Genomic DNA, 144,179 nt, shown 5'->3' with positions numbered 1-144,179 from the left:
CTAAGGAGTAAAACTTACGTTTACTGTTGTGTATATAACTTTTTCAAATTCTCCTAACTTTGGTGGTGGTGGAAGGTGGGAAGGTAATCATATAGCCAGTCATGTTACATCCTAAATCTTCCTGTTTTGTTTATAAAAGGTTGTGTGTCATGAAGTAGTACAAGCACTTGGCCTTGTTCTTGAAGTCCCAGCTATAAACACTTAATAATCTTGTGACTGGCACCATTTAACCTGAGTATCTATTTACTCATCTGCAAAATGAGAATACTATTTGCACTCCTTCTTTCACAAGATTGTTATAAAAAAAAATTGTTACAAAATTGCTTATAAACCTTAAAGAGCTATATAAGTGTGAAAAATAGCTGTTAGTTGAAGACCAAGATAAAACCAAATCTGAAATATCAATTAGAAAGACACTAAATTTTTTACTGATAGTTTGTTTAGCTATTAGTTTAACCCTGTTTCTGCTCAAGCAATCTGTTCCACTGATTATTGCCATCTGTTTTCCATTAAAATTTACTAGTCACTTAATGATTTCATCATAATTGTTGTTAATGTATAAGTGAATATTTCTTTGCACTTGGTCAAATGCTTGTTGATCAACTGATTAATCTTAAACATAAAGCAAATCAAAATCAGAAATTTAATCATAATTCCTTTATACATTTTTGCATAATAGGTCTTGTTAATTTTAATCTCATTCTTTTCCTTTGCTTCTATCTCCAGCCATACCTTGGTACAAACGATAGCTAGAGGAATCTTTGAAGTCATTGTAGATCAGTCCCCCTTTGCCCCTGAAGATTTAATGGAGGAACAGAAAACTAATGGTGACAGTGAGTTGTCTGAGGAAGAAGAATCGGATAATGAGTTGACATCTAAAAAAGTAGTCATTAAAAAGAAACCAGGTAAGGAATGTCTTGAATTTTTATTTGCATTGTAAAAGCTGACTTTAGTACTTTAAAGTTTAAATCACATAATCTTCAAAATATTGTGAGGGAGGTGCTATTATTATCCCCATTTTACAGATGAGAAAACAGAATCACAGATTGTGTGACTTCCCCATAATTAATGTCAGGCATGATTTCAAACCCAGATCTTCTTGATTCTAAACCAACAAGGTGGAAATTCAGTAAGTATCAGCCTAAACTGCCATTACTGGAGACATAGTGAATTCTAAGACTTCGATAGATCCTTAGCACATTTTCATTGTAAAACATTGATACCAAGGACAGTGCTATACTATTTCTATCTAGGCTATAATATGCATAATTATGTTATTACCTGGCATAACATAATTCCAACATTTCTTTTTTAATGTTATATGGACATCCCTCAATGTTACTGATAATAGATCTTCATTTTTTCATATCAACACTTTTAAGTTATCATTTCTATTTATAGGAATAACTTAGGTGAAGAACTAAGTGACTTTTAATAATTTTTTTAATAATAGGATCTGCTTGTAGGTAACTTAGACTTCTTTTTTATAGATAATCTTCCTACAGTCTTAGATTCTTAAGGTATTTCTTCTTTTTCTTTCTTTCTGAGGCAGTTGGAGTTAAAAAACTTGCCTAGGGTCACACAGCTAGGAAGTGACCTAAGATTTCTTGAGAGAAAAAAAAAATTTTTTTTTAGTTGTTCATCCTTTCTTTCTTTTTTTTTTTAATAGCTTTTTATTTATAAGTATATGCATAGGTAATTTTTCAGCATTGACAGTTGCAAATCCTTTTTTTCCAACTTTTTCCCTCCTTCCCTTTGCCCCTTCCCTTGCAAGGCAGGTTGACCAATACATGTTAAATATGTTAAAGTATAAGTTAAATACAAGATATATATACATGTCCAAAGAGTTATTTTGCTGTATAAAAAGAGTTGGACTTTGAAGTAGTGTACAATTAGCCTGGGAAGGAAATTAAAAATGCTGGCGGACAAAAATAGAGAGATTGGGAATAAAATGTAGTGGTTCATAGTCATCTCCTAGAGTTCTTTTCCTGGGTGTAGCTAGTTCAGTTCATTACTGCTCTATTGGAACTGATTTGGTTCATCTCATTGTTGAAGTGGGCCACATCCATCAGAATTGATCATCGTATAGTATTGTTGTTGAAATAAATAATGATCTTCTGGTCCTGCTCATTTCACTTAGCATCAGTACATGTAAGTCTCTCCAGGCCTTTCTGAAATCATCTTGCTGATCATTTCTTACAGAACAATAATATTCCATAATATTCATATACCACAATTTAATCAGCCATTCTCCAATTGATGGGCATCCACTCAGTTTCCAGTTTCTGGCCACTACAAAGAGGGCTGCCATGAACATTCTTGTACATACAGGTCCCTTTCCCTTTTTAAAAATCTCTTTGGGGTATAAGCTCAGTAGTAACACTGCTGGATCAAAGGGTATGCACAGTTTGATAACTTTTTTAGCATAGTTCCAAATTGCTCTCCAGAATGTCTGGATGTATTCACAGTTCCACCAACAATGTATCAGTTTCCCAGTTTTCCCACATCCCTCTAACATTCCGCATTATTTTTTCCTGTCATTCTAGCCAATCTGATAGGTGTGTAGTGGTATCTCAGAGATGTCTTAATTTGCATTTCTCTGATCAATAGTGATTTGGAACACTCTTTCATATGAGTGGAAATAGTTTCAATTTCATCATCTGAAAATTGTCTGTTCATATCCTTTGACCATTTATCAATTGGAGAATGGCTTGATTTCTTATAAATTAGAATCAATTCTCTATATGTTTTGGAAATGAGGTCTTTATCAGAATCTTTGACTATAAAAATGTTTTCCCAATTTATTGCTTTCCTTCTAATCCTGTCTGCATTAGTTTTGTTTGTACAAAAACATTTCAGTTTGATATAATCTTGAGAGAAATTTTAATCTTAATAGGTCATAAAATTTTTTTAAGTTCCATCTTTTCTAAATATCACCATAATGTCACAATAGGGATTACAGTACTAGGATATGAAAAAAATTATATAAACTAAAAATATGAAAAATAGTCTTTTCCCCATTTCTCTTTTTAAACTATGTATAAAAATTACTTTAACTATTGATAGTGTAAAAATAAAATTCTTGTCCCATGAGTGGTTAAAATAACTTAATTGTATCTCTAATATAGGATAATGACCTTGGAGTCCGGAAGATCTGGGCTTCTTCGGTCCTGTCTTTGATATTTAGTACTCCTCTCTAAAATTTACATAATAGTACTTGGAATCCCTACCTCACAGACTTATTTTGAAGCTCAAATGAAGTAATGGATGGGGAACCATTTTGCCAGTGTGAAATAACTGTAAATGTTATTATTTTTATTCACATTCTTGATATAAGTTAAACCAAAAGACACAGGAAGTTGCAGATAAATGAAAAGATGATTCAAAGTTTTCATTGGTGAAACAAATAAAGGAGTTGGCAAAGTTCATTTTATCAAAGGTCCCAAGGCAACAAAAGAAGCATTTCATGGAACACTTGATTGATTTTCTATATGTACATGATGAATGCCAGCAAAAAAAGACTACTATGAAGTTAAAATTTAATTCTCCAAATCAAGTCAACATATACATTGATATCTGTTCACTTCATTGCAAAGGTAGAAACATGGGAGAATGGTAAAAAAAAATTAGAAAATATTGTTTGAAACTAGGAAATAAAAGAAGCCAGACATTAAGCTTCATGAAACTTGGAAGGTACTTGATATGGTGAAATTGACAAATTTAAATTGATTACATGTTTTATATTGTTCTTTTTATACTGAATAGTAAGCTCTTCTAAACTTGATTTGAATTAAATTAACTATCTTGACAGACAAAATATTTACAGATGAATTCATAACTGTATTAGCTATCTGCAGTAATACCATTGACTTGCTATTATACAGGTCAAAATTAATACCAAATTAGAAGAATAAAGATAAAAAGGTATAGCATTCAATCAAAACAGTTCCAACCTGACCTATTAACACAAGTCATCTCTTCCCTTCCTTACCTTCCCTCCTACCCCCATGAGAAGTCAATAAAAAAAAAGATACTGACTCTGATTATCATGACAGATGGGAGTTTCATGTGAAGAGGCCAACAAGATATATCATATAAATATACATGAAGAGGTCAAGAGTTCAACTACCTCATAAGCTAACAAATACTTGAATCTTATTAATATAACCAAAGACAACAGCATTTTAGAATATAATCCTTTTTATTAAATGTTACAGGGGGAAATAATTTACAAAATGAGTCTGCAAAAAACTTGTTTTCATGACCAGATAGATCTGACCTAGTCTAAGTCATCCTCAGAGACTAGAAATGAAACTGGGAAGAAATTAATAGACAAAAGGGAAAATGCTTCCCAGGATCTTGAAAACTTTCTATTTTACTCCCTTTTGATAGGAACAACTCCATTTCGATTCTTTATACTTCATGATTGATTACACTTATAGGCTACATGACGATTTGGAATTATATACATCAGGAAATTGAGGAGCTAGATCGACTAAACCAGACCAGTGGAGAAGATCCCTTTTTAAAATTAATTTTTGATTGTCACAAAGCTTTTGAAATGCCCTCCAAAAAAATTATCTTTCATGGAGCAGCAAGGATGGTGTATTGGTTAAAATACCAAGCCTGATGTCAAGATCTTAGTTCAAAGCTAACCTCAGATACATACTAGCTATATGACTCTGGGCAAGTAACTTAATCTGTTTGCCTCAGTTTCTTTATATGTAAAATGGTATAATAATAGCACCTACCTTCCAGATTTGTTGTGAGAATCAAATGGCATAATTGTAATCACACAGCACAGTTCCTGGAAAACAGTAATTTGTTATTCTTATGATGTGTAAAGAATGGTAGTTGTAACCATAAAGATAACTTTATTCAATAGTCTTCTAATTATAAATCTCATCATTAATTGTAAACCTTAGTCATAAAACAGATAGATGGATGGCTCTTCAAGGCTATCATTTTCCACAAAGAATTCCTGCAGAGATCCTTCAAGTGTTCCTTTTTTGTGGATGATAGAATAATTAAGTTAATTAATTGATTTAATTTCCAAATACTAATTGGTATCTCATTTAAGATACGTGACTATTCAGAAATATAAGTTTATGAAAAAGCCTGTTTATATGACTGATATATATATGGGTAGATAGTCTGTTTCATTAACCCACTAGTACACATATCTCATAGATAAGTCATTTTAGATGGAACAAGTTTGTTTCAGAAATTTCTTTCCTAGGAGCACCTACTTGGCACAGTGAATAGGGCAACAACCCTAGTTAAATCAGGCCTCAAACAGTTACTATTTAGTAGCTATGTATCTTTAGGAAGGTCACTGAACCCCATTACCTTCTAAATAATTAGAATTATTTTCTTTTTTCACATTATTTTCTTTTATATTTTGAAAATTATTCTAATAATTCTTTTACCTTCCTATCAGCTTATTGAAGTCTTTCAAATTTCTCTGAATTTCTCATACATATTCCTGGCAATCTAGTAATATTACATTCATACTACAATTTTAAAGATGGTCTTCTAATTGATGAATGCCCACTTTAGTTCCAATTTTTTGCTCTGCCACATAAGGTGTTACTTTGATTATCTTAATATATATGGGACCTTCTGTCTTCTATCTAAGCTGTAAGATAGTGAAGGCTTCATGAAAAATGGTTTGAAGTTGGAGAGAGAAGTGTCAAGGTCATAATTACCAAAAAATGCATTACATCATGCAAGGTATTTGGATTTTGAATGCCTTGCCACTCTAAACATTTTGGGCATCAATTTGAATTTTTTAACTTAGAATTAGAATCCAGTGTATCCTTGTTTTTTCCTTCTGCTGATATTCCAGACTCCCTAAGTTGCATGATTGAGAAAAAATGCTAATAAATAATCATTGACTAGGATTATCTTTCTCCTTAAATCTACAAAAATAATGAGTTTTCCCATCTGTTTTTTTCTTTTTTAAAATTTATTTTTGTGAACTTGACAAACATTAATAGATATTAACATTTTACTATGCAAAAAATATTGTATATGAAACTATGGGCTATTGTACAATTTTTCTAAATTGTATATTAAATTAATGCAGGAATTCCAAAACTTCCTTCTTGTCTGTATTCCCTTCAAATCTTCCTTTTCTCTTTATAATTACAATGTTCTTTTTTTTTCTTTTTGTAGTTTTATGGGTAAGGGAAGTTTATTATTACTAGTTTGTCTCATACTCCACAGATGTAAACTACTACAAGAGGTAGAAAGTGTGCTTAATAGTCAGTCTAATGAAGTCATGATTTGTCATTGCATATTTCAGAAATTTGAAATCTTCTGGTTATTATTGTAGTAATTGTTTAAATTTTTTGATACTGCTCATTTTTCTCTGCCTCACTTCATGCAGGTTTTCCCAGGTTTTTCTGAATCTGTCCTTTACAGCATAATAATCTATTATATGGGAATGTTCTTTGCTACCATAAAAAGTGCTATAGATATTTTTGTATATATATGGATTCTTTTATTTTATCTCTTAGGAGTTGGATGTATAATAGTTGTATCTCTAGGTCAAACTGTAATAACAGTGTTGTTTTGTTTTTCTTTTTACATAGTCATGTTAACTATGTGAATTTTTGTTTCAAATGTTTATATATAATTGGATTCCTTTTTCTAACATTATGATTCTCTCTCATTTTGGGGGCAAGTTGATCCATGCACATTCACAATCATATTCTTCCATCATACGCTCTTAATAATTTTTCTCTTCTTTGACCTTTTTTTTCTTCTACCTTCCCCCCCCCCAAAAAAAAAAAAAAAAAAAAACAGATAGAAAAGAGGATCAACATTAGCAGTCTATAATTATAGTCTTATCCCATTTCTCTGCATACTTTTGTGACATCCCTCAATCACTGGTTCTCATTCTCTTTTCCCCATTCCCATCTGTTTTCCTCTTGAATTTCATATATTTCTATCTACACTATGCGTGTGCATATGTGTGATTTCAACTATCTTTATCTACTTTAAATAAAAGTGAGGTTCATGAGATAAATGTCCACTCCTTTTTCCACATTGGTATACTTTTATCTCGGACCCACTTATGAGATATGGTAAATTATTTCCTATTCTTCCTCATTTTTTGTCTTACTGTATTCCTTTCTTTCCCTTTCATTTCCTCTTTTATAACCAATGAAATCACATGTAAACATTGCATTTTTCTTTGTTTACTCATTGTGAATCTCATGTGAAGTGGGATTCTAAAGTCTGTTCTGTCCCTGTTAGAATGTAAGTAAGCTGTTGTTAATCATTTAACCCACTCAGCTTGCTTAAGAGGGTTAGGTTTCACTTGTCTCCTGTATTTGTGTTTCAAAATTTATGCTTAACTTGCTAATTGAAAAATAGTCAAGGATATGAACATGCTGTTTTCAGAAGAAGAAATTAAAGTTATCTGTAGTCATAAAAAATTCTCTATTAATTCTCACTATTAATTAGAGGAATGCAAATTAAAAGTGGCGTGACAGAAAAGGAAAAGGAAAAATGTTGGAAATTTGGAAAAAAAATGGAACACTAATGGTGGAGTTATGAACTAGTCCAACAATTCTGAAGAGAAATTTGGAACTCTGCCCAAAGAGCTATAAAACTCTACATATCCAGCAATATCTCTTCTAAGCTCGTAACCCAAAGAAATAAAGGAAAAAAGGATATGTACAAAAATATTTATGGCAGCTCTTTGTAGTGACAAAAATTGGAAATTGAGGAGATGCCCATGGGGATTGGCTGAACAAGTGTATATGATTGTGATGGAATATTAATTTTATGACAAGCAGGATGGTTTCAGAAACCAGTTCAGTCTAGGAAGATTTTTATGAACTGATGCAATGAGGTAAGCAGAATCCAAAGAACATTGTGGACAATAACAGTAACATTGTATGATGATCAACTGAGTGATTTTCTGTTTTGACCAATATAGTGATCTAAAACAATTCCAAAGATTTAAGATGAAAAATGTATGTCTACCTCCAGAGAGAAACATAATTTTTTCCACTTTATTTCCCCCCACACACCTTTTTTTTTTTTTTTTTTTTCACCATGGCTAATATAGAAGTATGTTTTACTTTATTCACACATAAAATTGGTAGTACAATCCCTGTTTTCAAGAAGCTTGTACTGTCTAATGGAGGAGACAACATGTAAGTAACACTGTGCACAAGGCATATATAGTATAAATGGAAGGTAATTTCATAGGGATTGCAGAAGCAATGAAGCGATTTCTTGTAGAAGGTGGGATTTGAACTGAGTCTTAAAGTCCAGGTGGGATAAGAGTATATTCTGTCATAAGAGGCAGCCATTGAAACAGAATGGAGTCAAGTGTCATGAACGAAGAGCAGCAAGAAAGCCAGCACCACTAGATTATAGAGTACTTGGAAGAGACTGAAAAGGTAGGAAAGGATGGATTGTAAAAGACTTTAGAATTGATCTTAGAGATAATAGATCTATTGGAGGTTTTTGAAATAGGACATTGTCAGATCTGTGTCTTAGCAAAGTCATTTTATCAGTTAAGTGAAAGATAAATGAAAATAAGGAGATACTTGAGACCAGGAGCCCAACCACTAGGCAGCTACCATAGTTAGGCTGTGCACACCTTTTGACCCAGTAATACTGCTCTGAGGTCTATCCCCTAAATTGATGTACAAAAAATATATAGAGCAGCTTTTTTCCTAGTGACAAAAGAAATGGAAACAGAGGGATAGCGGTGGGAAGAAGAATCTATTCATCCTTGGCATAAAAATGTAATGGAACACTGGGATCATCAGAGAAACCTGGGAATACTTTTTTGAACTAAGTCAGTTAAGTAAGCAGAATCGGGAGAAATAGACAAATGGTTTTGAAAGACATGAGAACTTTGGTCAGTGGGGAAAAAAAAACCCCACAGCTTTGGAGAACTCATGCAACATGCTGTCCACCTCCAGAGATAATGAACTCCTCAGAGTTAAATGAATTTAGAATGCATATTGAAATATGGGAGGATTTTTGGAAATGGCTAATCTAGGAATGTATTTCCTTGACTGTGCATGTTTGTAAGAGGTTTTATTTTTTGTTGTTGAGAGGGAACGAAAGATGGGAAGAAATAATTCAGATCTGAAAATAAAACTGAATTTTAAAAAAGTTTGAAATGTAATGTGATATTTTTTTTAACTAGTTTAGACCTAAACCAGGGTGTTACTTGTGTGAGTGAAGAGAAGGCATACAGGAGAGAGGTTATAAATGTAGAAATAAGACATACCAACAGATTGGATAATAAGGGAGGTAATGAAAGTAAGTTGAGGATGACAACTAGGCTGCAAGCCTGTTTGACTGGGAAGATAAAGTATCCTCAATAGAAATAAAGAAGTTAGGAAGAAGAGAGAATCTGAGCGGGGGAGTAGGGGAATGAGATAACCATCTTTTTGTGCAGTCCTCCACTTGAGTCCTCCAGCTTTTCCCTTTGGTGTTATTGATCATTGCTTCATCTCTGAACTTTTAAAATTTTTACTGTGTAGTTACACTTGGCTATTATCTCTATGACCTTAAGGACTTAAATGTAATTTTAGCAAAATAAATATGGAAGAGAGGAGAAAACACTGACTTTATCTGGAATTCAGAACTATGCCTTCTCTACTACTGTCTCATCCGGGTATTTACCTCAGTGTCTGGGGTATCCAGACTTAGAATAGTTTCTCTCTCTCTGCCCTCCCCACCCCCCTTTCCACCCATCAGAGGTATTTTTCTACAAGTTGTGTTACAAGTTTTTCATTGGTGAGTGATATTGGGGTAGACTGCATTTTACGGAAGAACCAACACTGGCTTGCCTTTATTCTCCTTCTGGCCCTGCTTCTAGCTTCCCTTAAACATCAAAATCTTGCCCCTTTTCTTTTCTGACACCTTGCTCCTTTCTTCCCTACTTTTTTGCCTCTATTTCGTAGGTTATTTTCTGCTATTAAAACGTAAGCTTGGGCCAGGAGAGGAGGAGGGGGTGTAGAGATTATCTTTTAGCTTGTATTTGTATCCTCAGTGCTTAGATACAGTACCTATAATGTAGCATTTAACAAATGTTTGTTTTCTTTCTTCTTTGACCTACATGCAGTATAGAAATATTTTTAGAAGAGGGAAATTTGTGATAGTATATTTTCATCTGCTTATGTAGAAAGTCTGAATAAAGAGAAAGAAATGTATAGATTTCTTACTTGTCTTTAACCCTAGTGGCTGAACAATTTTAATCTTTGGGAAATTATAATCATTAAAAGCTATTGATTTTCTGCTTGAATTAAGTCCCCCTACAAAAGATGATTCTTAGGTTCTTAATATTTCAAGCCTTTTGTAAAATATCTTTGGATTTATTTTGCCAGAGGTAGACAAATATTCAACAAAAAAAGATGGATGGAATGTTGAAGAGGAAAAGGATGATGATGGGACCTCCGAAGATACGGGTCTGCTTCTCCAGGTTAGTGGCTTTTTTCACTTTACATAGCACATAAATTTACTCTTTTTTTTTCCTTTTTGCTGAGGCAATTGGGTTAAGTGATTTACCCAGTATCACACAGTGAAGACAGTATTAAGTGTCTGAGGTCAGATTTGAACTCAGATCCTCCTGACTTCAGGGCCAACACTCTATCAGATTTATTCTTAATAAGCTTATTTTGAATTAATTCAGAGCCAAGTCCAATTAAGCAATGAGGTGAATGAAATGGGATACTGTGCTCCCTCTTTTAAATTTTTTAATTTCAATCTTTTAACTTAAATTTTTAAAAATTTTAACAGCAAAACGAGAGCTTTAAAAATATATAATCCTTTTTTAAAAGTAAATAACAAATTATTGACATTACTTTCAAAACAATCCTGCTTGTCTGTGCTCCCTTTGAAACCACTTATTCAGTTCTGTGCATTTTAAAAAATATATTTCAATGGATTTTTTTTTCCTTTTAGTATCATTGACTAACCAATATGTTAGCAGCTAGTTGCTCAGTGGATAGAAAACTAGGGAAGACTCAAGTTCAAATGCATTATTAGTTATGTGACCCTAAATGACTCACTTAACTTTTTTCGACTTTAGTTTCTTCATCTCTAAAATGAGGGTAATAATAGCACCTACCTCAATTTTTGTGAGGACCAAATGAGAATATTTTTTAAAGTCCTTTTAAAACTTTAAAATACTTTGTAAATGCTAGTTATATTAGACCCTAAACCACTTCTCCATTAAAAACAAAGAAGGAAATAAATCTCCTAACACAGTCACATACACACACAAAAAATGTTCATACATAGCCATGTACAGAAATGTCAGTCTCTGCACTTTGAGTTCATCATCTTTCAAGATATATGGTTAGCATTAATAAAAATTCTTAAGTCTCAATATTAGGAACAAACAAAATAATTTCAGAATTTATGAACATGGTCATGTGGGTCATGGCAAGATGAAGGATTGAACTCCTCTGTGTAGCTAAAGTGATGAGGTAGAGTTCCTTTGCAAATGAAATTTTTGATTGTAAGCTTATATCTCATTGTATTCACAATTCTCCTCTCTCATCTTTTGATAGAAGCAGCCACATGTTATGTGGTCTTGACTTTGGTTCCTTAACACTTGACCTGTTTTTTGGTAGATGCTTGTATTTTTCCTTTGACATATTGACATGGGAATTCTGAATTTTAGCACCAGTATTTCAGGGATTTTATTTTAAAATTCCTTTTACAAAGAAATTCATTGATATATTGTCTCTGTCTTCACTTTGCCTTTTAATTCTAACAGATATATGGGGACCTTTGGAGTTGCCCATATTATTATTATTATTTTTGTTTTTTTTATTATTATTATTTTATTTTTTGAATAAAATAGACAGGTTCCTTTTAGGTCATGACTTTGAAGTAATCAAATGATTCTTGATTATTTTTTTTCTTCTACCTATTTTCCAGGTCATTTTTGTTGATAATCAGATATCTTTTATTTTAATTCTTTATTGGTAGGGGTGGAGTGGAGTTCCTAACATTTCTTTATGTTCCATGTGGTCATTGACTTCTGTTTAGTTTATTCTGCTTTTAAGAGTCCATTTCTTAGGTGAGAGTCACACATTTATTTTTCTAACTTATTTATTTTTTTCCAGTTCTATCCTGCAGAATTATTTTTTATTTTTTAATCTCTTGCTTCATTTCTTCTAAGCCTTCATAGAGTTCTTTTGGAAAATCCACTTTTTCTTTGAATTTCATCTTGTAGTTGCAGAATTATTCTCTCCTCATCACAAAGTCTCAATACATTTGCAATAATCTTCATTTTTCTGGGTTGAAGTCTTTGGTTTATGCATCTTTCTAGATGTATTTTCTGAATTAGAACTTGCCAAATTCAAGCTCCCCCTTCTACTTTTTGCGTCGGTTGGTCAACTCTTCACAGGTGGTACAGTGAATAGAGCACTACTAGACCTTAGGAAGACATAAATTCAAATCTATCCTTTAAACACTTAATAGTTTTGATACCCCAGCAAGTCACTTAACTCCTGTTTGTTTCCCTATCTCTAAAATGGGAATAACAATCTGTATATATTAACCCCCCAAGATTATTGTGAGAATCCAGTAAGATCCTTGACTTCTGACACTCTGAGGTTCAGTCTCCTAAAACTTAAAGCTTTCTTAGAGTTAGAGCAGCTAGGTGACATAGGGATGGAGTACCAGGCCTGGAGTCTGGAAGACTCATCTTCCTGAATTCAAATCTGATCTCAGATACTTCCTAGTTCTTTGACCCTGGACTAGTCACTTAATCCTATTTACCTTAGTTGCCAAGAAAGCCCCAAATGAGATTGTAAAGGGTTGGGCATTACTGAACCACTGAACAACAATTGTTAAGTATTCTTAATCTCTTGTGTTATGAGGCAGCCAAATGATGTTATAAATGGAGTACTTGACCTGGAATTAACAAGATCCAAGTTTGCATCCAGTTTCAGACACTTAATAGTTGTGTAACCAAAGGCTGTTTAACTGTACTCTCCGTCTACTTTCTCTAACATGAGGATAATAATAATAATAATAATGTATACCTTCTAGGTTGGTTTTAAGAATGAAAGAGTACTATTTATAAAGATGTCTATAGTTTAAAATGAAATGTAAATGCTATCAGATCCCTTTGGCAGTCTTGTAAAACCTATGAACGCTTTCTTAGAATAATTGTTTTAAATGCCTAGCATAAAATACACAGGTTGCAACAAAAACAAATTAAAAATTATCAAAACATTTTTGAAAAAGAATTTCATGGACTCTAGGATTAAAAACCACTGTTCTCAGATACCTCAGGACAGGACAGAGTATTAGGGACTTCAGGATCTTTGGGCTCTCCTAGACTGTTAAGTCTGAACATTACCCACTCACTCTGGTTCACTGCTGTTGTCGTAGCATCCCTGATTCCTGCTAGAGATTTCGAACTGTAAAGGGAATTGAGAGGCTTTTGAGGTCTATCTCTGTTCTCATTAGAGACTGCTACTTAGTTTGTCTATGCTGTTAGCTTTTTGCTGTTGGGCTTTTTTTTTTCCTAGTCCTAAGTGGAATTATTACAACTATTGTGTACTTTTTTTTGTTCCCTTCTGTCCCTCCTACCCTTCCCCCATCCTGTAGAAAGCTACAATTAAACACAAATATACATACATATATTTTTATACATAATACATATATATGCATATTTGTAAAACCATACTATACATGCTTTTATTTATGATTTTTTTTCTCTGGAGGTGGATAGCATTTTCTTTCATAGGTCCAAGTTTTTTCCATGTTTTTCTAAGATAATCAGCCAGTCATTTTTTATAGTGTAGTAGTATTCCATCATAATCATCCAATTCAAGGGCATATATTATTTTAATCAATCTGACAGATGCATAATAATATCTCATAGTTGTTTTAATTAGCATTTCTCTCATTTTTATAGCATTTTTCATATGACTAGTTTTGATTTCTTCAATGGAAAACTGCCTATTTATATTCTTGTGATAACTTGTATTCTTATAATTTGGAGAAAGTTCTTTATTTGAGAAATCAGATCTTTATTTGACTTTTCCCCCAATTTTATGCTTTCCTTCTAATCTTAGCTACATTGGTTTTATTTGTACAAGAACTTTTTTATTCAATATAATTGAAATTCTCCATTTTACATATCACAATGCTCTCTGCCTCTTGTTTATTCATAAATTGTTCTTCTATCCATGAGTCAGATAGTTAATATGTTCCATGTTTTTCTAATTTTCTTGTGATATCTCCATTTATTTCTAAATCGTGAATCCATTTTTACCTTATCTTTGTGCATGGTTTAAAATACTGGTTTATGCCCAATTTCCAGGCAATCATCTTTGACCAGAAGTCTCTTTTCCTTTTTTAATTTCCTTATGACATTAATTTAATTTTTATAGAATTCTATTTTTCCAAATACATATAGAAATAGTTTTCAACCTTCCTCCTTCCTTTCCCTCTCCTCCTCCTCAAGACAGTAAACAATCTGACACACATTTAAATCTGTTAAATTCTTTAAACATATTTCCATATTTGTCATGTTGTGCAAGAAAAATCAGATCAAAAGGGAGAAAGAAAAAAAAGAACAAAAAATATGAAAACAGTATACTTCAATCCACATTCAGTCTCCATAGTTCTCTCTCTGATTATGGATGGTATTTTACATCCCAAGTTTGACTTTAATTTGTGAAAAGACTATATTTAATGATACCATACAATTGGAAAAAAAAATTGAAACAAGTTGTTTAATTATTATGTTCTATTAAATGTTATTAAATAATGTTTCAGAAGTTTTAATAGCTTAATTAAATCATTATAATCAACTTTCAAATATTCCTAAATTAAAATCCTGTGTTTATTTGGAAAAAGAAAAAGCAAGTCCTGCCAGTTCCTTTTTAAAAGTTTACTATTTCAAATTAAGCAAGACATGTATTAAATTTCAGAAGAGCAGAGTGTTTGATCTGAAAGTAATCTTAGATATTAACTAATCCAACTTCCATATTTTATAAACGTATTAATTTACCTACATTCATATTAATCCCTTTAGGAATTCATGAGCAGCAACTGTTTTTCTTTGTTTTCCCCTGTTCTTTGTATGCTTAATAAATGTTGACTGAATATGTGAGGAAATTGAGGTTCAGAGAAATTAAATAACTATGATCATATAGCTGTTAAAAAGGAGGGAACTGAGAATGGATTCTAAAACTTCTGAGTTTTCATTCATATTTTTATTCATCTAAAGACCTCTCCTGTTGTGTCCTGCTGTCTAAAGCCCCCAAGTTCGGGTGACATTTCTTTCTAGAGCCTCCACACCAGGGTGATTAAAATAGAATGTCTTAGTGGAGAAATGATGAGGTGGAACTCTTGCAGATGGTAAAAAAAAAAATGGAGTTTTTCCTCTTTTTATATCCTCATATCCTTAAGTAACAAAAACACTGGACATGCACCAGATATATGCTGCACATGTGGAACCACATAAACAACTTGCTATGTAGTTTGCCACCTGGTATCACTCTTCCACCTGCTATCACTCTGCTTCAAACACAACACAGGTTGTCACTGCTCATTGACTTCTCGGGAAGGCCTAGAGCTCTTAAGGGAGAGCTGAACCAGACATTGTTATCAGGTTCCCTCTGGGCTGAAGGGTTTTATACCTCACCCAGAGTTTCCCCACTGTCTGTGACCCTCTACACTTCCCAACTTTAAATTTAAGATTTTTTTTTATTTTTTATGTTTAATTTTCCTTTTAAATAGTTTGACTATAAAGCTGTTGCTGACCGACTCCTAGAAGTGACCAGCAGAAAAAACACACCACCCTTCAACAGGAGACGTCTCTCTAAACTAGTCAAAAAGTAAGTCCTCTTTAATTGTAATTGAAAAACTTGTTATTGATATTTCCTCACTTCCAAGACCCCCTGACTTAATTAATAGTGCAGAATTTTTAGTCAGTTCTTTTGTGTGCTGTGAATTTTACTTGATTTAGCAGTATGATTATTGTTCTGAAATAAAGCGTTCCTGGTTATGCTGTTTATGATCATCAGATGAAAAAAAAAAATCAGGAATCCTTTAGTAGATTTACTTTTTGACTAGGTCTTTGTTTCAGCAAGTCTTTAGAACACTGCTGTTGTATACTCTTTTATGATAAAGATGAGAAGATTGGTGCCAAAGAAAGTTTTTTTTTTTTCAATTGTTCTTCCCATGTCCTTTCAAACCCTCCCACTGCTTAAAAAAAAAAAAATTAGGGGAAAATAGAAAGTGGCAATTGTGAAAATAAAAATGTAGTCTTTTTTTTTTTCACATGATATTGGACTCATCTTAAATTTTTTTTCTCTTCTTCCAGATTTCAGGATTTATCTGAAGGTGAGAATTGAACTAAACATGCATAATATTCTTCTTCAAGCCATCAGTTTTTTTTTAAAAAAAAACTGAATTATTACTTTTTGTTATGTGCTTATTAAAACATGTTCTAATAACTTTTCATAAGCTTTATACCATAATAATGTCTATCATTTTACTACCATCAGGAACCAGTTTACATGTTTCAAAAAGAGAGACCTGATTTTTTAAAAATACTTAGTCTGCTTTTTTTGGATCTGATTAAAAACAAAGTCAATTTTTTTTCATTTAGGATTGTTAAAGTTTGGTCCTGTCTTTAGAAGAAAGAGATTATTTTTCAAAATTTCTTCAAGAGATTTGTTATTCATTATTCCATGGGGAAGGGTAGATGAAAAAGGGGGGAGGGGAAGCATATGATCTCAGAAACTCGAGGAATAAAGCAACTGCATCACTAAAACCATCATATATGTTGTATGTGTTAGTACAAAAATTATACCAAGTCTGGAAAATGGTTTGACATATGTATAAAGACTAATGTTATCTGTTCAGCCTCAAGTGTAATTGCTCTAGATTTTAGGACTGAGTTGTATGGTTGTATACTCAAGGAATAAAGTTTTCCTAAGACTCTTAATCTGCACTAGTTCACAAGTCCATGAATTTTTTTTTTCTTGATATGTTGCTTTTTAAATGAGGGAAATGCTGACTCTCAAGAGAAAAGTAGGATGGTGGAATGGAATGTCTGAGAAGCATGAATTAATGACTTTTATAGCTTTCTGTGCTTAGGGAAATAGCAACATTGATATATATGACTTTACATCTGGCAGGCATTTTCCCTCAAATCAGTTTCCCTGAAGACATTTCTACAGATGAAGATGACCACACCCTTACTCGGGGAAGGCGTAAGAAAAAAAGAAATAAACTTACAGAGAAACCCAAATTAGAGAAAGAAAAAGGTAAGCTGCAAAGCCTGAAAACAAAAATGAAATGCAGAAAGTAGAAAAGTGATCCCAGGATTTTAGCGTTGGAAGAGGAATGAGAAATCATCTCTAACCTCACTTTACAGATAAGAAATCCAATACTCTTAAGAGATGAGGTGATTTATAGGGATTTAAGCTCGGGTTTTGATCCTAAATCTGGAGCCTTTTTCACTGTACCACATTCAGACTCAATCATGCCCATTTCTGTTTGATTTATTGTTACTTATCCTAGAGAAGGTAAAATTTTTCAGTTACAAGAGACCAGGGGAAAAAAGGGGAAATTATTTCAAAAGTTTTACTAAGTTGTTGGTAGAAGCTGCAAGTACTTTTTATATATTCATCTCCAGAAAAGAGAAAAAGAATTGTCCTGGGTAGGTTATATTATTTTAATAGTTTATACCAGTTTTTATCAGTTTAAGAAAATTATTCTGGGTTTAAAATCACCCCAAGAAAACCAATTTATGAAAATAGTTAGTTACATTTTTATTACAGTTTTCAGAAGAAAGATAATTAGCTATTCCTGAGGCAGACTAGAGAAGGCATTCCCAGTTTTCAGTTGTAATATGGATACTAGTACAAACATTTCTCTAGTTTCTTTCACAAGATAAATACCAGTCACACAGCAGAATTACAGTGTAGTATTAAGTAAGAGGGTAAAAAAAATCCTTCCTTGATAATAAGATCTCTGTGTCTCCCTTTGAATCTGTGCTTTCTGAGGTCTCATCTATCTATTGAGAGTCTAATGTACTGGTTTTGATTTGATTGCAGGGCAATGCAAACCAAAGAAATTCAATGCAGCTGAAGAAGAAAGTGAATGCAATCTTCAAAAGAGAAAACGAAGAAAGAAAAAAAAAAATAATTCCCATCCTGAAAACTCAGGCTCTGGTGATACTTTCATTCCTCCTGAACCAAATGGGAACAGTGAACCAGAGCCATGTAAGAAAAAAGACCCCAAAAAAGGTACCCCCGAGAATGAAATAGATACACCCTTTGGTGTAGCTGAGGAAAGTGGGGTGGAGCATCCCCCAACTGCCAATGCACAAAACAAAAGGAAACGGCCAAGAAAGAAAAGCTTAAAGGTCCTTGAGGAAGTGGCAGAGATGGGGATACCACCTGCTGAGACTGCTGTTCAAAATGGCCCAGGAAGCAGTGCTTCCCAGGAGCCCATCAATAGCAGTCCCCCAGCAGGTGGGGTCAAAATTGTGAAAAAGAAACGGAAACTTGGGGCTCTAACAGTCAGTAGTAATGGCTTATCCCCATTGGTGGCAATTCGGCCAGAGAAGGAAGGCTTGCTTGATAGTCCAGCTGCAGAAGGGGATTGCACAGCCCTCCTGACTCAGAGTGTCAAGCTAAAGAAAAAAAAGGGGAAGCTGGATAGCCTTGAACCGGTTGGCTTGCCCAACCAGAAGGTTGCCTTTCTGAAAAAGAGGAAGAAAATCAAGGAGGTATTAAACTTGGTGGAAACTAATGGAGCCCTGGAGGCTGAGCTGAAGAAAATCCAGTCTACGGTAAGAAAAGCAGATTCTTGGGGATAGAATTGGTTTCTGCAGGAGTCCCCAATTAACCCTCCAGAATGCCTTCCTTGTTTTCTCTTGGAGGATTTGTTGTGATATGTTCCTTGTTTGCCATGGGTCTCTGAGTTGAAGAAGTAATGAAACAAGCTCGCACTTTACATTTCAGTATGTAATAATAGCTCCATGGACTACAAAATGATACAAATGTGTAGTTAAACTAAAAACTATTTTTATTTTTTATTTTTTTTATTTTTTGTCATTAACTCAACCAATCATGAGTCTTTTCTGCACTTGGAGGATAAAACTTAATATGTTGGTGGGTGGATGGTTTTATTGTCATTTTTTTTATGGTCCTGGCACTCTATATACAGATATCAGATATAAATTAAAAACAAGGCTACAGTCTTGTTCTTTAAATATTTGCCTTGTTTTAAATACTTCATTATTTGTGTCATTCACTTAGCATTTTTACACATTTATCACTACTTAAGAATATGTCAACATATTTTTAGCACACTTTCAAGGTTGTGCTTTTTTAAGTTGTATTGTGATATGAAAGATGTGGTTTAGCATCAGATTGAAACTTAGTTACATGCAAAATGTCATGAGTTGGCTACTATGGTTCACTGAAATGACTGCATTGTCATTGACAGACATTGGGTTATTTTGTGGTCAATAAATAAAATGTAGCCATAAGTTTATAATTTTCTGTTTACATCATAAAATTTTTGTGGTTCACTATTAGAATGTAAACTACTTGAGATTACCATCTCTGTGACATCTATTTTTGTTATCCCCAATATCTGGCACACTATCATGCCTTTAACAAATTTTGATTGAATTGATATGAAACTCTCAGAGTAGAATTCCAAGGATTTCATTTGTCATCCTCTTATTCTAGCTTCTACACAGAGTGATAAAATTTTCAGTCACAAAGATCTACCAAGTCAGAAAATTTAGAACTACCTCCTTGGAGAGAATACCCTCAGCAATAAAATCATAAGTCATTGAAATATATGTATGCAGAGTTAGTTTTGCATAGTGTGTCAAACACTAGCTTTGCAATCTTTAAGTATAGAAGTGACGCACTTTCTGTAAGCTCCAATGATTTCCTGTTGTGCCTCCAAGATAAAAAATCAATTCATCTGTTTTTCTTTTAAACCCCTTCACAACCTGATCCCAAACTCTTCAGATTCATTGCCTACTGATCTTGCTTCCCCCTCCTGTGAGCCAGACAAACTGGACTCTGTTTCTCACCAAAAACACTCCGTCTTCCATTAGTGGCTTTGCTCTGTTCATATTCTTTCCTTCCCCAACCTTTTTTCCCTCTCCTCTCTAACTCCCTCTCCCTGTAACCAGTAATGGGATACCCTGTATTTATATCCCCACACTTAGCACAGTACCTAGAACATACTAGATACTTTTACTTGTTCATTGATAAAATCCTAGGTGTAGAAGAAACAAAAACACAACCTATAAATTTCTTCATGCACCAAGTCTGAGTCACCTAGTGATTATGTAATATATTCAGTGTCACTTAACTCTTAAGGGTTAGAGGCAAGATTTGAACCAAGGCTAAATTGGTCCCTCCTTTTACCTTTTCTGCCCTTACCCGCCTCCTTTTTTCCTTCCTTTGGCTTAGTTACTTTTAGTACTATCACCATTTCTTTTTCTCCCTTCTCCCTCTTTCCAGTCAATGTTAAAAATCAAGAAAGAAGTAGGAAAATCAGTCTTTCAGTGCTGAAAAAGCAAAAAGAGGCAGGTTTTAAAAAGCAGAGAAGTAGGTAACAGTGTGTCTACTATTACAGGTCGGATATAAAGAGTAACTGAAGAAAGATCATTAACCCTTGGGTTAGAATCATTTTAATAGAATTATGAGGAGAACCTAATCTAGACCGTAAAGAATTTAAGGAAACACAAACCTTATTTTCAAGAAACTTGGTCATTACAGATTAAAGGGTTAATTACAGAATTAAAGATTCCCAGGATCTAGGGAAGCTTTTTTTCCTTTCCAGGATGTATATGTTTATAGTTGAAAGTAAGGCCACACTTTTCTCAGATGTCTCCCAGTAGGTATTGGGCTGTATTTAAAAAGTAGTAGCCCCTGTTTCCTTTCAACATTAGATCTGCAGGAGCAGCTCAGCCAGAACTGCTTAAAGAAATTCCTCATCAATAATATCTTGATACTTCTTGACCTATCAATATGACCTTAGTTCTAGTGGTGAATATATTGCCATATGAGTACACATTTTTTGCATATGGAAATTTGAGTTCTAATAAAGCAATGAATCCTTTATTGCCATTAAAAAAAAAAGCCATAAAAGGGAGATAAGTAAAACTCTGCTAGAACTGTTGAGTTCTAATTATCAGTATCCTTGTTCTTGGGACTCTTCCTCTGGATATCCGTACTGGAATCCTGATTTGTCTTTTTCTACTTGATAGGTACATAGATTTGATTGAACTGCTTTGTTAAGATCATGGTTTTTTTGTTTGTTTGTTTCTCCTTTTCCTCATAGGGAAGCAGTGCAGCTTTTAGTCCACTGAAGAAAAAGAAGCTAAAGACTGAAAACGACTTTGTGAAATTTGAAAATACAACCTTACCTAAGCCCTTGTTCTTTAGAAAATCCAAAAGCAGCGTTAATATCTCTTCCCCTAGCCCCACCATTCAGGTATAGTAGAATTTTTCATTTTAATCTAATATTTTGTTTGTGTGTATTTGTGTGTATGTTCTACCACATTAAGCCCAAATATTTTCATTCTGCTTTGCCAAAACTAACCATCTCACAACAGAACTCTGGATCAGGTTTAACCTAGGCCTTTCTTGGGAAAAGGATTGGTTGCTATCCATAGTAACTCGGGTTATTCCAGGCACTAGGGTAGATAAATGGGACCTGTTAGTTCTGGACCATAAAAACTTTGTTATTTTTTGAATATCTTGAATCATGGAGATTGGAGCAACCAGTCCAAAACAAGTTTGATAAATTATTATCCATACTCATGCAAATACAGAGCAAAGATGAAGAAAACTAAACTGGCATCAGTGGGCTAAAGACAGTGAAAACAGAAACATCCCACTAGGAAATTAGTACAATTCTAACTGAAACACAAGAGATTTGACTTGACTAGAATTATGGCACCTAGGGAATCCAGGGAGTTCAATATTTTATTTTTTTTTATTTGTGGACACTTCTGCTGAGCAACAAAATACCACTTGTCTAAATTTTAAACCTTTTTATTATAACTACCTTTTTCCAGCATGAATGCACACCTGGTTGGGAAAATTTTTTTTATTAAATAATTTGTTGGGTTTCTAAAATTCTATAAACATTTAAACACCTGAAAGAGATTGTATGTGTACATATGACAAAACACAAAAAGTAAATTCTATATGACATTGTGAAATCTCCATTTCATGTTATTTGCTTTTCTTTAAAAAGCATTTAATATATTCTGCACTTGACTTTTAAAACTGCCTGGCTTATTTGTGCTTCCTTCTGAACTTCAATTTTCTTCTGTGCCTTTTAAAAAAATATTTATTTATTTTTAATGTATATTGCTTTATGAATCATGTTGGGAGAGAAAAATAAGAGCAAAAGAGAAAAACCATGGGAAAGATTAAAAAACAAAAGAAAGAAATGAACATAGCATGTGTTGGATTTATATTCAGTCTCTTTAGTTCTTTTTCTGGATGCAGATGGCATTTTCTGTCCAAAGTGTATTGGAATTGCTTTGGATCACTGAACCATTGAGAACCAAACCTTTCATTGTTGATCATTCACACATTCTTGCTATTATTGTATACAATGTATTCTTGGTTCTGCTCATTTCACTCAGCATGAGTTCATGTAAATCTTTCCAGGCCTTAATAGAACAAAAATATTCCATTACCTTCATATAACACAGCTTGCTCAGCTATTCCCCAATTAGGCATCTATTCCTTTTCCAGTTCTTTGCTACCACAAAAAGAGCTGCTACAAACATTTTTGTACATGTGGGTTCTTTTCCCTCCTTTATGATTTCCTTGGGATACAGACCCAGTAATGGCACTGCTGGGTCAAATGGTATGCACAGTTTTATAGCCCTTTGACGTAGTTCCAGATTATTCTCCATCATTTCACAATTCCACCAACAGTGCATTAGTGTCTTAATTTTCAACCACATCCCCTTCAACATTTATCATTATCTTGTCACCTTAGCCAATCTGAGAGGTGTGAGGTAGTACCTCCGAATTGTTTTAAGTTGCATTTCTCTAATGATGATTTAGAGCATTTTTTCATATAACTATAGATGGCTTTAATTATTTCAGAAATGAGACCTTTATCAGAAACACTGGCTATAAGATTTTTTCCCAGCTTTGTACTTCTCTTTTAATCTTGTTTCTGGTGGTTTTGTTTGTGCAAATACTTTTTAATTTAATGAAATGAGTTGTCCATTTTGCCTTTCATAATGTTCTCTAGTTCTTCTTTGGTCATAAATTCCTCCCTTCTCCAAAGATCTGATAGGTAAACTAGCCCTTGTTCTTCTAATTTGTTTATGGTATCATCCTTTATGTCCAAATCATGTACCCATTTGGACTTTATTTTAGTATGGGCTATGAGATCTGTGTCTGTGTCAAGTTTCTGACATTTTCCAGTTTTCCCATTGATTTTTATCAAATGGTGATTTTATTCCAGAAACTGGGGTTTGGAGATTTATCAAATACTAAATTACTTTTGGCCTTAATTATTGTGTCATGTGGTCAAAAATTATTCCACATACAAGTCAAATCCAGAATATCATATCTATTATAAGATGGTATTACTCATAATCAATTCTTTCAAAGTAGTTGTTGGCTTTTTGATTTTGGTTGGTTTTTTTTGTTTGTTTTACAATATTGCTGTCCTTATATAAATTGTTATTATTTGGCTTCATTCTTCATTCTTTATAGACTACCTAAAATGAAATCCTCTTTGACTATTTCTTATGGCACATTAAAACACTATTATATGCATATGCAACAATTTGTTTAGCCAGTATCCACTTGTCATGTAAGGCACTCTTGTTAGATTTGATTTCTTTGATTCCCTTCTTTTCCCCCTCTTTTTTCCCTCTTTAAAGAAGTTTGTTCTTTTGCAACTTTATTCTGATATTGTATTTCCTCTTTATTCCACTGCCTACCCACCTTTCTTTCCATCTATTTTCCTATTAAGTTTGATGTTTTTCTACACAACACTGTGTGTTCACTTCTCCCTTATCAGAAGTGAAATTAATCTTGATACCCTTTTCCCACACCCCTTCTATGATTTTGAAAATGTTTTTTCTCATACACCCCAGAAATAACCTCTTTTTACTTTCTACACTAACTAATGCATTTCTTTTATTCTTCCTTCTCTTTTACCTCTCTAATTTTTCAGAACAGAGACCCCTTTTTTTCCTCTATTAACTCTCTTAGGTTCTAAAGGAAAACTTGTTTCTTCTCTCCCATTAGGATGTTACATCATACAACTTCAAGTTGCTCAAATAAATTTACTTTTCTAAGTTTCTCTGGACTTCTGTTTTCATATTTTGGAGCTCTTAGTCTTTTTATCAGAAATGTTTTTGAAAGTCCTTTAGTAAAGTTATATTTTTCTCTCAGTAGATTATACCCAGCTTTGCAATGAGTTCAAATCAGCAAGTATTTATTAAGTACTAACTATTGACAAGTATAGTGCTGAGTACTGAAAATATAAAGGCAAAACAAAAACAAAAAATCTGTTCTGCTCTCAAGGAGTTCTCAGCTTAACATGGAAGGGAACATACAAACAAATATGTAAAAACAAGATAAATGCAGGACAAATTGGAAATGACTGTGGAAGGAAGATACTGACATTAAGGAAACCTGGGAAAGACTTCTTGCAGAAGGTGGAAATTAAAGTGAAATTAGAAAAGGGAGAGAGTTCCAACTAATGAAAATGTACAGAGCCAAAGATTAGAATGTCGTGTTTGAGGAACAGCAAGAAGTCCAATGTGTCACCAGATTATAAAGGACTTTTAAAACATCCAGAATGATTCCCAAAATTATAGAAGTTTATTAAATACTAGGGGTCTGATAGGGATATGATATGGTCAGACTTATGTTTTTAAAAAAATCACTGAGGCTTGCATAAAAGTGGTGGCAGAGGGTAGGGGGAGAAGGGGAATAGATATGATAAAAGTTAAGGATTTGGCAGCTATGTAAATATGAGCAGGATGAGATGAGTGAGAAATCAAGCTTGGATAAGGTGAAGAATGATGGTTCCCTCTCTTCTCCCCCTCTGCCACTATAATAATAGGGAAATTAAGAAGTCAGGAAAATTGGGAGAAGGAAGAGATAACTTCAGTTTTGGACATACCAAATTTAAGATGTCTACAAAGCATCTAGTTCCAGAAATCCAATAGATGTTAGACTGGAGATCAGAGGGAAAAAAGTTGAGGTGGATAAATAGATCTGGGAATCATGAAAATAATTAATTGAATCCTTGAGAACTAATGAGTAAAATATTATAGAATGAACAGAAGAGGGCCTAAGACAGAGCCTTGGAAAACACTTGTGGTTAGTGGACATGATAGGACAGAAGATTTGGCAAAATCTTTTTTTTTTTTTACTAGTGTTAGAGGAATTACTACTAAAAAGTAGTAATCGGAAAGGAGAACCAGAACGGAATAGTGAACTGAAAATGTATAAAGAAGAGAGGATGATTTAACTATATTAAAAGCTCCAAGAAATTAACAGGAATGAAAATTGAGAAAAGGACATTGGATCTGGGTATTAAAGAGATTGATAACTTCAGAGAGAATTTTATCTGAATGATTAGGTTGGAAGTCATATTGAAGAGTAAGAAAAAAGGAAGTAATAAGAATAGTCGTAGATGCCCGTTTCAAAGGGTTTAGCCACAAAAGAGAGAAGAAATTTAGAATAATTAGAGGTGATTAATCAATTTGGAAAATTTTTGAGGATGAGGAAGATATGGACTTGTTTTTAGACAGTAGGAAATATCAGACAATAGACAGAAAGTAAATGAAGATGCTAAGAAGTGGCAGTCTCCTGGAGAAGAGAGGATGATTGGGATAACTTGTGCATACATTGGGGTTGATCTTAACAAGAAGAGCGAGCCACCTGTTAATGTTAGGATTAGAAATTAATAGAGGAAGAGTGATAGGAACATTGAAGTGGTGCAGCAACTGCAGTACCACTTAGGAAGTAAGAAAAACCCTAGTTCATATCTGACCCCAGGTACTTATTAGCTGTGTGACACTGGGAAAGTCAGTTAACCTCTGTTTGTCTCAATTTCCTTATCCATAAAGTGGGGATAATAGCTAGCACCTACCTCCTAAGGTAAAGGTTGTGAGGATCAAATGACAGAGTAATTGTAAAGCATTTAGAACAGTACATGGCATGTAGTAAGCTCTTTCTGTATATTATTGAAATGATTGGGGGAGGGAGCTTTTAGTGAATTGACTCATTTTTTCAGTGAAGTTTGGAAAAGATGCTGTGATGAAGGGGAAGTAAAGAATTTTAAAGGGTAGTCTTTTTACAGAGCAAGTTATGATTATGTAACATTTGTAGGAAACACAATTTCATGGTTTTCTCTGGCTTGATTCACTAGCATGTAAGTAGAAGAAAAGAGTGAATGGTGAGAGTGATCTAATGCTGATACTTGGGCAGAGCAAAATCTTTGTTAAGAGACTTGGGAGAAGAGGGCAGAATAATAGTTGAACTGGTTCACCAGGAGATCAAGATGGAAAAAGGAAAAGAATATATTTAGTGCAAGGGCGATAACTTGAGAAAGAATTTGAGTGTTAGAGGAATTGGAGGTCACAGCGAAAACTAAACAGAATTTAGGAGATACAAGATAGTTCCCTTTGCAGGTTGAATTATTATTGGGTATAAAATTATATCTTTTGCCTTTTGAAATATTGTTTTTAAAGTTTCTCTTTATATGGTAGAAGCTGCCGGGTGAAAATCTGATTGTGCTTCCTTAGTACTTGGCTTACTTTGTAGTATTTACAAGTTGAATTTTTTTTTTGACAGGTTGACATGGGACATGGGAGTTGTGAGTTTTAGCTCCAAGATTTCTAAGACTTTCCTACTTGAAATTCCTTTTATAAAGGAACTTCTCTGGTATTTTTCTCTGCCTTCATTTTACCCAATGTTTCTAACAGCTCAGTAACTTTCATTTAGTCTATTTGTTCCTTCTAGGCATTCATGCAATCCTTGTAGTAAATCCATTTTTTTCCTTTGCAGTTCTTGCAAACTGTGGTGGGTGTGAGATGAAATGACTGAGAAAACACAGGATTGATCTTCCTTGCACATCAGCTTATTTAGTGTATGCCAGTTGCCTAAAATCAGCACTACGACCCTTCTTCAGTTTAGGCCTGCACTTCAAATTCATAAGGAGACAGATTACTATACCTTAAACAAATAAAATCAATTAATTAAAAGAAAATAGTACAATATTAGTCAATCTGACTTCTAACTGGATGAAAGATTAGGGACTTTGCAAGTTAGGAGAGGGAGAATGAACAGGTGCAATTCCCTTCATTCAGGAAAAAAAAAAAAAAGCATCCCACTCCAAGTGTCTGTAAACAATCAAAGGAACATGGAAACAACAAGTGAATCAGCATGGAGCCAGTTTTCAGATAAGACATATGAGTTACTTGAAATGTATAATTATGATGATGCTCTTTTGTATCTGACCAGATTTTTGATCAGCATAACCCTAGGTCCTTAGTTAAGGGTTTCTAAACAAGGAGAGATGGTTCAGTTTCCTCGTTATTCAAGTTCAATAAGCCTTTCACCCAATTACCACAATTGAATAAATTTTCTCACAAAATAGAAGCTGGACTAGACCTATAAATGAATAGAAAGGGAACTGAGTTAGCCAGAATGAAGTCAGTGTGGTTCATTCAGTTAACCATTTGCTGTCCTGATCCCCTCAATTTCCTCAACAGTTATACTTTGCTTAAGGGAATTTTTTAGATTTGCACTAATTCTTAATTTTGTTGGTTGGGGTCATCTTTGGTTTATTAATCTTTCTAGCTTTATTTGCTGAATTGAAACATCTTTCCAAATCCAGGGTGGTCTTTGACTCTTTTGGGTTGGGCAGTCTGCTTTGCTTTGTCTTCATCCCCTGACTTCCACCTCCCCAGGTTTAGGCTATATCCTGACTTCTAGGTTCATCTATGATATATCTCCATGACCCTCTTTAAGAAGTTTAAACATTTTTCTATTGTAAACTACTTTCGCAGTCTGATAAAAAGCTTTAAAACTTCTTTGAAAACTTTTTAAGTGTATAAATTAGGTAGGATTTCACCACATTGAAATACAATTATTGACTTTTTATGAATTTAAGGTATAGTATTTCTGGAATTTTGACCTCCATTTCTGACTTGTGTGGATTCATTCATCTTTAGGCGGCTTGGTAATCCCCTACTCTGAGAGGCATCTCATATTGATGTACAATTTCAGATACCTGTTTGGGTTAGCCCTCTTGCAATCCAAAATCAAGAAAATTCATCTGCCTCAACCTCTCCCAGTAGTAGAGATTACCAAACCCAGACCAGACCTTTTTATATCACTTGTCTTAAATTTTCTTCAATTTTTGACTTTAAGATTCTCTATCATGAAATTATTGGGTTGTGTTTTTTTGTTTTTGCTTTATTCTAGTTTTCAAGGAGGCTATTTCTCGAATACAATTTTCCTTTTTTAATAAGCTACTTATTCCATTTCTCTCCTCGAGTTTTTATTTCATTTTTGGTTTGTTCACTTTTTTAAAAAGAAGTTATTTTTATTAGGAATTAAAACTTGGCAACAGTTTAATGAGCTTGATCACAATTCCATGTCAGGAAAAAAGAAATGTACTTCCTCTCAATCAACCAAAGAAAAAAATCCCCTAATTTAATGACTTAAGAAATTTTCTATTCTCTGATTTACTTTTCTACATAATAACCATATTCAAAACTAGCCATGTCTCTGCATATTCAAAGGATGAAAAGGATTCAAAAATTCAAAAAGATTTTGTCTGTGACATAGAATGTTTTTCCCCATTCTCAGACTTAGGGACTTCTCTATGCATATTGATGTCCTTTGAAAACCCTGGTTTCCAGTTCATTTTCCTTAGCTCACTTAACTCATATCTTTAATATATCTTAGTCATCAAAAAGGATGACCATGGGTTAGATCTCTTCCTCACTATCATGTCCAACTCTATCACCCCCATGATCTTTTATTCCCAAATTTTCCTCCCTGACATATGACCCCTTGTGTTCTCATTTCTCTGTTCATTCTCAGGGAGATTTCTAGTTCCTTTTTCTAGTTTTCCATCCCTTACTCTGGGCTGATTTTTCTTTCTTTGAAATAATGACCTTATATGGTCAACCAGTTCATTTGTAAAGTTAATTCTATCCTTGAAAGTCCTAATTCTTTGACCTGCTATCACTCTTGCTCTGTCAGCACTCACTTTACTATCCTTTGGGGAAAAGCCAGGAAACTCTACTACAGAGTTATGATATCCAGTTCCAACTATTCTTGTTTCATTACTTCTAAGTATTCATGTAGTCCTTGTGGAATATCCTTTTTCTTCCTTTGAGTCTTTACCAGCTTGCAGTTTTGCTAGCTTCTCTTGGGGTAACTTTACATTTGTAATAATTCTTTGTACTAGTCGATGTCTTTGGTCTACTTTTCTCTCCAGCTCTGTTACCTGAATAGAGACTTTGTGATGGGGAGAGGACTTGACCCGCTGATCAGGCTCACCCCGAGTCTCTTTTGCTAACCTCTACTTCCCAAGGTTAGGACCCTTAGTTCTTAGACATTAAAATGCTTTGGCTCTTCAGAGCCCTCTCTGGCATCTCAGGAAAGTGGTAGGGGCCCCTTCTAGGCCTGGGCATGGGCTCTTTTGGTCAAGTAAATAGGGAGGGCATTACTCTACTTCTAACTGTTGCCCACTGCTTCCAGTCACTTCCCAGAACTTCCAAAGTCCACATTTTTTTTGAGTCTTTCTCAAAAGAATCCTCCACTTTTGCTTACTTCAAATACAGTGTTGCAGGGTACACCTTTTTCCCTCTCTGGTAGGATACTCATTTTTCTAGACAGGTGTAGCTGACATTTTGTGCAGTTGTGGAGTGGAAGAAGTCACTTAATGTACTTTCTGGTTGTATTAATTAAGAAAAAAGAAACGTATGAACAGGATTTTGCTGCAGTAAGAGTTGATTGGTTTGCCTCTTAGGAAGGAGCAAGAAGTGTCCCTCTGAGTAGAATTCTAATTATTCTTTAATGTAGCTAAAGAATGATTAAATTGAGGCAGTGACCATAATAGTTCCTGAGTGTTTTTAGACTAGTCTTTGATTCCATAATGTATTTAGCTAAGTCTACATTTTACATGCATGCATTTTGGGATACTCACCCCATTCCACAACAAATCTTTTTGATAATGAGAGAATATGTATACATCTAGAAGAGAAGATGATATTGAGATTAGATCTTCCCAGAACTTTGGCTTGACTAGCATACAAAAGAGAAATAAAGAAGAGAAAAAGGTTGGGTTAGTTTCAACTCCAATTGAATTTGTGACAGATGATAGTTTTACAAATAGATTTGATGGGTTAGACACCGAAACTAATTGACAGTTATGTTTCAGTCCCCTTAAAAGTCCTATTTTTTCCTATTCCTACCCCTCAGTATGTTTTTTCCAAACTACTAGATAACTTCAAGTGTCAGCATGGTGATGTTTTTGTAAATTGCAATCCAAATCTCCATTATTACAGCTATTTTAAAGAATCTTAGAAGATATCTCCTGCTATGTGTTTTGAGTATGTAATTTATCCAGAGTACCTGGTCTGAAGTCAGGAAGACCTGAGTTCAAATCTAGCCTCAGACACTTACTACTAGTGTGTAACCCTAGACAAGTCACTTAATCTTTGTTTGCCTCAGTTTACTCATCTGTAAATGAGCTAGAGAAAGAAATGACAAACTACTTAAGTTTCTTTGCCTAGAAAACCCTTAATTGGGGTCACAAATAGTCCAGCACAACTGAAAGAATTGAATAGCACCAACAAAAAGGCTTTAATATATTCTATACTTAATTCTTCCTTCTCTGATGAATGTCCTTGGAAAACATCAAGGACTGAATGATCTACAAAACAATAGACTGGAAAGAAAACTAGAAAGAACAAATCTCTTGAGATGCAAAATGAAATTCTAATACTTTCTAGAGTATGATAGTACCATATGTAGACTGAGAAACCTTAATATACTAGAAAGTCAATAACTCCACTTTTTTTTTTTTCACTTCAAAGTGCTACTTAACTTGGAAGACTAGGACTGGATACTAAACCTATAAGACTAGGACTGGATACTACACCTATAAAGGGTTATTGATTGCAAGTGTTGAAAGAAAAAACAATCTCTCTACCAGATATGTAGATTATATCCCTGTTTCACCTCATAGAAACAAGGTTAAGAAGATTTAGAAACAAAATTTCTAAAGTGTTGCCTTATGTGCAGTGTAATCATTAAATAAAAACTGTTTGTTAATAGCCATAAGGCCACCTTAGTACTGAATGGAAATAATGTGTTTCATTAAATAGGTATGACATTTGTCATACCTTGCCATTTGTCAGTCATTTGCAAGAAGGAAAGGCATTTCTTCCAAGGATAAAAATTTGACTGATTTGCGGTGTATATCTATTGCCTTTATCCCATATAAACAAAAATAATCTCTAATACCTGAGTGTATTAGCCTTCCTTCTAATTTGTTCTACCTACCTTTACAATTAGCTTATTTTATAAGTCTTATTTAGTATCAAAGATCAATTTTTTATTTTTGCATTTTACTATGGGAAGATGTTATAAAGGATAGCAGTTAAATACTTTCTGGTTTTATATCTTATTAAACCTGCAGTTATGGACAACAGAGAATTTGGAGAGTCAATTTATTCTTGCTTGATTTATTCCCTCCCTTTTTCCTCGCCTTCTACCCCACCCCACCCACACACATATTTCAAAGGCAGTCTTGAAGGGGAAGTTAGAAAATGGTAACTGGCTTCATTAGATAATTTGAATGGATTAGAACAAAACATCAAAAAAGATAACTGTCTTTACTTTTCCTTATATTTGCTACATAGTTTGAGTATTTCAGAAACTTGCTCTTCACCCTGAAGTCTAAAAACAGGAAATGTACAGATAGGAATATTCTGGGACCAATAAGAACCAAATTCATGTGAGATCTAGTTGTTGAATTTTCAGAGATTTTATAACTTAAAAATCTGCAAGTACTACAAATAAGGGTTTAATTATTATTTTGTTAATTATCTAGTCTTAAGAAAGTGATGGGGGAAAATGTAGATGCATATTAAATTTTAAGTGTTATGGGTATTAAAACATTTAGCCTACGATAAAAGACACTGAGGAAGAACTCTGAGCCAATGGCCCTTTATTAAAGGGTCCATGGCCCCCTCTAATTAAGTGGACCTGAGATCTTTCATGATCTGAAATGCCCTCTTCTTCCCAAATCTTGTATTTATAGAGTTTGATACCCAAATATGCAAAAGAAGCATAGTATGTCATTGGTTGATAGAACTTGCTCTTGAGGGTCAAAAATGATGGATTAATGGGGTGAAGGGATCACAGATTGAGTGAAACATGGAGGATCTCCACTAATTAAGTGGTTATAAGATGGTCACCTGCTCCTGTTGGACAAGAGAGAATGGTCCAGAGTTTCAAAAATAACTTGGAGAGGACTTTGTGTAAATGAGTCACCTCCACTAAACAAGGATGGATGATCTCCAGTAAACTTCTTGTGATTAAGCAAATGAACTTAAAAATCTGCAGCTCACAGTTCTGGAGCCTAAAATAAAGAATTTTATAATTAATATCTCCTTGGAACCATATCAAATTAATACTAATTGGAATAGTACAGGAGTCCAAATGGATAATTTTTTATATTCCCCCCTCCCCCTCCAATCCATAGAAAAGATCTCAGTCTTTTTTTGAATCTTTACTGTCTAAAAGCATGAAGAGCAGTCTTCCATGAGTGATGGAAAACCAAAAGGGAACAATCCTCTTCCAGAGCAATCCAAAGGTAGCAACCCAGAAGGTGAAAAATAGGCATAACTTATAACATAGTGATTACATTCTATTTGATTAAACATTAACTCAGTATACAATGAATGTCTGAGGTGACTGACTAAAAATTATGAGGGACAGGTACTTCAGATAAAAACAGGTCAAAAAAAAAGAAAGAAAGAAAGAAAATATGTAAATCAAGGCTAGAGGGCATTTGTTCAAGCATAGCAACACAAGCATTGTTTGCCCTGCATAAAAGTTAAGTTTATAAAAACAATTAAAGCAATTTTTACAAACAACCAGCCCATTATGGTCATGAGAGGCAACATTCTTACAGACAGCACAGACAGATCTAGATGGATATAATATAAGAAGTGGAGAAAAATAATACATTGAAGTCCTTGATCAAAAGAATTATCAGTCACTGCTTTCAGTGATGGAGCAAAGCAGAAGAGACTGAAAAGGAGGATTCTAATTTCATATCACTACAGGCTCAGGAACAGGTAGATTAGGAATTGTTTGTGGAGAGGATAATCTTGCAGAAGATGTGCTTGCTTGTTCATCTCATATAGTTGTCTAGTTTCTAAAACATGCAGTCTTGTGGTCCTCTGGAAAGCTTATCACTTAGGAATGCTGTCATGAATGGGACTCCAAAGCAACTAGTAGTGGATTTGCTTCTCTAGTTCACATCACTTCCAATGATTCCTCTTCTCTGTTAAAAATTTCTGACAAAAAAAAATCTTAATATAATCATAACTTGCTACTGTGTTTCCCCGATAATAAGACACTGTCTTTTATTTTTTTGGACAGAAAAACACCAGAGGGCTTATATTCAGGGGAGGGCTTATTTTAATGAACATTGACAGCAATTTTAATAAACAGGTAAATGTGAACAAAAAAAAAAGTACCTTTATTCAATAATGATCATTCATCTTCTTCAACAACATCGTCTTAAGTGTCCATACCTTGAATTCCGTCCTGGATGTCTTGCGCCTCTATTTCCTTCAGAAGAAGTGGACCCAATCTGTCATGTCCAGCAATATAGCTCTCTTTAAATGAACATGTCTTGTCCAGGTAACCTGCTCATAGTGCTTTGGCGACAGAGCTGTCAGTAATTTTATCCCATGACTTCTTCACCCAAGTCATGACTTCTTGCAGACAGGGCTTCACAAAGTTTCCATGCTGATTTCTTTCCATTCTATTTTCATTGTAGTCATTGACTTTCATGCGCAAATGGTCCTTGAATGGCTTGTTTATTGCAATATCAAGAGTCTGGAGATAGGCAGTCATTCCTGCAGGAATCATTACTTGATCTATTCTTCTTTCTGCAAGGAAGTTCTTCATTTCTTTAGCACGGTGAGTGCTGGCTGAATCCCAGATTATCAGACCTCTTTGGTTACCTTGCATTTAATGGCAGCATTAAATCAACCCACTTTCTTATAACGGCTTGTGTACACCAGGCTTTTTCGGTTTCAAGAACTTAAATGCCTGATACACGTTCAATCTTATCTTTCTTGCCCTTACGGATGATTAGAGGTGTGGCTTTCTTTACATCCAAACGAATTGCCAAAACACAGGTGACCCATGCACTTTCATAGCCAGTGGTGGGAATGTAGATTGACGTTGCACCCCTGTGATGAATTGTTGTTTGAGATCCTTGTCCCATAAATACTGCAGTTTCATCCATAGCAATCATATTGCAGGTTTGGTACTTGGAAATGTCGACCCTATCAATAAAGGACTTGAATGCAAGTACACATTTAATAACTTCAGCATCTTCCAGCTTAAACAGTGTTGTTGATCTTCTTAGGGACAGTTCATACCGTTGAAGGAAACCGTCCAACCAGTGTTGTGATGCTTTGAATCTTTCTGAGACCATTTCAAACTCTGGTGCCATTGAAAGGACAAATGCTTGAATATCAGCCCTGTGCACAACCAAGGCCTTTGCTCTCCTGTCAGCAATCCATTCACTAATAAGGATCTCCAAGTCAGGATATAAGGGTTGCCGACCTGATCAGACCTGCGCTTTTTCCCTTTTCCCTCATCCACCTGTTGATTGAGGTTATTATAATCTGCTCTCCATTTTCTGACCATTCGAAGATCCAAAAGTTTTTCTTTACAGAAAACTGCAAGATTCTTGCCATGTGACCCCTCTACAGTTGCTTTCTTGTACTCAACAGTATAGCTCTTCCTTTTTGTACTCATGTCTGGGGGTCAAAACAGACAGAATAATAAAATTATGACTATCAGTCCTCCTTTTCACTCCATCATGCCCCTCAATAATGTTTTAACCCCATCATGCTCCAAGTGCTCCTTCTATCCTCCATGATGCCCCCTGATTTCTTTTATCCTCCATCAGGCCCCCTGAGTTCTTCTTTTATCCTCCATCATACCCTTTTTATCCTCCATTATGCCCCCTCATTCCCGCTTACATACCGGGTTTTTATGTTGTCCTGCCTCAGCTCTCCTCCGCGGCACTGCTCTCAATGGCGCCAGCAAGCAAATCACTGGGGAAGAACAGGATGATGCGCTCACTGCTGCAGCTCTGATTGGATGCAGCTCAGAGCACGGTGTGCGTTTCACTCGGGGGGGAGGACGGTGCATACAGAGGGTACCGTAATGTAGCGTGTAGCTCAGGGGATCACCTTCACTACAGTAGCAATCTCAATAGGGCTTATTTTCTGGGGAGGGCTTGTTTTAGAGGAATCTTACACAGTAAGGGGAGGGCTTATTTTTGGGATAGGTCTTATTATCGGGGAAACATGGTTTATCAGTAACAAAGTCAGGTAATGAGAGCCAACTCAAACTTTAAATAGTACTAATATAAACATCACTAGACCAGAGAATTAACATTTTTAGGTTGACAAATTCAAATAACTGAAAAATTAAAACATTCTGAATCCTCAGCACAAGTTTTATACTTGGCAAATATTATTACCTAGATTTGTTAGAACTATTTATTAAAACCGACTGTGATATTTATCACTGTTAGCTATTTTCTTTTAGCTGCTCATCCCCAGCCTAGGAAACTGAGATTTTACTAAGGAACTAGTGACACAGCACTTTTTAAAAATTTTATTTTTTTAGGTTATACATTTAATTTTTACATATTTTAATATGAGTCATGTTGGGAGAGAAAAATCAGAACAAAAGGAAAAAAATTATAAAGGGGGGGAGAGGAAAGGTGACAATATGCTTCAATCTGCATTCAGTCTCCATAGTTCTCTCTTAGGATGCTGATGGCATTTTTCCATCCAAAGCTTATTGAAATTGCTTTGGGTTATTAAATTGCTGAGAAGAGCCAAGTCTATCATAATTGATCATCACACAATCTTGTTCTTTGTTTTTCTGGTTCTACTTGCTTCACTCAGCATAGTTCATGTAAATCTACAAACTTTTCTAAAATCAGCCTGTTCATCTTATAGAATAATATTCCTTTTCTTTCATATACCATAACTTATTCAGCCATCCATTCATTTTCCAATTTTTTGTCACCACAAAAAGCTGCTACAAATATTCTTGCACTGTGTGGGTCTTTCCCTCCCACCCACCCCTTTTTTTAAAAATATGTTGATGGGATATTTTTTTAAGAGGAAATGTCATACTAGGTATGCTTCTAGTCAGGAGCCTATCTAAGCTTATACCAAGAGTTGTTTTCCCAGCCTTCCCCAAGAGAACACTACCTATAATTTGTGAATATCATTCATAAATGATATCATGGATCACTGGCCTAATGGAATACTTTGATGATCATATCTAGAATTAGACTCAGAATAATATCAATTACAGCTCCATAAGCTCTAAAAGCAAATTGCAATAATCATAACCTCATAGTGTTAGGTGGGTTCAGTTATTAAGGATCACTTATCTTTGTTATAGATTTTAAAAGTTCAAGGTATTTAATTTTATATTTCTAAAATAAGCCACATTCTTACATCAGCTCTGAAGGGGCTTCTTCCTTCTAGATCTATGTCTCAGGTGCCCAAGACTTAAAATATACTCAATATAAAAGAGATATAAGAAGAATACATTAAAAATACATAATTCACCTGAAACTTCAGAGAATTTTAGTTGTTACATCATGAGGCCCTAAATTGAAAAATCTTGGTCTCTCTCTTTACTCATAGCCAGCCTCAAAATTAACCAAGTGGGAAAATGCCTTATTAGCAAGATATGAGGATAGGTCAAGAGAATCCTTCACCTTCTTTCCAAGGGATAGACATCCTCTAGTAGCAGTCCACAGAGTGCAGGGGCAATGACATTTCCTTTGAATTATGAACCCACCTGCCTTATTTAGAGTTCACTTATACCTGGATTCAAGACTTAGTATAGCAACAAATTGCCATGTGCTGGTCTTTTTCTGTCTTGAAAATTGCTTAAGACTATTTTTGGTAATAGTTTAAAATGTTTAAGGAATTGGCCAAAACCCAGTTGTGACACAGGAATGTAACAGGAATTGGACTACTAGAAAACCTCTCTGAATAGAGATTGGATTTTTCTGAAGGACTCAGGGTGTGACTTTTTTTTCTGTTTCCTTTTTGGTCCACTTTTGTGTGACTCAAAATGATGTGTATTTTATTTTTAAAATAATTTTCAAGTTCTACTTTTCCCTCTCAAAATTTCAGCATTTTAAGCCTTTATTAGTCACATGCTCATTTTAATTTGATCCTTTCTAATCTGAGCATCCTCTATTTAGGTGTGCATGCACTTAATTTATTTCTTTTTTTTTTTTTTACACGTATTCTTGTTTGATTCAATATCAACTCATTCTTTCTCTTACTAAAGCCTTATTTATACATTTTGAACTTATTTTCACTAACCATTTTATTTCTTAACAAGTTCTACAGTGTTTCTAATTCATCTAAACAGTTATTTAAATTGAAGTGGTATCATTAAACTTTACTTATCTCCAATTGCTTTATGATTTCAAACAAATTTCCTTTTTTTTCTGGGAGCACTTTAGGATTCAGCTTCAATCAGAAGTTTCATTCTGGGCTTGCGTGGTATCCTAAGGTTGCTTGTTTAAAAGCAGTAAAACAACAGATATCTGAACTCCGGTTCTCCCCATTTTTATTCTTTCCTGAAGATGCTCTAAAATTTTCTTGTTATGCCTTCTAATGACAAAAAAAATTCCTTCCTGTAATAAGCTTATCCCAACATTTAATATAGTTTTTGAGTATGCCTTTATTCTAACTAAAGTTAAAATCAATTTCACTGATTGATACCCCAAAATGAGTACTGAAACTTATTTAAGCTTAGCAAATGTTTCCTTTTTAAATTCTAAATTGTGAAATTATTTAAGTTCACAAGAGTTTTATCCCAAATTCACCTATGCTGTTCCTTAAGTTTCTCTTGTTTTATCACTTCCCTTAATTCCTATTTCACTGACTCTCTTGAGCATATCTCATGACTAATAAAACAATTTTAAAAATGCAAACTCTCTAATAGTTCCAATTCTTAATTTCTAGAATTAACCTTTAGGGTTCTATACTCTAGTTGATCTAGGGCTTAAAGATCCTTTATAAGTGAATATTCAGCAAAATGTATACCTACTTTCCAGTAGAAGTTACTAAGATTTTAGTTCTGATTGTTAATGATTGACTTAATTTTAAGGGAATATAAGTGAAAATCTTTTCCTTTCCTTATCTCTGTAAAACTAAAATGAGCTTTTAAGGCAAAAGAGCATGGAATTATTCCCAGGATGATCACATGTCTTGACTGCTTATCTTTGAGGTGGAGAATCTCTCCCCTAAGACTTATCAAGTCTGGCTTAAATTATTGCTTCCCCCATGTGTCTCAGCACTGGAGTGGAAAATCACTGTTCCGAATCCATCCAGGAACTCTAGATTTGTTCCTCACTCCACTATGAGCCACTAAAAGTTATATCTCAACCAATTTGAGGGATTTCTCTATTGATGACAAAATGGTTTACTCCTTGTTAAAAGAATTTAAAGGCAAAAAAAAAAAAATCTTATTTCAACCCTGCCAACAAGAAGTTTTAAAATTAGCAAGGGATAATGCTGTAAAAAATTACCCTGGCATGGGTTCTATCAATAAAAAGTTATTTTAAAAAAAGAAAGTTTTAAAATTAGTTAGCTAACTGATTAAACATGAACTAACAATTCCAATTCTGAATCTCTGTAGTTTTAATGAAATGGAATTAAGAAAAATGGGGGGGGGGGGAGTAGCCTTTGTATAAAAAGTTAAAATTTTGACCATATAGTTTTTTATAAAAATAGAATTTGAGTGCTCTGGAGTTTATAAATTTAGACAGATTTAGTCACAGATTCAAACAGTCCCTCTTGGCCCAACTGGAAATCTGTCTTAAAGAATATGAATTTAAAATACATCAAAGCAGTCACCATTCTTGGAGAGACTTAGCTCGATCTCAAAGCATTTGGGTGCAGACATCCAGAGGAATCCAACTTCCTGGGGCCACCGTCTGTGGGAGGGAACCATTGGCAAAAATTCAACTCAGTATTCACATTCTTTTTGGGTTCCTTTCAGGGACCAGTCAAAAGAGGTTGAGGTCCATGCATCACCCTATCTGGGGTGCTATTAATTTGGGGATTAAAATTGTGCAACTTAAAATAAGAGACCAAGGCTGAACTTTGAGCAAATGGCACTTTATTCAAGAGTCCATGGTGTCCCCCCTAATTAAGTGCACCTCTGATCTTTCTCACAATCTGAGATGTTCCCTTCTTCCAGAATCTTATATTTATAGTATTTGATACTCAGCTCACAATTCTGGGGCCTAATACACAAAACTTACAATCACTGTCCTTATGGGATCACATCAAACTGATTAATACTGATGGAACAGAGTAGGAGTTGAAATGAATTATTTATCTCAGTGTGTTGAATATAGATTTTCCCAGGGCCAGGAGCCAGTTGTTAAACATTTACCGGCACAGCCATTCACACAAGATAGAAATATAGGCATCCACAAAATAGAGATTCCTAGAAATTAAGAATTATTTATTGTTTTAACTAATATCTAGGGTTTTTCTGAAGAGAGGAAAACCAAACTTTTTTTTTTAAACTGACGATTTACTCATAAAATGTTGGACTCTTAGGCATAATGGTTGAAGGAGTGAATTTCCTTTGCCCATCAATACTAGCTATCCTTAGCAGACAACTTCTTTGATGCATCATATGGGAAGCTGAAAAGGTTTATCCAGCAGAAAGTAAAAATATTCCAGATCTCTATGCACCTTTTGGGAAGGAGGATAATGGCTTTCAGTGCCTATCTCTTTGGTCTGAGCTTCCATACAAAAGTGATGCTTATCTTGTTACCTATTTCCTCTTTGAGCATTTTTAATAAAAACCTTTATCCCATTAAAGCACCTGGTATTCCTATACAACCAAATAACCAGATGTAACCCAGTATTTAGGTAATCTCCTTTAATTGCTTTTTCTGTACTAAAGTTCTGAACTAAATCCCTGGCTGCTGCCCAAACTTTAGCAACATTCTGATTAGGAATAATAGAGCACTAGAAACTTGAATATGCAGTAACAAAGGTGTAGGATATAGTTCTCAAGAAGCAGTACATGAGGGGCAGCTAGATGGTGCAGTGCAAAGAGCACTAGTCCTGAAGTCCAGAAGATTTGAGTTCAAAGGCCTTGCTAGTTATGTTCCCCTGAACAAGTCACTTATCCCCAATTGTTTAAAAAAAAAAAAAAAAAAGCAGCAATACAAGGGCAATTCCAATAGATTTGGGATGGAAAATATCAGCATTCAGAGAAAAAACTAAGAAGTCTGAATATGGATTGAAGCATAATATTTTTACCTTTTTTTTTCCCTTTCATGTGTTTTCCCCTTTTGGCTTGATTTTTCTTGTACATATGAAAAATATGGAAATGTGTTTAAAAGAATTGACACATATGTTTTGCATGTATTTGGAAAAATACTATTGAAATTTTTTTTTAATTTAAAGAATTTGAAAAAAATAAGCAGTACAAGGAAGGTATGTGTATGTAACATGTACACACTTACACATAGACAATATCACTTCCCTGCATCTTTCTGTTGCCTTGTGGAATATGGCTTGTTTTCAAGTGAAGATAGTTTCCTCCCAGTCAGATAACTGATGGCCTTCTTTTGTTCTGTGTATCATCTTTGCAATTTCTTAATATATAGTATGTTAATATAGTGTAGTTAATATACGATAGTATAATAGAGCAGTTGGGGCAGATGTATAGTGTATAGATGTATCGTGTAGATGGAGGCAGATACTGGTAGAGTACCAGGCCTGGAGTTGGGAAGACCTGTATTTAGATGCAGCCTCAGATACTTACTAGTAGTATAAGCCCGGTCAAGTCACTTAATCCTGTTTGTCTCAGTTTTCTCATCTAGAAGAAGGAATGGTAAATCATTCCACTATCTTTGCCAAGAAAACCCCAAATGGAGTCATACAAAGTTAGCAACTAAATAACTGAACAACAAAATAATAAATTAATAGACCATGCCCTAGCCTAAGTCAAACCCTAGTATATCTCAACCATTTTGTTAAAAATATCATAGTAATTTATAAGAAGAAATGATATTTTAAAATGTCTACAATAGAATTGTAGCTCTTCTGAATCATATCTAGATGGATATCTATGAGGTTATGATCATTTCCAAGTTAAGACTGCTATACTCTTAGACTTGAATAGGAGTTATTAAATCTTCCCCTTCTTCCCCAAGAGCCAGTTTTCATCTTAGTGATATTTGTACTCAGTGTTTACTGAAGAGTTTATATCTGTGGCCTTTCTTAGTGAAATAAGAACTTGATTTTCCTGGTATTCCTTTATGTTAGACAGACAGGAATTTCTTTAACTTAAATGTCCAAGATATGATGTTCCTTGTGTATAATTTTTTCTCATACTGATAGGCATTTGCTATTCTTGTAATGGAAAATTTTAGACATCAAAAATATTTTATAAAACTGATTTAAACATCCTAGCTTGTTATTTCTATCTTCTTCTACAGTTAAACAAGCAACCATCATCCAGCTCCAAAAAGGTCACTTTTGGGTTGAACAAAAACATGACTGCAGGTGAGAGGGTGTGACTATTGGGGATGGGGACCTCATTTCAAGTCTATGGAGACTATATGTGGATTGGACTTAGATTCTCTTTTCAAGAGTTGGATATCTGTCCTGAAAAGCATCTTATTAAAATGTTTATAAAATACACAGTGGGTCAGGAGATTCCACTTTTTATCCTATTCCTCCAGCAGAGGTAAGCGTTCCAATGGATTATTCCCATTTAATAACTATACTTTTGTAAAGCAATAAAGGAATAATCTTGGACTTTTCCAGTTTTTCTCTTCATTTCCAGGAGCTTTTATACCATTCTCAAATATTCACATAAGCAGTGGGATTCAGATACTAAAAAATAATTGAATTGATGCCCCTACTGTGACTACGACAATAAACAGAAAAAAAAAAAAATCAGAAGGTTTGAATTGGGGGGATGGAGGAGTTTAAGACATTCTTTTGAAAAAAGAAATATTGATGATATTGTGTATTTTAGAACACAGCTTTTGCTAGCAAAATTCATTTCAGATTCTTTAAAGCTGGGGACAAGCAAGTGAATAAAAAAGCTATGAAAGAAAAATTTTTTCTTCTAAAATTTATCCTATTCTCATACTAGAGCGAAACCTAAGTGACACATGATAATTTTGATCAGGGATTTTCCTGACTTAACAGCCTCATTCTCAAAATTATTTCAAGCTGTTGATCTTTTCCACCTTATCTTAGAAACTGAACGACCTAAGTCTAGATTACTCCAGAAAGGAAGATGTGGATCTGAGAGCATTATAAAGATACTGCATTAGTGAACCAGTTTGCTGTAGCCTCCTTCTTTTCTCTTAACATTTGACAACATTTGACTCTATTTTGTTTCTGACAGAATTCAAGAAGACTGACAAAAGTATCTTGGTAAGTCCAACAGGACCTTCTCGAGTTGCTTTTAATCCTGAACAGAAGCCTCTCCATGGAGTGCTGAAGACACCTACGAGTTCACCCCCAGAAACTCCCCTTGTGACTAAGAAATTGCTTATTGCACCTCCAAAGAGAAGACCAACTGCTATGGACTTCTTTTGAGCATAGCAAGATTCTTTTCTCTTTCAGGACTGCTTTTTGTACAGAATATTCTGTAAATTATAACTTTGGAAATTTTTGGCCTTTTTATCATTATTATTATTTTATAAATTCCTATAAATTGTATATAAAATGTTCTGGTTGTGATCTGTGACACTGCTACTTCACCATCCCTTCAATCTAAGGCCATGGAGATGCTTTGTATAATATATTCTTGCATTTGGATTATAATTGGTCTTTGCTTGAATCCTTGGGAAATTATTCCCTTTCTTTAGTGTCTTCAACAAGAGCTATTCGTGAAGGAACTCAGACTTTTTCTATTCTGTCTTTTTCTTAAGGTATAAAATAAAATCTACTGGCCAGTTGCTGGTTTATATGAAGCTTTGCTACTATTGTTGTATGTGTTGTGGTAGCTGATTGTTTTCTGGTTATTTGTAGTCTTAATGAGCTCTATGTAATTGGCTTTAAGGGGAAAAAATACCGTGTGGTATTGTTATCCTCAAATAACCTTTAGATGTTTGGTAGTTTTTTCTGGTAGAACATAATTTCTTTCATATTGGTGGATTAGCACTACCATAGTTTGTGTGATCAGCCAGTTTAATATAGACAAAATATCATTTCAGTCCTGTTCGTTGTTTTCTTCTGTCTACTAAAACTGCACTATTTCCCTACTTGCTAGGCAAGTGCCAAGGGCAATCCTCAAAATAACCCTACCTGCTGAGCTTCGTGAAAAAACTAATTTACTGATGTCTTCTGCATTCTTACATGGAAATCTGTTTCACTCTTTGTTTGGTTGCATGGTTTTTATTAATTGACTATTTGAACCAAGGTCTCATGAACCTTGAAGTGGTTTTTCTGTATTACAACAAGACAGTGTCTCACTCTCTTAGAATACCAATTTCCCAGATGCACAAAACAAGAAGCCTATGAAGATTCTGTTTGAGGACATTGATTTTTTACTGTATTTAAGATATGACCCAAAATTGTAATTATCTATTGTTTTATGTGGTGTTTTTTTTTTTTTCCTGGAATTTAAACATTTAGGATTTTAAAGTTGCCCCATTTCAATTAGCCACCAAGAATTAAATTTGATTTCATTTGTCCAGATTGCATTTTTTTAAAAGCAGGATTGTGATATTCTATTGATAATTCAGTTTTTTATGAAGGAAAATATATCTCTGCCTTTCAACTGAACATGTAATGAGAGAATAGATTCAAAACACTTCAAATCTTCATAATAGGATTTAGGAGTCAAGGGAGAAGAAAAATATCAAGGGCCCTTCTTTTTGGTTTCTTCTATTTAAAAAAAAACAACAACTTCATGTTTGTTAGGCAACAGCAGACATTGAAATTTCAAATATATTATATGTATTTTCATTATGCTTCATTGTCAGAACTTAAGAGAAACTTAAGCTTGTCTAGGAGGCCCAAGAATATTGAATTTCCACATTAATCCTAAGCTCTTCCATGACTATACCTTATACTCGATGGTTGAGTCACAAAGGATGCTTGATATTATACTACAGTGATAGGAATAGCTTTTGAGAATGACAAAAATTTTAGAAATCTGATGAGCTGCTCAATTAGATTGAGTAACTACAGTTATATTTCCTTCCTTTTTTTTTGTTGATTCACATAATCAGTGAAGAAGCTTTAACCACAAAAATTATAACTGAACCAACTTGTCTATGTCTATAAGTTAACTGATAGAAGTGATGATATGATTTCTTAACATTTTTTAAACTTTGGTGATTTTTACTTTGCCTGATTGCATAGATTTATCATAATTAAGCCATGGAAGAAAGAACTAGTTGATGGTTGTACTCTTTCTATTGTTTCTTGTGGTAACAATTTTCTTTTGTTACTACATATAGATTAATAGCTTTTGTTGTAAAAAAATGCATGTTTTTTAAAACATATATTCTATAATGCATTTGGTTGCTGTATTCAAGGGAAAGATGAGATATGGGTATTCACAAACAAGATTAGTTTAACTTTTGTTTTTAAATAATTTATAAACTGCTAATCATAAATTGTCTTTTTAAAGAATATCCAGATGATTTTTATTAAGCACTAAGATCTTGAATCTACTACCAGATATACTCTTTTTAGCCCCAAAATACTCCCCCCCCCAAAAAAAAAAAAGGGAAAGAAAAAGAAAAATAGAAAAGGCAAGAAGTTCTAAAAGAGAAGAAGAAGGCATTGGTTTTACAGTGACTAGTGATTTTTTTTTTCCTTCTCAGAATTGAAGGCTTGAATTAACAGTGTCATCTATCTGCACTGTGGTATTGTTGTAATAACTTGTAAATATGCCTGTATCAAATATAAATTGTCTTCTGTCGTATATGAATATTTTCAAGGGGTAACACTGAATGCCTTTAGTTTACTGTATCTTCAGCTGTTTCTGAATTTTGTTTCATGTTGTGAGTAAATTGAAAAAGTTTATTCTAGGATTTTTGTTTTTGTTTTGTTAAATGTGAACCACAAAGGAAGGAGACAAGTACTGTTTACTTGAATTCCCCTTGTACACCCAAGAAATGTATCACCTAAAGAAAATGTATTTTGAAAATCACAGCTTTCTGTTTGAGTATATGTTATTTTTATAGAGAAAATTGCCAAGAATACTTAAAAAGGCCAAAAACAGGAAATGACTAATGTTGGTAACCTTGAATTACAGTTTTTTGTAAAGGGTAGTTATTTTTCACAGGTCTGGTCAATTTTGTACAATTTTGTATCAGACTCTTCTTAAGATTTATAATCATTTGTAATTTCTAACTGGACTGAAAGCACAAAGGGAAGTGTTAACAGGAAATCTGGCAGAGGTTGGTTTTAAGTGTTGAAAAAGTATAAAATTGGATTTAATTTTAATCGTGTGTGTTTCTCTGTATTTTTATTATGCTAGCAAGGAATATGTTTCTTTACTGTAAGTTCGTATTAACAGCTGCTGTATTAACAGTGTTTGTCAATGTGGTATTTCAACTAAGAAAGTCACATAGCCAAATCCAATAAAAATTAGTCTTTACTCTGATGGGTTTTGTGTTCAGTGATGAGAGTATTTCCATCTATCAAAACCAATTACAATGAACATTGTAGATTTACTTTGTTTACATATTTAATATTAAAATGTATATTTAGGAGAATAATTGTTAGGCTTTTCTGTATTTGATAACAAAATATCTAATTTTTTACACAGGTATGCTGGTAGGTATTTAATAACTGGCTCTCTGTAAAACAATGTCTGCAGATCACACTTAAATTTAATCTACCCAATTAACATTTTCTTCACCATTTCTTAAGTTCAGGGAATCAACAAAACAACAATCCAAGCCCTGATTTGTAGCATTTGCAGATTTCTGAGGTGTAAAATGCTCACACTGAAAATTTAATAATACTCCTGGATATTGATAAATTTTAGTAGAGAAGCAAATCTCAAAATCTGAAATAGATTTAGAAAAACTTTTACTGAGTCAACTGGCAAAGATAAACCTAAAAAAAAGGAATTGGAACTTTGTGACATTACATTTCATAGAATTTAGACAAGTTCAGACGAGCAAAAGAACAATGGCTTGATTGGTAATGCATAGGCAGTTAGGCAGCAATAGATGAATTTCAGCAGTAAGCATAAACATTCAACCTAATGGAGTTTTGAGTGGTCCCAAAAAAGCACCTGCAGGATATTTATGACTTCCCTTCAAGCATATGACTTGCCAGAGTAGGAGCCTCTCAGAATCAACCTGAATTATACCGTAGCTTTGAGTTCGGCAATTTTTTAAAACTATAGTGCTAGTTTAAAATAAGACACAATAATAATATGTTCCTAACAAGAACTAGTAAGATCTGGCCCTCCAGCACAGTATACCTTTCCATGAATATCATTTTGTAAAACAACACACAACTGAAGATTGATGCAAAGAATGTAAGGGGTTTCATCTCACTATTTCGAGCAACCCATGTTTTCTGAAAAATGCCTGTGCTGGCCAATCAGCTGTCATATTTTCCTTTGAATCTCATCTGACATGTAACTTATACATACAAGGGTATGGGGGACATGGGAGAGGTGTGTCACATTATGGGTCACACCTTTGTGGCTTTTCCCTGTCAGGTGACTAGTTAAACTTGCTAAATTATTTCAATTCTGGATTTTGTTCTCTTCCCCATCAAGGGCTCTAACCCAGAGGTCTCAAACATTCTGTGTCCACAGACCAAGAGAACCAGATGAAAATGTTAATAGGAAAGATTTAATAAAACTGATAACATATCATCTTAAAAACTGTCAAGAGAGTAAATCCATTAAGATCCTTTTATTTAGTTTGTCAGTCATTTTCAATCAATGACAAAGATACTATATTGGTTTGCCATTTCATTTTATAGGTGAGGAAACTGAGACAAACAAGTTTAAGTGACTTGTCCAGAATCACACAGCTAGGGAATGTCTCAGGCCAGATCTGCCTTTGGGAATAGTTCTTGTCTCCAAGCCTGGAACTCTTATTCACTCTTTGCTCACCTAGCTGCTTGCTATGTGCCAGTTTTATGGCTTTTTAATTTGGGGTTGGTGTCAATGCTCTAACCAAGTTGTCAGATGAGTCAAATATTCACAATTTCCCTATTCTAGGCAAACTGGACTCCTAGATGTTCCTCAAATTTCTATTCCTTTTCTTGTGTCCCTGTCTTTGCACAAATTGTCCCTCATATTTATTACTCTGTCCTTTAATGCATCCTAGAACCTTCAGTCAGACCTCTTGTGGCTCATTTACAATTCTCTAAACTCTCAGATTTTTTTTAAATTTATCATTGTTTTATGTTCATTGCTAAAAAATGTACAATCCTGTAGGAACAGACTTTGTTTTTTTCCTTTGTATTTTCCCCTGCCTAACCCACTATTTTTAGAACTATGTAATAGCAGGTACTTAAATGTCAAATTGGAGTCACATTCCTAGGGAGTTGCAATTCCCACATTGAGCAATGTTTTCCCAAGGAATTCTAAATAATAATTTTTTTTTAAATTTTTTTATTTTATAATAACTTTATATTGACAGAACCCATGCCAGGGATATTTTTTTTTTACAACATTATCCCTTGCACTCGCTTCTGTTCCGATTTTTCCCCTCCCTCCACCCCCTCCCCTAGATGGCAAGCAGTCCTATATATGTTAGATATGTTGCAGTATATGCTAGATACAATATATGTTTGCAGGAATTCTAAATAATTCAACAAAAATTCATTTTTAAGTATTTGATTTGTGACTAATAACAGCTAGATCCAGGAAAACAAAGGCAACTATAATACAAAACAATCTATAAGTGAAAGAGAATATTATGTGAGGTTAGGGTGAGGGAAATCTGAGAAAAGATCCCAGAGGAGAAAGGACTTTAGAGAATAGGGAGCAGCTTGTATAAAGTATTCTGAAGAAATGTGGGGAAATTTGTAGAGAGTAAAGAATGGAACATTTATGAATGGCTGAAAAAGTAGATTATCACTAGATTGTGGTAGGTGTTAACTATCAGAAATAAGCTACCATAAAATGAGGTACCCTATCACCTTGGCTCACCAGTGCATGTTTTTTTTAGATTTCAAGTTGTCAATCCTAGTTCAATAGGTCTTCATCCTTCCCCTTCTCTTTCCTGATAACATACCAATAACTTTATTATTTAAAGAACTACAGAGAAGCACCATAAGGAAACACATTGCAAGAAGGTAGGGAATACCTAAAGTGGGGAGAAAATAGAATTAAAAAACAGTTTATATTTTACAACGATCATGTAACTTAGTCCAGGTCTAGTAACAGTTACTTGGTGACTAAAATTACATATTTATTCCCTAAAGACCTGTATTACCTAGCTGGTCCCTCCATTTATATTTGAGTATGACACCACTGGCTTAGACCACCTGAAAGCCACAATAAAAAAAAATGCATATAAATTTCAAGAAGTAGATTAAAAACTGCCATAGAACCAGAGAACAAAGTGAATACAAAAAGAATCATTACCTTCTAAAAGAAATATTAAAGAATATAACCAAAATATGTTATCCAGGTCAATGAAAAACAAGTAGTCAAAAAAGGAACCTTGCTTAAAATGGCTCAAGATTTAGCAGTAGCTGCTTAGAAGAGTTTGGGACACAGGAGTCAGTGAAAAAACATTAAGTGCTTAGGTGCCAGACATCCTGCTATGCACTGGGAATATAAAGGCAAAAAAAGTCTACTACCAAGGAACTCCTAATAGAAAAAAACAATATGCAAACAATTATGTTCAAAGCCATACAACTATATACATAACTTACATATAGGATAAATTGGAAATAATCAACAGTGATTAAGAATTAAGTAGAATTAAAGGAAATTGGGAAGGCTTCCTGTACAAAGTATGATTTTAGCTGAGACTTGAATTTCAGGAAAGCCAGGGAACCAATCTCAGGAAGAATCCAGGGAAGCCAAATGATAGACATGAGAAGGTAGAGCTTTCCATGCATAGGGGACAGCAAAGAAAATAAATGCCTGGAGTTTGGGAGATAGTTTCTTGAGAAATAGCAATGAAGACAGTGTCACTGCATTGTTAAGTATAAGGGAGGGAGTAAGGTCTTAAAAAACGAGGATATGAAGACCTGTAAAAGAAACTTTTTTATGTTTGACATTGGGAGCAACTGAAGTTTAGAAAGTAGAGAGGTGACTTTGTCAGACCTGCATCTCAGAAAGATTCCATTACCAGTTAAGTAAAAGGTGGATTGGAATAAGATTTGTAGCAGGCAGACCAACCAATAGGCAACAGTAATAGTGCAAGAGTGAAGTGAAAAAGGTATGCATTAGGATATGGTAGTGTCAGAAGAGAGAAGACAGCATATGAAAGATGTTATGAAGATAAAATTGACAGATCTTGACAATAGATTGGATAATATGGTATGAAAGAAAGTGAAAAGTTGAGGATGACCACTAAGTTATAAACCTGAGTGACCGGGAAGATGGTGGTACCTCCAACAGTAAAAATGAAGTTAGGAAGAAGAATGGGTTTTGAGGAAAAGATGAGTTTAATTTTGAACATGTTGATTTCTAATCGACATCCAATTCCAGACATCTAATATGCAGCTGGAGACATGAGACCAGCGGTTAGCAAAGAGGTTAGGCTAGATAAATTCAACAGTCATAAGCATCAAGGAATCCATGAGAACTGATAAGCAAACATTATAGAAGAAAAAAGGGCTCAATACAAAGACCTGTGGCATACCCAAAATTAATGGCTATGACATAGATGGAGATATATAGCAAAGGAAACTTGGAAGGAGTGATCAGAGAGGTAGAAAATGAGCTAGGTTAGAAAACCTAAAGAAAGTATCAAGGAAAAAAGGATGATCAACAGTATCAAAGACTATGGAGAGGTCAAGAAGGATGAAGACAAGGTCAGCTAAATGATGTGATGGATAGAGCACTAGCCCTGGAGTCAGGAGAACCTGAGTTCAAATTCAATCTCAGACACTAAACACTTGCTAGCTGTGTGATCCCTGGCCAGTCATTTAAGCACAGTTGATTTAAAAATAAAAGATTGAAGGCTAAGAAAAGGCCTGTGGATTTGGCAATAATTCATTGGAATTTTGGAGAAAGTTTCAGTTAAATAATGAGGTCAAAACTCATTAAGAAAAGGCAAAAGATATGAACTTAAGCAATCAAAAATAATTTGTTCAGCAAAACTGACTGTAATCTTAGGTTAAAAAAGAAGCTAAGTAGAAACTTTGAAAAGCAATTTTTTTTAAATAAAGCTTTTTTTTTCAAAACATATGCACAGATAAATTGACAACATTGACCCTTGCATAGCCTTGTGTTTCAAATTTTCTCCTCCTTCTCCTTACCTCCTTCCCTAGATGGCAAGCAATCCAGTATATATTAAACATGTTAAAATATATGTTAAACCCAATATGTATAAACATATTTATACAATTCTCTTGCTGCACAAGAAAAATCAAATCAAAAAAAGAAAGTAAATGAGTAAGAAAACAAAATGCAAGCGAACAACAACATAAAGAGGGAGAATGCTATGTTGTGATGCACATTCAGTTTTTACAATCTTCTCTCTGGGTATAGATGGCTCTCTTCATCACACAATCGATTGGAACTGGCATCAATCATCTCATTGTTGGAAAGAGTCACGTTCATCAGAATTGATCATCATATAATATTGATGTTGTTATCCAACATATAAAGGACTGCTTGCCATCTAGGGGAGGGGGTAGAGGGAGGAAGGGGAAAAAAAATTGGAACAGAAACGAGTGTCAATATAAAGTAATTATTAAATAAAAATTTAAAAAAATTAAATTAAATTAAAAAAAAAGAAAGTACATCAAAACATTAAAAAAAAAATATTGATGTTGTCATGTACAGTGATCTCCTGGTTCTGTTCATTTCACTTAGCATCAATTTATGTGAGGCTCTCTAGGCCTCTCTAAAATCACCCCCCTGATCATTTCTTATAGAATATTCTTCTAATAATAATTCCATAACATTCATATACCACAATTTATTCAACTATTTATTCAACTGATGAGCATCCACTCAGTTTCCAATTTCTTGCCACTACAAAAGAGGCTGCCACAAATATTTATGCACATATGGGTATCTTTCCTTCCTTTAAGATCTCTTTGGGATATAAGCCCAGTAGAGACAGTGCTGGATCAAAGGGTGTGCACAGTTTGATAACTTTTTGAGCATAGTTCCAAATTGCTCTCCAGAATGGCTGGATCTGTTCACAACTTCACCAACAATGTATTAGTGTCCCAGTTATCCCACATCCCCTCCAACATTCATCCTTGTCTTTTCCTGTCCAAATCAGAAGAACATAAGATAGTTTACTACTCAGATCTGTGGAGAAGGAAGGAATGTGTGTCCAAAGAAGAACTGGAACTCATAACTGAACACCAGAAAGATAATATTAAGCTAAAACGTTTTTGTACAAACAAAACCAATGCAGATATGATCAGAAGGGAAGCAATAAATTGAGAAATTATTTTTACATTTCAGGGTTCTGATAAAAGCCTCATTTCTAAAATATATAGAGAATTGACTCAAATTTATAAGAATGCAATCCATTCTTCAATTGATAACTGGTCAAAGGATATGAACAAACAATTTTCAGATGAAGTAATTAAAACTTTTTCTAATCATATGAGAAGGTGCTCAAAATCACTATTGATCAGAGAAATGCAAATTAAGAAATGCAAACATAAGAATCAAAACAAAATTTAAAAAATAAATATGTTGGAGCAGCTAGGTGGCACAGTGGATAGAGAACCAGCCTTGAAGTCAGGAAAACTTGAAGTCCAAATCTGACCTCAGACACTTAACACTTCCTAGCTGTGCGATTCTAAGCAAGTCACTTAACCCCAATTGCCTCAGAGCAATTGAAAAGGACTACATAAAAGGATGAAATCTTTCCTTTTTTGATACAAGAAAAAGAAACAGATTTCCCCTTAAAAATCTAATGTCATCATCAAGGCTCATAAAAGGTTAAATAAGACAGGAATCTTGGAAGTGATTTTTATTATATGTTGATCTTTAAAAATTAAAAAAGGGAAGATAAAATAAATATACTAGGAAATTAAAGGGGAGAACTTACTATCTCACATAACTAAAGTATGTGAAAATATGTAAAAAAGGAGTAAGGGGAACAGTACATGAACACACACATGAGTTTGATATAGAAATACAACCAACTCAATCATGAAAGAAAGAACTGGAAGAAAGGAGAAATGAAAGGAAGGATAGGTTAATCATAAGCAAAACAACCTCTATCCTCAAAGGTGGATTTATGAGAAATGATTTTAAAAGAACTAAGAAAGGTTCTGATCTCAGATAATTATGATCTGTGTAAGGGAAAAAAGAAGAGAAGAAATTGTTGGGAAGTAGATTTCATCAAACTTGGAATACTAATGACTCTTTGTAAAGAAAAAGGAAAAAATGTCAGAGAATAGGCTAGAGAAATATATACACAATTAATGTTCATAACTGTGAATGTGAATAGAATAAACTCATCCATAAAGCAAAATACATTAGAAAGGAGAATGTAACATTATATATGTTTATAAGAAACATACTTGAAATATAAAGATTTGCAAAGTGTTAAAATGAGTGGAGTAGAACAAAATCTATTAAGCTTTGATTGAATTTTTGGTGAAAAAATAGGAGTAACAATTAGGATCTCAGATAAAACAACATCAAAAGAATTTGATTGAACTTTGAGAATTTGAACTTTTTGAGAAATTGAACTTGAGAGAAACAGGGAAATTGTGTTTAAAAGTACCAAATATGATGATCTAATATTATTATTTAATTGACATAGACCTAATGGCATAAAATCTAAACGTTAAATGAATTACAAGAATTAAAAAGGCAATCAAAATGTAATGATTTAGAATCTCAGCATAACCTTTCCAAACCAGAAAAATCTAAACCAAGAAAAATCATGGAAGAAGTTAAAGTCCAAAACAGTATTTTAGGCAAGATGGACACAAAAGAATTCTGGTGCTTATTAAATGGGGGAAAAAAATAAAAGAAAAATGCACATTCTTAGCACTTTACAAAAACTGATCATGTATTAGGGCATTAAAATTTCAAAACAAATGTACAACTGAAAAAAAAATTAAACAAATCACTTAATGACTACAGTGCAGACAAAAGGATAACCAATAATTAGAATTTTAAAAAATTATATTAATTAAAAAGGATAAAAATAATAAGAATTTTTAAAGGATTGATTAATAAAAGGCTAAATAATTTAATTCTAAAGAATTGGTAAATGGCCAGGTGGTTCAACAGATAGAGAGCCAAGACTGGATTTTGGAAGAAGTAGGTTCAAATCCAGCCTCAGACACTTACTTAGTGGATAACTTAGACAAATCACATAATCCTATTTGCCTCGGTTGTCTTATCTGAACAATGAGCTAGAGAAGAAAACCCCCAAAATTATCATGAAGATTCAGATACAACTACAAACCACTAAACAATAAAACAAGTTATTAATGATTTGTAGCATTTTTCATGATTGCTGATATCTTGGATTTCTTTCTTTGAAAACTTTCTTCAAAATTGAAAAACTTATATGAACTGATGCCAAGTGAGGTAGAGCCAGGAGAGTACACAATAGCAGCAATATTTTAAGAATATTTACCAGTGAAAGACTTAGCTAATCTGATCAAGATAATGATCCAAGACAATTGCAAAGAACCAATGATGAAAAGTTCTAGCTATTTTCAGAGAATAGATGAACTCTAATATCAGACTGAAGAATACTATGTTTGTTTTCTTCTGTATTTTGTGTACCCAATCTTATCTATTGATTTACTTTTCTATTTTTTAAATCAATACCGAATAGTTTTGATAATTATTGTTTGTAGTATAGTTTGAGATCTGATATTGCTAGCCTCTTTTCTTTCCCACTTTTAAAAAATTATTCTCTTGAGAATGTTTTACTTTTTTTGTTCAAATTAATTTTATTAATTTTTTTTCTCTATAAAGTAATGTTGGTAATTGGCACTGAATATATAAATTAATTTAAATCATATTATAATTTTATTATTTTGGCTGGTCTTATCCATAAGCAATTACTATTTTTCCATTTTTTTTTAGATTCTAGGTCTATGTAAAGATTATTTTGTAGATGTACTCATTTAGTTCTTGTGTGTGTTAATATGCAGATTCCTAAATATTTTATACATTTTGGTTTTTGTTTGTTTTGCCCTTCTATCTTCAGACTTTATTTTATTGTTTTATTTTTTTTTTGATTGTACACATATATTTATTTTTTAAAAATACATATTTCTTTAAGAATCATATTGGGAGAGAAAAATCAGAACCAAAGGGAAAAACCATGAGAGAGGGAAAAAAAGAAAATAAAGTGAACATAGCACATATTAATTTAAATTTAGTTTCCAGAGTTCTCTCTCTGGATGCATATGGCATTTTGTATCAAAAGTCTATTGGGATTGCCTTGGATCATTGAACTGTTAAGAAGAAACAAGTCTTTCATAGTTGATCATCGCATAACATTGCTGTTACTATGTATTCTGATTACTATATATCCTGATTGTGTTTGTTTCATTCAGAATCAGTTAATATAAATCTGTCCTAGGCTTTCTAAAATCAGCTTGTTCATCTTTTTTATGGAAAAATAATATTCCATTACTTTTATATGCCATAACTTATTCAATTATTTCTCAATTGCTGAGCATTTATTCACTTTTCAATTCTTTGCCACCACAAAAAGAGCTGATACAATTTGCTGTTATTTTGAATGAATTTTTTCTTTCTATCCCAAAATGCTGATGATTTAGTTGAACTTATATTCTGCAACTTTGTTGAAGTTACTCTTTCAATTAATTTTTAGTTGATTAGGGATCTCTATTATTATTATTATATTATCTAAAGAAAGAGATAATTTTATTTCTTCTTTCGTTTGTTTATTCCTTCAATCTTTTCCTTGTCTTATTGCTGTAGCTAGCATTTCTAGGACTATATTAAAAAATGGTATTGACAATGGATATACTTTCTTTTTTTTATCATAGCTTTTTATATATTAAACATATGCATGGGTAATTTCTCAACACTGACCCTTGCAAAAGGGTTTCAACTTTTCCCCTCCTTCCCTCTACCTCCTCCCCTAGATGGCAGGTAGAATGGACATACTTTCTTCACCCTGATCTTATTAGAAATACCCTAGAAATTCTCTATCATACATAATTTTAGTTAGCATTTCTATAACTATTTAAAAGTATCGGTGACAATGAGCATCAACACTTTATTTCTTCTTTTATTGGAAAGGCATGTAGACGCCTTGGAAAGATCTAAAGACATTGGAAAGATATTTTCCATTATATATAACCTTTCCTCTTGGGTTTAGATAGATATTTACCATATTAAGAAAAGTCCTTTTATTCCTATATTTTCAAGTAGTTTTTTAAACAAAAATTGGTGTTGAGTTTTGTCAAAGCCTTTCAACATCTATTGATGTAATCAATATAGTTTTTTATCATTTATATATACCTTGTGTTAAATTAACTCTGCATTCCTTTCATCTTTCAAATGTGTTATTGTAAACCTATTTACTAAAAGTTTATTTAAACTTTTTATTTTAGTGCTTATTGGGGATATTGATCTATAGTTTTCTTTCTCTTCATCTCTTTTTAGTTTAATTATGAAAACCATAGAAAGATCTTGCAAAGGTTTTGTTTTTTTCTTATCATTGCAAACAGTTTATGTAATATTAAAGCTGTTTTTTGAATGTTTGACAAAATTGGATAGAACAAAAGCTTCTTTCCTTCCTTTTTTCCTTCCTTCCTTCCTCTCTCCTTCCCTCTTTTGCTCCCTCCCTCCCTCCCTCCTTCCTTCCTTCCTTCCTTCTTTCTTTTTTCTTTCTTTTGGAACAATTAGATAAATGAAGAGGAAATAGTCACTGAATACCAGGGTATACTTTGAAGTAAGGAGCCATATTATTCCATTCCAATTTTTTTGTTTTGGGTTTTTTTTTTTTACTTATTACTTCCTTTTTTCTTATTATTATTATAGCTTTTTATTTACAAAACATATGCATGGGTAAGTTTTCAACTTGACCCTCGCAAAACCTTCTGTTCCAACTTTTCCCCTTCTTCTCCCCACCCCCTTCCCAAGATGGCAGGTAGTTCAATACATATTAAATATGTTAAAGTATATGTTAAATACAATACATGTATACATATTTATACAGTTATCTTGTTGTACAAGGAAAATCAGATCTAGAAAGAAAGTAAAAAAAAAAAAACCTGAGAAGGAAAACAAAAATGCAAGCAAACAAAAACAGAAAGAGTGGAAATGCTATGTTGTGATCCACACTCATTTCCCATACTTCCCTCTCTGGGTGTTGCTGATTCTCTTCATTACTGAACAATTGGAGCTGGTTTGAATCATCTCATTGCCAAAGATAGCCACTTCCATCAGAATTGATCCTCATATAGTATTGTTGTTGAAGTGTATAATGATCTGGTTCTGCTCATTTCACTTAGCATCAGTTCATGTAAGTCTCTCCAAGTCTCTCTGTATTCATTCTGCTGGTCATTTCTTACAGAACAATAATATTCCATAACATTCATATACCACAATTTACTCAACCATTGTCCAATTGATGAGCATCTATTCAATTTCCAGTTTCTAGCCACCACAAACAGGGCTGCCACAAACAAATGGCAGATAGGGAATTTGCCTTTTTCTTCCCCATTTCTGGAGAGCTATTTTCCTCTCTTTTTCTCTCACACCATCTCTTCCTGTTCCATCTCTCTCTTTCAAAGCTTATTTGCTTAAACCTTCTCTGACATATGTTAAACACTCCCAAACCAATACTAGATGCTCCATTTAAATTATTGATTGCTTTTGCAAATCAATCTTTCTTGTCCCTTGTCTTTAAGTACAAAAAAAATTTTTTTTAACTTCAAGGTTCTCAAATAACTGAAGCAAATTTCATAAAACTTATAATTGCCCAACAGAGATGACAAATTTTAAGGCATAACTCAGTTACAAATGACCCAATACCTCTAGAAAACACACACCATCTAAGTAGGGAGATACAACCCCAACCTTCCCTAAGGTAAACTACCAGCATTTTGTTTTAATAACCTATATTTTAACTTAAAATCCCAAACACGGCTTTAAATTCCCAATAATATAATAATATAATATAATAATTTCGCCATCACATTTAAAATAATGAATTTCACCAAATAGCAGTTTCTTTCCCTTGGTCCCACGTGGCCCTATTGCAGGTCAGGATACGTGGTAGGGAAAGGAAAGAAGCCACTGTCCACGTGGGAGGGAAAGGAAAGAAGCCACTGTCTTCTCTCTCTCGATCCCCCATACTTCCCCAATGTATAGGGTGATTGTGATCCCAATTGGGATCTGTTAATGGTATTTCTGGTCAGCTGAAACTACTCCTACAGCTGGAGGGTTTCTCCTGTCCCACTCCTTCATAGCTGCACCCTTAATTAGTCCCCTCTCCTCTAGTGAAAAGAGAGAATTCAAAATAGGCCTAAATTCTCCTTTGGGCCCCGAGGGCCCTTGGAGGAGCTAAAGGAATTAAAACCTTTCCTTCTCTTTCAGGTACAAATTCAGTCTTTGGCACCCCAGTCTTCAATGGTGCCTTCACCAATCTTTGTCATCCCAGACAAAACAACAATACCTTATCATCCTTTTCTTTTTCCTTATATATTTTGGCAGTTTGTTCCAATTACTTAATTTAACTCCCAAGGGACTATCTACTGGTACTTTCTGATCATTTTTCTCATTTCTCTCCATGAGGGCTGGCTGGACTGGCCATTGATTTTGGACAAAATCTAAATTCCAAAACACCCAAACACGCCAATTGTCACCAATTGACTCCAGTCACCCTAGAAGGTCTAGCCAAGCCTATCCTGTCGAGAGACCCAGAGTTTAAGACTCCAGGCCTCACAGGCTCCTGTCCAGAGACCCCTCCAGAGTTTATGACTCAAGGGCCTCACAGGGGGCTTATCTGATCCTGTCCAGAGACCCAGAGTTTAAGACTCCAGGCCTCACAGGTTCCTGTCCAGAGACCCCTCCAGAGTTTATGACTCATGGGTCTCACAGGGGGCTTACCTCTGGGTTGTTGCGCAACAAATTGCTTGACCTCCACCGACCAGTCAGGATTTCTACCTTTTACCGCGGAGTTTCTCCACTTCGGGCCTACTTTACCTTGGGGAGTAAGGAGAAGCTGGATGCTGGCGGGCTACCTAAATCATGGCAGGGCGAAACCCCGCCAGCACCCCAAAGGTTCACCTACTCACTACAAGTAGTGTAATCCCGGACAAGCCCCCAAGACTGTGTGGGTCAGAAACCATTAATAAAAAGGAGAGGAGGAGACTTTAAGGAGGAGACTTTAAGTATGTCCTTAGAAGGATGGCAGGAAGGAGACTTTAAGTAGGCCCTTAGGAGAATAACAGGGAGGAGACACTTTAAGTATGCCCTGACTTAATGCTTAAAGTCCTTCAGGCCTACTCAAACTTTGAAATAGATGAAGCCTTACTCAATTTTCACAACTGTCTTGAAAGATCTCACCTTATCTCGTTCAATGTGAATGTCCAATAAATTAAATATGACTTTAAACTTGTCCAAAATAGAGCTCATTATCTTTTCCCCTAACTTCTCCCATCTTTTACTCTTCCCTGTTACTGTTAAAAGCACTACTGTCCTTCTAGATAACTAGATTCACAACCTTGATTTCTTAATCACATTTACCCTACATATCCAATCTGTTACTAAGTCTATCTATACCAAAAGTTTGTAAAAATGTATGTATGAGAAAATATAAGTATATTCTTTCCATAAATATAAATATATTTTCCCACTCAGCTACCATTTTGAAACATGTTCTTATCACCTAATGTCTAGGAGCCTTCTTGTTGGTGTACACTATCAAAACTCAGTTCATCCTTCACACTGCTGCTAAATAATCTATCTCAAGTGAAGGTTGACTCTTCACCCTCCTATTCAATAAACATCATGGCTACCTTATTGCCTCTAAAATAAAATACAAAATATCCTATTTGGTTTTCAAAGCTCTTTACAATGTTTCCCTCTTCCTACACGTTAGGGGTATTCCAAAACTTCATTTGTTCAGTTTCAGTTTTTAGATGAAATGATGCCTTAATAAGTAATTGATCAGTTAACAAAAGAAAGTTTATTTTGCCCTAACATAGCCAAGATATGCAAAAAAGGATACAAGGGCATTCAACTTCTATAGATGCTGTTCAATTTGTTTCTATCTAGAAACACATTTGGTCAATATCACAGTGTATGTTGATTTGCATGGTTTTCAACTATACTCCAAGTCAGAAGGGTCCAAAGTCGACATAAATGGGACTTTTTATGTCTTTAGATGATTAAGATCTTATATCAGGGTCCTCAAACTACGGCCCACGGGCCAGATGTGGCAGCTGAGGACGATTAATCCCCTTCACCCAGGGCTATGAAGTTTCTTTATTTAAAGGCCCACAAAACAAAGTTTTTGTTTTTACTATAGTCCGGCCCTCCAACAGTCTGAGGGACAGTGAACTGGCCCCCTATTTAAAAAGTTTGAGGACCCCTATAAAGAGAGAACAAATCATGTCCAGAGACAGTTTTGCCAGTTTTCAGGAAAAATGAGTCAATTGTCAAGAGAAAATCCTATTCAGACCTCTCCTTGTGGAATGAGGCAAGCCAGAAAAAGAAATTTAAAAGAATTTTATTTAGTGTTCCAAAATAGTTTGTAGTTGTGTGTTTTCCATCCCCACTTCCCACCTTTTATAGAAGGGAATAAATAACTTCCATATAAGGACATAAGTATTTTGGTTGGTATGCAAAATCATGAGGAGATGGGATTACTGTCACTTTAGATTCTTTCTCATTACACTATCAAAAGAAGTAAGCATGACCTGCTAAACAAGGTTTAACATGAAATCATTCAGACTGACTTAATAGGAATTGAAAAAAGTCACCTTGTTTTGAGTAAAGAGCCTTTCCATTTCACTTTATCTTCATCTGTATATTCTACAAACAAAAACTGTATATCCTACAAATCAATCAAGGACCTTTTGATTCACAAATCCTGGTCTCTTTGAATTCCAATAAAAGATCCGGGCCTGTCCCAGCCCCACCCGGATCTGAGCCAATTTGGGACTACACCCACAGGCCCCTCTAGCTAAATCTACCATTACAAAAGAGCCAAACTGGGATCCCCTCTTGGCAAAGGTTCCAAACATGCTAGCCTTATGCCTGGCATGCCAGGACCCTCTGTCCACTGGAATGCTGTTTCCGGTGTTCCTTTATCTTTGCCTTTACTTATTTCCTTAACTATACTTTAACCTTACTTCCAAACCCCATAATAAACCTCTTTTATCAATCTAGCTTTTAGGGCTTACAAATTCTTTCATAGGGAACTCTCATGCCCGCTACTAGACTTCATTTAGCTCTGTACCCTTGCACCCAATCCAGTGGGGTTGCAGGGGAGCTCCATTTGACTTCCTGTACCCTGAACCTGCCACTAAACCTCAAATTAAACCTAATTTCATTTAGGTACCCTATATCTAGACCTTATCAAACACACAGCAGAGGAAAAGTCCAAAGAGTCTGGGAGTCATGGGAATAAGGTTGATTAGTATGGTATTTCTTTGAATAGAGATTTGGGGTGAATTTGTCGCCAGAAGAACCACATTAACCTCTCTTGAAGAAGAAGACTCATGTTGATACCATGTAGTCAAAGACTGAGGGAGGTTCTAAAAAAAGGTCAATTTCCCTCCTTTTCCTTCTAGTGTCTTTCTATCCACAAACACTATAATATAATCCATTGTTTCATTACCCAAATGTTTTTAAGTAACCTGAATTTTTCTACAACCACCAAGAAATCAAGGGCTACCTAGACAGAGATATTTAGATAGAAAGTCAAATTGGGAATATAAGAAGCTTCTTAATTAGGAGCTTAAAGCAATTGTGATTCATTTAAAATAAATTCCTAATGGGAGTGGATTTGATGATGTCAAAGAAAAAGGCATTAAGGGATTGAAAAAGTCTGTTTTGGAAGAAGAGGAAAGGAGAAGTAAAATGAAACAAATTAGATCACATGAAGAGGCACAAAAGATTTATTACAATCAAGGGAAGAAGAGAGGAGGATGAGCTTGTATGAAGCTTGATCTCATCAATTTTAGTTCTAAGAGGAAATAACAATCATTCATTTTTATATAGAAATTTATCTAATCCTATAAAGAAGTAGAATAAGAAAGGGGAAAGAAAAAAGAGGGGCTGGATAGAAGGGAGGGCAGAAAAACTAGGGAAAAAAGGAGAAGGGAGGAAGATGATAGAAGATAAATAGTAGGTAAGCTGGGTAAAAGAAAAAACCCTCTACTAAGGACAGGATGGAAAGCGAGAATAAAGGAGTACACAGGGGTTAAAACAGAATGGAGGGAAATAAGGGATTGGTAATCATAACTGTGAATGTGAATGGAATGAACTTTCCCATAAATGGAAATGAATAGTAGAGTAGACCAAAGAGAACACTTGGCTAGCTATTTGTCATCCCTCTCCAGGTATTCACTCCTCACTTGCTCTACCAGACCTGGACATCTGGGTTCTTTTCTTCCTTTGCTCCCATCCCTTCCCCTTTTAGTTTCCTTTTATGCATTGTCTTCCCCCATTAGAATGTAAGCTCTTTAGGCACAGGGCCTGTCTTTCTGTTTGTATTTGCATTTCTAGCACTTGACAGTTCCTAGAACATAGTAAATGCTTAAATATTTGTTTATTAACCGATGACTGATATTCATATTGACTTCCCCTTTAGTTTTAATAAAATAAAGGAAAAGTTAAAAAAATAGAAAATTTAAAAATTTTTCTTGAGTTTTTGTAGGAGTCTGTCTTCTTTCACAGCATTACTAAGATGTAAATATATTTTGCATTACTATATATGTATAACCTATACTAAATTGCCTACCTTCTCGATGAGGGGGATAGGAAAGGAGGAAGGGAGAGAATTTAGAGCTCAAAATTTTGAAAACAAATGTGAAAAAAATCCTTTTACATGTATATGGGGAAAAATAAAATACTACGTTTTTTATTTTTGATGAGGCAATTGGGATTAAGTGACTTGCCAAGGGTCCCACAGCTAGTAATTATTAAAGTTTGAGGCTGAATTTGAACTCAAGTCCTCCTGACTTTAGAACGAATATTCTATCCACTGTGACATCTAGCTGCCCGCAAATACTATATTTTTAAAAATAAAATAAAATAAACTTGCTAAAGCTGAAGAGGAAGGAACAAAATGGAATTTAGAAGGGTGTTATATTGCTTTTAGATTCAAAATAATGTAATTATCATAACAAGGTGTTATGCTGGTAATTAGAGTTAAAAAAATTATTTTCTGAAAAAGTGGTTTCTGCCTGCCTGAAGGTCTTTAAACAGAAGACAGAAAATCATTTTTTTGATATAGGTTGGATTGGATGATCTATGAAATTCCTTCTCATTCCAAGATTCAGTGATTCAGTGATTCTTAAATCTGATGCATCTTACTGATGCATTATTTTTCTTCCTTGGTAATCAGATGTTATGGATTAACTTATATGAATTCTTTGATTCACTTAAAGGCCTTTTTTCAAATTAATAATTATTTTTCACTGATTTAAATTTAAAGGTTTTTAAATATGGCGATGTCATATATCCTACCATGAATGATAAATCCATTGCTACCCAAATCAGACTAATGACAACCCAAATGGAACATTTCTTGAAACTTGGTGTACTCTTATGTCAGAAACTAGCCCTAAATTAGTGTAACCTTAGAGATTCAGTTTTCCTTAGATTTAATTGGCTGTGAGATCATGGAGGCCCCTGGGATTCTTCACAGTGATTTCCAGGAAAGAGTATCAAGAGAAAGAGGAAGCTGCAACCTAAGAGTAGAAGGACATATGTCTCCATATTGAGACCAATGGAGACTTTGCAAAATTAAGCCCTTTGCATGAGATTTATGTTTCTTTCCTCTTGTTCAAAGACTTCAAAAGTAGTAGCTGTTTTTTTATTTTATTTTTTATTATAACTTTTTATATACAAAACATATGCATGAGTAATTTTTCAACACTGACCCTTGCAAAAACTTCTGTTCCAATTTTTCCCCTCCTTCCCCTCACTCCCTTCCTTAGATGGCAAGTATACCATACATGTTATGGGATATGTTAAAGTATATGTTAAATACAATATATGTATACACATTTATACAGTTATCTTGTTGCACAGGGAAGATCGGATTTAGAAAGAAGGTAAAAATAACCTGAGAAGAAAAAAACAAAAATGCAAGTAAACAATAAGAATAGAAATGTTATGTTGAGGTCCATACTCATTTCCCAGTGTTCTTTCTCTGGGTGTAGTTGGTTCTGTTCATTACAGATCAATTGGAACTGATTTGGCTCCTCTCATTGTTGAAGAGAGCCATGCCCATCAGAACTGATCATCATGTAGTATTGTTGAAGTATATAATGATCTCCTGGTTCCTCACTTAGCATAACTTCATGCACATGACTCTCCAAGCCTAATAGTAGTTGTTGTTAATGAAGTAAAGGCCATCCCAATCAACTTTGTCCCTAAAGTAAAGAATAGTAACTGCTGAGCCCAGTGGATTAGGTTGCATAAAATGACCCTGACCCTTGTTTCCCTAAAGATAAATTCCTTCTATCATGGCACCTTCCTTTAGTTGCAACACTCTTCTGGAGTTTGTGTGTCATTTTTTTCTCTGTGAGCAGAGTTAAACAAGGAAATCCTCATTCCTATGGCAGCTGGCTGTACCCAGTCAGCATACACCCACAGTGACTCTTTTTTTATCCCATTCTTTTGCCACTTTATTCTAGTGTAACATAAAATATAATAATGTTTGCTAACATTTGTTTGTGTGTTACGTGGGTGTTAGAAATTGGAAACATGAAATTTAGAAAATGTGGCAGCTCATCCAGCACCAATTATGAAGTCAGCACCTGGATAGGGAAGCTAAGCAATGGGCTATTCCTGAAACATGTGAAAAACCAAGGCCAAAGGTGAAAAAAAAGGACAAATAAAAGCAAAGGAGATTTACAAGTTTACAAACTTAACCTAAAAAATCCTAGAATACAGACATATATGTATGCATGCATGCACAAATAGGTATTCATATATACATTATGTGTACATGCATGATGCATGTGTGATTAAAATATTTTAGCCAGTCTGAAAGCCAAGGAGGAGGAAAATAGGACTATGCTTCCACAATGTTTTAATTTTTTACAGACATGTAGATTTAGATCACACACACATATATATATTTCCTTAGACTGAAGTGGAGTAACAATGTCTATAGTAGGAAAGAGAATTAAAGGGGAAAAGTAAATTACAAACAGAGCTAAAAGATTGCAAATGATTTTGTTTGAGGAAATGGAAAGTCAAGGCAATGTGGAGAAAGATAGCTATTATTTATTATTATTTTTTATACATGTGCATTTTTTAAAAATATCTTTCCATTTTTTCCATATGAGTCGTATTGGGAGAGAAAAATCAAAAGGGAAAAAAACCATAAGAAAGAAAAAGATGGGGAAAAAAAGTGAAAACAGTATTCTTTGAGTTTTATTCAGTCTCTATACTTCTTTCTCTGGATGTAGATGGCTTTTTCCATTCGAAATTTATTGGAATTGCCTTGGATCACTAAATTGCTCAGAAGAGCTAAGTCTATTATAGTTGATCATCACACAATCTTTCTGTTGCTGTGTACAATGTTTTTTGGGGTAACCCTAGATAGAAACCAGCACAACACGAAAATAACCTGAATAAAGCAACATTGCTATCTGTTTTTCTTTCTTTGCTCATTCATAAACTACGTACTTGTAATTGTGAATGCGTTTGGTTAGGGAGGAAGCCCTGAAATCTGCAAACTAGAATATATGTGTAGATGCTAGCATCCGCAAAGTGGGAGGAGTACCAGCCATTTCATGGAAAGGTTCACGATCACCCCACGATCACCCCCTACTTGTCCTTAGATAGCCTTATTCTAGCTCAGAGTTAATGATATAAAAACGCAGATTTAATGGGAAGGATGGTTTTGCGTTTTCTGGATAGAAACATGTATGGGGTGTTGATTTATTTGGAGAAAGGAAACACGGCGGGGTGACTAGCTGCGTAGTGTGAGTGTTGGACGCGATGCAACATAACAGCTCAGATTCCCCGCGAGCTCCCAATCATTCTGAAGCTGGCTCAGAATTAATGATGTAAAAACGAGGACTTTAGGTGTCCGCACAAATCGCCTGAACCGAATTACTAGGAGAGGCCCATAGAGCGTGCAAGAGCCCACCTTAGAAGCAGGAACCGAAGGCGACACTTTGACCTTGGCTCTGGCTTACGTCATGCCTGTCAGCAACACCCCCGGCACGCGCCCGCCCACTTCGCACCAACAGTTCGGCCCAACTCGGCCTTGGCTCCGTACTTCCGGTCTTTGAGCTCCGCCCCCCATAACTCTGCCCCCCGCCTCCCAGGTCCCCGCCTCTTCTCCCTCGGTTACAGCTGCTGCGCTCTTTGCTAATTTCCTTGTCTGCTTGGTCCTTGCCGGCCGGGATCTTCTCTGGCCATTACCCCAGACCAATCCACGTTTAATCCTGCCGGCGCTCTATCCAGGTGGGCTGCCCGCGCTCTTCCTCCTGACGCCCTGAATCCTTTTTCCTCATTCAGCCGACTCCAAGCCTCAGGTTCGCCTACCAAACGAAGGAGAGCAGCATGGAGGAGGAGTGCAGGGTTCTGTCCATCCAGAGTCACGTCGTCCGAGGCTATGTGGGCAATCGAGCGGCTACTTTTCCCCTGCAAGTAAGGCGTGGGTGGAAGGGCGCGGAGGCTGGGGGAAAGTCTTTGCGTGGGAATGGGGAGAATGGGTTCTGCCTCCCTTTGCCTGAAAGCCATAGGGAGATTCAAGGAAATTGACTGGTTTTTGGAGAAGGTTTGGGGGTGCTCCTGGTGAGCGAGTCTGGAGACGCTATCAGGGTTCCACGACCATCTCTCTGGGACTCCCCGACCCTCACCCCCTCCACACACAGACACCTTTTCTTGGGAGTTTATGTAACTAACTCTTTTGTCTAGGTTCCACCTTCCGGCTTGTTAATAATCTGTTAAGTGGTCTGGGCTTTTGAGGGGAGTTTGAGGCAAGGCAAGATAACACAAGACTTGATTTATATGTACACACATCTATATTTATATATACACACATCTATCCACATTATAAATAGACATCATATTATATGTATATAAGAGGTTGGCAGGGCAAGACAAGGCTTAACGCTTAGAAGACATGTATACATTCTATCTACCTATCTATACAAGTAAATAAACATCTACATTATAAATACATATATATGTGCAAGAGGTTATGGTAGGGCAAGGCTTGACACTTAGACTCTATATATTTATATTTATATATATATATCCAAATACATTATAGATACAGATTATATCCTATGTATACATACATATGGCAAAGCTTTGTAGTATCTTTTGTATCTTTAGTTCTCAGGCAGCATTCCGTTCTTAAGCAGACGGTTTTGTTGTTGTTCAGTCACTTTTCAATTTGTCTTTTCATAACCCAGTTTAGATTTGTCTTGGCAAAAATATTGGGGTGGTTTATCATTTCCGTTTTCAGCTCGTTTCACAAGATGAGGAACTGAGGCAAACTTGACCTAGGTTACACAGCTAGTGTCTGAATCCACGTTTGAACTCGTCTTGATTGCAAGCCAGTTCTCTCCACTGCGCCACCTAGCTGCCCCAAATTATAAGGGCATGTTTCCAAGGTTGCTACAGAGTTAAAACCTGTGTAACTGTGTTAACTACTTTTTTTTTTTTGCTTTTGTGAAAAGAATCCTTTCTTTAAAAAGTAGTCGTCATTTGTTTTAATTATTTAGAAATTAACAGGATTTTGTTAGGAGGGGATTTTCTTTATTGATTGTACAGTAGATCAAATGTTCCTTAGGTGAAATTCAAAAAAGGCATATTTATAAGAAAATATTACAAATTAAAACAAAATTTAAAAATGCCTTGGATTGTTTTTTCCCCAATAAGGTAAATCAGAAATGTTTAAAAGTGAAAAGAAAATGGGTACATATGCTTGACTTTACAATATTCTGTGTATAGACTTTGTGAAGCTGCCATATATATATCTATGTATAGATATATATATGGTTTTAAAGGGAACAAAACAGTGAAGGAAAAGCGGAAAGTCGAAATTATGTATTTGGTATAATCTTCTAAGTCTCTAAGATGCAGTTTTTTGTTTTGTGTCTTCCTGAAGGAGGGAAAGAAAACAGCATAAATGAGGCATAGATAAGAGGATTAGATAGTGTGGTTAGCTTTGAACACTGTCTTGTTGATTTACAGAAGTTGCCTGTGCTAAAAATTTCTTTTTATTTTATTAAAGATTTCCCTCTGTTGATTAAAGAATAGGCTGAGTGAAGAGCATGGTTTTATTGCTTTCAGTTTCATCCAAAAGCAAGTGCATGGAGTTTTTTTAACCTTTGCAATAGACCACCAGATGATAATTGTTGTATTTTGGTTTGTTTTTTATGAATTTCATTTTGGGTACATTGCATAAAAGGTGCCAAAGTCAACATAATGAATCAATATATTTCCTGGGATCTTAATTTTGATACTGTTGCTGATTTCAAAATATTTTCTTTTCTTTTGTTGTTTTACAACTTGGGTTTACTAATTGTTTTCAATTTTACAGGATACATTTAAATTACCAAATTGCTAAGGCATATTTTCGAGGTTGTAAAAGTACTCTATAACTATGGATAACTATAGGTTTCTATTCAGAAGTATATTCTTCATCTAGATGACTTATCAGAAGAAAGTTTTAAAAAAAAAGAGTAAAAGAGACCCTGGGGCTTAATGTTTATTTCTTAACTCTTTCCAAGCCTGGTTAGCTTTCTTAGAGGCCTATCTCTCTGTTTGGTTCCAAGAGCTCTTGCCGCTAATCTTTTGCCTCTGCCAGCTTCAGCTTCTCTTCCAAATATCTCCAGCCAGCACCAAGGTGAAAGTTGGAATGAATCTGATTCCACCTCCGAGAGTGGGCTTGTGGGCTTCCTCCCAGAGTGCTCTGTGGACTTGAGAGCTTCTTACTTAGAAGAGCTCTCTAAAGATGTGAACACAAGCATTGTTTCTATCCGTTCCACTTAGTACCTTGTTTCAAGTTCTGTCCCATAACATCTCCTTGTAAGATCAGATCAATCATACTGAACCATGCTAAATTAGATAATTGTTGTCTCTATCGATTCTAATGATTTAAGAGCTTATAAGGATTCTAGCACCCTGTGTTTTTCCTCCTTCCTTCAATAGTCCACATTATGAGTGTTTCATTTTTTTGTTAGCAATGTTTTAACTAGGAATTCTGGCAGTTGGGGCAGATTTAGTTGGAAAGGAACAGGAGGGAGAAAGAGATCATGGCATACTCCAAGCCAATATATGCACCACCATCATTGGGCATATCATCGTTGGGGATTCCCTATGCTATTTGCTGTAAAGAGAAAGCAATAACCCTATGACAAAAAGATTTGAATTAGGCTGAAATTACTTTTAACACCTGACTCCTGTACCAGATTGAAATGTAATTGGGACATGTTTATTAATTTGGTGTTTTCTAAGTCAGAGTACAGCTAGCAGGGAGATAAAATAAATAATTCTATATAAACAAGATAGATATTGGAGGGTAATCTCTGAGGGAAGGCCCTAAAATAAGAACCAAAAAGATTTCCTTTTTTCCATAATAGTATTTTGTTTTGTTTTTCCAAATACATACAAATATGGTTTGCAACATTCGGTTTTATAAGATTTTGTGTTCCAGTTTATTTCTTCCTCCCACTTTCCTAAGACAGCAAGCAATCTGATAGAGATTGTACATGTACAAAACTTTTGAACATTTCCATATTTCATGTTGTGCAGGAAAAACTGGACCAAAAGGGGAAAAGAAAAGCAAACAGCTCCCTCTTCCCATTCTCCTAATCCCCCCAAAAGGTGAAATTATTATGCTTTGATATATTTTCAGTTTCCATAGTCAGGAATACTTCTTGTGGTGGATGGAATCTTTAGCTGTAACATCCAGGAAGTCAGCAGCAGAAGTGAAAACTCAAGGTTCAACTTTCCAGCTTTCTTCTGGACTTGGACTTAGGTTGTTCTTCTGGATTCAGATTTAGGAACATCATCCCCCAGTACTCCTTTGTGGAGTACTTTCTGATGGTCTCCCTTCTCCCACTTTGCTCTTGTGCCTTATTCTTGGAAATATTGGTTAGCAAAGCATCATCAGACATCAGTTATATATAATCTTAAAAGTTACCTGTATCCAAAACTGTCAAGTCATCTATCATTTTTTCAAACACATATTAGGTCACACTATGGGGAATTACAAAATAAAGCCAAAATCTAAACCATGCCCTCAAGAAGATGAGTCTTTTTCTGGAATGTCATGCTAACCCTTTATCTTTGTGTCCTGTGCCCATTCAGAAGAATAAGTGCCAATTGCCTCTCTTCTTTGGGAGGTGAGATGCTACCCATGAAGGCACAAGGTGCTCTGGGAGAGAAGATTTTGGATCAACCTTGGACTAGGATAGAAAATCAGTTAGGAAAGAGTAAAAAAGTTGTTTGCTGAAGTGGATCCCAGTTAATATTAGAAAACATTAATTTGTAGTGGACCCAGTCATCATGGTGATGAGGTTTAGATTTGGGATACCCAAATGAAATTAGGGTTACTAATGGTCAGGGAGTTAAATGAGGTCTAGTGGAGGCGCAAGGGTAGGGAATTCTGAAGATTCCCTTTCTGGCAGCCTGAGATCCTCTATAAAGGAATTTACAGATCCAAAACCCTAGATTGATAAAAGAGGTTTATTATGGGGATTGGAAGTAAGGTTAAAGTCTAGTTAAGGAAATAGGTGAGAGTAAAGAGGTACTGGAAACAGTATTCCAGGGGGCAAAGACCCTTGGCATGCCAAGCATGGGGCTAGCATGTTTTAGAATCTCTGCCAAGGGAGGGCTCCAGCTGGGCTCTTTTATAATGAGAGATTTAGCTAAAGGGACCTATGGATGGAGTCCCAAGTTGGCTCAGATCCAGTGGGGGCTGGGACAAGCCCAGATCTGCTATTGTAATTCAAAAGGGGTGCTTTTGACCAGGATTTGTGAATCAAAGGTGCAGGCTTCCTGAACTGAAAATGCATCTGCCAGGAGGGGCTGGGAGTAATCTGCACAAATCAATCTGAAAGGATTTTAAAGGGACCACAACCTGCTTCAATGGCGGTATAACTTCTAGTTTAGTTCAATAGTATATGAACAGACTTGCCATCTAGGGGAGGGAGTGGGGGGAAGGAGGGGAAAAGTTGGAACAGAAGGTTTTGCAAGGATCAATGCTGGAAAATTACCCATGCATATATCTTGTAAATAAAAAGCTATAATTAAAAAAATATATATATGAGAACAGAAGTGGAAGATGGTAGATGGTGAGAATAAAGCATGCATTATTAAGTTTTGGTAGGGTCAGAGAGGCAATAGATTAAGGAAAACAAGGGATCTGGTACAAAATAAAACTGGTTCTCTTAAGGATCATGGGAAGGAAGAAAGAGAAGCCCAAAAGTACCCCAATGGGAACTGGATTTGAAGTCGGGAAGAAGTGAGTTCAGATCTAGTCTTAGATATGATGAGGTGCAAATAATAAGGTCAGTGGTAGTTGTGATGAAGTATGAGAACTGGAGTGGAAAATCCTCTCTGGTCGGGGGCAGGTCCCTTGTGAAAAAATTCAAAAACCAGAAATCTGTGTGGCAAAAAGGGATTTATTGGCAGCTTGCCAGCTTGCTAGGAAGACAGAGTTCTTAGTGGGTAATGTCCTGTTAGGAAGATAGCAAAGGTTAATTTAACACTGAGAAGAAAATATCTTCACCACTAGGCAAAGAAAATCCTGGCAGGACAACTTGCTAAGAAGAATAATCCTGTTTACGACTTCTTCAAAGATATCTGGGCATATAGTCCTAGATATATTGGGGCTTGCTTTGATATTTGGCTGGGAGATTGGTTTTCAATTCAATTTAGAATTGAATGAGATTATTTAACTGGGAGTTTAAGTCACTGAGAGTTGTAGCAATTCAATGGAGGGTAATTGATCAAGATCTCTCTGAATGGAATCTTATAACTGGGAGTTTCCAGGCTTTTCCTAGGGTCTGGGAGCTCCCTGAAGGGGATCCAGGCCCCCCAAAAGATCTCAGTTTATGTCAGATATATTGCTATATTGTGAACCTAGGCAAGTCACTTAACCCAGTTGCCTCAGTTTCTTTAACCATAAAATGTGGTAATAGCACCTGTGTATGTCCCAAGGTTAGGCTCAAATGAAATAATAAATGCTATATAAAATGTATGCCAGGTCTCGGATCAGGAAGACCTGAGTCCTAATCCAGCTACACATATTATGTGACCCTGGCAAGTCACTTCCCTGTGAACAAGATGAGGTGAGATCTCTCAGGACAGTTGTGAAAATCGAATAAGGCTTCATCTATTTCAGAGTTTGAGTAGGCCTGAAGGAATTGGGCATACTTAAGTCCCTTTCCTGCTATTCTCCCATGACATCATTTCCTCCCTATTTCAGTCAAATATGGGCAACTATATATTTATTGGTCAAGTTCAATTTCTTGGGTAGTTCCTGAGTTTAGAGTGCAAGATCTTCAGCCAATGAGGATGAGGGTCAATGGTGGGAGGTAGTATTTGCCTTAGTGATTAAAAGTGTTAACCCTGCCCCAGAGAGTGCTTTTTCCCTTCCTTCCCCTCTGCTCAACCCCTTTCTCTCCAGAATGTACACTAAACTTTGCTTTGCTTCTCCAGCTTTTTATTAAATGATGACCCCTCACCATTTCTGAACCACACACCCATGTGCCTCAGTTTTTTCACCTGTAAAGTTATCTGGAGAAGGAGAAGCACTCCAATATTTCTTCCAAGAAAAATCTAAATGGGGTCACAAGAAAATCAAAATTCCATTCTGCTAAATCAGCCGTACACTATAAGAAACAATCTTACCAAGAATTCACTGACTCACTGATAAATCCTGGAAGGATTTTATTTTATATTCTTGGCAAGAAGTATCTATTAGCCTAAATGCCCATTTTTTGAAACCTCAAAGGCGATCTTATTCCCCATCCTGAAGTTCAAATAAATACCTTCCCAACTTCTTATTAATTGGATGTTACAGAAATTAACTACTGAAATCTCTAACCCTCTTCACATATCCTATTCTAATTCTCCAATCTTTATTATGTGCTAAGCAAACCCAAATATAAGCAAAAAGAAAGCTAATTAGTTACTAAATAAAGCAGTCTGAGAAAGTCTTTGAGTTCCTTAAATGCAACCTGGGCACATCATGGTTGCCTTAAACTATGGAAACAAAAGTCCCCAAAATAGGTTTTAAGAGAAACAAAAGTCCCCAAAATAGGTTTTAAGAGTTTTCTGGCAAAGGGAGAGGCTAAGCTGATTTCTGTATCCACATCGGAAGTGTTTGTCAAATACTGCATTCTCAGTTTAGATCTTTAGGTTTAACAAACAGCTAACTACTGTGCTTGTTTTTAAGTTATATACCCAATTATAAAAGTAGATAAATTCTGATGATTTATGTGAATTTATTTTGAATCCTGAATTTTGCTAAAGTTGTGGATTATTTCTAATAGTTTTTAGTTGATTCTCTGGGGTCTCTTAGTATACCATCATCATTGCAAAAAGTGATAATTTCAACCTCTATTTCTTAAATAGCATAAAATCATTTTGATTACTTATTGTATAATTTGAGATCAGATACAGTTAAACACACTTTATTTTCTTGTTTTCCTAGAGATTCTTGACCTTTTGTTCTTATGGAAGTTTTTGTTTTCAAGCTTTAATCCTCAAGTACTTTGATTAGTATGGCTGATGAATAAACAAAATATTTTAGATAATATATTTTTAAAATTTCTTTGCCTGCCCAAGAACAATGAATATTTCTATAATTTAAGTGTGTATTATTTATAAAAAGTGGTTTGTAATTGATGAGGTCCTGAATGGTGTTTTGGACCAAGAAATTTGAGTTATTAATAAAATTAATTAATTTAGTTAAAGAATTCTTCCCTGGGGACTAGCCTGGAGATGGTCCATTCTGAAATCCTAATTATGTCAAACTCCTGAGATCTTCTGTAGAAATCCCAGTCATGTCCTTGAGTTTAAATTTTCCCTATAAAATCAGGATTGTAATTGCATTCCATGTGTACACCATGCACTGAATCATTAATTCTATAATTAGCATATTCAATAATCTTTCGTATGCAAATTCGACATAGGCATGCAGTAGATTTAGTGCAATAGAAAAAAATTAATAGAGGAAAAAAAAAGGAAAGCTAAAATAGAAACAGGAATTTGAAAATTTGGCTACATATATAATTTCAGTGAGAGAGAAATTGCTTATCAAAATTGGTTGTAATTCAACAACCAAAAGTTTTTGTTAAAATAGCTGGAAAGTTGAACTTTTGAACTCTACCAAAGTGGAGTCTGATAAAACACATTTTCACTGGTCTTGCCTGAAATTGGAGCTACTTATTGTTGAACGAGATAAGGTGAGATCTTTCTAGACAGTTGTGAAAATCGAGTAAGGCTTCATCTATTTCAAAGTTTGAGTAGGCCTGAAGGACTTTAAGCATTAAGTCAAGGGCATACTTAAAGTCTCCTCCCTGCTATCCCCTTCCTGTTATCCCCCTAAGGGCATACTTAAACCCCCTTTTTGTTATCCTCCCTATTTCAGCCAACTATGGGCAACTATGTACTTGTTGATCAAGTTCAATTTCTTGGGCAGTTCCCGAGTTTAGAATGTAAGATCCTCAACCAATAAGGATGAGGGTCAGTGGTGGGAGGGGGAATTTGCCTTAGGGATTAAAAGCATTGACCCTGCCCCCCTACGGTGCTGCCCCCTACAGTGCTTCCTCCCTTCCATTGTCTGCTCGATGGGCAGGACGCCCGTTCTTGAGAATATATAATAAACTTTGCTTTGCTTCTAGAGATCTATCCAGTCATTTTATTAATGGTTTCTGACCCACACATGGTCCATTTCTACACTGTTCTACTAAGTATATATAGCTCTCTTCCAAGTTCCCTTTGTTATCTTTCCCACTTTAGACAGTAAGTTTTTTGAGGGAAAGTGTTGAGGTACACTAAAGATGTTGGGTTTCAGGGTCCTCTCAGAAATTCAAGCTCTAAAGCCAATTAAAACTTAGGAAAAGGGATCATGCACCCTGAGTACTTCCTCTAGAGAATTATCTCAAGAGGAGATTTTGCCTCCCTTTGCATAACTCAAAGTATGCCTGGGGAAAGTCCCTGGGACAAGATAAAGGTATGAATGGAAAAAAGTGAAAGGTGATTTTCTTCTAATGTGGTCTGTGTGGTCTCAAAGAAAGTAACAGATTTTAGGGTTGAGGCAGCTGCCTCATGGAAACATGTGAAATAGCCCAGGCAATAAAATTCAAGACAGCCGCAATGAGGAAGATTTAGGATTTATTTGGTACCGAGCTCCGGACAGAATGGTCAAAATTCCGTGCTTTACCGAACTAAAGACAGTCTTATATAGGTTTTTTTTTTTTTTGTTCAGCTTGTTGCATTGGAATCTGTGATTAGCATTTTACAACAGGAGGGTGGGAGCAAGTATTAGATCAATCTTGATCTTTCTTCTGCTGGCCAAAGCCGAAAGGAGGGATTTGTCCATTTCACATGAAAAAAGTATAGAGTTCTTTTGCTCTAATGAAGTCCACTAGAGAAAGTGATAGGATTATTGGGGCTGGGACAAGTGTTAAAATTCCAACAGTGTCTTCTACTGACTTTAGAAAGAAGGAATAAATGGGAAAGAATAATCTGATAACTTTCTTGGATTTTATTAGAACAAAAGGACCCTTTCCATTTCCTTGAATATCTAGGTCCTTATCCAGTGCTCTCTTGGATTTCCTTAAAATAAAAGCTTTTTATTTTTTCCCATGCATACCTTAATCCAATTTTAGGAACTCTCATGAAATTGTCAAATCTTAAATCATCCAATTTTCCTGCTCTGCCAGATTCTTTTGTTTTTGTTTTTTTCCCTTGTTTCTATCCTCCCTCTGCTAGGTTGCCCCTTTCCCTTAAATAAAGACCCTCAGGGCATGGTATTCTTATAAGTACTCTAGTTTAAGCCTGAATTATTTCCTGGAGTCAGTATGCCCCACCTCAATTATGTTGTAGTGTAGAAATCATTCATTTATCACAATTTCATTGGTGTCTACTTCCTATTCGTTGCTACCACAAAAAATTTCTCCTTAGTGAAAAGGCTGAGATATCAAATCTGTCAAAGTATATAAAGATTTTAATTACTTTATAATTTGTAATTTTGATGCAAGTAGTGGCAGTGGAGAGAGTTGTAGTGTCTTGCAGGTTCAATGCGAAAGAATTCATAAATTCAAAATATTAGTAGCAAAAGGAAAGTTTAATTGGCACAGAAAAGTCAACTTTGCTAGGAAGGCAGACTTTCAGTGGCAAAGTCCTCGTAGGGAAGTAGAGATCCTGACAGAAATAAAAAGGGGTTGTCATTGAGAAGAGAATGTTTTCACAGTGGGCAGGGGTCCTGGTAGGCAGCTGTGCCGAGAGGAAAGGTCCCTTGGCATGGCATAATTCCTACTTCTGGACCTCCTGTAAGGAGTTTAAAATTGGGTTTTAATAGGAAATCTGAGACTGAAGTTTTAATTGAATGAGATTTCCTCAATGTTGTCACTGCCCCCAGGCCTAGATTTCCAGTTGAATGAGACCACTTAAGTTCCAGCTAAGTAGGAGTGGTCCTGGACTTATTTTCTTTCTTTTCTTTTCTTTTCTTTTCTTTTCTTTTCTTTTCTTTTCTTTTCTTTTCTTTTCTTTTCTTTTCTTTTCTTTTCTTTTCTTTTCTTTCTTTCTTTTCTTTTCTTTTCTTTCTTTCTTTTCTTTTCTTTTCTTTTCTTTTCTTTTCTTTTCTTTCTTTCTTTCTTTTCTTTTCTTTTCTTTTCTTTTCTTTCTTTCTTTCTTTCTTTCTTTTCTTTTCTTCCTTCCTTCCTTCCTTCCTTCCTTCCTTCCTTCCTCCTTCCTTCCTTCCTTCCTTTCTTTTCTTCCTTCCTTCCTTCCTTTCTTTTCTTCCTTCCTTCCTTCCATTCCCTCCCATGCCAGGGTAATTTTTTACAGCATTATCCCTTGCACTCACTTCTGTTCCGATTTTTCCCCTCCCTCCCTCCACCCCCTCCCCCAGATGGCAAGCAGTCCTTTACATGTTAAGTAGGTTACAGTATATCCTAGATACAATATATGTGTACAGAACCGAACAGTTCTCTTGTTGCACAGGGAAAATTGGATTCAGAAGGTATAAATAACCCGGGAAGAAAAAACAAACATGCAAGCAGTTTATATTCATTTCCCAGTGTTCTTTCTTTGGGTGTAGCTGCTTCTGTCCATCCTTGATCAATTGAAACTGAATTAGCTCTCTTTATCGAAGAGATCCATTTCCATCAGAATACATCCTCAAACAGTATCATTGTTGAGGTATATAATGATCTCCTGGTTCTGCTCATTTCACTTAGCATCAGTTTATGTAAGTCTTGTCAGTCCTCTCTGTATTCATCCTGCAGGTCATTCCTTGCAGAACAATAATATTCCATAACATTCATATACCACAATTTACTCAACCATTCTCCAATTGATGGGCATCCATTCATTTTCCAGCTTCTAGCCACTACAAACAGGGCTGCCATAAACATTTTGGCACATACAGGTCCCTTTCCCTTCTTTAGTATCTCTTTGGGGTATAAGTCCAGTAGAAACACTGCTGGATCAAAGGGTATGCACAGGATGTGCCTTACTTAGCAGGAGGAGCTGAAGACTTTTAACCCACCTCTTCATTAATATGACAATTCTTTTTTGTTTAATAATCAGGATTGTAATTTTCATCTGTCAGGGATAATTATTAATTACCCAGAAACTGTCTCTCAGGCTTTTCATTTGTCTAATTTCATAACATCTGGTCCTGGACTAATTTTTGGCTCTATAGAAATACAAGTCCATATCTCCAGCTAAATGAGACCACTTAAGTTCCCAGCTAAGTAGGGAGTGGTCCTGGGCCAATCTTAATGAACTCACTTAACTGCCCCAAGGTTGGGTCCCTGTCAGGACAGTTTCAGGGCTCACCCAAAAGTTAAGGAAGACTGTTCAGGGTTCACCCCCATCATCTCCATTGAATAATAATTTTTTGATTTATTGTTTGAACAATTATTTGTTTTTCATTTTCTGGGATTATGGCTCATTGGATTTTGTGAACGAATTGTATTCTTTCCACAAATGTCATTGCTTGAGTGAAGCTGGAAAATCTTTTACTAGCTATAAGGGACACTGAAAATCTTAAGCTAGATCTTGTCCACATGTATCATGGCAGTAATTGTACCCTACCTGAAGACTGGTAAACCTAACTTTCTATTTTGGGTTTTTTATATTAGTATGCTTTTCTATCATGGTTATAAATTCTAAACCAGGTTTTCATGATATTCATTTATGAGATTTGTGTATGTTAAAATTTCAAGCTTTTGGTAGGGATATCCCATTGAAGTATTTAAATTTTTGTCATTTCCTTTCTTTTTAGGCATGTTCCAGACTTTACAAACTCATTTCAGGTGTCTAAATTTTGTTCTATTTCTATTGCAGGTTTTGGGATTTGAAATCGACACAGTGAATTCGGTCCAGTTTTCAAATCATACAGGTAATTTTGGGTGGGGAGGGCAGAAACAGATTTCAAAAAATTCCACTTTATTTATATCAGTAGTAACTTTTATTAAGTGACAAGTACCTGGGACATTGAAATTAAAAAGTTTACCCACAATCATACTACTATAAGGTTTTCACAGGCAGGACATGAACTCGGGTCTTCCCAGCAAACTGCTCACTATTCTACACATCCGCTGTTTTAGCTGGTTTTTTACATTTTTATTTTTATTTAAATTGTTTTGTTTTGGTGAAGGAGGAGCAGTGATGATGTCAGAACCACCAGTACTTAAAAGCTCTCATGATTGTTTTGAAGGGATTATTCCAGAAGAACCAGATTTTGGACTTGATCGTAGGAGGTCCCATAATCATCATTTCTGGTGATTCTATTTGTCTTCAAGCAGAAACAATATATGTTGATTTCTGTTCCCTAAAAGAAAAGTTACTATGAATTAAGGCCAACAATTTTTATAAAAACATTTACAATATAATACGGATAAAGTGAAAAACTTAATCAGATATTATCTGTCTAAATCACGTTTTGGCATCACTTTGATTCAAGAGCAAAGTGACACAGAAAAGTACAGACTGTTCCTGAAAGCAGAGACAAGTGAACTCCCATGTAAGAATGATAGAAGAGTATTTTTCAGCCTGCTATAAAGCTACATCATTAATTCCTGGCATGATGCTTTTTATTGGAAGACTTAGGAAGCAATGTGTAATGATAATAGACTCTATAATTAAAGCTACCTATATAAAGATCCTCGTGTGGTTGGCTATTTAGGTGAGGTGTGAGGTGAGAGTAAGCTATTAATGCAGGTTACACTGACCAGAGTTAGCTAGAATAAGGAGAAAAGTGCCATTAAAGGGAAGGCACTATGAGGGAGAGAAAGGGAGTACCTTTTTTTTTTTTTTTTTTCATTTTTAATTTTAATTCTGAAAAGGACTTGGCCAGTATGGAGTAACTTCTATATATGTTTTTGTTGTTTTTTGTCTTAAAATTTCAAATGGAAGGGACCATGGAGATTGTTAATCTATTAAGCATTTTGTTGTTGTTGTTTTAGAAAACTTGTACATCTCCTATATGCTGGATACTGTTAAGTGTTAGAGATACAAGCACAAAAAATTAAGGTAATCTCAGTTCTCAAAGAGCTTACATTCTAATGGGAGTGGTAACAAAGACATTCATTAGTACTTATAGAATAAATAAAAATATATAAAACAGTTAAATATAAGGTAGTTTGGGAAGGAAGATACTGGCAGTTATGGGAATCAGAAAAAACTTTTTAGAAAGTGGTTCTTGAGGAACATTTTGAGGGATTGTAAGGAGGTCCCACACTTGACATGTCCAGTGAAAAGGCTTTCCTAGGATTTTAGGTGAGAAGGTCTGATGTAACAGTTGCTGTATAGATAAAAATGGTAATATCTGGCAATTAATTGCATATATAAGAGGAGGGAATAAGCCTTAGAAACAGGATTTAACTCAGGTCCTCTGACTCTATCATCAGTGACACACATTCCTCAATTTATTTTCTATAGTTGTGGGAAAATAATCTTTTTAGCAGCATTATGGCTTGTTGGGTGAAAGGACTGCCCTTAGAATCAGGAAGTACTGGATCCAAGTTGTATCATTGACCTGTACTGATCATATGTAGTCCCCACCCCTGATTATACCTCATAGTGTGTTTCTTACTCTTAATTTATGGATTCTCTTTCCTTTGTTCCAATTTTAGTTCAGCCTAACCATTAGGTTTCAGTTTCATTTCTCATTGAAAATTGTTTTCATTTTCCTGATTGTGTGGAAACTAAACCCTCATGTAATTCTCTCACAACACCAAACACCTAAGAGCCAACTCTGAACAAAAAGATGATGAAGACTTTTTAGGACACCATCTGAGCTTAGCTGTGCACCCTTTTCACCTCAGTGAGACTGTCCTTTCTTGAATCCTTCCAACCTATCATTAGCTGGAAAATTGTTTCATTCCATATCGTTGTAGGCTTTGTTGTTCCAGACCCTATTTGTAAACTTTGTTTAATGTGGTTTTCTAGGGAAGCTGGGAAAGCTCAAACAACTTCCTGAATTGCCTCCACCCTTGGAATTCCCAATTATTTCTTGTATTATTGGGTATGAATAAATGCTTTTTAAAAGATAATAGTTAGCAATCATTTTATTATTATTAGCAATCTTTTTAAAAGATAATAGTGGGAAACATCTCTAGAAATTCAGCAAGCTGTTTTTGGCTACTACCTGCCAGATGTTCCTGTCAGTTTGTTTTCTAGACAGAGACTTCCATCAACATGAACCCTGTAAGGGCCTAAGGGGTAAAATTGCTGGACAGCCTTCTTTTACATCTTCTGGGTTGTAGCATGTTCTGGGCCTCATTTCAAAGAGATGTGCTTATGGGTGACTAGTTGATTTCTTCCTCCTTATAGCTTCATCAAGATACTTTGTGATGCCATGGCTCATCTGGCTTGGTCAACATTTTATTTTCCTTGTAGTTTTTGTACATTAGTTCTTCCCCTAGGAAGAGATGCCCCTTTCAGGTTTCTAGGCCTAATTCTGGGAAAATAACAGTGAAAGTATATTTGCTCATTCCCAGGCAAAAGTTACTGTTTGTGACCTCTCAGACAAAGGAAAAGTGGGGGAAAGGGGAAATTGTATTGGTAACATCAGTAATTTTATGCTACCCAATACTATTCATATCAGGCCAGAGTTTCTTGGTCTGTAATATTAATGAACTCAGACAACTATTGTAAATTATTGTAAAATGAAGACTTTTGTCTCTATAGTCTACTATAAACTTCTGCCTTGTAGTTTCTAGGGTTTTCATGTGGCCCTGGTACACAGGTCGACAAAAGGGCTTAGACAGATACTTATGACTCTTTTCCTTTTGTGGTATGCCTTCTATAATATTCTGAATGATCCAAATGGGAGAAATGGGAGGTGGGACTGAAGGATTAAATTCTGAATTTCACTGTATGCCTTGGTCAAGTATGGGCTTTGTGATTCCTTTCCACTCTCCTCTTCTTCTCCCAGAATATCTATTCATACTGATGGGTATCTGCACTACTGCAGCTCTTTTTATATCTTAAATCTTCCCACTTTCTTAGCCTATACCCCTCCAGTTTGCCCTGGCAGGGAGATGCATAGCTAAGTTCCGAAGATTTTCTCATTTTGTTGGAACTCCACTCTGAAGATAAAATCTTATTCCCCCTGAGGCTGACTGTTCTGAGGGTATGTGGTTAACTATGGGAGGGATTTCAGTGGAGTAGAACAGATCTCATTTGTAAAAACAATTTTTTTCTTTCTCTCTTGAAAACCCCTAAGGGGAATCTGCTAAGGAATTTTTCATGTTCTAATGAAAATAGCTCCCCATTTCAGCCCCAGAAAAAGGAACAAAAGGCAATCTCTATCTGTAGCTGAATATGTACAGTCTTTAGAAAGTTTCTCAAGCTTATCAAATTTTGGAGGAGGCTATCTTAGTTTTGATTTCTTTTGGCCATGTCCTCAGGAGCAATTATTTATTGTTCTAATGACTTATCAGATTTCTGTTTGAACTTCTTTTGCAACTTCACCAGTTCCTTTGTAGTCAGCCCAACCTTTGCTCCTTCAATGGAGGGAATCACTTTCCTTTTGGGAGCAATAATAGTATAAGCTTGAAACTTCCTTGCCCCTCTTTGAAGTTTTATAAATCTCCTTCTTCTGTCTCTAATATCTTTACTTATTCTATTCCCTTTCTTCCCTTATATTCTAATGGGGAAAGGGAACACATAAGGGGAATCTAGGAGAGAGGAGTAGACAAAGCTAGAGCCAGTGGATGAAAGCCACTCGTAGAATATTTAGTATATTCATTTACACCTCAGAAAACCAACAAAAAGCTGCAGATCAAATCTTGACTTAATTTTGTTTTTCAAAAGAAACTAATGGCAAATGTTAATTTAGTGCCCATTATGCTTAAAAATATTGAGTATATTTTTTCCCTTTGGATCTGATTGTTAAACATTTACCACTATACCACTGGGCACACACAAGGAAATGTGGCACAGGAATGACTTGGAAGTGCAGTGGAGGTTTAGCTCCAGGCAAGGCAAATTTGTTTAATGGAATGCAGGTGATGTCCAGTTAACTTCACTAGTCTGCTGAGTCTTAGAGACATACACACACACACATTTGTATATATGTATGTATGTTTATATGTGTGCATATATTATGCATGTTTATATGCACACACATAAATTAGAGATAGTCTCAAAGGGAAGCATGAAGAATAAGAAAGCTTGGGAAGTCATATTTGAAAGGGAGAAGCACATTCCAGTTATAGGAGGTAACCAATGAAGGAGGGACAGTAGACTAAAGTCACTGGATTGAAGAGTACAAGTAGAGTACTTTGATATGCGTTATGTGAGAAATGAGGGTTTAGTTTCCACAGTTACAAAACTTAAAGAAATGAAGAAAAATGAAAATGAAACATGGGGGAATTAGGCTCTCTGGATAGGCTATACTGTCTGTAGTACTCAGCCAATGGGGAATCAGGAGAGGGTCTTGCATTTTGGGGATAGGGTATGAGAAGGCATATTTTATTGATTTTAAATGTGCCTATTAGCTTAAATAATCGTTTTTGCAAATGTTATGTTGCAGATAACTTTTGCAAGAATGTAAAATAATATTCTTTCCTGGCTTGAGCAGCAGGTTTGTAGGTCTTGGTAAGAACTTGGTAACTTTATAAGGTGTGTAAGAATTCTTGAAAAATTGGAAGAGCCAGGTTACTGAAGCCTTTAAAAGCCAAAACTGATTTTTGGACTTGTTGGCATTAAGGAACCCCTACAATTGAATAAATAGGGGGGGAAAGTATGTGACGTGACTTGGCTTTACAAGATAGAACACAAGAGCTAATTGGGAAAAAGTGAGGATGTCATCTAGGTTGCTGTCCTAGGTACCTGAGAGGATGTTGGTACTCTCAGTAGGGAATTTTGGGTGGAGTAGATAATAAGTTAAATTTTATGTGAATTTAAGATGTCTGTTCAGTTCAAGATTCCAATAGGCAGTTGGAGAAGAAAAACCAAAGGTTCAAAGAGGGATTCGAATGGATAAATTAATGAGAATAATCTATAGAGATACTAAATTTAAATCCGAGAACTGATGAGGTCAGTAGGGGAAATTGCATTAAAGGGGAAGAGAAGAGAGCCTTGGACAAAGCTTTGGGATCAGTGGACCTGACCTGGACATAAGATCCATCTAAGGAGATTAAAAAGGAATGCTCAGACAAGAGATACAGGATACGACAGTAACATGAAAACTTAGGGAGAAGACCAGGCCTAAGTCGGGGTGATCCCCTATTCTCAGAGATCTGCAGAGCTAGAAGATGAAGTCTTGGGCCCAGGTTGCAGGAAGTCACAGATTCTAGACCTAGGTCAGTGAAGGAAGTGATCCACAGGAAGCAGACAACATTTGGTCAATGAGGGTTACTTATCCAATGAAAAGACTTGGGTCTTTTGCTATTTAACCAGCTTTACTGCTTTCAGCTCATCAGGTAGAGCACATGTTGGGAGCTGAGATGCCTCCTGGGTGTGCTGGGCTCTCCCTTCAGGGACAAAATAAATACTTTCTCTTTGTACCTGAAGATGTCTCTAATTAATTTGGGGAAAAGGGATCTAGCACTCATCCCACAAGAGGATGACCAGCAGTGTTAATGGCTGTAAGGAGGTCAAGAAAGATAAAGGTTGACAAATCAGTTCCATTTGTTCAATAATGAATAGAACCAGCAACAAACACAGCGAAAAAACTCTGGGAAATGAGTGTGAACTACAACGTAGCAATCCCTCTGTTTTTGTCTGCTTGCATTTTGGATTTCCTTCACAGGTTAATTATACATTATTTCAAAGTCCGATTCTTGTGCAGCAAAATAACTATGGATATGTATATATGTTGTATTTAACATATACTTTAACATGTAATGGTTATCTGGGGGGAAGGGGTGGGGAGGAGGAGAAAAATAGGAACAAAAGGTTTCGCAATTGTCAATGCTGAAAATAAAAAGCAATAATAATAATAATAATAATAGAAAGACAAAGGTTGAGAACAAGCTGTTAGAGGTGGTAATTAAAAGATCACCGGTCATTTTGGAGAAAGCTGTTTCATTTGAAGGGAATAAAGAAAAGATGTGGAAACAGATTGTGAATGGCCTTCTCTAGTATGGATCGAATAGTTTTTTTTTAAGTATAGGGGACATGAATAGGCAATTGGGAAACAGCTCAGCCTTGGAAAAATGAAAGAAAAGTGAGAGAATGAGTATGATACAGGGGAACTTTTGCTGAAAAAAAAGAAATGGAATGGAATAACTTGTGCCTGCAGAGGAATTTGCATTAGTAAGGAAGGTTTTTTTCTGGAGACCTTACAGTACTTTGTAAATACTTGCTATTATTATGTGAGATGAGGAGGGAACGAGAGAATGGCCCCCACATTTTCCATGAAATAGACTATAACTTATTTGCTGGGAGTAGCCCTGCCAGAAGTTTCAGAAGAAAATGCAAATTGTGCCTCAAGTAGAGACTGCTTGGCTTGGAGATGGTCACAGATTCTAAAGGTATTTGCAGGAGAGTTTGAAATACATGAGAACATATATGTCCAGTTCTAAATTTGTATGAAGGACACATGACTAGGCTTATATGTATTGAATAGCATCCTTCTCTGCCTTCAGTTCTTTTGCTTGCTTCTTCACAAATCTCTTGATGCCTACTAATCTGATTAAATCATTGACTAGGAGTAATCACCTTCATTAGTATAAGGGATCAGTATTCTCTCCTGGTCTTGTATGCCCCATCTGTGTTTTTGCTGAATTTTTTTGATAGTTTTTTATTTTTCCAAATACATACAAAGATAGTTTCCAACATTCACCTTATGAACTATTTCTTATGTAGAAAATAGCATCATTTCACAATATCTCACAAGCAACCCTTCCATAACAAACTTGAAGTTCCATATATATTTATTGTACATCTTTTAGTCCAGTAGGAGCTGTAGTCAAGATGAACCCATTGTTACCACCTCACCCCCTTCTGCCATGGTGTCAGTGTTCTGTCCTAACTTGTTCATTTGTAGCCTTGGGCCCAAGTGAAGCTGTAGCTTGCCACAGATGGTTAAGAAATACCCATTTAACATGTGTTAAAATTACTGTCATTTTTATTCATCTCCTACTGTTGAGGTCTAGCTTTGGGGTACCTAAATAAATTAGGGTTAAGGTCTAGTGGCAGGTTTGGGGTACAGATTCGGCGCAAGGTGGTCTAGTAGCGGCGCGAGTTCCCAATAAAAGCATTTATTGGCCCAGAGAGCTAGATTGATAAAAGAGGTTTATTATTATATAAGCAAAGATAAGGAGGGCACTGAACAGAGGGTCCAGTGGACAGAGGGTCCTCACATGGTAGCCATGTTTGGAATCTCTGCAAAGAGACTCTCTGCAAGAGGGGTTCCCAGCATGGCCTTTTTATAATAGGAGACTTAGCTCGAGGGGCTTTCGGGTGTAGCCCCAAAGTTGGCTCATATCCGGGTGGGGCTGGGAACAGGTCAGATCTATTGAAATTCAAAGGGACCAGGATTTGTGAGTTAAAGGGCAATTTACATTATTAACTAGGAGAGGGTGGGAATCTAGAAAGCAAGCTTTCCCGCATCACTACTTCTTTCAATGTGTCTCTGGTAAAATTTTTGAGTCTATTTTTTTTTCCCCTTCATTTCTTTAGTATGTATTGCATGATTTGGCATAACACTTTGTCATACTGCAATTGCAATTCTCATTGGCCATATCTAAATTGTTTAGTACATTGCTTCTCAGGAGGTGTGGAGCATATTTTATGCTTCCTAAAGAATTATAGTTGGTAGTTTGGTAGAGTTGAGGTAGAATAGGCACCCTGTGGGTAAATAAAAAGTTTCCAGGGAGCAATAAATTGAAAAAAAATACTATGAAAATATCATAATATTCAGTTCACAACATGGAACAACCATGATAAAACATCCATCATAGATTACAAAGTTATGCTTTTTATTATGTGAATCAACAAGGGGGAAAATCGAAAGGAGCCATTGGGGGAAGACACTAGGAGGTGGAGAATGCCAATAGCAGGCTTAGTCCTGTGTGGGTCAGAAACCCTAAATAAAACAACAGGATAAATCTCTAAAAGCAAAGCAAAGTTTATTTCCATCCTTGAGAACGGGTGTCCCACCCATCGAGCAGACAATCTGAAGGGAGGAGGCACCATAGAGGATAAGGTCGACGCTTTTAATTCCTAACACAAATTCCTCTCCTACCACTGACCCTCATCCTTATTGGCTGAGGATCTTACATTCTAAACCGGGAACTATTCAAGAAATTGAACTTGACCAATAAGTACATAGTTGCCCATATTTGGCTGAAATAGGGAGGATAACAATAAGGGGACTTAAACATGCCCTTAGAGGGAGGGGATAGCAGGGAGACTTTAAGTATGTCCTTAAGATAGCAGGGAGGAGACACTGTATGCCCTTGACTTAATAAAAGTCCTTCAGGCCTGCTCAAACTTTGAAATAGATGAAGCCTTACTCGATTTTCACAACTGTCTTGAAAGATCTCACTTTATCTCGTTCAGTCCTGCAAAGGATTAGCAAAAATCTTAAACTCATCTGTTTCCTCATTCCTTCCCTCCTTTTCCAGTATTCACCTTTTCATCTTTCCAAACCAATGTGCCTTTACTCATTATAAACATGTATAGTCAATTAAAAGAAATTGGTGACATAAAATGTATTTGTTTAGATCTGCATTCTGAGTCTTTCACCTCTCCATCTGGTGAGTAGCAGGAAATGATATGGGGAAAAATCCTTTTTTGTGTTAATCACCCATTCAGTGGCATAATCCCTCACTTGCCACACCTTAATAATGAGCCTTCTTGCTAGTTAACTGAGATCCACTTACATTCTCTTTGGCAAAAGATAGATTTATTTAGGGATTCCAGGAATGGTAAATAATGGTAATGAAAGGCAAGTTTCTCAATGGAACTCAATTTTCCCGTAAAAAGGAAGCACCCCATGAGATTGGGGCATGTCCTTAGTGGGCAGACTAAATTCTGAAAGAGACTAAACACCCTAAAAGTGTTTGCTGTAAGAAGTGGTGTTGGGAAACAGAGCACGTGAAATGGGGAGGGGTAAGGAAAAAGACACTATGAAGTAGAGTGCCATGGAAGACTGACATAAAGGAGAGCAACGAATATGGCATGGCCATAAGTAGATTTTTATAGGGGGAAATTTAACTTCAGGAACATGACTGAGATTTCTGAAAGGACATGGCAACATGAAGCTGTCCAAGAGGGTGGGCCTCCATTTGACTTAATTTGGATTTTTGACTGGATTACTTCTCCAGGGGGTGGGTCTCAAGCCTTCTCTCTGTTTGCCTCAGGCATCAATTCTTCAGTTTCTCTAGGACCTTATCACTCCACCATTCATGCTTGCTTTTTTGTATTTCTCTTCACTCATGTATTTTTAATTGAGAGTTTATGCATAGTTTTGGTTTTTTTTTAATCAAATGCCTAAAAATTCTCTTTCACTAAAAATACATTTTCTCCCTTCTACTTTATAATGCATTTGAGCTGAATAAGTTATTCTCGACGTATCCTTGACATATCCAATGTCATTATAAATTCTCACTGTCTTTATGGTGGTGGCTTTCTGGCTTCTTTTAATATTCTCTCTGACATAGAAATTCTGATTTTTGACTGTGATATTCCTGGGAGTTTTTATTTTGGAGTTTCTTTCTAGAGGTGATCATTAGATTCTTTCTATTTCTACTTTGGCCCCTGGTTTTAAGAGATTTGAACAGTTTTCTTTTTAAGGTTTCTTAGGATGGGCTGTCCAGGGTTTTTTTTTTAGGTCATGGTATTCAGATAGTCCAATGATTCTTCATATTTTCACCACAATCTGTTTAACTGATACATTTTCTTGAAACTCTTGTTTCATCTTTTCCAAGTATTGGGTTTTGTGCCTAAGATGTATTGTTCTCAGACATTGCTTAGAGATGATTTGGAGCTATTTTCTTCTTTATTTAAGTTTTGAGTATCCCTGACATCATAATAGCTCATTTTTATAGGATTCTTTTGTTGTTTGTTTATTTTCTTATTTTCTTACTATGAACTTTGACATTAGGGGTTGGGCTCAGGATGTTGCTTCTGGAGGTAAGATCTAGATTTGTCTCATTGATGTGGTCTTCAATATTAGGTGTGCTTAGCTGAGAAATCGATAAAAATTAATCCCTTAGACAAGCAGGAAGAAGGCTCTGATAATGGAGATCAGTTCAGTTCCTTGGTCCCATCATCTAAAGGTAATCCAATTAGAAATCCAAGTTATATCAAAACCCTGAAGCTAAATTTTCCATATAAAACAGTTTGTGGCCCATGACTTTGCTGATCAGCCTGCCACATGTTATCTCTCCTGACTCCCACTATGGTTCTCAACCTCACTTTTCCTTATGGCTCCTTATTTTTTAGGGTGATAAGTCCCTTTAAGGATTTAGCCTACCAGCTAAGGGTAAATCCCAATAACATGGGATGCTCCCTTTCTACTGAGTAATTGTGAGTTCCACTGAGGAATTTGTCTTTCATATCCTCTCCCACTCGTTCATATTTGCGATTTCTGGCCTCATTGTATCCCTCCATTTTGTCTGTAATTTCTTCCCTAAATAAATCTATCTTTTGCCAAAGAGAATGGCCATTGTGAATTCTTCACATGGCCAAACCCCAACTTTTGGTGCCCCACATCATAAATCACATCACTATTCCTTCTTTCTTGGTCATTGAGAATCTCAGGAACATACTGGAGACATGCAAGTTTTCTAGACTCTCAAAGTAGGCTGATATAAAGTAGTCTAATACCAGCTTCTCTGGTCTGAGCCCTGCAAGTTCCAGACCTGAGTTTGGATCTACAAGAATAGAACATAGCTGTGATGAGGTTATTATGATCTGGCACCCAATATGGGGGTTGGTAGCAATTAACATGTGAAATTCTCAATGGCTTTCTTATTGCCAAAAGGTATTTTTATTTATGAGAAGAACTTAGGGACAAAATGAAGAGATTTTAACAATTAATAGTGGAAAAGACAAGTTCCCTAGTGAGACTCATGAGAAAAAGATGAGGTGAGAATATGCTGTTAACTGGCAGGCTAAATCCACAGGGGAATTTAGTACCCCAAAAGAGATAGGTAACTCTAAGAAGAAAGACAACATGAGGCAGAACACCATGGCATGCTGACCCCCTTAGCAAAGATGGCGTAGTCCGTGGATAGATTTATAGGGGAAATTTATCTTGGGGGTTTGATATCTTAATGTAGCTTTCTGATCGGATACAGCAAGGTAGATAACCTAAGGTGGATATAGGAAAAGGGCAAGTTTTGCCAAGACCTGTACAGAGATGGACCTATCCTCATTTATGTCTTTCCCTGATTGCCTCAAGGAGTGTTACAGGCTTATCACCTACTTCAGACTTTCTCTGCCAACACCATCTTGGTTATGGAGAGCAGATTCTGTTGGCTCAAAAGAATGTTATAGTTGTAGTCTAGGATTCCTGCTCTGGTTATTTCTTGGCAGACTTATCTAAATGCTGGAGGTCATTAGATCCTGAACTGTACCACTTATGCTGTTGCTAGCTTCTGAACTTCTTCCTTACATTATACATGTCCTCTTTCCTCAGGAAAATCACTGCCTTCTCAGTCTGCCCTGATTTTAAAATTGAGGGGTGGTGATTTCCCATCACAAATGCCATGGCATGGTTCAGATGAGGTTGATTTGGAGACCTCTTTGCCTTGTTGCACAGACTCTCTTTTGGGTATACCTCACCTCGTGCTCCTAGTTTGTCCTTAGTATTTGAAGAATTTGAAGAAGTGTTGAAGAATACTTAGCAGGGCAAGACAAAGGACTCTTTTTGACATTTTCTGAACATCTTCATCTGGATTCATTGTGATAACATTTTCTAGATCTCTTTGGAGGAACTTGTGAAGGGGAGCGTACCACACTGCTTTCCCCTATTTTGGCACTTCACTCTTATCTCTGACATTTCTGAAAAGATTTTACTTCTTATCCAAACCTGTTGTGATGGAATTATCTGAAACTTATTCACATGAAGATGAAAGTGATTACTTAGATGATTTTTAAAAGGAATCATTCTAGAAAAAAACCAGTAACCAGCTTTGTGATTTTAGAATTTCATTAGAGACACTGCTCATCCTTCAGAAAATTTAAATACTGAACTTACAGCTTAACATATATACATTCTGAGTTTTGTGTATTGGTTCAGTTTAGAATAAAGAGAAAAATTTTTAAATGTAATAAAAAAATGATTTATATCCAGAATGCTACTTTGCAAAAACAAGTATTATTTTAATGTTATCAGTCATATCTACAATTGCAAGCAAAGACCTCAGCACTTTTTTTTTTTTTTTAGGTTATCCAAACTGGAAAGGTCAAGTGTTAAATTCAAATGAACTCCATGAGCTGTATGAAGGCCTGAAGCTGAACAATGTAAATAAGTATGATTATGTTCTCACAGGTAAGAAAATAGAATCCTTCCCTTTTCCTCAAAAGGAATCTTAGTTATATTGTTATGTTAGTATATATGACTAGGAAAGGAAATTTTATGTTTATAGAAGACAAACATGTATTGTTTATGTCCTTTTTTTTTACTTCTTGGTAGACAAAGAATATGAGCACATGGTTCCCTAGGCATTACCATCTGCATTCTTTTTGAGTATGAATCTCCCCTCCAATTATAACTCCCCTTGTGTTCACCTTATTTTGACATAGCATCTGATCATTTACAAAACCGATTACATATTCTCTGTCATGTGAGTACAAGTGGGTACATGTGCTCTCTCCCCTCCCCCTGTGCAAAAGCAATCTTTTTTTCCCCCGAGTTACTTATTTGCTTAAGCAAAAGGGAAAAACCATGGCAGAGATTTAAAAAAAAAAAAAAATTATGTTGATTTACATTCAATTTCCTTGGTTCTTTTTCTGGATGCAGGTGTTTCTGTCTATTTTTGATCATTGAACCACTAAGAAGAACCAAGTCTTTCATATTTGATCATCATATATTCTTGCTGTTACTATGTACAATGTATTCCTGATTCTGCCTGTTTTGCTTAGCATCAGCCCAGTTCCTGTGAATCTTTCTAGGCCTTCCTATAATCAGCTTGTTCATCGTTTTTTATAGTACAATAATATTCCATTGCCTTCATGTAACACAGCATGTTCAGCCATTCCCCAACTGATGATAATCGATTCCTTTTCCAATTCGTTGCTACCACAACAAGAGATGCTACAAACATTTTTGCACATGTGGATCCTTTTCCCTTCTATAAGATTTCCTTGGGATACAGACCTAATAATGGCACTGTACTGCTGAGTCAAGGGATATGCACAATTTGATAACCCTTTGGACATAGTTCCAAATTGCTCTCTAGGATGGCTGGATCATTTTCGAACTCCATCAACAATGTATCAGTGTCCCAGTTTTCCCACATCCCCTTCAACTTTTGTCATTAACTTTTCCTGTCGTTTTAGACAATCTGAAAGGTGTGATCTGGCACCTCAGAGTTGTTTTTAATTTACATTTGCTTAACCAGTAGTGATTTAGAATACTATTATTTAATTATTTGATTAGCTATGTATGGCTTTAATTTCATCATCGGAAAATTGTTCATATCCTTTGATTATTTGTCAATTTGGGAATGACTTGTATTCTTAGAAATTTAACACAGTTCTTTACATGTTTTATATCCATTTTGTGTCTATTACCTCTCTGTGAGAAGATGTGCATTTGCATATCATTTCATCATAAAGATCTTTCAAATTAAGTATTTCAAAAATGTTTTTCTTTATGATATAATTGTCCTTGTATAAATTATTCTTCTGGTTCTGCTAACTTTATTAGATGTTAAGCTCATATTATTTAGGATTCTCTAAAATCCTCTTGTCAATGCTGCAATATCCCATTCTGTTCATATGTCATAATTTATTCAGCTGTTCTCTAAATGTCTAAGGTTTTCTTCCCTGCTGCATGTATCTCTCCCCTTCTTTTAATCCCCCTTCAAGATCAGGAAGTTTCTTTTCCATCTGACTTGGCGTTCTGGGTATGTTGTGTTTGTGTGTGTATATCTTCCCTCAATATCTTTGAGAGAAGCAAGATTCAGATGATTCCCATTTCTCCACTCTTCCATGTTTGTATATCCTTCTTACATATTCTATTTATAATAGATTACAAATGAATTCTCTCCCTTTTTTATAATAATGTACTTCTTCTACTCTCCTCTTTTTTTGTACTATAAAAGCCCAGCTTTTAAGCTGTCAGAATGTTATTCTTATTTACTTCTCTCTATACACTGAAAACATTAAGTTTGAAAGCTGTTTCTTTTTTAGAATGTTAGAATGTTAGCAAGACATCAACATATAGCTCTTTACAATTTCTCAAATTTACTTTTCTAGGTTTCTCTGGATTCTTGCCTTTTCATAAAGAGTACATGAAGGTTCTCCCTTTCCCCCCTTCCAAAACATAATTAGCTTTGTAGGGCAAATTATTTTTGGGTTCAAGCCTATTGTCTTTTGCCCATTGGAAAACTGGGTGTTATTCTTGGATGTAGATGAAACAGAACACCTGACCTTGATAATCAGGGCAAAGCAACTAAATTTTTTGTATAAAGGCAAACTGCATACCCTGAATTGGGGAGTGGGGAGAAGAGGCTCAGTTTGCCATTCAAAATTGGACTGAAGATCCCATAGGATAGAGGAGTGCTCTAATTGTTGTCCTGGTTGTCCTGATGGGGAGAAGTAACTATTACCCTTATTAGTATTATTCTTAAGGGCTCTATTTTATTCTAACACTTTATTGTTTTCTTAACTTACAAGATTATCATTAGATATTACTCTGATTAGTAGAATTCATCTTTCATTAATGGTAATTTAAATATCCAAAAAAAAATGTAGGAATTCCTGTATTAAAACTTGGAAATTTTTCTTAAATATGGAGACCTCAGGGAAATATCAGTAAAAAGTATTTTTAAAAATTGTTTTTGGATTAAATAGTACTTTATACTGTTCTCATCATATGACAAGTACAAGGATTTGACTCTCTGCCTATGCATTTCCTATAAAATCATTATTCTATTTGTAGAATACAATTTGCATAGGTTTTGTTTTTTTGTTTTTAACAACAATTAAAAAGAAAATAGGTTTCTGGCATTATTTACTTAAACATTCTTCCCATGGTATTTGTTTGCTTTTTTAATAGTGAATTGAGGGGGCATCTAGGTGGCTCAATAGTACCAGTCCTGAATTCAAGAGGACCTGAGTTCAAATCTGGTCTCAGACACTTAACACTTCCTACCTATATGACAGTGGGCACGTCACTTAACCCCAATTGCCTCAGTTAAAAAAAAAATTGTGCCTCCTTGATTATGTTGTTACTTCCTCAATTTTATGCTGAATAGTCATAGGACACTTTACCTCAAAAATGTTCATTTCATAGCAGTTGCCATTCTTCCTCTATTAGGGTCATGGGCAGCTTTCTCATTTAGTGAAACTAGTTCATATGCACTTTGTTATTTTTCTTTCCAAAGGTTACACAAGAGATAAATCATTCCTTGCAATGGTAGTCGACATAATCAGAGAACTGAAGCAGCAGAACTCCAAGTTGGTGTATGGTAGGTAGTTGTTTTTCTTTTTTCTCTATTTCCAGACTCCAAATGAGATCACATTAGCTGAAAAACCAATGCTTTTCTTTTAGTAGAGTTTAAATTAGTCTATTGAAAATACCATATCCCTAAAGTCTTGGTGCAGTTATAAACCTTAAAAATTTCAGGAGTATAAATGCTAAAAACTTATAAAACTTAGAAGTTGAATTATTAAAATTTTTAAAATGTACATAATTGTTTTATGAATCTTAAGTAATGAAACATGTGACACACCATTATCATGTAATATGTATAAAACATTCTGGATGATATTTTCAAACCAGTGGATAAATCCACAAGGTTTTCTTCCTTGGCTGCCTTGTTTTTCTATCTCTATTGGACATTTTCCCCTTGGGGGTCATATCTAAGCCATCATATCTGCATTCTTCTTTGGGTAATCCCAAAGCTCTGATTACAAAAGCATTCACGGACCAGCAGTTGATAAAAAGTTTTTACAAAGTTCAACAATTGTTGAGTACAGTAGATAGGACAAGATAAGATTATATTGATTCATAAATATTTTAAAGTTTTAATTAACATTTCTAATGGTTTTCTTTATAAGTATGTATTTATACTTCTGAAGTTATTAAACCTTAAAACTGCACTAGATTTTTGGGCTGTCTTGTATAATCCTTTTTATAGGGCTATATTGACATTTTTTTTATATTTACTTTATTTTTTAAATAGTATTTTATATCTTGAAATACTTGCAAAGATAATTTTCAATATTCACCTTTGCAAAACTTTGTGTTCCAAATTTTTCATTTTCTCTATTCCCCTCCTCCCTTTCCAAGAGAGCAAGAAATCTGATAAAGGTTAAATATGAGTCATTATTTTCTAAATTATATTTCTACTCACAAAGAAAAAAGAAAAATCAGGCATAGGGATTGGAACTGTGATATTGGTGGAAAGATCTCCTGGGTGAAGAAAGTCCCCTCTACCAACACAGGTTGGCACTTTTTTTGTTGTATTTTCCTGGAGCATAGATTCTTGCTGTACTCACACAGCTGGTATGTGTCAGAGGTTGCACTTGAATCTGGGATCATTATAGTTTCTGGGCTGGTATCAACATTTTATTTTTATTTTATTTTATAACATTGAAAAGTATGTTGCATGTTCTGTTTCTGTCATGACATAAAAAGGGTCTTTTTCTAAAGGCTTTTTCTTTTTGCAGTGTGTGATCCGGTGATGGGTGACAAATGGAATGGAGAAGGCTCCATGGTTAGTAATTCCCTGACTCTTGAGTGGTGACTCTGGTTCTAAAAGAGTTGCAGTATGTCACTCACTGGTAATAATGTGACATTTATATGGCATGCTAATTGAGGCCAGCTTAAATACATTGTGGAATTTGAGAGCCACAGCAGTTATGTGAGGAGGGGTACTGCAGGTTTTCTCCTTGTTTTACAGAAAAGTAAACAGGCTTGGAGTTAGTTGCCTGTGATCACATGACCAGAAAGCACCTGAAGCAAGGTTTTCCTGACTATCACTATTAACCATCTTTTCACCATGAAACATGATTAGAGAACTTGAAATAATTATCTGCTTTAGAAGCAGATAAAAGCTTGGAAATATCTGGAGAAATCCCTTAAATTTCCAAAGAACTCTCTTAATTCTAATCTAAATAAAATAACACTATAAAGAAATAGCCTTGGCACTAGCAGTTGGGAGAGCTATTTGTTCAGTCATTTGTCTGGTGTCCTGTCCTTGTGACCTCATTTGGGGTTTTCTTGGCAAAAATATTGCAGTGGTTTGCCATTTCTTTCTCTAGCTCATTTTGTAGATGAAGAAACCAAATTAAGCAGATTTAAGTGAAATAAGTAAACAGAATTAATAGAAGATAAGTTTGCAAATAGTTTGGTTTAATGTAAATTTTACTTACCCAGTGTATGTTGTGTGGTAAATACAGCATTTGAAAAGTAAATAATTACACAAGTACTAACTCAAAACAAGTAATTTGACAAAAACCGGTCTTATTTAAAAGCAACTGCATGAATTCCACTCTCATAGTGTTTCCAACTAAAACATTCAGTGTGTAGAAATTCTTCCTAGCTGAGGATATTATGCTAAGATTTTTTTTTTAAGTGAGTACTATTGCTTTAATTAGTATCTTTTCCCCCCTTCTTTGTAGTCTCCTGTCTGTAGTGTTCATTTCCCAAGAATCATCCTAGTTTTCAGTTTATTTATATCAACAGTATAATTTCCATTCCCTTATTTCTTATCTTTCTCTCTTATTTTACTGAGTAGCCTAGAGGTGCCTGAGGTTTCCTATACCTACAACAACCATGTTGGAGATTTTCTGGAACATCCACTTAAACAAAACAAAACAAAACAAAAAAACCTTAGTTTAGTCCATTTCTTCTCTTAGATAAGTTTCTGTCATCCATTAATTCTATTTTCTCTTCCTCTATTTTCTCCTCCCTATTCCTTCCATTCTCCCTTTCTCTCATACTCATTCATTTGCAATTTTCTTACCCAAATCAAGTGCAGAGTATTGTGTACAATGATAAATTATCATTCTTGAAAGAAAACTTATTGTTTTTTTTTCAATATAAATATAGATAAATCTTTTGAATATTAATACATTAAATGTATCATTATGTAAATTGGTTGACCACAAAAAACTCCTGCAGTGATATGAACATATAGCACTGAGAATTTCAAACAATTATATGGAGAGAAGTATTTTACCCAGAAAGCATTTTGTTATTATTTATATTTATATAATGTTATAAAATATTCCTTCGATTTTTTTTGAAATCACTAGGGCAAAGAGATCTGTCATTCGCAGTTTCATCATGTATTAAATAAATTAGTTTGATTTAATGCTGAGGCCTCTTCCAGCTCTAAATTATTATTTCTTTCCTCTTTCCTCCCTTCTTCTCTTTTTCTGTCTCCTGTGGGAATTTTAGATGATTCATTGTTCCCCTGCTAAAAGCTAGAATAACTATGTCCCTGACTCAGCTCACTATTTAGCCTCATTGTTTCTTGTTGATTTAGGATCATGGGATTATGGAATTTAGAGCCTGGAAATCATCACTCCAGCCCTACCAGATTACAAAAGAAACTAGGGTTAGAGAAGTAAATTAACAGTCACAGCCACATAATGCAGAGTCAGGATTTGTTACCTCAGGATTCCTAAAATCTAGTGCTTTTCATTTAATTTCTGTTTGTTAATAAATATAGTCAAAATGCATTTGGCATTATTTTTTCCATTTCTGTTTGCAAAAATATTCAATAGCAAGTTTTCTGACCCATTCCTCCCTTTTCTTGCCATTTAAGTTCAGTGAGAAATTTGTTTCTCTCTGAAAAACAAAGCTTGGTAGTTAGTAGTTACTTTCCTCTTAACCTCCTAAAGGAATCCATGGTCTTTAAACCTCTAAGGATTAAAGAACATGTACAATTAAGGAAGACATTTACTTCTACTTCTCTTTAACTTTATATATACTCTTTTCTCAGAACTGGTAAGTACCTGAATCCCTGGCCATGGCATCATCTTTTGGGTTGTCCTCTAATGTTAGTCATTATCTTATCTTCTGTTGGAATACATTTCAGCCATATAAATCAGTTTTTTTCCTTAATAGTCTTTGCATTTTGATGAACATAACTTCATATCTGTATTCCCTTGTTTTTACATCTATTTTTCATCTTTCTTGTTTTTCATCTTATTTCATCATTTTAAAATAAAAAGGCAGTCTATAACCGACTCCAGTAAGACTTAGCTGCTAATAATATATGAAGTCAATAGTGAAACTTCATTTTCCAAAAAATCTTTTAATTAGTTTCTTTCTTTCTTTCTTTTTTGTTTAATGGGATGGATGTGTTTATTTTTACATAAAAATTAAATCCTGATGAAATATTTGAAATATTTTACTACTGCCAAATTTTTTCAAGACCCCTATATTCAGTTCCATGACTCACAGTGTTCTTTTCTTTTTCTTTTTTCTTTTTTTTTTTTATAACTTTATTGACAGAACCCATGCCAGGGCAATTTTTTACAACATTATCCCTTGCACTCACTTCTGTTCTGCTTTTTCCCCTCCCTCCTTCCATCCCCTTCCCCAGATGGCAAGCAGTCCTATACATGTTAAATAGGTTACAGTATATCCTAGATTCAATATATGTGTGCAGAACCGAACAGTTCTCTTGTTGCACAGGAAGAGTTGGATTCAGAAGGTATAAATAACCTGGGAAGAAAAACAAAAATGCAAGCAGTTTATATTCATTTCCCAGTGTTCTTTTTTTGGGTGTAGCTGCTTCTGTCCATTTTGATCAATTGAAACTGAATTACATCTCTTTATCGAAGAGATCCACTTCCATCAGAATACATCCTCATACAGTATCATTATTGAGGTATATAATGATCTCCTGGTTTAATTAATTTCTAAGTAGATGTCTCTGCTGGCTATCTAGAAGCAATCTTAATCTGTCATTCTGGAGTTTTATCTTAAGTCAAATTAATACAAGTAAAACTATCAGATTTAAATCAAGTGATTCAGGACTTAGATTTTGTTCAGTCATCATGTCATGAATAATGTATCCAGAGATCATTTTTATTTATTCATAATGTAAGTGTCTTTTAAATATTTCATGACCAGATGACTTAGGGAAGATGGGTTCATTATCAGGTACATTTCAATACCTATATTTTAGAGAAGAGTAAACCAGCACTAAGAAATTTTGGCTAATAGCCATTTAAAAACTTAATTGGTGATCTGAAGTATATTGTAAAATTCATTTTTTGTCAGATCTTCACATACTGTATTTTTTGATTTTTTTTTTTTAAGAGAATTCTTTTGAGATCTAAAATCTAAGGAAAACTATCAGTATTGAATTACTGTTTATTGTTGTTGTTTGTCCTTCATTTTTGAAGAGGACTGTGACATCACGGAGTTGATGCCATGACATGCAAGTGAATTGGGTTTAAGTGAGAAAAGGCTCTGCAAGGTCCCCTACCTCACTTTCCCCTCCATCAGGGTCCAGTAGCCAGATATAGATTAGGATGCTATTAATCAGAGAAAAGAATATTCTTATAAACTAGTGAGTATAGTTTAGTCATTTTAGCCAAAATTACAAGTTAGAAGCTTTCTCTACTATGTTTTTTGTAATTAAAATCCATAAAATTTGTTCCATCTCTACATAGTCTCGCCTACGAATTCACCTTCTTTGTATTATTTCTTACAAGAACAGTTTCAAAATGGGTTGATTTACTCACTGCCCCATATACAGTTTCCTTATCTGGAATGCCCTTCCCCCCAAGTCTGACATTTGAAATCCTATCTATTAATGAAGTTGGATGTTTAATCCTTTCTCTCAGTCTACAGTAATCACATCCCCTTTTGAACTCCTATAGCACTGATAATCTGAACTAGGCACTTTACATATCTTTCCATGTGTATACCCTATGTATTAGTTTCTCAGTTATTACTTCTTGCTTGATGTATACCTTTTCTTTCTTTTTCTTTTTCATAGTATGTTCCAGAAGATCTCCTTCCAGTCTACAAGGAAAAAGTCGTGCCTGTAGCAGATATAATAACTCCAAACCAGTTTGAGGCTGAGTAAATCAACTTTTCTTTAAGACTTATTAAATATATAATTTTTAATTCTCTATATAATTCAAAAGTACAATTCTCAAGTTAAATGTAAGTTTATTGAGCATAGCACTGCGACCATATAGGAATCTTCCCTCTTATGGGCTTGATGCTGAAGATAGGAATTATTTTAAATCACTGAGGTACCAATGTACACAATTTTCTGTCCCAATATATTGAGCCAACATCTTAGGTGTCTGAAAGGCTTAGTTCATTTCCAAAAGGCAAGCAGTTTACTTGCCATTCACAACCCAGATTGAGCTAGATTTACAAAATACAGATTTTTAAAAACAGTAACAATTTAATCACAAGGTTTTTTTGATTGAATTTTTTCCCCCTTTGTTTGTGCAGAGGGAAGTAGAAAGTGTTTTCATTTTCTTTTAGGGCTTTCCTTTGGGAAGCAAGAAAGATAATAAATTTTTTAAGCCATCATGGTCCATATATGTATTTTAGTGTATTATTTAGTGTAATGGGTCGAACTGAATGTTATAAAATCAGGATAACTTTGGAAAACTATGCTCCAACCTAAGCTCCTGAAAACTCAAGCACATCAACCTTAAAAGACACGTGTACGTAGTACACCTTATAAAAACTTAACCAGAATTAAGGTTCCAGTAAAACTGCCTCTTGATGACTGAAGAGAATGGTTCAGGGAGAACAGATTTGAGTTCATGTTTTTTTTTTTTTTTTTTTTAATGCCTTTATTTTTAAGAACATTACACATATATTAATACATTACTCCAATGCCTATTTCATTAAGATAAGAAAGACAAGAAGAAAATAAGTTGTGGTTATTATATATTTGCCTATTTAGATAACAGAGATACCTATCTTTTGCTTAATGATGACATTTGAACAGAATATATAAGCTCTATAGTTTTAAAAACTTGTAATATTTTAATTTTCAAGCTAAATTTCTTCTTGGTAGTATATAACAAATAACATTCCTTTGTGGTTGAAATCATTATTGTACTTTAGGGTTAAAGGCATACATGAAACATGTATCTGAGGACTTAATTCATAGAACCAAAAACTTGATAAATTAGTCTTCCTTTCTGCCCCCCCGCTCCCATTTTTATTTATCTTTTAGGTTACTTACTGGAAAAAAGATTTCTACACAAGAAGAAGCATTAGAGGTAAGCATAGTTACCTTTGAATTTTTAATTCATTTTAACTATATACTACCTCAAAATTTTAAGAATCAACTTTATTATATTCTGTTTCACTGTAATGATTTCAACTTTCAAGACTGTCTTTAATTGATGGATGAGGGATTAGAAAATTCTTTTCAAGGCAAATGAATGTCAAAAATTATATGGAGAGAGATAGTCTACCCATGACATATGAATTATTTATTTTAACATAATGCATTGTAAAAGGTCCCCTACATCTTATGAAACTGTAGGATATCACTACCCAATTTCATCAACTGTAAAATGAGAGAGTTGAATGGCTGTTACAGGTTTGCATCTGTATCCCCTTCATAGGTCACTGGATATAAATGTTTACTATTTCTTCATGCCTTTTTTCAAGAATGACTGAATGTGATTGTTAGCTGAAGAAATAGGGGCACATAGAAGTAAATGTCAACTATGATATGATAATATACAGGACAAAATTCCACATTAATAACTTTCTGGCTCTGTGAAACCTCTCAGGACAAGTTTTAGACAAGCTGGGAGACCCATACTGTAAAGCTAGATTTAGGCTCCTAAAGACCTTGATGTGTCTTTAAAATATTGTTGTCCATTATGTAATTTGTGTAAGCTTTTGAAAAAATGTTTTTAATATAATAATAGCCAGTATTTATATTTGACATTTTAGGTTTCCAAAATGCTATACAGTACATGTATTTCATATGTCAGAGTATTTTCCAGCATTTAGAGATGAGGAAACTAGGGTAACACAACTAGATAAATTCAGGTCTTCCTGACTCCAAATCTGTATATTCATTACATCAGCTCATCCAGCATTTCTCTGGGCAATAATGATAGTTCATATTATTGAAGTGAAGTGATTTTGTCCATGGCCATACAACTATTCTGAAGGCTGTGAACTTGGATGTCCTGCCTCTTTGAGTCAAGGACTATTTCCACTCATATGGACTGTGACTGGTTGCTGTAACCCAGTTCCCTAATCTTTTTAATTTTGTTGCTCCATTGTAGATCAGTTTTTCTTCACATACTATAGAAAGAGAAAATATAATGTATCCCTTGTAACTTTGTATTGTAGGTGGGTTATTGTCTCTCCCTCACGTAAGAAATAGTGTCCTCTATAGGCTGAAAGAGTTGCAGTGAATTTATGCATTCAGTGTGATATATGTGATTCAGCTAGTACCTCAGCAATAAAAGGGAGTTCTTCGGTATTATGGTGAAACAGTATGGAATCATATTTTGGTAATTCTGGAGCTTTTTAGTAAAATAACTTCATAAAAGGAGTAGGCTTATTAGAATAGAAAAGGAGCGAGTATTACAGGAATTTATTCAGAAAACTTTTGGATTTATTAGCATAAGTTTGTTGATACTAATAATTCTGACCTCAAACCAAAGCCTAATTTGATTTCCTCTGTATCTAGTGATTCTACAAAACTTTCTGTTTGGTTTATACAAAAGGGAAACCGTAACTTTACAGAGAACTGTTATGAATTTAGATTTATACTAATATTCCTTAAGACAACATCTTGATGCTTCTGAAGAAAAATAAATTTGGTTTAATTTATCAAACTATTTAGCTCTAAATTTAGTTATTTGGTAAATCAAAGGGTTTTTTGTTTTTGTTTTTACATATGAAATCAAAGGGAGAGTCTTCTTGAAACTAGTTTGTTCTGTGGGTGCAATTCTAGTTTCATATAAAAATTATTTTTTACATTTTAAAAATGCTCTTCACTCCTTCTTGAGATATATATATATATATATATATATATATATATATATATATATATATATATATATATATATTATGCTTTGGTGTGCATTTATAGTCTCTTACTTCATTTTTCATCATAAGTCTTTTTGGAGTTATCCTGGACTATAGTATTGTTGAACTAAATCATTCATTGTTGATCATTATGCAATATTGCTATTACTATGTACAATGTTCTCCTGGTTTCTCCTTACTTAACTTTGCCATTAGTTTATCAAAGTCTTACCAGGTTTTCATGAAAGCTTTCTGTTCATCCTTTCTTAGTGTTTTATCAACAACCATATATCACAACTTCTTCAGCCATTTCCATATATCACAACTTCTTCAGCCATTTCCCAATTGGTGGGCATCCTCTTAATTTCCAGTTCCTTGTCACCATAAAAATAACTGCTATATTTTTGTACATATAACTCTTTTTCCTTTTCCTTTTTTAAAATGTTTGATCCAAAACAATTTGAGATACTTTGAAAGAATCAGAACAGCTGAAGGGAGTTAGGAATGGGTGGTTTGGTATGGCAGAGTCACCAAGAATCGATGGCTTTGGTGTAATCAGTTCTCATGGCCCTCTGGACCTCTTTCCTATTGCCTATATATTCACTATAACCCTAACCTGTCCCAGGGTTCAAAACAGGATAGATAGCCATTCTTCTTAGTTTCATATCAGCCAACAAATCTGTCATGAAAAGCAAGATGTAATGCAGAAATAAGGAATGACCCATGTAGTATGTATAAGGCAATTTTTATTTATCTATTTTGCATAAAAGCATTCTAATTGTTGAATTTTAACAATCTAAACAAATGTCATTTAAATAACGGAAGTTTTTTGGTTTTTTTTTTGGTTTTTTTTTTTTACAAAAACATGTCATTCTAATTTAAATTCTTTGGAAGTGATGTTTCAAGAATGTTAAAAGTCATGATCAGTGATGGAATATGTTGTGTCCTCTTTCAGTGCCCCACCCACATTGGGTGCCAAAATATAATGTGCTTTATAGAGCCCCTTTACAGGAATAGAAAAGAATTGTCACAAAAGGTATCTACATAATACTAACAGAATCAGAGAGGGTCTATGGCAAATGATTGTAACAAACTTTACTAAACTAAACTTTCAAAAGTTCTTAGATGTTAAATCTTTATTATTATTATTATTATTATTATTATAACTTTTTATTTTCAAGATTTATGCATGGATAATTTTTCAGCATTCACCTTTGCAAAACCTTCTGTTCCAACTTTTCCCCTATTTCCTCCCACCCCCTCCTCCAGATGGCAGGTAGACCAATACATGTTAAATATTTTAAAGTATATGTTAAATATAATATGTATCTATATTAGATGTTAAATCTTGAATATTCAATGAAAATGGTAGAACTTTTTTCATTTGTTGATGAAAGTTAAGAGAAAAGTCCTTCCTTAGCTAATTACATATATTATAAAAAGGTTCCAGTGAAATACAAAGATATAGTTACATATATTTTTTAAAAATCTCTTTGATCCTTAGAACAACCTTGTATGGTACATGGTGGTGAAAAAATAGAAGCAGATAAAGGTGAAATAACTTGCACATGTTCATACAATAGTAAAGTGTTTGAGGTTGCATTTGATTCTAGACCTAGCACTATATGCCTGATGTCTCTGGGGAAAGTATAGTTGGGAAGATGGCAGTGTCATTGGAAAGGAGACAAGGTATGTATTCTAGAAGATTGGTACAAGAAGAAAAAATTGATAGAAAACGAAAAGAAGGTTGTTAATTGTGAAATAGGAGTTCCTGAGAACTCAGAGTTGATTGCAGAATTGTCAGACAAATCTGTATTAGAATAAAATTAGCTTAGCATTGGGATAGATGGGTTGAAGAAGCTGCTGATCTTAAGCAATTTTTTAATCATTCATTTGGGGCCAAAAAGTTCAGTGATATTGTTATCCATCTAGAAGGAAATGAGAGGGAGTAGCATTGATTCAACTTTCCTCCATATTAGACAAGTATGTGAAAATGAAAAACAAAAATGTTTTCCTTTTCCCACTACAGTATTGATATTCCTGAAAAAGAATTGAATTTTATTTTTGAGGTTGTGTTTTTTTGTTGTTGTTGTTGTTGTCTTCTTATGGTTTTGTTTTTTTGCTTTTGGTGAAGTTAAATTTGGAGAGTGACTGGCCTGTCTTTTTCATTGTCCAGAACTGTTCCAAATACAGATTGTATATGTGATCTGAGATAGGATAAAGTGAGGACAAGAAAAATAACTGAGATAGCTATCATTTTATCCAAACATCATACTGCTTGACATATATCTCCAAGAAAGTCTTAAGACAGAAATAAAAGTTTTGCTCAAAATATGCTCTTATTATGGAAGCATTGGAGTGGAAACTACGTAAATGCTTATTATCTAACCAAACATGAATATAATGCAATGTTATTGCAGTATAAGAAATTATAAATATAAACAACAATATAAGAAAGCATGGTAAATATTCAGACTGATACAAAATGAAGTAGGTAAAATCAGGAAATCACTTAGTTGACTGCAACAATGTGAATGGGAAGAAAGGAAAAAATTAAAAATGAATGATTGAATCAGTCATCTAGACTTAACCTTTAAGAAAAAATGAGAATATATGTATTTGTCTTCTTTTAAAAGGTATGCGATATTGAGAGTAGATCACTGCATAAAATGTTGGACCTAGTTAAGTTGATTTTATTGAACTACTTTTTGTTCCTTTTTTCCCTACCTTTCATGAAAGCAATGAATCTCAGGGTGGTTGGTGAACATATTTTAAAGTCAACAAGCTAGCAATAAAAAAAAATAACAATTTATAAAAAAAAAAACTTTTAAATACAATTTCTATCTTGAGGGAATTTATGCCATCATAATAAAATGTGACTTGTGAATCTGGCTTATTTTTAATGTGAAAGAAAACGATTGGGGTATTGTTCCATAAGAGCAGAAAACTTAATTTATCATTATGGAATAATATTTCATTCAAATAGTCATAATACAATGATAATGTCTCTGTGCTTGGGTAGGTAATGGATATTCTTCATTCTATGGGACCAGAGACTGTAGTGATCACCAGTTCTGACTTGCCAGCTTCTTCAGGCAACAATTACCTGATTGCTCTGGGAAGCCAGAGAAAGCGTAAGTCATGTACTTAACTTACTTTCTAATCTACTGTGAAGCTTCTAGTGTGCTCATTATCAGACAATGTCAATCTGGGTATGTAAACTTCAGATTTAAAAAGCAAAGACTTTTGAAGGATGGATACTTGGTTTATTCTGTATAATTATTAGCAATATCGATATGGTGATGAATAAATATTACCATAATCAAATATGGTGATTATCAAATACCAAGGAGACTTTTAGGAAAGTGGAGTGTCAACATTCTGCATCCTTTTGCATTTGATCCATTCAGAATCTATTTAGCGAGAGTGCTGTTGATTGAATTGCACTTAATTATCCTCATATCTGAGAATTGAGAATTCTTTTTCATAAAGATACCACCATTTTAGTTTTACAACCTTTGTTTTCCAGAAAGACCAGATGGCACAAAAGTGACAGAAAGAATCAAAGTCGAAATTCAGAAAGTGGATGCCGTTTTTGTGGGAACAGGAGACTTGTTTGCTGCAATGCTCCTGGCTTGGACACATAAGCATCCAAATAATTTCAAGGTGAGCTCAAGGAAAGCTTTTGTTTTATTCTTTCTGTCAAGACTAAATTTGCTTCCATTCTCAAGCATCTTGACTTATCTGCAGCTCATGACACCATACAGTATTCTTATCTCTTGAGCTCTGTGACACTGCACTTCCCAATTCTTCCTGCCTGGTCCCTCCTTCTCAGTCTCCTTTGCTAGGTTAAAAACTATCTACTGTCCCCAGGTGTCATCTCTCTATCTGCAGTTTTCTGTGTGTGTGTGTGTGTGTGTGTGTGTGTGTGTGTGTGTGTGTGTGTAATATGATGTGGGCTTAGAATTCAGATTTGAAATATATATATATTTATATCTCAAATCTGAGTTGTAAGCATATATATACATATGTGTGTGTGTATATATATATATATATGTGTGTGTGTGTGTGTGTGTGTGCATATATATATATATATATATATACACACACACATGTGTCCAACCTCCAAACCTGTTTTCTTTTCATCACTATTAGAGTCTTTAGCACCCACATTCATTTCTGAGCCTTTTTTATTCTGGTTTTAAGACTTCATCATTGAAACAAGATAGCTCTCTCTTCAAAGTTACCAAGGATGTCTACTTGCCATAATCCAAAGGCCTTTTCTCAGTTGTTATCCTTTTTTTTCCTCTGCATTTTTTGATTCTATTTATTACCTTCTCATTGTGCGTACTCTTTGTTCTCTGGATTTTTGTTCCTCCCCTTTTATCCTCTTTTGCTATATTCATATCACATCCTACCTGTGGGTATACCACAAACCTCTGCTCTGGATACATGTCCCAAACAGAACTCATCCTCTTCACAATTTCCCATGTCCCCTCAAATTTACTCTTCTTAAACTTCTTTGTTTCTTTTGAAGATATAACTATCCTTACAATCATCTAGATTTATGACTTTGGAGTTAACTTCTTAATCTCACCTCACCTATCATTCAATTAGCAAGCCGTGAATTTCCCTGTATAATGCCTTTCCCGTCTGTGTCTCATAACGACCATCTTAATTTGGATCATCATTTTTACCCTCTTAATTGGTTTTCCTCCCTGAAGCTTTTCAATCTATCCTCCACCTTGCGCCATTAATGCTCTTAAAAGCCATTTTTATTATGTCATTCCCCTATTTCATAAATTCTAATGGTTTCCTTTTTCTTCTGGGATCAAACGTTTATTCTCCAAAGCCTTTCACTTTTTGACTCTAGCCTATCTTTTCCTGATGGTCTCCTTCCTGTTCCTCCAGCCCCTGAAAACCTTGTCCCTCATACCTGATGCCCCTCTTCACTTCTCAACCTCTCAAATTCTTGTCTCCTTCAAACTGTTACCTCAGGAGCCAATACTTTAGCATTGTCCTGATCCTCAGGAGTTCCTTTGTCCTTATAAAAAATTACCTTACATCTATTTTGTGACTGTTTCATTACACAAAATACACATGTGTCTTGTCTTACCCTTGTAAGTGAAAATCCTTGGGTTCCGAGATTGTTTCATTGTCATCTCTGTATCCCTGTAATTAGCAGAACACTAAGTATGTAATAAGTGCTTAAATGCTTGGTTAATTTATTGAATGTTTGTTGTTCCCCTCCCCTGCCTTCTCAAGCTGAATGAATAAAGTAAAATAAAGTTTTAAAAAAAAAGGAAAATGCTAAATAAATAAATACAAAATCTGAACAAAAATTCTAAGTAAATTGCGTGTTAAGGTGTAGGAGGGAATATGATCTCTTGGAAGATGAACCCACACAATGAAAATTGAAGTTCTGGAATAATCCCCATTTGAAATTTTTTTTTAATGCTGTATAATTTTAGTATAAGAGCCAGTGGAGTTGTAATATATGACCTCACTGTATCCTAGGCAACCTAGAACAGCTTTTGTACTTTTGAATACCAGTCAAAGTTCTAAATTGAAATTATAGCAATTACATGACAATTTTTCATCAAAATAAGAGAGAGGTAGAAGAAGCTATTTGAAAGCAGCCCTTTGCAAAAAAAAAAAAAAAAAAAAGCTAAAATGCCAAGAATGATCAAGTATATGGCTTGAAATTTTCAGCCAGAACTGTTGGTTCTACACAAAGAATTTGAAACATTGCCTGTGCAATTTGCTTCAAAGATTACATCAACGGGACTTAAATAAATTCAAGGATTGAGAACTCATCAGGCTGGCTATAATTCTTCTACCAGTACAGATTATAACACATCCTGCCTTCTCATCTTGTCCAGTTGTTCAAATCCTTTTGCACACCCTCTATAGAAAATTTAACCAATGCTCAAATATGATGAAAGGATTATAGGAACAAGATGATAATGGTATATTACAGATCTTCACTTCCTCCAGATAAGTTCATGACAGACTGATACCTTTGACACGATGGTGTTAGTCTACACGTGTTTTTTAATTTCAACTGGTTTCTTACTACCATAATAAAGCAGCTATTTTACTCTATATTTTGCTTGTACTTCCCTGAATAAAGGGGTGCCATTTTCTCTATCCTCAATTTCCTCTCATGGACTATCATCCATATCAGGCTTCCTTACTGTGATTCTTCCTCAGAGCTCTATCCTGGACCTCTTCTCTCTATAATCACTCTTTTTTTTTTTTTTTTTTGGTTCTATAATCACTCTTGATAAAGTTTTCAGCTCTCATCTGTTCAATTACTAATTCTACACAAATATAAATTCCCCTGTTTTATATTTAAAATAAACTCCAGGGGCAGCTAAGTGACACAGTGGGTAGAGCACCAGCCCTGAAGTCAGGAGGCTCTGAGTTCAAATGTGGTCTCAGAAACTTAACACTTCCTAATTGTGTGACCCTGGACAAGTCGCTTAACCCAAATTGCTTCAGCAAAAAAAAAAAAAAATGCACTTCATACACTCTACATTCCAGTCAAATTGGACTCTCCTTCACACTTAAAAGTTCTGTATCATCTCCTCGTTTCTATCTCGGGATTTATGTCCTGCATAATGCCTTTCCTGATCCCCTTCTCCCCAGTTATATTGTATTTTGTTAGTGTGTGTTTATATTTCCTTACCTATGTATACTTTTCCCTTAATAAAAGATTTACTTCCTTGAAGAAAGGGATTGGTTCATTTTTTGCCATCTCTACTTCTTGCATATAGCAAGTGCTTGATAAAATGATGCAAAGGGAATATAAACTGACAAACATTGTACATTAATTTTAAAGAAAAACAAGTTTGAAAGACTTAACAATTCCAATCAATATAGGCATTAACCATGCCAACCAACCAAGAGGATTTATGGTGAAATACCTTTTGACAATGTATGAATCTGTTTTCCTTGACTGAACTTAAGATTTTTTATGAGGATTTTTTTCTTTTTTCTTTCAATTGGGAGAGGGAGATAAGAATAAATAGTAGTACCATAAAAAGAGGACCACTGAAACAATCTTAAATGTAGAGAAAATAAGAAGGTAAGCACAAATGAATAGGACAGTTATGAAATTAATGTGGAATTTAAATCTTTTTTAAAGTGGCTGACATAAAATGGAGATTATCAGTTCAATCCTATTTTTGTGTTTATTTTTAAATATGAAAATGTTTTTTTGTGCGGTGGGAATTTAAATTCTTAAATGAAAAAAGTGCACAGTAAAGAACAAAAAGAAGTTTAGAAGTAAACAGACAAACAGGAAAGCTTTGAAAAGTTGCATATTGAATTTATATAAAGGAAAATTCTATGATAGGTATGCCTATATTTTAAATGTGACCTTTTTAAAATTTTATGAAAATGTTTCCAACAGGCAAAATTTGAGGCCTGCTATCAGAGAAGAGAAAATACAATAAGGAGGAGAGGGCTTCTGAAAGGATCATGCAATAGGATCTGATCTACCACACTAGGACTTTTATTTTCTAGAATCCTTTCCCTTAGACTTCCTCCTCAGTCAGTCTTTCTGGATTAGAGAAACTTCAGAAATTACCTCCAGTGGTTTTGCCCCATTGTAGCAAAGGCATCTGACATCACCCCATAGAGAATTTAAAGGGAGCTCCCATTTGACAGGAATGTAGAAAATAAATTGGTAGGGAATTTATTTCCTCCAAGCAAAGCAAAAATGTTAATTGAAAATTTAGGAATAAGTAATCTATGGCCTCTAGTTTATAGACATATTCTTCTTGATTTTTCTTTAGTCTTTAATTACAATATGAGAGAAATGTACATTATGTTAGACCCAGCTGCTATCTCCTTAGTGTTCAATGAAAAGAATATTAAATTCTCATTAACAAAACTTTCTATATTAATCTTTAAATATAAACTGTGGGTCACAGAAGTTTATTAATTGTTGTTGCTCCCTTTATTGCAGGTGGCATGTGAAAAAACTGTGTCAGCCATGCATCATGTTCTCCAGAGGACTATTGAATGCGCTAAAGGTAGTCCCTTCTAGACCAATTTTCATTTATTGAATATTGACTTTATGGAATGATCCACGCAATTCCAAGGCTTTCATTTAGCCTTATCTACAGTAACTAGTATAGAAACTACCATACAATCCTGTACAAGTGCTTACTCCCAAGAATTCAAAATACTTATGCCTTCAATTCACTGTCCCTAATGAGGCAGTAAACTGAGAGCAAAACACTTCCATCCAACTCTACTTCAGCAATAAAGTTCTTCCCTTTGTGGTTTTGACCACCAAAACCTTCAGTAGAAACAATGCTGTCCTATGATCTTGTTGAAGGTCTACTAGTATGACTAGTATGACTTGACCTGGCACATCTTCCCTTCCAAGCACCAGGTAGCTAGAGCAGAGTAGCCTCAAAAGAATCTTAGCTTTCATCCCAAGCACCTCATCCTGATTTCTGTTAGGGAAATATTAACTGATTTTGCTCATTTATTGTTAAAGTTGCTGCCAATCATATTTACCTATGTATAGAGAGACGTTTTTAAGTCAGATTTTATTATGAATTGAACACAGATTCATAGTCTTTAATTCTTGAGTACTAGATGAAGTTTTTCCTATGGCTTATCTAGTTTCAAGTTTCCTCAAAGGGGGAAAAAAGATACACTGAGGATTTACATTCACCTTACCTTTCCTCCCTCCCAAAAAAGGAAGGTTAAAGATGTACATTTCAAAGATAAACTTGTAAAATTTATAGTAGGCTAATGGAAATGATGTTAATAGGTAACCAAAGAAGAAAAATCACACATCAGTTGAAGTAAAATTGATGGGTCATCTGTTATTTACAACCACTAACTGGCTACTACAAAAATTTCTTTTATCCCTGTCTAATTTTTTGTGTTGGGTGAAATAATTGAGAGTCTCCCATAATTTAGTGCACCATAATGAAAATCTTAATTAATTATGTGATTTTCCTTAAACACTTAAATGACCATCTTGGCTTCCAAAATGAAAACAAGACTTATCACAACAGTACCAAAAATCAGAATACAAATGCTTAGATGGCTCAGAATGACACTTGCACAATTTTGGATGTTGTGAAAGCAATTTTACTAGCACTTGCAGAGACTAATAGTCATTCTTTAATCCTTTGTTTTAAGATTCTTATCATGGCACTATTGTCACTCTATTCACCTAATGAGACAATGAGCACTTATTTCTTGTCATCATTCCCAGATTTGTGGATAGCAATACATAATTGCCCAAATTGCAGCAGAAACTGCCTGATTTTCCAGTTTTCCAGATTGGTTTCCATCTAGTGGTGATATGAGAAAGACCTTTTCCCATAGTGTGGCACTATTAAGATGGATTGGCCATAAGGATAGGGTAGAGGGTTCCTAAAGTGGGAATCCAGTCCACCAAGCCTCTCTCTTAAAAACATCATTTATCCCTTGCTATTCCCCATAGAGACAAATTGTAAAACAAATATATTTTTGTCACTCCAAGGATGCAGAACTTTTCATATTAACCACTTTTTAAAAAGTGCTAAAGAAGTACCTTACTTACAAATCCTCAGTAGTCAGTTCTGAACTGTGCTTGACCCTAGCCAGTCTTTTAGTAATTTAGGCTTGGTACAAATGAATTTCTAGCATTCAGCAGGGAAATTTACTTAATCATGACTCCCTCCAAAAGTTAATATGTTCTATTACCTTGCTATTTATATTTCTTCTCTGACTGCTAAGTTCTAAGGTAGTCCAAGATTCTATCATTATATCTATCATTCTGATTTCACTCTTAAGAAAGTCACTCTTGATGAAATAGTAGAAATAATGTGACAAACCAGTATTCTCTTGGAGGCCACCTTCCCCTACAATTGGCATAATTGGAGCAGAACAAATCTGCTCCCTTATAGAGAACACTGAGAGACTGAAGAAAGAGAAGCCCATATCAGTTTGGTTATTAATAGGTGTCATTTGGATTATTTAGGTAATTGGGGGAGCTTACTCACAAGATGCCAATTGTACTGAGTGGCAGCAAGACAAAATAGAATGCTCTTGCCAACCTCAGATCAGGCCAATTATTATATAGAAGTAGAACAAAGGAGGAAGGCATAACGCCAGGGATGGCCCAGGCTAGTTTCAAGTTCTCCCATGGGATAAATCACCATATATGTTCCAGTTTTTATTATTTACTCCTGTTCTTATTCTTTTGTTATAGTTATAATCATAGTAGGCATTAACAATCTGAAGAGGAAAAGTTAGTGATGCTTACCAGCTAGTCTTTTAGTTTCTAGCCCATTTAATATTGATTTTTTTTTCTTTTTTAGAAATTTTATATATATGTTTGGAATATTCATTTAACTTTTTTTTTTTTATTCTTGAGATTTGATTTTAGTTTTCTTTCTTTTTTTTTTTTTTTAATAACTTTTTATTGACAGAACCCATGCCAGGGTAATTTTTTACAGCATTATCCCTTGCACTCACTTCTGTTCCAATTTTTCCCTTCCCTCCCTCCACCCCCTTCCCCAGATGGCAAACAGTCCTTTACATGTTGGATAGGTTATAGTATATCCTAGATACAATATATGTGTGCAGAACCGAACAGTTCTTATTGCACAGGGGGAATTGGATTCAGAAGATATAAATAACCCGGGAAGAAAAAACAAACATGCAAGCAGTTTATATTCATTTCCCAGTGTTCTTTCTTTGGGTGTTGCTGCTTCTGTCCATCATTGATCAATTGAAACTGAGTTAGATCTTCTCTTTGTCAAAGAAATCCACTTCCATCAGAATACATCCTCAAACAGTATCATTGTTGAGGTATATAATGATCTCCTGGTTCTAGTCATTTCACTTAACATCAGTTCATGTAAGTCTCGCCAGTTCTCTCTGTATTCATCCTGCTGGTCATTCCTTACAGAACAATAATATTTCATAATGCTCATATACCACAATTTCCTCAACCAGTCTCCAATTGATGGGCATCCATTCATTTTCCAGCTTCTAGCCACTACAAACAGGGCTGCCACAAACATTTTGGCACGTACACATCCCTTTCCCTTCTTTAGTATCTCTTTGGGACTGATTTGTTTTCACCTGTACTACCCCTAGATTAATGAATTGCTTCTCTTCTGGAAAACAAGATTCTTAAAGATCAAAAGCTTATTCATCTCTTCCTCTTAGGTTGAATATTCAAGGGCCAATTTTTATTTTTATTATCCGTATTACTGGTAATCTAGCTTTTTAAAAAAGTGTTAATGTGTTCTTCATTGAGCTCCTCAAGCATTCATTATACTAAACCAACAGGATCAATGGGAGCTTCCTCTTTAAGTTCAGAGAAAAAGAACCATGACTTGAGTAGTTGCAAGACTAAGTCAATTAACTTGGGTCAACTGAAAAGATATTGAATCAATCTGATTATTTCACTTGAGATACATTGGAAATTCTGCTGAAACCTCCAGATCATCATTTCTAAATTGATTGGGGCTTTTACACCTTGTAAGAATAAAAAAGCCAAACAAGTCATTAGCCCTTTCTAATCAAATGATAAGAATTAACCCCTTTAATGGGAAAAGTATCATCTCCATAAAACACTTGCCCCTTCCTCCACCTTACCCTTTAGTATAATAATAACCTATTAGCTACTCACCCCTTCTCACTGAGGCAGAGGCTTCCTTCCTTCCTAATGGAAGAAATAGAAACAATTTTTTTCACTACTTCATTTCTTTTCATTTGACACTCTGATTTATTCTTTCAGCACAAGCTGGGAAAGGGAACAAGCCCAGTCCAGCCCAACTGGAACTGAGAATGGTCCAAAGCAAAATGGATATAGAGAATCCAGAGATAATAGTAGAAGCCACTGTGTTATAGAAAATATGACCATGTCACTCAGTAACGCACAATGTATTGATGTCTTTGTTTCCCTTCCTGTAAAAATTGTAATGTCTGCCTGAAAGATGTGATTTAAACTTGATATTTTTTCTCTCACAAAATAGTGTCAAATATCAGCAGATCTCTTGTTGTAAAAAATATGTAGTGGGTATTTGGATTTTATTTCCATGTTCAGAGAAAGATATCTTTCCCCTCAAAATGCAATTCCCTTCATTGTCTAGTGCCCTGGACAATATCACAAGAATGTCTATTTTAAAATCCTCAGCATTTAGATTTGTTCATGGAATTAGTCTGGAGGATGAGTACTGGAAGACTGGAATTCCTTAGAGAAATGCTGGTAGTATATACAATATTATCACTCAGTCATTTGTAATGCCGATGGAGTTGACTACGTACTGTTTCTGACCTGAACAATTTGAGGTCCTTGGACACATTCGATTTTTTAAAAAAAATTCTAGTAATCCTTTATTTTATTTTTCTTCCATGACTTACTTTGGACTTCACAGACGACAAAGCATTGGGGGCAGCATTCTTGTACTATTCAAATAACTGCCGTTTACCTCTTACTTTGTTTCTGCTGTAGAGATAAAGGCAAATCTTTTTGTTTTTATCTTTATTTTAAAAAACCCCTTCTCTTAAATTTCTGGGGAAGGAAGATTTTTTTTTCAAGATTAAGAAACGAAGCCAGCTAACTGTTGGGCCAGGACCCAATAAGTAGCTGCCTACCCATAATTACAATTCTCTTGCTGATGCCAGTTTGCTTGGTGTTTCTCCATCAATACATGAAAACAAATCCTAACAAAGAGAATTTGTAGTGTTTGACTTTTTAATCATGAGCATCTTTATCTAATAATACTAAGATGGAGAGCATAAGACACTGAAGAGTGTAGCAAGGATCACAAACTATTGAAATATTTGTAGGTGTTTTTTTCGCCTGAAAAACTAGTTTTTCTTAGTTAACTTATGTGAACATTTCATAGTATGCTGTCAAACACACTGTAATTACAATGTAGCACTACTGCCAGATAGTCACAAGTCTTTGTTCTACTTTCCACATTCCTGTCAAAAGAACTTAGAACCAGGAGGTTTTAAGACCAGCCTATATCTGTCCTTAGACAAAAGGTCTCTTCTCAAAACCAGCAGCAGAACTTCAGCAGTTTGTTCTTCCCTTGTGGTGACATCTCTTTGTGTTAGAGAAGTCATCCATAGATGTGTTTCCTTGTTTGTTGGAATCATGGCTATGAACTTACTGGAGAAAAGTTCTGCCCTCCCTAATCCTCTCATCTGAGAAGGATGACTGATCCCATTGTCTTGCCTAGATTTAGAAGGTACTATTAGAGTTAAGGTGAATAGCATTCTAGGTGAATTATATATTCTTATTACCACCTTTGACTTGTATCACCTGCTTAGCTTTCACCACCTACTACTTGTTGCAAGTCACTCTCCTTTTGTCTGTGGAGTAATCCTTTGTATAATTTATAACTGAATCTTATCACTTGACTTCTAAAGAAGTTGAGTAGTCTACTATGAAATAAGGATTTGTAACCAAGCTATCAGGACTGTTTTGATGAGTGATGTTTCAGCATGTGAGTATTGATGAAAGGAGAACCAAATGTTTTCACATCACCTACCTAACACAAATAAAAAGACCATTTAAGTTATGTCAGCAAAGCAGAGCTTAGTAGTTTACTATGGTTATCAAACTACATTTTTAATTTTTTGTCTTCCAGAAGTGCAATTTTTTTTTCTTAAAATAAAATAGAAAACTTTGCTCTCTGTTAAGCTATCATTTCACATTATAATTTTATGTTCATTTCAAAAAATCTAGTTCTTTCACAGTTGAATCTGCTGCTAAATGTCAGAGTTAGACATAAACAAGTTGAGTAGTCTACAATGAAATGAGTAGATCATTTCTTCTTTGTTTAGCTCTTGTCTGGAGAAGCCAGTACCATCATTCCCTACATAGTGATAACAGTTCAGGATATTCATATCAATTTTGTAGTTAAAAAAGAGTCTTCTTGAGTCTTAGAATTTTTTGTCAGATCAGAAGTAAAGAGCTTTGGAAAAGACCTATTTGATATTTCAAGGTGAAAAGATTCCAACATTCTGACATAGACCCCAAGAAATCAGTATAAAAGAAGTCTAAAATCAGTAGTACTCCAAGCTTTTACACTTAAGTTAAAAGTCTTTGGAAACTTAAAATCAAAGCAAGTTCCAAGGCATTATTTTCAACCTTAGTATATATTTTGGGTCAGGACAAAGGAGGATATAGAAATACAAAATAAAAATGCAATTAATATATTAAAATTTGAAGGATTTTCCTGATCTGTGATCTGAAATTGTGGTATATACACTATGACTTTTTTTAAATGCCCTTTTTTGTTTAGAAGACACTGATTTGTAAATTGTTTTAATTATCATTTAAATGGTAAAATTGTGTACTGTGTTAGGTTATACTTATTTAGTATCTTGTCTCAAAACAACCAGAAAATTTTTACTAAGCTTCCTGTATATTCCCCTGGCTTTGAAATTATGGTGTTATTTGAAATAATCTGAAATATCATCTCTTTTTTGATTCATTTGTCCTTGGAAATATGACCTTAAACAGTACTTTGCTTTAAAAAGTACTGAAAAGCAAGTACTTTGTGCCAAAAGTTATCTCTATACCATGCACAAATACATATATACATACATATACATATATATGGTTTTTTTAAATTCACTATATACATATATACAAATGCTTTAAAAGTACTTATAATAGGCATGTTAACATGCGGTTACTACATAGAAATCATTTTAGTTCCATAAGAAAACAAGGTTGTATTGATGTATCGTCATTGCTTTGTTTATCATCCCTACTTTAAAGGAAATTTATTTTTCATCATGACTATAACAAAAATCACAAAGTGATTTTTATATCATTTATATGTGGAGCACATCCCCAATCAACCTTTGTGAGAAAAGGTGTTGATTTGTAGTTTCAAATTCAAAGATTTATCAGTGGAAATAAAAAGTATCTCTGATATGATAGCCATGTGAGAAATAGTCTCAGATTTTTACTTGCACAAAGATCTAATAAGTGATGATAGGCTTGAAAGATTTATTGGAACAGAATTACTTGTTAATATTAAAGCATCTTAATTGTTCTCACTGTACTGTAAACTTTAAAGTGTTATGCAAAGGTCAGCTATTGATAACATTTTTCAACCCTTTCTCTGTTAAAATGTTACTAAAGTATGGCATTACAGAAGGATGTAAAACTGATCCATTTTTATTTGCTTATTTTAATTAATCATCTGGTACTTGTAATGGTAATTGTAATGATCTGCTTTTAATTTGAAATTTGTCGCTAGATTTTTATAAAATGATTCTGTTATATTATTCATAACAATTCTTAGAACCTATTTTTAAATATATTATTTCAACAAACTAAATTGGTTTAATTGCACTGATACATGAATCAATTTTAATTAAGGTTCTCTTAGTATTGCGTGAAATAGGCAAAAGGAAAGCCTACATTGTGATTCCTGAAGTGCCCTGATGTAAAATAATAATTATTAATAACACATGATTATAATAAATATATATATTTATTTTGTGTTTAGGTTTATTTAATGGGAATTATTATTTGAAGAAATATTTTGCCAAAAATGAAATCATTTAATGCTCTTGTTTCTGCAGTTGTGACAAAAAAAATTTGTTTTATTGAGTCAACAGAACAGAATCTCCACCTGCATCTCTGTTTTTTTATTTTATTTTATTTTAAACCCCAGAAAACTTAAAGAATGTAATACAAGAACTTTATCCATTTGTAATTATATATCACCCTGTTTTATTCACATTTTGTCTACTAATTGGAGCAGTCCTTAGTTTAGTGTGCTTTGGGTCACTCTGTTGTAACCTGGCTGTCTGTATCCCCCCACTTAGGAGTCTAGGGAATACCTTGAGATTTGGGGTTTCTCAACATAAGTCCCTTTTGGGTGTTTTCAACCCCCTGTGAGTATCACCCCAATTCTTTTTAACCATTTGACATCAGTTAGCTATTACAAAAGTAGATCCACTTTAAGTGGATAACTCAGTGGATGATAGAATGCTGGGCCTGAAGTCAGGAGGCCCTGAGTTCAAATTCAGCTTCAGAAACTTAATAGCTGTGTTAGCCTAGGCAAGTCACTTAACCCTTAGTTGGAAGTTTGCCTCAGTTTCCCCATCTGTAAAATGAACTGAAAAAGAAAATGGTAATCCACTCTAGAGGCTCTACAAGGAAAACTCTAAATGGGGTAACAAAGAGTTGAACAAAAGTAACCAACTGTACCATAACAAAAAAGCAAACATTTCTCCCAGGGTCCTGGGTGGTATACACCTCAATGTATCTCTGGAGAGGGTGAGTTCACAATTAGCTCATTTGCTAAATAGCATTGCAATTCTTCACTTCAAGTTCATGTTGAAAAGCAGCATTTCTATTCCAGGGAAGGTAGTGCAACTTCCTAGAAGCTAGTGCAACCTCCTACAGACTGGAAGCCAAGCAGGAAGCAGAATCCAAAGCCAATGTGAACTCCAGAATTGAGGGACTAGAACTCAATTCTTGGCCTTTACTTGTCAGAACAGAAGCAAAGATAGAATCAACCACAATAGATGGCTGCCAAGGAGTACAGCCATGCATGCATCTTTTTGAGCCCAAGAAACCATAGCAAGGACTAAGACAGCAGCTAGTTACCACTGGACAAGGCTGTGCATGAAAGTTCAAAATGATCCCCAAAGCTTAAAAATATGTGATAGAGAAACTGAGGCACAGAAGTCTAAGCTTGATCAGTGTATTAACAAGGTTACTAATTGACAGCAAAAGAGATCCAAAGTTTGTCAGTAGCCAAAATGAAACAGTTTTTATATCTAGTAGTCAATAAAAAGGATTCAAAAGTTAACAGAATCTTGAATAACCTGTTTTGATTTCCTTGTTGGCTAAAGATTAACATTGGCATGCAGAATTTGGATGCTGGGTATGTTGTGTGCATGATAAATTATTAAACAGTTATAGTATTACATAAATTGTGACATGGGATGACATAGAATTCTGTGTCATACAAAGGGACTGCTTAGGACCACTTGAAAAGAACTTGGATCATCAGCTTATTTCTGCAGCTATAAGCTTGCAGAAATAAGGTACAAAAACAAGCCTGAAAAATCCATTGTTTAAAAAGTAATTTACTACAATTTCATATCTAGCATTCTAGTGTGGTTGTGGTCTTTTAAGAGCCATGGCAAGGAATGGAACTACTGATTGGGGATCATGGAAGAAGAAGAGCAGCACCCCTAATAACCTCAAGGAATCGAACACAAACAATCTTACCTGGATCAGCATTGATTACAGCATCTATTCTAGACTGCAGATCAAAGATCTGGGCATCCATTCAAGAGTGCTAGAGAAACTGTCCTGGACACAGTTTTTAATTAAGAACTAAGTCTAAAATAAGCACATTGAAGAAATACTGTGGGTAGAGAAGCCCAAAAGACTAGTCATTCCAAAATAACCAGAAGCAGAGGGGAAAATGGGAAAGGATGATGGTACTAAACAAGGATTGAAAAAATTAAGCAAAAGATAAATCAAATGAGAGTTGGGGAAGAAAAAATAGATTGGAATATAAAGTGGAAAACTGCCTGATACAAAAAGACTAGCATAACATGGAACAATTTAGATATAATTGGTAAATTGCAGAGTTTCGGTTGAAAAGATGAAAACAGTGATTCTAGGAAGTTAGAATGGATAGTTTTTCTACAAAGAAAACCAGTGCAATCAAAACTGGAGGAAAATCAAGAAACTGGGTGCAGGGAGAAATCTTGGCAGTAAGTTTGCTTGATAAAGTTGAACTTCATGAGCAATTGCTAAATAAGTACCTTCTAGTACTAGGACAGAATCGACCCCAATTGGAGACTATGGCCTGCCAAAGCTACGCACAAGGGAGATCAGCCCTAGTGTTCTCAAGTGTCTTACTAGTTTGCCACAAGCAAGGAAGCTAACTTTTAAATTTCATGCTATGGCTAAGTCTACAGGTGTCTCATTTTGTTTTGGACCCAAACCACTACACCTACCTGAATTGGGCCTGGCCAACACCTACAAGATACCCATCCATAATATTATATGCCTCTACTAGAATGCATTCTTCTTGACTTTGTTTTTATGTTGCAGTAGTAGGTTATAATGTTTATAATTGTTATGTTTAATGTTTCAACTCATTGCTAGAATAATTTATTTCATCTTACTAAAATTCTTTTGTTACACTTTCTTCTCCCTCCCAACCCCCCCAAAAAATACCCCAGATAATATTACATGTGAAAAACTACTTTGGGTTTTAATAGACTTCTGGTCCCCAGGAACTTCCTGGAACCCTCCTCCCCTCCAAACAACCTTGATAAATACCTCAAACCCAGTTTAGGAAGTGGGGGAAGCAGCTTATTCAGAAAGGTCTGACTCAGTGAGGTGGGAGGGGAGCAGCAGCCTTACATAGGGGCTCTAAGCCGCAGGAGAATCTAGCAGTGAGGAGGGATGGGGAACCTGTCAGACCACATCCCTGCAATAGCATGTAGGGATGTCCTATCTCCAGTACAAACCAGTAGGGATGCCTTCTCTAGTGTAAGCTTGCAGTTAGTCCCTGAAACCCAGTGTAAGAAATTGCAAGATCATAAGCCCAGTGACAAGAGCTTAGAAACTGTAGAAGAGCCCAATTCTTACATCAAAGCACAGAATCATAAAATAGGCAGAAAAAATAAGCAAAAAACTTGAACTATAGAAAGTTACTATGGTGAGAGCAAGGATTAAGATACTTAGAACAGTTGAAATGGCTACATGTGAAGCTCAAAGAGATGTAAATTATTCTAGGACTCAAAAAGAATTGGAAGAACTTAATATGCAAATGAAAGTAGAAGAAAAGTTGCTCATGGGTAATCTTAGCCAATGTAATAAAATCACAATTCTACCTAAATTATTTTTACTTTATATATAATTATCATCAAAGTTATTTTATAGAGCTAGGAAAAAACTCTGGAAAAATAGGAATATCAAGGGAATCAGTGAAATGAAAATGAAGGTCATTAGATCACAAACTATTATGAAGTGATAATTATCAAAACAATCAAGTACTAGCTAAGAAATAAAGTGGGAATTAATGGAATAGATTAGCTACCCAATACAATGATATCTTTGTACTCCAGTAACTAGGTATTCTAATGCTTTTTTTTTTAATACCTTTTTTATTTAGAAGATATATGCATGGGTAATTTTTCAGCATTGACCCTTGCAAAAGCTTCTGTTCCAATTTTTCCCTTCCTTCCACCTCCTCTCCCCCTCCCTCTGTTATGGCTCAGAACTTGAAACAAGATGCTAAGTCACTGGAATTAATAGAGACAATGCTTATGTACTTAGTTCACACCTTTAGAGTTCACATTTAGTAAATGATCATAGTAATCTAGTGTTTGATAAACCCAAAGATCCAAGCTTTTGACTCAAAAACTCATATTTGGCAAAAATTGCTGGGAAAACTGGAAAATAGTATGGAAGAAATTAGGTATAGAACAAAGTAAATTGGGCTACTCCATATGGAACTATACAACTGAATATGGGGGTTGTGAAAAATTTGACAACTGTAAAATGTATCAGATATTCTGCCAAGATTTAATTCTTTAAGTAAAAATAAACAAGCACATCTATCTTATTATATGCAGATTTACTTTCATTTTTAATAGATTTGTGTATATCTTTTTTATGTACATGTTTGATTTTGGATATGGGATTGCATAAAAATTTCTTGGGTAAAAGGGATCGGGAATGGGAAAAAGTTTAAAAACTGGTATAGACCAATATCCCACACTGTATACCAACATAAGGTAAAAATGAGTACACATAAAATGGATTTACACGTAAAAGGCAATGCCATAAGCAAATCAGCAAGTCACAGAATAGTTTACCTGTTAAATCTATGGAGAAGGGAAGAATTCAGTACTAAACAAAATAAAGCATTACAAAATAGAAAATGGATCAATTTGATTATTAAAAAAAAAGTTTTTGGAGAAACAAATACAACCAAAATTAGAAAGAAAGCAGAAAACCACGGGGAAAAAATTGCAGCATCTCTGATAAAGGTCTCATTTCTCAAATACATAGAAAATTCATACTTATAAGAACACAAGTCATTCCAATAAGGTTTAGATTTAAAGAATCAAAATGAGATTAGGATTTCTGGTGGTCAGGAGTTAAATGATAAGATCAAGTGGCGGTTCGGGGGTTCAGGGAACCAAAGGGAGAGATTTGGCTCCCCTGTTTCCCCTTGGGATTCAAGGCAAGGGTAGGGAGTTTGGGGACTCCCTTCTGGCAGTGCAGAGATTCTCTGTAAAGGAATTTACAGACCCAAAACCCTAGATTGATAAAAAGAGTTTTTTTCCTGGGAAGTAGAAGTAAGGTTAGACATCCTGACAGAGAAGCATAAAGTCTGGTTAAGGAAATAGGTGAGGGTAAAGAGAGGATGGCACTGGAAAAGAATATTCCAATAGACAGATCTATGGAAAATGGAGTTTTGCACTGAGAATGCAGTTCTCAGTGGACAGAAGGTCCTGGCAGCAAAGGGAGCTGCCAAGGTCCATCTGCAAAGACTTTAGTTGATGGAAGTTTATTATATTGGGTACCTTAGTGGGGGATTGGGACAGCCCAATCAGATCAGAACCATTGGGGGCCTGGGAGAGCCCAAGTTGGCTCAGACCCAGTGGGGGCTGGGACAAGCCTGGATCTCCTATTGGGATTCAAAAGGATGCTTTTTGACCAGGGTTTGTCATTGAATCAAAGGCCCTGGCATTCTGGAAAGACAACTTGTCTGGGGAGGATATGCCTCAGCCAGGAGGGCCTGGGAATCTGAAAGGAATCACAGATCAATAGAAAATAGTTTCTTAAAGGGACCACAACCCGCTTCAATTCCCCAGTTCATAAAATCAAAGGATATGAACAGGCAGTTGTCAAAGAAATCAAAGTTATTTAGAGTCATATGAAAAATGCTTTAAATCTCTATATAAATTAGGATAACTCTGAGGTACAACCTCACATCTATCAAATTGTTTAATATGACAAAAAAGGAAAATGTTGGATGTTGGAGGGAATGTGGGAAAATTGGGAGACTAATGCATTGTTGAAGTAGTTAACTGATTAAATCAGCAATTTGGAATCATACAAAAGACTATATAGAATTGTGTATATTCTTTGATCCAGCAATAGGTCTGTATCCCAAAGAGATTTTTGAAAAGAGAAAAAACAATTATAGCAGCTTTTTTTGTGGTAATTAAAAATGGGAAATTGAGGGGATGCCCATCAGTTAAGAACTAGCTGAAAAAAGCTGTGCTATAGGATTGCAACGAAATCTTACTATACCATAAAAAATGAGAAGCAGATGATTTCAGAAAAATCAGAAAGACAACACAAACTAATGCTGAGTCAAGTAGGTAAAACATGGAAAACATTGTACATAGTAATAGCAATATTGTGCAATGAATCAACTTTGACAGACATAATTCTCAGCAATACAATGGTCTAAGACAGTTCCAAAAGATTCATGATGAAAAATGCTATCTATATCTAGAGTCTGAATACAGGAATCTGAACAGTGAAGTATAAATTCAGATCAAAGTATACTATTTTCTGTGGGGACCGAGTTAACATTCTGGAATCAGCCAGAGTCAGGATAAGCAAAAATCCTTGGTCTTTATTCTTGGTCGAAATGAGAGGAATGGACACAAGAATCTCCTCTTCCTCACTCCCCAGGAGTCACACTCTCTTGCCCTACTCCATCCTCTGATCCCTCCTACAATTTTCTGTATACACCAATTATCGAGCCAGCACAGGAGAGTAGGAAGGGCCATTCCCCAAGCACATGCCCATAGAGTATTGTCCAATCGGTAATTAGCCTTAAGTGCTTGAACAGACCTCAGTGCATTGACTCAAGAATTTCAGTCCTTTACATCTCTCACTTTCTTTTATTTTAGAACATGTGGTCACGCCATCCCTGACTTCTCAGGGAGGTGAGAACCCCAAAAAGGAGTCTTCCCCCACCCCAACTTCTCAGGAAGGGAGGTGAAAGCACTAAAAAGGAGATGATCACGCCCTCCCTGACATCTTAGGAAGGAAGATGAAAAGCACCAAAGGGAAGTGGGGATTGCTAGCGGGTTTCTGGGCTGAAGAGTCTTATTAGAAACAAGTATGCACAAACCCATCATCATAGGAGGTATTACACAAGTACATAGCAATAACACACAGGCTATTAGTGATGATTCTCCCCACAATCAGTGCAGGGTCAATGTGGTGTAACAAACATGAATTGTACATTCAAGTAGTGATATAACAAACAATATGAATCAACATGGTATTGTAAAAAATTTCCAGAAGTCCTAGAAGGAGGGTATGTAAGCCACAGTCACATGTACTCCTTCTTCAGCAGCCAAGAGATAGTCCAAAACCAATCTATTGTCCATTACTTCACGTGTCAGGGAATCCAATGATCCCTGCAAGTTTTTGAAGTCCTGCAAGAGTCTTTTTATATGTTAGGGAATCCAATTATTCCTACAGTTTTGAAATCCTGCAACAATTTTGTCATTTCTCAGAGAATGCAATGATTCCTGACAGTTTTGAAGTCTAACAATTTTTGATGTCCATTAGTCAAATGCCATAACTGCCAGGCTCATTCAGTGGTGGGCACAGTCAGTGACGGAACCACCCGATGTTTCTTAGGTCTTCTTCATTTCAAGGGTCTGCTCTGTCTCTCTCCAATGGACAAAGTGAATATGGCTGGTTGGCACCCAACTGATTCCTTCACCATCTGTGGAGATACAAGCAAACCCTCTCCCCCCAAACAGTTAACCTATATGGTCCCTTCCATTCACCACTTTCTGGGTTTCTCCACATCATCTGGCAATTATCTAAAGATAGTGGAGCTGCTCGCACAGGACACTCTTTCAGTGGGTTATAAAACCTGTCTGCCAGAGCCAGTGCATCTTTGTCAAAAATCAAGAATTTAATAGTATAAAGAGCTAAATTTAGAAGTTCTCTAGGGTTACTTGTGGCTCCCCCTTTCTTTTGTTTTTGGAGGAGCGTCTTAATGTTTTTGTTTCTCCTTTCTACTATTGCCTGTCCTTGAGGATTAAAGGGTATACCAGTGGTATGTAAAACCTTATACTGTACACAAAAGTGTGCAAAATGTTTAGAAGTATATGCAGGTCCATTATTTGTTTTAATCGCTTGTGGCACACTCATAATTGCAAATGCTTGGATAAGGAATTCAGTGACACTTGGGCGGCCTCTTTTGCTGCTGGTATTGCAAAAATGAATCCTGAAAAAGTGCTACCACCACATGGATAAAAGACAGGCGACCAAAAGATTTATAATGGGTCACATTCATTTGCCAAATTTCATTGGGTCTTAAACCATGAGGGTTCTTCCCTGGAGGCAGTGTAGGAGTATGGAAAGGAATGCAAGCTGTACAGGCTTTTACTATGCCCCTAGCTTCCTCTCTTGTTATTCCAAATTGTAAACATAAAGCTCAAGCAGCCTGATGATATGTAAAATGAGATTCTTGGGCTTCCTGAAATAAAGGAAAATTGGCCAACATGGTTAGAAGGCTATCTGCCTTTGAATTACCATCAAAAATAGTACCTGGAAGTCCACTGTGAGAGTGGACATGCAAGATATAAATTTTATCTGGATGCTTTCTCACTTGCTCTTGAAGTTCCTTAAAGAGCTGATATATATTAGAGGTTACAAATTTTATTTGGGCTGTGGCAATTCTTTGTACCACACCTACTGAATAGGCCGGATCAGATATTATATTTATATCTCCTGGATAATAAGCAAGAGCTAGAATGATTGCATATAATTCATTCTGCTCAGTGGACTGAAAAGGAGTTCTGACTACACTCTTTATAGTTAAGTCACGAGAGTATACAGTACAAATATCATGTTTAGGTGCATCTGTAAAGATAGTTGGTCCTTTAAGAGGAACTTTAGAAACCTTTTCTTCAAGAATCCATCACCAATTATGTAATAGTCTGGTTATCTTTAACGGAGACTCGTGTGTAAAATTTAGAGCCATGGATAATAAAATCTGCCATTCTGGGATGGTTTCACAGCATACATTAATTTGTGCATTAGTATAAAAGGTGTATATTGTCAGGTCTTATCCCAGATAATTGTACTGCTCGCTTTATGGCCTTTAATAAAATTCTAGCCACAAGCACTGGGTAAGGAGTAAGGCTTTGTTCTGATTGTGCTGGGAGGTTCACTCACTCTATTACACTGCCTCTTTGATGAAAGACTACTGTGGGTGCCTCTTGTGTAGCAAAAACTGATATTTCCAAGGGTTTTTGAGTGACTCTTTCAACCACATTGGATAAAGCCAGTTCAACTTCTCTCAAAGCCTCTTAGGCTTCTTTTGTAAGCTGGCATGGTGAGTTTAAAATGTCATATAATGGTTGTAATTGATAGGTAGGCAAGCCTAACACTGGATGTATCCATTGGATATCTCCTATCAATGTCTGAAAGTCATTTAAGGAGTTTAGCTTCTCTGTTCTTAAGGAAAGTTTTTGTACTGTAAGCACCTTAGGATATAAATCATATCTTAAATATTGAAAAGAAGCATGTCTTTGAATATTTTCTGAAGCTATGGGCAATTTGTAGTTATGGTCTTTTGTAGATATGCTTCTAACATTTGTTCCTCAAGTGCACATCCCAATATTTCATCCATGTAATGTAATAACATAACTTTTGGAAATACATTTCTTACTGGAGTAAGAGCAACAGCAACATACATTTGACACACAGTAGGGCTGTTTTTCATTCCCTGTGGCAAAACTGTCTATTCATATGTTTTATAAGGCTCAGCTAATTTAACGCTAGGCACTGAAAAGGCAAATCTTTTCATATCCTCCTTATCTAGAGGGATAGAATAGAAACAATCCTTAATGTCTATACCCCCAAAGAAGCCATTCTCTAGGCAATTGAGTAGGAGACGGAAGCCCAGGCTGAAGAGTTCCCATAGTTTTCATCTGTTTGTTTACCTTTCTTAAATCAGTCAACATCCTCCATTTTCCAAATTTCTTTCTTACAACAAATACTGGGGAATTCCAAGGACATAGAGAAGGTTGCAAGCAACTTGATCAAGTTGTTCTTGTACTATATCTAATAAGACCTTGCCAAAAGGGACCCTTTCTTCCCATGTTCAGATCTTGGGAAGTCTGCATCATAGTGTGATTATAAAAGGCATTTGTGCCCACTGTGGCACAGCATCTTATGATCTCCTCTAAAAGAGCATCCTTGCGTAGTCCTAGTATAACTCTTCTACAAACCTCATTAGCATTTTCTTTAGCAAGTTGCCTTATCAAAAAGTCTATTACTGCATTTTCACCATTAGTTCGTACAACAGCTGTCTGCAAACGTCCCACAAAATCAGCAAAGGATTCATTTGATCCTTGTGCAATTTTTGTGAAGGGTTCACCCTTGTCATTTTGATTGTGGAGGGAAGCTCAAGCTTTGATAACAGCAGCAGCAATTTGCTCATATGCTGCTATGGAGTAATTAATCTGTACTGAAATTTCTGCATAAGAACCTACCCCTGTTAGTTGGTCATAGGTGATTGGAGGATCAACTCCACTTTGACTATTTTGTTGGGCTTGTATCCTACAGGGCTCACTATATTCAGAAAGCCACAAGAAGTTTTGTCCAGGTTCTAAGCATACCCTTGTTATAGATTTCCAGTCATTAGGGATTAGGACTTCATAAGCCAAATTCTGTAATAACATCTTAACATAAGTTGATATAGCTTATGTTAAACCATAAAGAGTGCAAGCCTTTTTCAGGTCTTTGAGGGTTTCTATATCAAAAGGAGTGTATCTTCTATTTTCTTGACCTGAAGAGTTAGTTAAACTGTTGAATCATAGGATACATTCCTAGTTTCAGCTCAGCTATATCCTTCCCTTCCTCTGTGGCTTTAAGTACTGTCTTTTGCAGTCTACTCATAGGAGGGGGTGATTTGCTGGGGGAAAGGTGTTGGTGGTGTCATGTCCCCTCCCACTACTCCTCCTCCCTCCACCCATGAAGGTGGAATTGATGGGGCATGTCAAGGACCAGTTCTGGTTTAGGCGGGGTTGAAGCTGCCTTGTGAGTGAGAATCACCACGCCCTTCATCCTCACTTAACTCATGTCCTCTGGTGGTATCATTTTTAATCTGTTCTTTGTCCTCATTTTCTCACACTTCCTCATTTGGCTGTTGTAAAATTTTTTCTTTTTTCTATAACTTGCAGGATTCTTTAAGGCCAATTGTATTATGTTGTATATATAGAATGTTTCCTTGGAAATTGAAGGAGGACCTTTATCATTGTACTATTTACATAGTTGCTCTCTTACCAGCTTCCAATTATCTAACTCTATGTCTTCTTCCTTTAAGAACCAAGGGGACTTTGTTAACACAATTTCTTGGCCACCTAAGAGTACAGAGTCTATGTCCCTTGGACTTGGTAGATTTCCATACACATGACCATGTCTTTCACTCTATTCTGTCTTGATGACCAGACTTATTTCTATGTGGTCATGCCAAAAGAACGAAGCCCCAATGATTTTGTTATATATCCCTGCTGTGTTAGGGCAAAGTAAACCTCTTTTTTCAAACTATTTGAAGATTCAAGTGCCTCATTTTTGTCTCAGTATCAAATCTTAAACTAAGAGTACTGGGATAAAAGCCACACAACATGGGTTTTTGATATTTCATTTGTTCTATTACAGTATTGTCAGGCACTATAATTTGATGCTCTTTGTAAGTATAAATGTCATGTACTAATGGAAAATGTTACGGAATTGCTTGTTACCTATAGAGTACCTGTGATACCATCCCTGACAAGTTGTCATATTGTCTGTATTTAAAACTTATTTAAGGGTTTGTAAGCTTGTTTATTTTTTCCTCATGCAAGGAAACATGTTGGTAAATACTCCTTTATTTCAGGAAGCCCAAGAATCTCATTTTACATATCATCAGGCTGCTTGAGCTTTATGTTTACAATTTGGAATAACGAGAGGAAGCTAGGGACACAGTAAAAGCCTGTACAGCTTGCATTCCTTTCCATACTCCTACACTGCCTCCAGGGAAGAACCCTCATGGTTTAAGACCCAATGAAATTTGGCAAATGAATGTGACCCATTATAAATCTTTTGGTCGCCTGTCTTTTATCCATGTGGTGGTAGCACAAAGTTAGGTCCAGAAAGAAACTGTTAATCTACAGTAGAAGATGATAAGGGGGGAAGTGGGTGGAAGCCTAGGCCATGTTGTGGGGTAGAGGGAAATGAGAAGTCTTATCACATCATTTCAGCAAGCAGGAAAGAGATGGTAGAGATTGTTCACAAATAATTACTCTCAAAAGCCTTTACTGTGTTATAGATGTAAACTTCAATATGGGCAAGTCAAAAAAACCTATTAGGTATGGATATAATTAATGCCAAGAAATAGGCAGGTCCCCTTCAGGGTGCCTACCTGCTGGATTAAAATATCAGCATACATCTACTTAGTAGGAAAAGCACTGGATTTAGAGCTAAGTCCTAATACGGCTACTTATAATTTGCATGAAATACAAATTGTTTAATTTCATCAGGTATCAGATTCTCATATTTGAAAAATGAAGGGTTAAAAAAAAAAAAAAGAAAGTGAAGGGGTAAACTAGATTATCTCTATATCTATAACTGTCATGATCACTCCAGCCAAAAGGTAAAATTAGGTCTCCAGCATGTTCTTCTAAGGAATGTTATCAATCTTTTACGAAATTGCAAGATTTGATACTAAGACAAAAACGAGACACTTGAGTCTTCAAACAGTTTGAAAAGTAGGTTTGCTGAAGGCCCAGATAAAGCCGGGCTGTATTGCTATGTAAGTATGATGTACCTGAAAATCACTAATGAATACTGAAATGATTTATGGTCATATATCAGAGTTAGAAAACAGAAAGCTATTTGTTATATACCAAATTCCTTTTATTGTCCTAAATTTTAATTTCTGCTCATATGATGCATATCATATAACCATATGAAAGAACAAAGAACAACTGTTCAAAGTGATGATGCATTAAAAATAGACCAGTTCATCATCCTTGGTTTTGTTGGTTTGGTAACTGGAGAGAAGCAATGGCTTGTTTTCATGAGGGAGACTTTCAAATACTCGAATATGTATGAATTCCTCATCACCAACATGAACCTAAGAAAAAAAATAATAAAATAAGTAACTGTTACAGACTAAATATATTTTATTCTATTTAGACTAAATATCAAGTAAGGATTTTCTTTGTATGTCTTGTATAAAGACAAATCAGGGAAAAGAAGGTGAATAACTCCAGTATTTTTGCCCAGAGAACCCCAAATGGAATCCCTAAGAGTTTGTCACAACAGAAATGGCTGAACATAGATACAGATAAACAAACCAAAGGATGTACACAATAGTATATATATAGTACCTGATGATAGCTTAAAGGTTAGTTACTGTAGTAATTTTGCAGGATCAGAAATTATCCAAATTATAATCACAAAGCTCCAAGACTATTCTTAGCTTTTTGGGGGGACAGGGGAAGAGAAAGGAAAGGAATTTGAAGGGAAGAGATCTTTCTCCACCACTCTTCCTTTTATTTCTTCACCTCAAAGGCAAGGAAGGATCTTCATACCCAAACTCATTTTCATACACTCAAAACACTCTTCTCCATCCCACAAGTTTTTTGAGTGGTTTAGGATTAGTCTGTGTCCCAGTCATCTCTCACCAGTCCTATCAGTGCTTTTGTTACTTTCTAAATTGTGGTATCTGGAACTTAGGGAGTATTTAATCTAGTTAATGAAACTGGAAACATCATCACTTTTGCCAGCCCCTCAAAATTTACTAGGATTCTCTCCAAACAATTAACTAAAAAGGCACCTAAACTAGATTGTCTCCAAATCATGAAGGCATCTAAAATAATACAATGTCAGATTAAAAAACCACTGTACTTCTGTATGATACCTTAATAAAGTAGTTTGTTCCAGCGACCACTTGACTTTTAAATTCCATCGTCTTAAAGACTGGAAACTTCCTATTTTCTTTGGCTTCGAGCTGTGTCTTTACCTGAATAATAAAGGACAAACCAAAAAATTGTGTCTGAATAATTAGAACTGAAGGAAAAACACAACTTGAATTCATGGTATATAGTAATTATTTTGATGATGAAAGTTGGCGTCAATAAGTATAGGTGGAATAGTCACTTATTTTAAAATAAAACAATTGTTAAAATTGCTTACAATTATAATTAGTGGCAGAGAATTACTAACCAAACAAGGGGAAGAATCATAAAAGAGAAAACTGACAACTTTAGATAAATCCAATTTTAAAAGCTTTTACACAATATACACCAAAAAAGTCTAAGATCCAAAAGAAACAGAAAATAGCTAAAAATTTATTACACTAAAAGCCATTCCTCAAGTCATAAGTAGTCAAAATATATGAATAAAACATTTTCAAAATAAGATTTTGAAGTTCATCCTATACTTTTGCAGTGGGAAATAATAATTACTAATTATTAGGAAACAGTCAAAAAAATTTAAAGAATATCATGCATGCTTTAATGGCTCCTGTTTTACAGCATGTTTGTTCTAAATGTAAAAGAATTGCAAATCAAAACAAATCTGAGGTTTCATTTTATACCATGCAAATTAGAAAAGATGGCAATATCTATTGGTCATGGGTAGAGAAGCACATTGATAGATGAGAAGTGGTCTCTGTGTTTTGGGCACTAATTTGTTATACAAGATGTCAAGTATTATTACTGTTTTCCATAGCTAAGGCCCACCAAGCAAGCTGTTCCCTGATTTTGTGATAACAACAATTCTTTGCACTCACTTTCTGGAACTGATGGTCTCTGAACCCAGCCAAATACCAGTAGGTTCATACATGAAGCCCTACTATGAATTGACTTTTTGTCAATAGAAGACTTTGCTTCACTGCTGCTGTTTTGCCACACCACTACTGATTCTTGGTTTAGCCAGCCACAAATATCTAAATCAAGGCTCAACCACTCTAAACTAGATCCCCTTAGGGGCAGGGCGTTGGCAAAATGTTCTAATCTGTGTAACTAGGCTAAACCATTTCCCTGATTTTGAAAATAAAATTCTGTTGGATTCCTGACTCCTTTCTAATCTGAAATCAAGGTCCCAATAAATACCAAAATATTCATAGCAACATTTTTTTTTTTTTTTGCAAAGAACTGGAAATTAAGTGTATACCTATCAACTGAAGTATAACAGAAAAAATGACGGTATGTAAATTACAGACTAAGAAATGACAACAAAACAATCCAGAAATACACAAGATTTAACATGAACTGATGTAGCGTGCAATAAACAGAACTAAAAGAACTATATACATGATAACTACCACAATTAAATGAAAAAAAAATTTTTACAAAGTACTTAACTCAAAGTAATGGAAAAAACAAAGACAAGAAAGTCCCAGAAAATAAAGCTTTTTCCTTGTGACAGTAATAAGGAGAACCACTAGAACATATTTTTTTGTATAGTTAGGCAGTCACTATGCTTTTATTTGTTTTCTTTGACAGAAGAGAGTTGGGGTGGAAAATATTTGTGATCCAAAGACCAAAGAAATCAATAAAATATATTTTTAAAAAGAATACTGATACCAATGTTTTCTCCCATTCTCTCTACTGGTGAAAAGGAAAAAAATAAGACTTTGAGTAAGTTTTTATGATTATCCCGTGTAATATCATCATAAGATCAAGTCATTACTAATACTTCCCATAAGAACCAAATAGGTGAGTCAAGATGAGTCAAGCCTCTCATTTCGTGATAGTTAAACACTCTAACTTTAGCTACAAATTTACAAAACATTTGAAAGGTTAATTTTTTTTTAGATTCTAATTTTTATCAAAATTTAACATAACCCTAAAATTCCATGTTTTGTGATATGTGTATACACAATATACGTATGTATGTATACACACACATACATATATATCTCTAGATTTTTGAAGTTTGTAAAAACTTTAAACAGTTGCTGCTCATTAATTTATTTTCATTAAAAGACTGCATTTATCATTTCAGAATTGAAAAAAGTCCCTCCTTTCTCTCCTTCCTCTCCCTCAAAAAGTTTTGATTAGAACAAAAAATAAAAAGCTTAATAGAGATGGATCAGATGATCCATTCATCGATCTAAGTGTTTCCAGAAAACGTCTTCCAGAAAACGTCGCATACACAATGCATGACCAGATCCCCTGTCTTGTTACAATTTAACAACTCACAAAAGTGAACAAAATTAATTTCAATTATTAAGCTTTCAAAAGATGCTTTTTGTAAGCTGGAAGCATTTATACTTAAGTTATTCAAGTTTAAACTGCCCTAATACTTGTGGAACACCCAGTCTTGTGGGACTTTGAAGGCACCACAAGACTAGCAGACGCTAATTCCGGGATGAGTTCGAGCTCCAAATCTGAATCCTAGGTGTGGTTCTCGAATAAGATTGTTGCTACAGAAAAAAATAGAATTTTTCTTTTTCATTTTGTTATCTCCAGTCTCGCATACAGCAGGTGCTTAATAAATGCTGAGTTGCGTTGAGTTCTTTCTCAACGAGGGGTGTCAGACTTAGGGAGGGAAGAGACCCAGGCAACGTCTTCCCCACCCAAAGAAGCTCTTTTTATGGACGGGACGGCCTTCTATCGATGGGATGGCAGCGCGGGGCTGCGGTGGCAACGGAGCCCAGACAATCTCCCCAGACTCCCCCGCAGCTCTTACCTCATCAGCAATCCGCTGCGTTTCAGCTGTGGCCGGTTTCGTGGCCGAAGTCCCTCCGCACATCATCTTTGCAAATCAAGAGGCAGAGTCAGAATGAGGGAAGAAGGGATAGACCCAGAGAGAACACCTGGGAGGTAGTCACGAGCCCCATCTCCCACGTGATCCGCGAGGTCCATTGCCTCCAAAAGGGTGACAGAGTAAAGAATGTGAAGACTACCGAAAAGAATCGAGAAGCTCCAAAAGAACCTCTTAGAGACAGGAAAATAGTTAAATCAACTAGGGCAGGAATCAATTTGTCTGTGTGCTGTGTTTCCACCGAAGTGGAGGATCCGTCTTCAGCCTCTGGTCCTTCCTCCCCCCCTCAAACTTTGACTCTTGGTTTCGCCCGCTGCCTTCAGTCACGAGAAAGAGTTGCGGAACTAGTCTTTCCGCTTGTTCGGGCTTGTTTTAAGTCTTTGGGAGAACTTTTCGAAAAGTTCCTGGAAGATGGTTTTATTAGAGGGCGTACATTTCTGTTTAGTCTAATAGAAATTTACAAGGCGCTTCTATCTCCGGAGGATGCAGTGAGAGTGCTTTTACTTGGGAGGGATACCTTTGTGTCTTCTTAGCATTTGTTTTGGACCTTTGCTGTCACTCAGAGCTACCCGTTTAATTCTAGGCCTTATCACCTCACCTAAATTATTCTAATTAGCCTTTTCATTGGTCTCCTGCCTTAAATCTCTCACCTTTGCTTTTCTTATTCCAAAGTAATTTTACTTAAGTGAAAATCTGAGTGTTATTCTTTTTTTTTTTTTTTCCAGTAGTGCTCAACTCACCTTGACCCTGTTGAGCATTAGAAGGAGACCCCAAAAAGTTGGGATCGCAGACCAATGTTTTTTTTATTTTATTTTTTATTTTTTAATTTTTATTTAATAATTACTTTATATTGACAGAATCCATGCCAGGGTAATTTTTTTACAACATTATCCCTTGCACTCGTTTCTGTTCCGATCCCCCCCCCCTCCCTCCACCCCCTCCCCTAGATGGCAAGCAGTCCTATATATGTTGGATATGTTGCAGTATATCCTAGATAAAATATATGTGTGCAGAACCGAACAGTTCTCTTGTTGCACAGGGAGAATTGGATTCAGAAGGTATAAATAACCCGGGAAGAAAAACAAAAATGCAGATAGTTCACATTCGTTTCCCAGTGTTCTTTCTTTGGGTGTAGCTGCTTCTGTCCATCATTTATCAATTGAAACTCAGGTCTCTTTGTCAAAGAAATCCACTTCTATCAGAATACATCCTCATACAATATCGTTGTCGAAGTGTATAATGATCTCCTGGTTCTGCTCATTTCACTTAGCATCAGTTCATGTAAGTCTCGCTAGTCCTCTCTGTATTCATCCTGCTGGTCATTTCTTACAGAACAATAATATTCCATAACATTCATATACCACAATTTACCCAGCCATTCCCCAATTCTCCATTCATTTTCCAGTTTCTAGCCACTACAAACAGGGCTGCTACAAACATTTTGGCACATACAGGTCCCTTTCCCTTCTTTAGTATTTCTTTGGGATATAAGCCCAATAGAAACACTATCGCAGACCAATGTTGCGAGGTATCTTAAGACTTTGTAGGTGAAATAGCCCAGGTAATAAAATTCAGGACAGCCAAATGTTTGCAGTTTAGAAATCATTTATTATTTATTTACCAGTCAAGATGGCTGGTGGGACTCTCAGTAGACTTACCCTCCGGAACCCAAGTAGAGATAGGCTTATTAGCAATTCTTGTTCTTCCTTGCTGTTACAACAGCGACTCGGCTTCTCCCTGGAGAAGGGAGATGCTGGGGATCACTGTCTGACATTGTTAGACAAGCATTCTGTCAGAACATAACACTTCCCTTAAGTTTAAGCAACATTTTCCTATAAGCCTGAAGCCCTTTGACCCAGGGATGAGGGGGCCAGTCTTTTGTCCATTTCAGTGGGCTTGAACCCATCTTCAAGTTAAGGGGCAAAGTTTATTGTAATTGAAATGCCAATTGAAGTGGGCTAAATTCCAAAAATTTTAGCAAACCGGGGATGGGGACAAGTCAAATTTATAGGAGAAGTTAGACCAGAGCTTCCTGTTACTCATTTGCTAATTTTGTAACTTAGTTAGATATGGGGGCTATTCACTGACCAACCAGCTGACAATCAGCAATGTTTGTAGGATTATTATCCTAAGGCCAGAAGACTTTAGAATCATTTACAGACAGATTGTTAGAACAATAGCACTCTAAGGTCAGGGGACTTTAAGATTACTGCTATATTTCCCTAATATATATATATATATATATATAAAATATTTCTAAGACTAGAAGGCTTTAAAGTGGTTGACAGACCAATTGTTAGAACAAGCATACTATAAGATCAGGGGACTTTAGGATTACTACTATATTTCTCCTAAAAGCTGTACCTATTTTGGATTTTTTTTTTTTTTTTTTGTCAGAGAAACTAGAGTGCTTTTCCATTTTCTTCTCCAGCTTATTTTTCCGATGAGACACTAAATCACACAGGGTTAAAGTTCCAGGGTCACACAGTTAGTAAGTATCTGAGGTTAGTCAGTTTTGAACTCAGCAAGATGAGTCTGATTCCAAGCCTCTTGATCAATCCTAAATTGCCCCATGTGGGACATCATCAGAGGTGGCTTATTATACACTTGTTGAATAACTCATTTATAATCTTGCTGTATCTTCATATGCAAAATTAGCCAAAGGCATTTCAAGCTTAAACCTTGCTTGATCTTTATATATATATATATATATATATATATATATACACACAACCAGCATACAGGAAATATAAATCTGCTGATACTCTTGTGCAAGAGATAAGATTGAAGTAGGCATACCTAGTTTGAAATAAAGATGTGACAAATTCACAATGGCCATTCTATTTGCTAAAAGGAAGGTCTATTTAGAAGAGTTTAATAAACAAAAGAAGAGATAATATAGGTACCAGGAGTGGCAAATATGAGTTGGGAGAGAATATAGTTAGCAAGGTAAAAGACAAGTTCTCTAGGGGAATTCTAAATTAACCAGGAGAAATGCAACACTTGTGAGTTGGGAATAAACCAATAACTGGTAAATTAGATGAGATTAGCTAGAATAAGAAGAGATGCCATTAAAGGGTAGGTACTATGTGTGGGGGTTGAGGGTACGCAGAGGGGAGAGAGAAGACAGAAAGAGTAATCTCTTAGTAGGCTTAATCCTGAAAAGAATTTGGCAAAGATTTTCACCAAAAGCAGATCTTATGGGGAAATAAAGCCTGCAGGGTTTCTCAGGCAGGAACTCAAGAGGTAGGGCCAGAGAGCTGCATAGAATACACCTGGCAGGCCAGGACCCAGACCTGTCTGAAGATATGCCAATCAAAATAGTGTGGGAAAGATAACTTCCTTCATGTATGCAATTATGATTAATAGAATTTATATTATGACTGTCTTAATTTATGGTAATAAGATAGTGGGAAAGCTAAATTCCCGTCAAGGTTGTTGTGAATGTCTTTAAAGATGCCAACTAAATTAGAGATAGGATAGATGAATTAACAATAGACTCTGACTTTATATCATTCTACACAAACAGGATTGGGGTTCTTTCTGACAAGAGAATGTCATTTCACATCACTTAGATCATGAGAAAAGCTGAAGTGGGTGGCATAAAACTTATTTCCTAATATAGGGTGATTGTTCTTCAGTCACGTCCAACTGACTCTTAATGACTCAGTGAACTTGTCCATGGAGTTTTTTGGGCAAAGATACTATAGTGGTTTAACATTTCCTTCTCCATTGTGTCTCCATTTTATAGATGAGGAACTGATACAAATATGGATTAAATGACTAATCCAGGGTCACATAGCCAGGAAGTATCTGGGGTTAGAAGTCACTTAAACTGAGTGTTGCCTCAGTTTCATCATTTGTAAAATGAGCTCAAGAGGAAAATGAAAAATCACTTCAGTATCTTTACCCAAAAAATCCCAAAAGGGGTTGATTGAAACAACTAAACAACAACAACAAAATTAGATGTTATAAAATTCAAATCTGATTTGGTCAAAATCTCTCCTGAAACTAAATCGGTGTGGTCTAACTGTATTTGTTTATCAGTTTGATTGTGGTAAACCAGAACTTAATAAAAACTATATTTGCTATTTGGCATTAACACATTTATTAGCTGTGTAACCTTAAACAAGCTACCTCATATCTCTTTCCCTCAGTTTACTGATCTGTAAGGAAATAATAATAGTGCTCACTTTGCAGGGTTCTAGAGAGAATCAAATTGTATAATAATGGTATTCTTAGCACAATGGCTAGCTTATGGTAAGCACTATATAAATGTTAACTTATTATTATCATTATCACATAATTTCTCCATACTGAATAATTCTATACAAGGTTTCACATGTGATTAGTATAAAATATCAAAGGGTGATAAGATTGTTGATTTTCTATGTAAGATAATTTGAAAATATGTTCAACTAAATTGAGGTCACCTGACTGGTAATAAGTTTGTATCATGTTTTAAATTCATGCTTATATTGTGAAACTCAAAACTATTAGAAAAATAGCTTCTCTTGTAATTTGGGTAATTTTGGATTATACAATTGATTGTTGTTTGAAAGATTTGGGGATTTAATTTTATTTGGAATTTTTTTGGAACTTTTATTTTTAATTTTTGGAACTAATTGGAACTAGTTTTATTGGATTTAATTGGAACTAGAAGGTAGCTACTTAATTGACCTTTCCCCTAAATCCTTTCAAACACTTTTACATAAGACCATGAAACAATTCCTGCAGCAGCAGAACACACAAGGATGGGGTGAAATAATTTTCCAGCCAAATTATAAGGTTGGCAAGAAAGGTCTGCCACATCTGGGTGAGAATGGAGAACAGTCCAATGAAAGCTCTTCCAGCTCTGACCAGGCACCAGCAAACCATAAGCAGGCCTTTGGAAGCAGTTGCTTCCAAAGTAAGCCCACAAACAATAAGGGAGGGGTGGGGGTGGTAGGAGAGGCTCAAAAAATAATGAAAAGGAGATTACAAGGGTTTCTATGCTGGCGCTGGGGGTCAGGATTCCGTTGTTTTTCCCATACTTAGATCTGAGTTGCAGTCCAGGTTGGCAGTACCAAGGCAAAGAGGAACACTAGCATACTGAGTTTTCAGCTTCAATGGATAGAGGACACTTGTCACAATTCCAGTGTAAAAAAAGTGTTTGTGCTCACTTACAGACCAGAAAACAGTTCAGGAGAGTTGTAAATGCATCTTACTTAGATTATGCTATCTTGGAAGAACTGAAAATTTATAGGTCCCTAGAAGTATTTCTGAACACATCTGCAAAGAAATCCCTAAAGCTTGGGACAATGCGACCTCCATCTTGGAAGCAGAACCCCACTTTAGCAAAGAGTTAAAAGTCAAATAATAGACTGGAAAAATGAACAAACAGAAAAAACTTCTGACCATAGAAAGTTACTCTGCTGACAAGGAATATCAAAACACACTTAGAAAAAGATAACAAAAAAATCAAAATTCCAAAATCTAAGGACTTCAAAAAAAAACTATGAAGAACTCAAAAAGCATCTTGAAAATCAAGTAAGGTAAAAGAAAAATTGGAACGAGAAATAAGTGATGCAAGAAAATCATGAAAAAAAGTGTTAATAACTTGGTAAAGAACACACACACACACACACACACACACAAATATTACTAAAAAACAGATTAGGCCAAATGATATGAGGAGAAGAATTGGCCAAATGGAAAAAGATACAAAAGTTCATTGAAGAAAAAACTCCTTAAAAAAAGGAAAATTGGCCAAATAGAAAAAGAGATATAATAGTTTCCTAAAGAAAATAATTCTTTAAAAATAAGAACTGAAGAAATGGAAGGTAATGATTTTGTGAGAAAACAAGAAACAATAAAAACAAAACCAAAAGAATGAAAAAGTAAAATGATGTGAATTCTCTCATTGGGAAAAATAACTGACCTGCAAAACAGATCAAGGAGAAATAACTTTAAATTATTGAATTATCTGAAGGCCATGATCAAGAAAAGAGCTTAGGCATCATCTTTCAAGAAATTATCAAAGGAAACTATTTTAGAACCAGATGGTAAAATAGAAATTGAAAGAATCCACCAATTATCTCCTGAACAAGATCCCCAAATGAAAATTCCCAGGAATAGGATAGCCAAAGTTCAGAGTCCAAGATCAAGGAGAAAATATTGTGAATAGCTAAAAAGAAACAGTTCAAATATTATGGAGTCAATCACGATAACATAAGACTTAGCAGCTTCTATGCTATAAAATTGGAAGACTTTAAATATGATATTCTGGAGAGTAAAGGAGTTAGGATTACAATCTAGAATCATCTATTCAACAAAACTTAATATAATCCTTTGGGGAGAAATGGATATTCAATGAAATAGAAGATTTTCTTTTCTTTTCTTTCTTTCTTTTTTTTTTAATAACTTTTTATTGATAGAACTCATGCCAGGGTAATTTTTACAGCATTATCCCTTGCATTCACTTCTGTTCCTATTTTTCCCCTCCCTCCCTCCACCCCCTCCCCCAAATGGCAAGCAATCCTTTACATGTTGAATAGGTTACAGTATATCCTGGATACAATATATGTGTGCAGAACCGAACAGTTTTCTTGTTGCACAGGAAGAATTGAATTCAGAAGGTATAAATAATCCGGGAAGAAAAACAAAAATGCAAGCAGTTTATATTCATCTCCCAGTGTTCTTTCTTTGGGTGTAGCTGCTTCTGCCCATCTTTGATCAATTGAAACTGAGTTAGCTCTCTTTATCGAAGAGATCCACTTTCATCAGAATACATCCTCAAACAGTATCATTGTTGAGGTATATAATGATCTCCTGGTTTTGCTCATTTCACTTAGCACCAGTTCATGTAAGTCTCACCAATCCTCTCTGTCAAATAAAAGATTTTCAAGTATATTTGATGAAAAGACCAAAGCTGAATAGAAAATTTGACTTTCAAATCCAATATTTGAGAGGCATAAAAAGGTAAACAGAAAAAGAAAATCATGAGGGACTTAATAAGGTTATACTGTTTCCTACATGGGAAAATGACACTTGTAATTCATAAAAACTTTCTCATTATTAATGTAGTTAGAAGGCATATCATGAATTGCATATGAAGGGATGATATCTAAAAAAATAAAATTAAGGAATGAGAAAGAGGAATGCATTGGGAGAAAAAAAAAAGGGAGAGGTAAGAATGTGGAAAATTATCTCATTTAAACGCCCAAGAAAAAGTTTCTACACCAGAGAGGAAGGGAGGGATAAGAGGGGGAATGAATGAATATTACTCTCATCAGAATTGATTCAAATGAGGGGTAACATATATACTCAGTTGGGTATAAAAATCTATCTTGCCATACTGGAAAGTAGGAAGGGAAGGAGGTAAGAGAAAGTGAGGATGATAGACAGGACGGCAAATTAGGTAAGATGATAAAAGGAAAACATTTTTGAGGATGGACAGTGTGAAAGTGTTGAAGTTGGGAAAGGATTCCAAAAGGTTGGGAGTCACAGACCACTGTTATAAGGTATCTCAAAACAATTTGCAAATTTGAATCCATATCCAAGTCAAGGGGAAAAGTTTATTGTATTTGTAATGCCAATTGAAGCTGGCTAAATTCCAAAATAATTTAACAAAGGACTCGACAGAAGAGAGAGATTTATAGGACAAAGTTGATTAGAACTTCATGTTACTTGTTGTAATGTCCGTCCTAGTTCTCTGGAGGATCTCGGGACCAGCCTTGATCTTAGTGAAGGAGTAAAGTAGGCAAGAGAGCCACCAGGAGGATAGTCAAAGATGGAATGCCTCATTTCCAATCCTCTCAGCTCTTAAATGTCTTGTTATAATTACATCATTAGAGGATACCGAGTATGTGAGAACTAGAGAACCATTATATCACCATACTAAGTACGAGGTATATGTGAACTAGAGAACCATCATCTCATCAGTCACACTGAATTAACACCCTGTTGTAAGTATCTTTGCTTCAAGTATGCTTTTCTCAAAGTTCCCCAATATCTGCGGTCCTCTAGAACTTATTTGCTAGTTTTATGACTTACAGATATGTTTGAGGGGTGGTCTATTTACTATTATCTCAGGAACTTGGCTATCACTGACCAACAGATTATCTAACAGTCAGTAATGTTTGTAGGACTATTTAAGGCCAGAAGATTTTGAAATCATTGATGGACAAATTGTTAGAACAATAGCATTCTTAGCTCAGAGAGCCTCAGAATCCCTAGTATATCTTCCCTAAAATCTAAAAAAAGAAATATATTCCTAAACAGAGACAGAAAGATTGCCAAAACAATAACACTCCAAGGTTGGGGTGGGAGAACCTTGGCATCACAGATTCCAAAGTCAGTAGATTTAAAAATCACTGACAGATTGTTAGAATAGAAGCACCCCAAGATCAGGGGGACCCTCCTACTTTTCCCTAGAAACTATACTTCTTCAAAAGGAGAGAAAATAGAATAAACAACAGTATGGGGGGAATAGAATGGAAGGAAATACATTTAACAATCAAAACTGAAAAAAAAATTGAAGCAAATTTCTCTGATAAAGACGTCATTTCCCAAATATATAGAAAAGAGTAAAATTTCAAAAAATAAAAGCCATTTCCTAATTGATAAATAATCAAAAGATATGAACTGCTCTCAGATGAAGTAATTAAAACTATAAACATAGGAAAAATTCTCTAAATCACTACTGATTGGAGAAATGCAAAATAAAACAATTATGAGATACTCCCTTAAGTGACTAATAGAACAGAAAAAGAAAATGACAAATATTGGAAGGGATGTGGGGGAAAATGAGGGAACACAAAAGGAAACAAAAGTGGGAAGTAAGAGACCAGCAACACAATTTGGAGCTGGTGGTTAGGAACTAAAGTAAAAAGTCTAGGTTCTGGAAGAGGACTATTAGTACAACTATGAATTGATTCAAATAGTGTTTAGAGCAATTTGGAGCTATGCCCAAAGGGGTACTTTTTTACTTTTTAAATTTTTTGGTTTTTGTCTTTTTGTTTGGTTTTGTGACTCCCAACCTTTTGGAATCCTTTCCCAACTTCAACACTTTCACACTGTCCATCCTCAAAAATGTTTTCCTTTTATCATGTGTTCTTTCACAGCATGACTAATATAGAAATATGTTTTTCATGACTACTCATATATATTGAATTGCTTGACTTCCTTGTGAGTGGGATGGGGAGGGAGGAAGCAAGAGAATTTGGAACTCAGAATTTTAAAAATGAATGTTAAAAATGTTTTTACATGTAATTGGGGAAAAATAAAATAGAAATACCAGCACTCTAGGAAAAATTGATGAAGAATTGAATATTAACTGTTGGGAAGAAGAAATAGTATCTAAGCTAAAATGTGGTAGAATCTTTAAAAATACTTCAGTGGTACTCTCTTCTGTATCACTATCACTCACCTTCCTCCACACCCCAAATGAGTAAGACAGAATTGAGATGAGAGTGCACTCCATATATAGGAAAAAAAAGGATAGAAACAGAGAACTAAAGATGGAGAGATAAGCATTTGTTAAGTGCTTATGATATGCAGCATACTGTGTTAAGCCTGAGGATAAAAACACAACTAATCAAACAATCTTTGACCTTAAGTAGCTTACATTTTAATGCAGGCATTGTAATGCTGGAGAAACTGAGGCAGGATAGAGATTAGAGAATATTTAATAATTTATTAAATAGGAGAGATTTACTGGAATCAAATGGATCCATGGTTTGGTCCCAGGGCTGAATGAGACTGTTGTCGCCAAGAATCCAGCAAACAATGTGAGTTCTCAATGACATATATACACATGGCTCACACTTAGGGGGTAGACTGATGCAAGAAGCAGAGTCAGGGTGCTGAGAGCAGGAATGGGACTCTG

At 35.1% G+C, this 144,179-nt stretch overlaps 3 protein-coding genes across 3 annotated transcripts in view; 2 read left to right on the top strand and 1 right to left on the bottom strand.

Annotated features, from left to right (window-relative positions):
- RRP1B (ribosomal RNA processing 1B) overlaps nt 1-46,001 on the top strand; it is a 63,099-nt gene extending 17,098 nt beyond the window's left edge. Inside the window, exons 8-16 of the mRNA XM_051984795.1 lie at nt 727-905; nt 10,368-10,462; nt 15,754-15,851; nt 16,340-16,359; nt 17,160-17,288; nt 18,081-18,820; nt 21,343-21,495; nt 41,860-41,926; nt 42,783-46,001. Of these exons, the coding sequence (XP_051840755.1) occupies nt 727-905; nt 10,368-10,462; nt 15,754-15,851; nt 16,340-16,359; nt 17,160-17,288; nt 18,081-18,820; nt 21,343-21,495; nt 41,860-41,926; nt 42,783-42,976 (1,675 nt within the window). The 3' untranslated portion in view covers nt 42,977-46,001. The remainder of the gene's footprint in view (nt 1-726; nt 906-10,367; nt 10,463-15,753; nt 15,852-16,339; nt 16,360-17,159; nt 17,289-18,080; nt 18,821-21,342; nt 21,496-41,859; nt 41,927-42,782) is intronic.
- Nucleotides 46,002-65,851: 19,850 nt separating this feature from the next.
- PDXK (pyridoxal kinase) lies at nt 65,852-118,010 on the top strand. Its single transcript, XM_051984794.1, has 11 exons — nt 65,852-66,323; nt 78,222-78,276; nt 90,730-90,834; nt 93,896-93,979; nt 95,184-95,230; nt 99,479-99,564; nt 100,688-100,733; nt 105,536-105,647; nt 106,043-106,179; nt 110,489-110,555; nt 114,281-118,010. The coding sequence occupies exons 1-11, from the start codon at nt 66,237-66,239 to the stop codon at nt 114,391-114,393; spliced, it is 939 nt and encodes a 312-aa protein (XP_051840754.1). The 5' UTR covers nt 65,852-66,236; the 3' UTR covers nt 114,394-118,010.
- A 12,418-nt stretch (nt 118,011-130,428) lies between these two features.
- Nucleotides 130,429-134,392, bottom strand: CSTB (cystatin B). The gene is made up of 3 exons (XM_051984793.1): nt 134,237-134,392; nt 131,460-131,561; nt 130,429-130,670 (listed from the first exon to the last, which is right to left on the bottom strand). Exons 1-3 carry the CDS (start codon nt 134,300-134,302, stop codon nt 130,542-130,544), a joined length of 297 nt encoding a protein of 98 aa, XP_051840753.1. The 5' UTR covers nt 134,303-134,392; the 3' UTR covers nt 130,429-130,541.
- Between the last annotated feature and the right edge of the window lie 9,787 nt (nt 134,393-144,179).

This window comes from Antechinus flavipes, chromosome 3 (assembly GCF_016432865.1).
Source record: "Antechinus flavipes isolate AdamAnt ecotype Samford, QLD, Australia chromosome 3, AdamAnt_v2, whole genome shotgun sequence".
NCBI classification, from domain to species: Eukaryota; Metazoa; Chordata; class Mammalia; order Dasyuromorphia; family Dasyuridae; genus Antechinus; species Antechinus flavipes.
The sequence above is the reverse complement of the archived record's forward strand: the minus strand, read 5'-3'. Positions and strand labels throughout refer to the sequence as shown.

Coding starts and splice junctions, on each gene's coding strand:
- PDXK (XM_051984794.1), top strand. CDS start 66,237: ATGGAGGAGGAGTGCAGGGTTCTGTCCATCCAGAGTCACGTCGTCCGA. Junction 95,231..99,478: donor GGAATGGAGAAGGCTCCATG/GTTAGTAATTCC, acceptor TCTTTTTCATAG/TATGTTCCAGAAGATCTCCT. Junction 100,734..105,535: donor CACAAGAAGAAGCATTAGAG/GTAAGCATAGTT, acceptor GTGCTTGGGTAG/GTAATGGATATTCTTCATTC.
- CSTB (XM_051984793.1), bottom strand. CDS start 134,302: ATGATGTGCGGAGGGACTTCGGCCACGAAACCGGCCACAGCTGAAACG. Junction 131,562..134,236: donor CGCAGCGGATTGCTGATGAG/GTAAGAGCTGCG, acceptor TTTATTATTCAG/GTAAAGACACAGCTCGAAGC. Junction 130,671..131,459: donor GAACAAACTACTTTATTAAG/GTATCATACAGA, acceptor TTTTTTTCTTAG/GTTCATGTTGGTGATGAGGA.